The 144,179-nt window shown below is 40.5% G+C and overlaps 1 protein-coding gene across 1 annotated transcript; it reads left to right on the forward strand.

The window, feature by feature from the left end:
- The first annotated feature begins 3,936 nt into the window (after window positions 1-3,936).
- Window positions 3,937-115,958, forward strand: TNFRSF21 (TNF receptor superfamily member 21). Its single transcript, XM_036766676.1, has 6 exons — window positions 3,937-4,524; window positions 31,365-32,031; window positions 34,571-35,074; window positions 77,792-78,057; window positions 109,792-110,020; window positions 112,332-115,958. Exons 1-6 carry the CDS (start codon window positions 4,408-4,410, stop codon window positions 112,559-112,561), a joined length of 2,013 nt encoding a protein of 670 aa, XP_036622571.1. The 5' UTR covers window positions 3,937-4,407; the 3' UTR covers window positions 112,562-115,958.
- Window positions 115,959-144,179: the final 28,221 nt, after the last annotated feature.

Here is a 144,179-nt window from a genome sequence, read left to right on the forward strand (position 1 = left end):
AATAAAAAGAATAATTGATTTCATTGGTTATGTATCAAATCTTACCCATATTCATTGACAAGTTTCTTATATTAAATGGAAGTATATGTACCCCAGGTTGGGAGCTCCTGATCTTGGCAAGTAGTTGTTTTTTATCGGTTGGATTTTCCCCTGTGGATTGTTGAAGAAAATAAGTAAACAAAGCAGTCTAACTATATAATTTTGGGAGGACAGAAATTAGACTTAGAAATGATTGCCTTGCTCCCACTTTATACACAAAGCCAGATTTCTGAGAAGCCTAGATGTGAAGCCTGACTCCACAGTCTTCCTTCAACTCTGTGTCTTTCCAGGGAAGCTTCTGAGTCAAGAATCATCAAATAGCAATTGCTGGAGCTCTCTTGCTTGACTGGAAGTGACTTTATCACCTTTTTGGTGTCAGATTTTGGCTCTTTGGAGGGCTTTTGATTCTACCTACTTGATTTAAAGATCCATTTGCTATTTCTCCTTTTCACTTAGATCAGGGTCTGGAACTTTGTGAAGGATTCCCTCCTCCACTGTAGTCTTGTTTGGGGGCATAAAATTGCTTGGATCCTCATCTGCTCAATTTTCTGCATACCCTTTTGGAGCTGAAGTTGGAGGGCAGCCCAACCTTAGCTCACCTTACTTCTCAAACAGCGAGTGGCTAATCCTTCCATGATTACTGACTGGATGGGATTTAATAGTTCTCCCTTTCTTCCAAGGGCTTAGGCAGCCCACAGTCCCCATCACTGCCCAAACACTCCCAACTGCAATTTTTCAGTGACCTGGCTTTAGCTTACCTAACTTTTTCTGGACCTTGCATTTTAGATGACACTGGCCTAGCCCCCTCTCTACAAAACCTCACACTGAATATGGAGGTGCAGTAAAGTCCTATCTCATTACCTACAAGTTACCCTCCAGATTTCAGTACCTTTGGGAGTTGTTGGTATAGGCAGTCATGTATATTGGTAGTATTGGGGATATATAGTCTCCTTAGATTTGTTCAAATTCTGCCTCTTGTATTGGTCTAGTTAGCCTAGTGTTGGTCTAGAGTTGTATGTCCAGATTCTGAAAACTGAAGAGAGAACCATAGAGTGAAATTATCTGAGTTTATCTAGAGAAAAGGTGTCATAGTTTAAATTTATGGTTCAAATGTCATGGTTCAAGCTCTGCCTCTTACACTACCTGTGTGACCCTGGACAATTCATTTTCCCCTCTTGGGGATTCAGTTTCCTCTGTGGAATAGATAACGGCTAGCTCTAAAGCTGATGAAACAAGGGAGTTATAGACCTCAGTTTGAGAAAAGATGTTTCTGACATGAAGTTGTGTATTTTGATTAAACTGCCTAATCGATTCAATCAGCCAGTCTATTCATTCTAAAAGATTGGGGTGGGGTGGGAGAACTGACTAATTTCTTTTCACATTAACTGGATTTTTTTTGGATAGACTTGATCAGCCATTTCAATTTCAGTCAAAATTGTCAAATCAGCAGTGCATGTAGACATTCTCTGAATCCTTTATTCATTATGATTTCTAGCCCATACTTAATGAGGCAAATTAAACTCTAAATCCCTTAACCTACTGCCTCCTTTTTCACTAAAAAGACAATAAATACTATGGATTTTGACAATATTTTTAGAAGTCTTTGTGAAATTTGCCAGAGATTATGTTTGGGGGCCTTATATTATTTGGGGGGTTGAAATATGGCTCACTTATAAAACCAGTGACTTCCCCCCTCCCCATTTCAATAAAGCCTTGATTTTTTAATCTTTGCAGATATTCCTGTCATTAATTGGTTGAGTCTTTTGAGAAAAAGGGTTGGAGTCAGTCTCTGAATTGAGTTTCAGAGTTTTCCAAAGGGAGCAACAGAGCATAAGTCAGAACAATATTTTAATTAACAAGTAAATTGAGCAGTTGGCTCCATGTGCCTTTATAGACAATCTCCAGGAATAGAATCCAATCTAGTCTTCTGCCTTGAAGCTGACAAACTGACAATGAAGAATAGATTTAAGTTAGTGTAGGAGACAACAGAAAGCCAGGCCATCTGGAACCCCTCGGTATCAGAAGCTTTACCATAGCCTTCAGAAGTAACCCCTCACATGGTGAAATACTAAGATGGATCCCAGGGTTATTTCTGACCAAGACAGGGAAGAATCAAGGGACAAAGCACTGGATTTAAGGTCTCAGAGGACCCTGTTCTGCCCCTTACTTCCTCTAATCTTGGAGAAGTCCCTGCATCTCTCTTGGCCCCAATTTCCTCATTTATACAATGTACGATTGGAATAAATGGCCTCTAAGGTACCTTTCACTTCTAAATCTATGACACTATGAACCAAGATTGTAGTATCAGAAACAACCCTACAGTACCAGAAAAGGCAGGGCATATTACTCTATTTTGGAGGTCACTCCCCTCCCCAAAGTTGCCCTTATGTTTCTATGCTCCATGCTGACTGCTGGGATGCCATTATTATAACATGTTTTGCATAGACGTGGTCTCTAACAATCATAAGAATCTATGGAGGTGTAAACAATATCGTTAGTCACAGAATATCTGAATGGTTGAGTTGGAAAGAATCTTGAGAGATCATTCAGTGCCATCTCATTGTTGAAGAAACATAGAAACTCCAGCAAAGAGAAGTGATTTGCCGAATGTCACAAGGCTAGTCAGTTACTTCCTCTTGCCGTATTCCATATCCACTTAGTTTTACTGAGACCAGCTCCAAGTTGAGCTCCACACACAGTTATATTCTTTCCCCCAAAGCAGAGCTTCTCTTTAAAGTATATGCATGTGGGCTATTACTACTGTGCTGCAAGAAATGATGAGCTAGTTGACTTTAGAAAAACATGGAAGAACTCACATGAAATAATGAAGAGCGAAATAAGCAGAACCAGGAGAACATTGTATGCAGATAATAGCAATATTTTCCTAAGAACAAATGTGAATGGCTAAGTTATTCCAAGTATTATAAATACTCAAATGAACTATTGTTGTTTGACTTTTTTTTTAAAGAGGATCATGACATCAGGGAGGTGATACCAGGACTTGCAAGGGAATTGGATTTAAATGAGTGACAGCTGTGCAAAGTCACCAGCCTCATTTTCTCCTCCAGAGCCAACTGGGTCCAGTGGCAAGATATAGATCAGGACAACTGGAGATAGCCCTGGATGCAGTGGGAGACCCAAATGAACTACAAAGAAAGTATGAAGGAAAAAGTCATCTATCTCCAGAGAAAAATGTGATAAATATAAACATGCACAGTATACATATACATATATTCATAAGTGTGTGTGTGAATTGGCAGCCTTCTCAGGTTTCTGGGGTGGGGAGGGAAGGAGACAGTTCAGAACTTAAAATGTAACAATTTAATTTAATCTAAAAATAAAGTATATGCATAGTTCCTCCATGAAATACTTTGTATTAATAATAATAGCTAGCATTTATATAACGTTTTAAGGATTGCAAAGCATTTTCGATGTGTTTCTTATTTAATTTTCACAACTACGTAAGTTAGGTGACATTATTATCCTCATATTACAGACCAAGCTGGGGCTCAGAAGGTGACTCACTCAGGTTCACACAGCTGGGACTTGTCTCAGGTAGGATTTGAACTGAGATTTTCATGACTACAAGGTGGCCATTTTGCCACCTTGCTCCTAAATGTCGTTGCATCCAGAATGCCAGTAACCTGCACAAGACATGTATTCTGTGGAATATTTACCGCCCAGTCACTCTAAGAGAAAACTACGAGGAAAATATGGGGCAGGAGTGTGTAGACACCATGAAATTAGCAAATCTATTCCCCTAGTTAAGAAAACTCGGCTGTAATTCCCGAAGAGAACGCCAAGGGGCAACATTTCCCTCCCCCCTTTACACCTGGAACCCTCCTTCTTTCTAACTACACAAAGGGATTTATCTCCGCCTCTTTGTGACATCACAAAGGGCAGTACACCCGCCCCCTTCTCTTCCACCACGTGTGTATCTTTGCCCGGGCTGCCGCCCTAGCTCATTCCCTAGCCGGCTGGTTTCAGAGGCGGAGGAGGGGGTTGTTAGCCTTGGACTGAGGGTTCGCTATGGGAAGTTGCTCGTTCGTTCTCCTGCACCCAGCCCTTCTCCCTGGTTATTCGCAGCCGGTTTCGGAGGCGAGGAAAGGCAGGCTACGGCTGCTGCAGCGGCTGCCTCTCCTCCCCTTGGCTGCTGCACCGCTGGGCAGGTGCTGAAAGCCACCCAAACCCACTTCTGCCGCTCTCTTCCACCTCTTCTCCTGCCGCAGTCTCTATGGAGCATCTGAGTTAGATGGGCTCCTGGCCCCGGAGACAGCGGTGGATGTGGCGCTGGGCAGAGGCAGCTAGGGAGTGTAGCTGCCGCGGGGCAGCGGGCCACAGGCTCCTCTGCGAGCCCCCGGACCATCCATGGGGGCTTCTGCGAGCAGCACTGCCGCCGGCCGGCGCTGCTCCAGCTTCGCCTCTTCTTCCAGCTGGATCGCCAGCAGACCCAGAGCCGCAATGATCACCCGCTCCTTCTTCCTGGTAAGTGAAGCTCTTGGCGGGATTGGGGAGGCGGAGGCGGTAAAGGCATAGAACGCCCGGAGAGTGTGGGTGACCCGTTGAGGGGTGGCTTCCTCCTTCCTACGCGCCCTCCCAATCTCTCAGATCCCAAGCCCTGGCGCCTCTGGGCCAGCGGGGCATGAGGCCCTAGGACACCTGCCCTGGAAGAGAGGATGCATTCATGAGGGTGGATGGAAGCCTGGAGTGGCGGGGGCCTGCAAAGGCGGGGGAATAGGTCGGAGGGCCGCCCTTTGGGGAACTCTGCCAGGCCGGACTTTGGGGGACTAAGGCAAAAAAAAATCACGCAGTTTTACTGGGTGGTGGGGGGGAGCTAAGCGGTGTAGGTTTAGGCAGCCATCTCCGACTGCCCATCCCTAGGTTGACCACCATTCCCTGCGGAGAAGCTTCAAGTCTGCCTCGCTCCCTTCCGGGTCCCCAGGTGTGCCCCGGGCCCCTGGGCCAGATTCTGCGGTGCGGGGAGCCGGGGTGGGAGCTAGCTCTTCTGCGGGCAGCGCGGCCGCCGCAGCTTTTGTTCCAGCTGCAGTGTCATGTCGGGATGCTACCGCAGTAGGGGAAGGAGAAGGAACGAGAGAGAGCGCCCATGTGCATAGGAACCCTGCATTCCGGAGCAGGGCGCCACTGTCAGCCCGTCTTCTCTCGGGTCCTGCCCTAGCCTTCTTCTCCCTCCTCCCCCCATACCTCAGGCTGGTTCTCTGCTCCTGAAAACCTTAGACCCATCCCAAGGAACCGATAAAGTTCCAGCCACCGCATTAGAGCTCGGAATAGGGGGAGGGGGAACGAGACACAAAAAGGAAGATGAGCTCTTCCTTCTCTCTCCGGTTGGCTTTCCGCCCCTCCCCTCCTATTTACGGGCAGCGGGCTGGGATTCTTTCAAGCTGGTGCAGTCCCTCGGTCTGCTGCACCTGCTTCTGGCGCGTGTCTGGATTTAGGACCTTAATTACCTTGGCCCTTTGCCTTCAGCCCCCCCAAAACAACCCTGTACGAAAACGAATGCTTTTACCCTGCATATTCCCCTCTCTCGGAGACCCTGGGGAAGGGGTGCTATGGGTTAGGTTAGGGTTGAGGGGGCTAGAATTGGAGGTCAAATCCATGAATTTCTTCTCTTTCCTAGTCATTAATCTCCACATTTCTTAGTATTTCTTTACCTTTTGTCCCTTGCTGTAGGGAAAGTGGGGAGCTCCGGGCAAGGGGCCAGGGTTTCAGAGAACTGTCGCTTCCCCCCCACCTCCCCTCACTCCCCTTCCTCTACTGGCCTGGATTAGAAAACAAGAGTCAGGCTTCAAGGCAGTCTTTCCCTTGCTATAGCAGAGGCAGTCTTGCTGTCTCCTTTTCCTGAAAGGCTCAGAGCTGGGCCACCATGGGCTGCTTTGATCCTAGATCCTTGCAGTTGCTATGGTAGAGTGCATTCGGTGGTGTGTGTGTAATTGGGGGTGGGGGAGAAGGAGAGAACTTTTTTTCTGTTAGTAGCCCTAATGAACCTTTTCTATCCTCTTCCGTATTGGGGTAGATAAACTCTAGGTTCTCATTTTTGAAACCTGTGTTGGTGCACGGGGTTAAATGCATCAGAATTGTTTCAGTCAGTGAAGCTGGGTTTAAAAAAAGTGCTGGTCAATGGAAAACAACTGAAGGATGGAATTTAGTACTCTCAGACTTCTGCTTGACTTTTCACAAGATCTCTCATTCCATGTAATTATTCAGCTGGCCCCACTTTACTCACCTCCTTGAATCTTAGTTTGCTAATGAAAGATCCAAGGAGACAGTTCTGTGTTTCTGAACTAGGGAGGTGTTGAATGAGGCTCTAGGTAAATCAAGTGAAAGTCACTTGAAATACTTAAACTAGGAAAGAAAAGATAATGTAATTCTCCCCTCCCCCACCCCTGCCCCACCATATTTCTCCTTTTCTTAAATGCCTATTGAATTTTTACTTAACTTTGAGAGTGAAAGATCAGCTGTATTTAAAATTCAAGGGAAGATAATGTCTTAGAGTGAAAAGAGCCACTGGATTGGGAGTCAAGTGACATGGATCTTAGAATCTGTTGCTCAAAAACTTCATGACCTTGGATGAGTCATTGGGGGCCTCAGTTTCCTTCTCTGCAAATGAAAAGGTTTGGAATACAAGGTCCCCTAAGGTCTCTTCCAACTTTAACATTCTAACTTATAAAATAGTGTGGTGGGGGGAGCAGGGGGAAGCAATCCCACGATTTGGGGATATTTGATTCTCAGATTGAGTACGATGGAAGAGGTTTCACATGTCACTAAAATGGTAGTGGTGTGTCCTCTCAGACTTGAAATGTCAGGAAGACTGAGCATGGCAGTTTTCAAGGAACTACATTTAAATTCTGAGTGAAGTCTTTTCTGTTCCCCTCCTGGTTTTCTTAGTTGTGGGCAAGACATTTCTGTCCTCCTAGTTACCAGGACTTTGCTGATCTTTAAAGCAAAAAACTGCATCCTCAAAATTTTTTGATGGATAACCTACCACTTGAGGATACTTTGAAAAGTTCAAAACATATTGTGCATGAGACTTCTGAAACAAAAGCATTTTGAACTTTAGTTTTCCAGTCTGTAAGATGAGGATCATCATGCATGTACTGCCTGCCTCCTATAGATCATAGATTTAGGAGTTGGAAGAGACAGTATTCCATCCCCTCAAGGTCATACAGGTGGCAAGTGGCAGAGCTGATGTTTGAACCCTTATCAGTTGATTCTTCAATATCTTCTAAATAATAGGTACTATATTAATTTGAAGTGGTGAATATTCTTTATTTCATTGCTATTTTTATGATGATTTGACAGATCTATGAGTAAAATTATTGCGCAGAGTAGCAGAGTTAGAACATTGTAACTTAGCACCAATTCATTGCAGTTTTAAGAGATTTTAAACATTTGCCCACACAGTTTATATTTCCTCAGTGGAGTAATAAAGGAAAAAAACAACAACAGCAAAGGACCAGGGGTAAGAAAACTTGAATTTTAATTCTGATTCTGCCACTCACTAGTTAAACTACCATGGACAGATCATTTCATCTGTGTGGGCCTCAGTTTTCTAATTATAAAATGAAAATATTGAACTAGATAATCTTTAAGGTCACTTTATTTTGAACATTCTAAAATTCATGTTGACCAGACTTTAATGAGATACAGAATTGGGAAGAACCTTGATAATCTAGTTCAACCCCCTCATTTTACAGTTGAGGAAACTGAGGCCAGATTAGGGATGTGACTAGCCCAAGATCATTTGGTAGTAAGAACTGGGTTAATTGGTTCAGATTCAACTCTCTTAAGTCCAAATCCCATACTCTATCCACTATATCCTATTTTCAGCTGCCTTCATTTATTCATTCATTCATCTATCCATCCATCCATCCATCCATCTATTCATTTATTTATTTATTTGTTACTCAGTGCTGTTTGGTCATTTCGGTTGTGTCTGACTCTTCATCGCCCCATTTGGGGTTTTCTTGGTAAAGATGCTGGAGTGTTTTGCCATTTCCTTGTCCAGCTCATTTTACAGATGAAGAAACTGAAGGAAACAGTGTTAAGTGACTTGCCCAGGGTCACACAGCTAGTAAGGGTCCGAGACTGGATTTGAACTTGGGAAGATGAGTCTGGCTCTAGACCTAGCACTCTATCCAGTGTGCTAACTAGCTGCCACAAGGATGATATTTTCATGTTTCTAACAAAGTGCCTTAACTTTTAAAAATGACAACATAATAGCTAAAGGAGGAGGAGAATGCTTTAGACTATTTTTAAAGAGCAATTTTATATTTACCAGGTCTTGATGGGGGAGAAGGGAAGAGACCCTGGAGCACAGGTTGGCTTTTTGGGTAACAAAAATATGAATTTCACCAAGTGTCTCATTGGGAAGATCTGTCTGTCTTGCCACCTGTGTTTATATTAAATCGACGTATCTGTACACTACTGGAAAAAAATTAAACACCAAACAGAGTCTATGTGTTAAGTTTTGAGTAGGAGTAGTGACTGAAACGTTGCTATGATAATTTCAATGCATAGAGTAATAACAGAAATGTAAATGGTTAATATGCAAGTTTATTTTTATAGTGATGTTCAGTGCTAAGTTTCTGAGCTTATATTGCATTAAAAATTTTTTTGAAGCTGTAAGACACATCCTACTTAGAGTCCTCTGTCTCTTCCTCCTCCTGCCCCTACTCAAAGTGATGGTTCCATCCTCTACTTTCTCATTTGTATGTATCTTTCTGCATTTATATGCTAAGATATTATGATAAGCCAGAATTTGGCAAATACAGAGAGGACTCTAGACTTTCATTATCTAGATGAGAAACTGAGACAGCTCAAGTGCCTTGCTCAATATCACAAAAGTATTGGAACTCACATCCCTTTGAGACCAAAGTCACATTTACTTCCAACTATCTGCCTTTCCCATGAGCTTCGCTTAGATTGTAAGCTCCTGTAAGCTCAGGGGACCTAGCACTGTGCCTTGCACACAGCAGTTGACTAATAACAGCTGTTGAAATGAGTGACTCTTTAGTCTAATGCCTTTTCCACCATCATGATTGTTTCTCCTGTAACTCGGGAGAAAGGACAAACAAGACTTGTGAGTTTCTGCTGGCATTTAGGTGTTCAATGTGACCTTAGTGCCAAGTATGACACAACAGGAGCAGGACCTGTTCATTGATCTCCAGGAGCTTATCTTGAAATGAGTCAGATAAGGTAGGCTTGAGAAGGACCCATGACATCACAGATCTAAAGCTAGAAGGGACCTCAGTGGCCATCTAGTCCCAGCTCCTTCACCTTACAGATGAAGAAACTGAGACCAAAGGAGGTTAGTTGTTTTGTTCAAGATTACTCAGGTAGTAAGCTTCAGAGGTGGAATTCGAACACAAATCCTTTGACTCCAATACCTGTGTTCTTTCCCCTGTACCACACTGCTTCCAATAATGAAAAGGGTCAGGAAGTCTTAGAAACTTTAGTCAATTTAAATCATTTTGATTTTAATTTAATTTAAATTTGAATTTAAATCCATTTGATCAATTTAAAATGAAAATACTTTACTTTGCTATCAGTGGCTACCAAACTTTGAACTTGGTAGAAAATAGCAAGTGTAATTATAAGACCTTAAAACCTGAACCCCACCCCAACCCCCAATGAGTTTGCTCTCTTTTAATGGGGTTGATTACCTAGCATCTCTGTACCTCAGGATGCCCATTTGTCAAGAGGGAGTACCTTCTCATACAAGGCTCCTTGTCAGATTCATTGATAAGCTTGGAAGAGGCCATCATTAACGTCATATCCAGGATCTGAATTGTTAAAAGGCTGAGGGTAGGCTGCCTCTTTTCTGTGTGTTCTAACCAGATGATCTTAAAGTATCAGAGCTGGGAAGAGCCTTAAAAGTTATCTAGACCAGTTTGCTAAAGAAGTGATGGGATTACAAAAACTTTTTTTCTTTTATTATGAATTTAGCAAACTTAACAAATTAACAAACACTCTGAAATATGAAAAGCAAAAAAAAGTGTATGAAAAGGTGAAAACTTCTATCAAATATCTTTTTTAAAAAAATATTAAACTTGACAGGATAGTAACAGAATTGCTCTATTTGTGTCTCTGAACTTTTAAAAAATGTTTTATTGAAGGTTTTTCTTTTTTCTTTGTTTCTTGGCATTTCTCTTTCTCACTTTCCTTTTCTTTGTCTTTCCTCTCTCTTTCTCTTCCTCTTCTTTTTCCTTTTTGTCTCCTGTTTCTTCCCCCTCAATGGAAAGAACACTGGGGCTCTAAAGCAAGGAATGACCATTGCTTAGTCTTTTCAGTCTTATCTGACTCTTTGTGATCCCATTTGTGCTTTTCTTGGCCAGAATGCTGAAGCAGAGTGCCATTTCTTTCTCCAAATCATTTTACAGATGAAGAAACTGAGGCAAAGCGGGTTAAGTGCCTTGCCCAGGGTCACACAGCCAGTAAGTATCTGAGGCTGAATTTTAACTCAGGTCCTCTTGACTCCAATCCTGGTGTTCTATCCACTATGCCCAAAGTAAGAAAACCTGGGTTCAAATCTCACCTGTGTTACTCTTTGTGACCTTAGGCAAGTCATTGAACCTTCCTGGGCCTCAGTTTCCTTATCTGTAATGTGAAGAGGTTGACCTAGAGGTTCTGTGAGGTGCTTTCCATTTTTGAATAGATGACCTATGACCTCAGTAGAAGTCATTCTGTGAATCAAGTAAGTATAGTCTATCAAAGCACACTAACAGAATGTGTCTAAAAATGCATGCCTCATTCTGCATCTGTAGTCACCTGTCTTCTAGGAGGTGGGAGGCATGCTTCATCATCAGTCCTCTGAAGTCATAAATGACCACAATCTTTGGACTAGAATTCCAGAATCTTTCAAAATTGTCTCTCTTTACATCATTGTGGTCATTGTATAAATTGTTCTCTGAGTTCTTATTTCATACTGCATCAGTTCATAGTGAACTTGTGAAATGACTTATTCAAGGTCACATAACTAGTGCCAGAGTGAAGACTCCAAACCAAGGTTCATTCCCCCAGACTAACCAAAATATGTGATAGCCTTGTGGCTTCTCCAAGAAGAAAAAAATGTAACAAAAATAATAAAATAATACCACCCAAATTTTAGGTGTGTGTGATATTTATTTTGTTTATGTGACAAGCATTTATCAAGTACCTACTGTGTGTCAAACATTATTAGGCACTTAAGCTGGTAAGAAAAAAAAATGAAATAGACTTTGTCCTCAAGGAACTTAACATTCTATTGGCGTCTGAAGGGGAAACAGCTGGTGTTCAGCAAATCAATATGAAATGTTTTATATTTTTCAAAGTACTGTAACTTCTCCGTCTTGTGTCATCCAGAAACAACACGGTATTCATTCTGGAAATAGTGCTGAACTTGGAAAACATGACTATCAGTCACTGGTGATCTTGGATAAGTCCCTGAACCTCTAAGCCTCAGTTTCCTCATATGCAAAAATGGATATAATACTCATCCCACCGCCTTGTAGTATTAGGAGAGTCATATGAAAGAGAATATGTGAAAGCTGTTTGTCTATTATAAATTTATCATACAAAATAATTAGACAACATGGTGCCTGGAAATGAGTGCTCAACTTGGACTCACAAGACCCAAGATCGAATCCCTTCTCTGTTACTTGTTACCTGCGTGACCTTGGGCAGCTTAAGTCATTTCACCTCTGTGAGCCTTTGATTTATAATGTAAGATGATTGGTTATCTGTAAAACTTGGATAAGAAATGAGGTGACTTGGGGCCAGAGAAATGCATTGAGATACCCAGGGTCAAACTGTTAAGCAGCAGTGCCCTGTCCTACATCATACACTATGCAACAGATCTCATTATGACCAAGCAATTAACAGATATCGCGCTTTAAAGTTTGCCAAGCATTTTATGTATAGTATTTCATTTGAGCCTCACAAAACTTTTGTGAGGTAGGTAACATGAGCATTACTATCCCCATTTTACTGATGAGGAAATTCAAGTAAAGAGGTTAAATGTCTGACATATAAGAGGTGGGATTTGAACTCAGGTCCCCAACTCCTAAATCTTTCACTCTTTCCAATATGTATCATGTTATCTTTTCAGCTGGGGCAGCTAAGTGGCACATTGGATAGAGCACTGGGCCTGGAGACAGGACTTCTTGAGTTCAAATCTGGCCTCAGACACTTACTAGCTGTGTGACTGGTCAAGTCACTTAACCCTGTGTGCCTTGGTTTCCTCATCTGTAAAGATCTGAGTTCAAATCCAACCTCAGATACTTACTAGCTGTGTGACCCTGGACAAGTCACTTAACCTTGTTTGCCTCAGTTTCCTCATCTGTCAAATGTGCTGCAGAAGGACATAGCGAACCACTCCAATATCTTTGCCAAGAAAACCCCAAATAAGGTCATGAAGAGTTGGACATAAATGAAAATGACTGAACAATCTTCTCAGCTGCATAAATAATTTATATTTATGTAGTGCTTTGCCATTTTTCAAAGCCCTCTCTTCCTTATAGATAGACTTGTGTTGTCATTAATAACAATAGTGACAACTCACATATATGTATATATAAACGTATGTGTGTGTGTGTGTGTGTGTGTGTGTGTGTGTGGAGCAATGGGCCCGGAGTCAGGAAGAGCCAGACCCAAGCATAAATCTGGCCTCAGACACTTGCCAGTTGTGTGATGCTGGGCAAGTCACTCAACCTCAGTTTCCTTACCTGGAAAATGCATATAATAACAGCATCTACCTCATCAGGTGGTTTTGAGGATGGAATGAGGTAATATTTGTAAAGCACTTAGCATGGTGCTTCGCTCCTAGGAAGCAAGATATACATGTTTATTTCTTCCCCAAGTAGGATGCTATTTCTTCTGCACCATTCTGGCTTCCCAGAAAGCACAGAAGGCATTAAGCTTAATAGCTTGGTAGCCAGTTCTTGTAAATCACTGTGCTAGAGGGCAGAAGTGGTAAATCCCTTTGACTTCATAAGAAGTTTGGTGGTTTTGCATTCAAGTGGAACTTTGTAGGAACCCATGCTATAATTGGCATAATCAAATTGGTTTTTTTAAGCCCATTAAACTAGACGACCAGATTCATCATCAGACTTTTCAACTGCCAATATGAAACGAGTGAATTTTCTGAGTGATCACTGTAATGCTGATTCCTTTCCATTAGGCACTAAGAAAGCTTTGGACTTTTACACAGGGAGACTGGGCCCGTTCCCAAGATGTTTATTCCCCATGCAGCTTTGCTGGCAAATAATGAAGCCCCCTCCCCCTTTTCTCTCTTCTCGACCCTTGGAAAGGGTCTCTTCTCTTGCCCTGAGGAAATGCCTAAATTTTCCAAGGCAGGCCTAACCTAAACTAATGGATGCAACATTTTACCCTGAGGGGAATGCGGGAACTAGAAGGCTAGAAAGTCCTATGTCCAAAGTGGGCTTACATGGGAGCAGGGTTCTGTTGCTGCAGCTGCAGACCTTTTGATTCATTCTGGATAGAGGAATGAATCCCCCATTCATTTTTCATCCATGTGTAAGTACTGGCCTTGCCCTCAATGTTTGTGTTTGGCAAACACGATAAAATAAACAGGAGTCTTAAGCTGGCTTCAAATGCTGCCACATTTGTTCCCTTTACCTGCTTCCTTCCCTTTCCCATCATGAGTCCATGATGACTGAGCTTGGGTAGAGTCTATGAAGGAAAGGAGCCTCTGGCAATAGGCTTTTGTGTTGGCAGGCATTAAATGTTCCATCTTCTAGACATGGCGGTACATGCCTATAGTCCATGATGCTGGGGAGGCTAAGTCTGGTGGATCACTTGGAGCTGGGAATTCTGAGCTGCAGTTTGGATAAAGCTAATCCCATAGTTTGGTCTAGTAAGCCACTGCTATGGTGAGCCCCCAGGAAAGGGGAGGCCACCAGGCTGCCTAAAACTACAGTCAACAAATACTAAGTGCTTATGACGTGCCAGGCATTGTGCCAAGTGCTGAGAATACAAATATAAGCAGAAAGACAGTCTCTGCCCTCAAAGAACTTATATTCTAATGAGAGAAGACTGATCATAAAAAGCAGCTGTAAAGGGGTAGAGTAGGGAATGAAGGTACCTGGTGTGGGGCCATGATAGGGAAAGTCTGGGCTGGAGAGGAGTGAGACATGCCCAATCTGCAATTGGGCTTCTTTAGGGGGTATGAATAGTCCCAGGGCAGAAGAATGAAGTAGTTTGAAGCTTCCATGCCAACCTGCTGTGGGATTGGGTCCATGATGCACTTCTAATATGGGTGAGATAGGGAACCGTAGTCTCACAAACAAATAAAGTCACTTCCAGCTCTACGGTCTTGAGCAGTGCTGCTGAAATGACTTGGTTGACTGTCTCTGCCTTACAATATGTGACCTAATCTAAAGTGTGAAGTGGGGGTTAGGCATATATGAGGGATGGACACAGGTACCCTAGTGAAGGTAGATATGGAAACATCCTTCTTCAAAACAGGCCCCCAGAGATGTATCTGAAAAGTTAATGTGTTTTCCCTGGTGGTAGGTTTTTCCCCCCACTTTGGAGAATCAAAGAGCTTTTGTAGAAGTAGAAAGATTATTTTCATAAGCCCTATCCACTTAAAATCATGAACTTAGAGCCAGAAGGTACCTACCTGAGAGGCCATCTACTTCAGTCCCATCAGTTACAGATCAGGAAACAGCTGCACTGCTTTGTGACATTACTGGCAGGTTTTAGCCAAAGTTCTTCTGTTCCAAACTAAAAAATAACTGCTGTATGTCCCTTTTGGGAGGGGAGAAAGCAGGAGGGATTTTGCCTGCCAGCCTTTTCCAGTGGCATGTTTTCTGATGAGAGATGGTGCCACTGTAAGAAATGGAAAGATACTCCTACAAACTGAAATGTTCTAAATGGGGACTAGATGGGGATGCTCTCTCCTGCACCTTGGGTCATTTTGAAAAATATTTGCTTAGTGAGTAATGGTGTGAATTGACTTCTGCTGAGCAATCTAGTTACAAAACATTTGTCTTTTGTCACTTAGCAGAGGAATTGGGGCCTTGGGAGGGATATGACATTGGGACATCTCTATCTATCTATCTGTCTGTCTGTCTGTCTGTCTATCGATCTGTCTGTCTGTCTATCAATCTGTCTGTCTATCGATCTCTCTGTCTGTCTGTCTATATGTCTATCTGTCTGTCTGTTTGTCTATCTATCTATCTGTCTGTCTGTCTATCTATCTCCTAACTTTTTTATTCCAGGCTCTGTTAAAGTGCTTAGAAACTGGTGTGACTCTGGTACTCACATGTGAGGTGTCTGTATGTAGTTTTAAGATGAGGCTAGGTTTCAACATCCACTTAACCAGAGTTTTAAAATATAGCTTTTCCACCTGCCAACTGGAAGATTACACGATCAAGAGGTCTTTGACAAGACAAGAGGTCCTTGAGGGGCTGGGGTGTAAGATGGAGGTTGGTGATAGGGATAGAAGAGAGTGAATATAGCAAGCATTACTGAAGCCACTGGTATTGGGGTACAGTAGTAAGAGACTTCGCTTTGTAGTAGATGATCTGGGTTGGAATCCTGGTTCTGCCACTGATTTCCTGTGTGACTTTGTACAAGTTGGGTTACCTCTCTTAGCCTCAGTTTCCGGAGCTGTAAATGGAGGGGCTTGGACTAGATGTACTCTTAAGATCTTTTTCAGCTCTAATCCTATGCTCCTATTAATTATTTTCCCTGGGATATTGATAGACTTGACTTCGTACCCTAACAATGCAATATCCTCATATTTGGGGTATTGTTTGACATCTGTCCTGCAGGGCTTAGCCATCGAGTAGAAGGATGTGGGAGAGTTAGTGAAGTGAGACAGGATTTGAGGATAAGCCAGGGATTTTGTGATGATGCAGGGGACAGACATAACAGGTGAGTGAATCTCACTGCTCTCCGAATGGTACTCTCTAGCCTCTGCACGTAAAATCCTCCTATGTAAAAGGATGGGGTTGGATTTGATCACCTTTTAAGGACCCTTCCACCTCTCAATGTATGTTCCTAGGTTGAAATCTAGCAGTCAGAAATAAGAACAAGAATTTAGAATCTCAGGTCCATAGTGAATGAATTTGTGCAAACTTTTATAGTTTTTGATGATATTTGCACTTTTAAAGTTGCCTGTGAAGTGATGTATGGAAAGATAACTTAAACTAACTGGGAAGAGATGGAAATGGGGCTTTAGTTAGAGACAGAATATCTTGCTAGTTATCCAGGGCATGGCAAAACTTGGGAGTCAGGATACTGGCGTTCTGGTCCTGGTCTTCCCACTTGGTCCTTTATTTTTTTTTTCCTTTAATATTTTTTTATTACGAACTAGAAAATCAGCAAATACACACATTTCCATACACAAAGGCCAGAAAATGGAGATTGTACTTAAAACTAGCGAATCTCCTACATATAGCTTGTCCCTTTAAATATACATTAAATGAAACATGGTGGTACCAATGTTAGCCGGCTTGTCTGTATTCCCCTTTAAATTCCACTCTGGCCTCCTATGTAAAATGTTTTGGTGATCTTTCCCTCCTCCCCTCCTTTCCTTTTCTTATATAACTTATTATATTCTCACACTCTCTCCCCCACCCCTTTGTCATAAAGACCCTCTCAGGTAGGCACCTATGTATGATCATGTATGAGGGACCCACCACTTGGTCCTTTATGACTTACAGGCAAATCATTTCTCTCTTGGTCTCAGTTTCTACATTTGTAAAATGAAGGAGTTGGGCTAGTAGGTGGTTTCTAAGATTGTTTCTTATTTTAAAATCTTAAAATTCCTTTCAATTTCCTTAGTTAAGGCAGGGCCAGCCTTACCATGGTTATATCAATATATATCTTAAGTAAACATATCCTAAAGCAGGGGTGGGGAACTTGCAACTTCAAGGCCACATGTGGCCCTTTAGGTCCTCAAGTATGGGCCCTTTGACTGAATCTAAACTTTATAGAACAAATTCCCTTAATAAAAGGATTTGTTCTGTAAAACTTGGACTCAGTCAAAAGGCTGCACCCAAGGACCTAGAAGGCCACAGATTCCCCACCCCTGTCCTATAAACTAGGGAATGGGGGAAGTACCTATAAAATTTATGCTTGGCTTATTCTAAGCCATCATTGAATTAGGTTTGTGTTACCATGAGCAAATCACTTTTTCTCTCTGGGTCTTGGTTTCTACATCTGTAAAATAGAAGAGATCTCTAAGATCAGACCCTCAGCCCTTTATGATCCTCTGATTTCAGGGCTTGTGCTTAGCCCTGTTGGGGCTCACTCAGCTACCGGCTTCTTCTCTCAGAATTCTACAACTTCTTGTACTTTGCACCACTTATGCTTGGACTCAGGAAAAATTTTTTGAGGTAGGCAAAGTATATCCTAGGCTTCTATGCCTTTCCTTCCCCTGTTTTTACTCTTCTCTCTTTTGACCTGCCCCTTCCCCTCCATGCTGTCCTTCCTGAAGATGGGATCTTTCTGTTCACTCTCATCCAATTAAGGTGATGACTACTAGAAAACTCTGGGTGCCCCACCTACCCCTAACCCAATTTATTTACATTTTGAGGGAGAACTCTTGGCCCTTAGAGAATAAAAAGGAATGAGATTACACATAATGGAAGAATGAGCCAGTCAGTGAGTCAATAAACATTTATTAAGCACCTACAATGTGCTTAGTTCCTAGGGGATACAAAAAGAGGCAATAGGAGCTCACAACCTTATGAGAAAATTGCATCCACCCTGGCAGTAGTAGGATTCAAACCCAGGACACTGGAGCCTAAATCCAGTGCCTTAGGGACTTCCCATTTGGGGATCAGGATATGTTTATTTCTGGGGCAGGACTCTCGATCCTCAGATTACATCAGTAATTGCTTCCTGCCTAGTCCAAAGTCACCACTACCCTATCATAACCCCATCCCAGCTCTTGGGTGAGTCACTTAAGCTTCATGGGCCTCAGTTTCTTTATCTGTAAAATGAGAGGGTTGCAACAGCTTGATCTTGAGGTCTATCTAGTTTTAAATCTATGTTTCTAATTTCACTGATACAACGAAGTCCTGATTAGTTCACTTGCCCCGCATTTTTCTATTGGGCTAGAACCAGTTACCTTATTATGTATAATTATAACTTCCAAATAGTGTGCATTCAAATACATGAGACCAATTCTTGGCATTCATTCTTCGGATCCTGTGAGATTGCATCTTCAACTGCCCATGCTGAAGAAACTTCCTCTATTCATTCAGATGAGCCATTTTTTCATTTACTTTATAGTCTTACAGAGTTGCTTGGAGTTGCATTAAGAGTTATGTGATTTGCCCAGGGTCACACACAGAGGTACAACTTGAACCCAGGTATTTTTTACTCTGAGACACGCTCTCTATCCAATATGCTGTGGACTCTGAACAGATGAGTAGAGTTAAAAAAAACACACACACAGATTTATGCTGAGGCACCTAGGTGGTGCAGTGAGTAGAATGTTGACTCTGGAGTCTGGAAAATCTGGGTTCAAATCCAGATTCAGACACTTAACTAGTAACCCTGGGCAGGTCACTTAACCTTTGTTTACCTCAGTTTCCTCAACTGTAAAATGGGGATAATAACATTGCCTACCTTGCAGGGTTCTTGGGAGGATGAAATGAGATAATATTTGTAAAGTGCTTAGCACAGTGCATACAGTAGGTGCTACATAAATGCTTGTTCTCTTGGTGCTCCATTTCAGTCATGTAGAGCTCTTCGTGATCCCATCTGAGGTCTTCTTGGCAAAGGCACTGGAGTAGTTTGCCATTTCCTTCTCTACCTGATTTTCTTTTTACAGATGAGGAAACTAAGGCAAACAGGGTTAAGTAACTTGCCCAGGGTCACACAGCTAGTAAGTGTCTGAGGCTGGATTTGAACTCAGATCTTCCTGACTCCAGGCCTGGAACTCCCTATCCACTGTACCATCTACTTGACCTTCCTCTTGTCTCCTTTCTTTTTATGTAGAGATTGAAGGTTTACAAAGAGTGACTTCCCCAAAACTACCCTATGAAGTAGTGTGATTATGTGAATAGAATGTAAGGTACTGTTTTCATTTAAGTGAGCACTATATTCTACGGATTGAGGGGATAGAAAAGATGGCTGAGGGCCCTTGGCTTCTAAGAGCTTATTATCTAGGGAGAATCATGATGGATAAAAAGAAGAAAAAGTGGCATGTCATAGACTGCCCCAGATGGTAGGGAACTTGAACATCATGGAATCCTAGGCTCTCATTTTATAGACAAATAGAGGGTCAGAGAGAGGAAATTACTTATCCCAGTTCACCAGGATGGTAGTCGAGTTGGGGTTCAAACCCCCAGGTATTTTGATTCCCAGTACAGTGTACTATGCTACCCCTTGCCTCCTCTCCCCCCAAAGGCCTGGCACAATACTTTGCTCATGGTAGGCACTTCACAGATATTTGGGGAATAAATAATCTATTTCTGAAATCAAGCAGGATTGGAAGATTTATTCTGAAACAACATCTTTTGCATGTCACAGGTGCCCAGGTTTATGCTGAATTGACTCTCAATTCTCTGCATTGCAGATTTAAGTGAGAGAAACAACAGCGTATGCTTAAATTCCTTTGCTTTGCTCTCCCTCATGTTCTTCCCTCCCCCCATTCCTTCAGGATCCTACAGTCAGCACGATCAAGCCTTGGCATCCTCTGTCTCAGCCTTCACCAGACTAGACACTGTTTTTTACCTAGCAACAGAAGGCATCTCCCTCTCCCTCTTTCCCTGTCTCCCCGCCACCAACCTCCTGTCTCCTCCTGTCTCTCCCTCTTCACCCCCTGTCTCCCTTCTTTCCCCACTCCCTTTCCCATTTCCCTTCCCTCCCTTCTTTTTTTCTCTCTCCTTATCCTCTGTTTCATTCCCCCTTTCCCACTTCCCCCTCCTCTGTCTCCCCACTCTCTCCTCTCCCCTCTCCCATCTCTTCTCCTCCCTCTCTCTCTCTTTTCCCCTCTCTCTTCCCCCTCTTCTCCCCATCTCCTTCCTTATCTCTTCTTCCCTCTTCTTCCTCCATTCACTCCCAGTCTCTCCCTTTCTCTATCGCTCCTCCTCTCCTTCTCTGTGCTTTTCCTTTCTCCTTCTCTTTTTTCTTAGATCATTCCTCCTCTATCTCTTTTTTCATTTGTCAATTCCCCTCCCTTTTCCTCCACCCAGGGTATGGCAGGAAATGGAAGAGGTAGAGTTGTCTGGGTTTATATAACATAGCTGTTAATCAGCATATGATCTGGAGCAACTTTCATCATTGAACCTTTCCTCTTCATCTCTCCCAATTTTCCTAATTGAAGAAAAGAAGCAAACAAAATGAAATATAACAAAAAATAAAACTCCAGACAGGCTACCCGCATTTTTATCTTGGTTAAATTTGTCTTGGTAGAAAAGACAACTTGTGGAAGCTCCAGAGGTGCATAATTATGACACTGGCATTTTCCTTTAATGAAGAATGGTAGTAGGAGGGTCATATAACAATTAAATGAACATTTTATTAAGCTGTTTATTTTTATTTATGTTAACCTGAGCTATAATAATAGCTGATACTTCTAAAGCACTTTAAAGTTTGAGAAGCACTTTGCATAGTTAAATACTGTCATTATCCCTACTAAATTTATGTAGAAACTGTGACTCATAGAACTTAAATGACATTTCAGAGAGTCACACAGCTAGTAAGTATCTAGCCGAGGTTGGAGCTCAGATCTTTCTGACAAGTCCTGTACACTATGCTCATTATGCACCATGCTACTGCATGCAAAGTATTCACTGAGAATACAAAGATGACCTCATTCTAATAGCTCACAGTTTAGCATAGGAGGTGACTGGGATATCTATATCTATATGTCTCTATATATGTCCCTCTGTATAGTCTAAAATAGAATGTGATAAGTACATAGGAGTGATTTAGCCAATGTGCAATTTGAGATTCAAAGAGAGAGGTCACTTTTGACTGGAGATGGAGGATCTGGGAAGTCTTCCTGGAGGAGTTGGCACTAGTCCTAGACCTGCAATGATTTCAATATCTAGAGAAGGGGTGGTGAGGGTATGTTATTCTAGGCCTTAGAGACAATGTAAGCAAAAGTACTTGGGTGTATGTGTGTGTGTGTGTGTGTGTGTGTGTGTGTGTATGTGTGTGTGTACATGTGTAAAGGGGTGATGAATTTGGAGAATGATGAATAAGGAATTTGGCCAAAGCATAATAGTATGTGAATGTGAAAAAGTCTATAAAGGGAAGTTGGCACCTGATTGTAGAGGGATTTAAATACCAGACTGAGAAATTGACTAAATAATGTGACTGGGGAGCCACTGAAGGTTGCTGAGCAAGAGAATAATATGACATTTGTATTTTGGGAAGACATTCTGGCAGTGGTCTGATTGACATAAGGAGAAGACGGAGTTAGACTGACAATAGTCTTGGCAGGTGGAAACTTGGGCCTGTTCTACTTTGGGAGTGCTAAGGGATAGTTGCTAGATAGTAATGTGGATGTAGACTAGGCCAGAGGATGATTTCTATTTGACCTCTGCATAAACTTATTTTTGTTGCAATCTCAATAGTAAACATCTTCTATGAGGAAGAATAAGTTAATATATCCTCTCTATTTTCTTTTCTTTTTTTCCCAAGTGGGGAAGGCAGGCCAATTGGGGTTAAGTGACTTGCCTAAGGTCACACAGCTAGTAAGCGTGTCAAGTGTCTGAGGTCATATTTGAACTCAGGTCCTCCTGATTCCAGGGCCAGTGCTCTACTCACTGCACCACCTAGCTGCCCCTATCCTTTCTACTTTTAAGTCTCAATAGTCAACTCCCAGCTGACTTTTAAAAAAATACTTGTTGCAAATAGGTAAAATCACATCTCTCTTTTTTTTTAAACTTCTGTTCTTCCTTTTAAAAATTAATTATTCGACAGATGTTTATTAATCACTTGCTCTGTGCTCAGCACTCTTAGGGGATATGGGAGGAACCCTTATATCATAGCTCCATAAATGTCTAAAATTGTTAGAAAAAGAGATCTTCTAGAGAAGTGAATTTTCCAGTTAACTGGAGCTGATTCCTTTAGACTCCTAACCCTTTTTAAAGGAAGCTTTGATGGGAATCTCTAAAGGAGAAATTATGGCTTCTTACTCAGAGTATTCCAATTAGGCTTTGCCCTTATCTTGAGGGATCAGTTGTCATTAGGACCATCTATTGCCACGATGCCCTCACAGTCCATTCAGGCTGGTGTGTGTCTATGGGCTTAAAAGCCACACTCCATGGTTTCAGCCTGCTTGGCTTTTTTGAGTTCTTGCTTTTTATAGCTTTTTCTGTTTCCCCTGCATCAGGCTCTCTACTGTCGCTCCTACTGTCGGTGTCTGTCTCTAGAAGCTCCCACCTACTCACTTCCCTCCTGATTTGCTGCTTCCACTTTTTTGTGTGCTGGGAAATCAGAGACCAAGACTAGAATTGTGGGTAAAATATATGAACACACAGTGATCTCATCAGTTATCATGGATTCAATTATCCCATTGCCGTGATTCCCAAATTGTTACGTCTAGCCCTAAACACCCTTCTGAGCTCCATTCCTGTATTGCTAACCAACTGCCTGATGGATATCTCAACCTGAATGCTCCAATAGCATTTAAAATTCTTTTTTTATTTAAAAATTATTTAGTATTTTATTTTCTCCCAGTTACATGTAAAAATATTTTTTTGCATTCATTTTTAAGACTTTGAGTTCCAAATTCTCTCCCTTCTTCCCTCCCCACTCATCTTCCCCACTGAGAAGGTGAGCAATTCAATATAGGTTATACATGTGTAGTCATGCAAAACACTTCTGTAATAGTCATGTTGTGAAAGAAAACCTTAAAATTCTATAGAACTTAGTATCTTCACTGCTAAACCTACCTATATTTCAAACTTCTCTACTTCTTACTAGGTACCACTATCCTTTTCGTCATTCAGGTTCACAAGAATCACTCTTGACTCTGTCCTGCCCTTCATCCTCCACCTTACTCACCCTGTTCTACCGTTCAGTTGTAAAGACTTAGTTTCTATTGCCTCAATTACAGTAGCTTCCAAATCTATCTCATATTTGTAAGGCACTCACCACAGTGCCTGACACGCAGTAGGTGCGCTATATAATTGCTTATTGCCTCCTCTATCTCTCTGCTTCCTATTTCTCTCCTTTCCAAGTTATCCTCCATATACCCAGCAAACTAACAATCCTAAAATGTAGGTCTGACCGTCCTTGCTCAAAAATTTTCAATGACTCCTTGTTGCCACCAGGATAAAATATACACTTATCAGCTTTTTGCTTAAATCCCTACACAATTTGGTTTCCCGAAATCCTTTCTAGACTTCTTTCATAATATTCTCCTTCATAGGGTCATAGACTTAGAGCTAGAAGAAACTTTAAGAGCATATCAGAGGTTATTAGTATTTTTTGTATCATAGACCCCTTTAGCAATCTGGTGAAATTTGTGGACCCCTTCTCAGAATAATGTTTTTAAATGCACAAAATAAAATACATAGGTTAATCAAGGTAACTGCTTGCATTGAGTTATAGTTATCAAAAAATTTCGTGGAACCAAGTTCAGAACCCAACCCCTGCTTCTGGTTTATTCCTCTCCTTTTATAGAAGAGGAAATTTGAGGCCCACAGAGGTAGGTCATGACTTGCCTAAGGCCATACAAATAGTGACAAAAGTGAAATATGAACCCAGGGTCTCTGGCTCTAAATTAGGTTTTCTTTCTGTTCTACCCTAGCTACCTGACAGACCTACTATACCTGGAAAGCATCCCCTCCTCCTTGCTTTTCAGAATCCTTACATTCCTTAGCTTGTCTGCCAACTTTGACACAAAGCTTTTTCCAGACCCATCCCCCTCCAGGCTATATAGTTGATTTCTCCATCTTCAAATTACCTTTTATTCATTTTTAAAAATGTCCTATTATTAAATTAACAAGCATTTATTTTCTCTCCCCCTTGCTTCCCCATCATGGAAAAAAAAGAAAATCAAATCCTTTGTAACAAGTATGCATAGCTATAGAGAGTAAATTCCTATATTGACCAAGTCTAAAAAGAAAATGTGTCATATTCTACATCGAGTCCATCATTTCTCTCATGAAAAAAGGTAACATGGTTCACCATTGGTCCTCTGGAATCATGGTTGGTCATTGAGTTGATCTGAGTTGTTAAGTCTTTCAAAGTTGCTTGCCTTGACAATGTTGTCATTTTTAGATAAATTTTTCTCCTGGTTCTGCCAACTCTGCTTTTGCATCATTTTGTGCAAATCTTCCAGGTTTTTCTCTCTTATTCATATATATTTCATGCCCTCCTTGAGAGAGTTTGTTATATTTTTGTATCTTCTTTGTTTAGGTTAGTGCCTTGTAGATGCTGCATAAATATTTGTAGTTTAATTTAAGTAAGAATAACTTAGCTCAAAAACTCAGGGTCACATCTACACTATGATGAGAAATCAGAGGATTTAGGTGATTTTTTTAACCAGTGGACTTTACTAATGAATTTCTCCATTTCATAAATGATCCCTCCATTCCTCTCAACATTTTTTTTTTCACCACTCCTCTCCTTGTCCACAGGAAGCCATAAAGGAGGGAGAACATCAGGAGATAGAGATCTTTTGTTATCCCATAGTGGGGATAGTTTATTTTTAGGGTCCCAGGAAGATTCCAGTCCTCCAATATCTTCTCTCCAGGACCTGAATTTGCTGCCTTGAATTCCACTGTTTTAGCTTGATTCAGTGTGGTAACCTATTAAATATTTTATAGGAGGGATAAGGTTTAATGTGTATCAACCATTGACCCATTGTGAAAATGAGTTTGTGGCTTTCCAGGCTTACCATTAGCTGAGAACAAAGCCCTCCATAAAGAGAGGTTCAGGAGGCAAGCTTTGATAGAGAGGAGGAGGATGGAGAGAGGCAGTCCTGAGCTTGGGGGAGGGATTGGATTTGAGGTTTTTCGATAGCTGAGCAGTAACACAAAAATACTGGGCACTGGTACAAGAGGTTGGCAAGAAAGGGGCACCAGGAATCACAAAATCTAAAAGTTGGCAGAGACTTTTAGAGATTATTTAGTTCAATGCCCTCGTATGGAAGAGGAAATTGAGGCCCAGAGAAGGGAAGGGGCTTGCTTAAGATCCCAAGGCTAATGAATGGCAGAGGTGAAGCTTGGATCCAAGACTGGAGAGCCCTGAAAGAAAGGAGATTAGAAAATCATTTCTCTTATTTCATGATTGTCACCATTTTAATTTCTTGTTTTGTTTTTAAAGAATGTGGCTTATGGTATTTTGGGCTTATGAACTTAACACAACTATACTTCCTCCTCTCTCTATCTCTGTACTGCCACTCTCCACCCCATCTTAATCCACCAAAAGTCTTGTTTAGAGCTTGGTAGCTATTGGGAAAAGTGATCTCTAGAGGCATGTCTTTGCCTACTTCTTTCAAGACAAATGAAGTAGTGGTGTGTGGTGTGATGGAGAGACTATCTCTCTGGGTCTGGGATTCAGATTCTATTCTGGGCTCTACCATAACTGTCTGTCTGTATGACTTTGGATAAGTTGATTAGTCACTCTGTGTCATTGTTTTCCTTTCCTCCTATCCCCTGGCCCCAGCCCTCCATGATATGGGAGTCCATAATTCCAATGATTTTTACTTTTAGAATATTAAGTGTAAAATGCGTATGTATCAAAATTGTTTATTAGACAGAACAATATTTAGTATGAAAATAGTCTAAAATGTAAATAAATCTAGGGGTTCATCATTCTGGGTATTCCCTCCAACAGTGCATTGCACAGGCTATCCATACCTGCCTGTCCTCTAGGACAACGCTTCTTAAACTGTGGGTTTAAGACCCCCATATGGGGTTGCGACCCACAGTTTAAGAAGCGCTGAAGGGTTCATGAGTGTGAAAGTTTAAGAAGCCCTGCTCTAGGATATCCATTCCTGTCCTCCGATAGCATGCTGCAGTTTGAAAATAGGCGGCTGCACAATTTCCCCAACTTCTTTTTATTCCACAGATATTGCAGATTCATTGGATCAACATTTATAGGTTCTAGCCACAGAATCAGAAATGCTGGATGAATCCCAGCTCTTAACAGTCTATGATCCTAGGTTCTCTCTCTGTATCTACAGAACTGCCAAGTAACCAAAAACAGCCCCTCATCTTTTTCCCATGAAGGATCTTCTGAGAATGTATGTATGTGCATGTATGTGTATGTCTACATGTGTGTATGTACATTTCCACACACATGTAAACACACAACATGTACATGCCCACACACACAAATCTTCATATATGTAGTCTTAGGGAATAGTGAAATAGCATGTTTCCTGAATTTGATGTCAAAGGACCTTGGCTCAAATCCAGGCTTTAAAGCTTATTCCTTGTATGACCTTGGGCAACCTTCCCAAGCCTTGTTTTCTCATCGGTAAAGTGAGAGGTTTGGCCTACATGACATTCAAGGTCCCTTTCAGCCCTAAATTTATGATCCTGCTTTAGTTTAGTTTTTTGTATTGTTGTTTGAGTAAATGGGTTCTGCAAGATCAAGACATGTAAAAAAAGTCCCCTATAGATGCTCATTGTCTAACAGGGTTCTCTGCTGTGTGCTTGGGCTTCCCTGTATGAGGCAACTTGAACAGCATTAGACTTATTTTAATTAGAAATGTGATCAGTTATCCCAAGTGACTGAGAAGGGAGGAATTCACTTGATAGGTGAGGAGGTGGAGTGGGGGTTGGAGGGTGGTTCGTTTACTGCCAGGACAGCCTTCCCAGATACAATAATCAATGAGCCTCTGAAGCTTCTGTCATTTCTGATGATTTCAATAATTGCTTCCTTACTCAGTCTCTGGAAATGCTGGGCAGCTTCTTCTCACAAATAGATTACTTAGGGAAAATGCAAATCAGTTGGAGAAAGCCTTTTCCAGGGAACCAAAAGCACAGCTCCCCCAAACCTAGCACAGAACAATTTGTCAGTCTATGCTTCTTCTGCAGAGTCATGTCTGGTGTGTGCGTGCATGTGTGTGTGTGTGTGTGTGTGTGTGTGTGTAAAATGTATTCAGTCCCGTATGGTCTGGCTGTTCTCCCAGATCAGGTAAGGTGCCAGAGTTGTAACATACCGACCATCAGAATGATATATGTGTGCCCAACCGCCAGGGTAAAGTGCCCAGGGCTAGCTCCCAATATTCTCTTCTCTTCTTAATATAGTCTTAGCTGATTTAATGCCCTGTTGGAGGTAGGTTTTTTTTCTTTGGGGGCAGGGAGGAGAGTTTGTTATTTTGAGTATTCATGCCTCCTTTCAAACATTAATGCTGTAGCTTTTCTAACCAGGCCTTTTCATTTAGAAATGAGGTACTAAATTACACCTAGTGGAACAGGATGCCCTCTTTGCCCAGGTCCTTCCATCTTAGGCCCTTTGGGTCTAATCTTCCCACTGGGGCACTTGGTAAAGGGAGCTGCCATCCTGTGCAGTGGAGGTTTGGGGGCTTGCTTTCCTCCTCAGTGTACCTGGTAACGGTCAAAGCAGAGAGACTGGGCATGAGCTTGTAGGGAAAACAAATGAGCAAGGAAAGGAAATTTAGCCAGAAGTAGAAACTGGAAGATTTATAGGACAATGTAATGAAAAGTAAGACTTTTTTCTTCTTTCTTAACATAAGATGATCTTAAGCTTGTTAATTAGAAAATCAATAAGCACTCCTCCCGCCTCCCCTCACCCCATAAACCTTTAAAGAAAAGAAGAATGAATGAATTACACAATTCAGAAAATGTTAGTTTGCCCTTCAACCCTACTCTAGTCAGGCTGAAGTACCTTTCCCTCCAGAGGGGAGAGGATTTGAAAGATGCAATTTTTTTTTAGGAAGTTGGAGCCTCTGTTTTTCCTTTTGGAATCATACCTCAGGCAAACCCTTGGGTATACGGTGGGGTTTTAGGACCTGCAGATAAAAATGACCGGACATGGCAAAATTTTTTAAAAGATGATGAGGATGGTGATTACAGTTACTTGTAAACATGTATTAAGTGCCTATGGTGTGTCAGGGGCTATGATTTGTTCAGTCCTTTCAGTCATGTCCAACTCTTTATGACCCCATTTGGGCTTTTTCTTGGCAAAGATACTGGAGTGGTTTGCCATTTCCTTCTCCAGCTCATTTTATAGAAGAGAAAACCAAGGCAGACAGGGCTAAATGCCTTGCCTAGGGTCACACAGCTAGTAAGTGTCTGACGCCAGAACTGAACCCAAGTCTTCCTGACTTCAGGCCCAGCACTGTGCCACCTAGATGCCCAGGGACTGTGCTAAGCCAAGACAAAAATCAGAGACCCTGCTTTCAAGGAACTTTCATTCTGCGGTGGTGACAGTGTGTGTATATATAAGCCTGTATAAAAATGTAAAAAAAAAATGCTAAATAATCTTGGGAGGGAGTCAGGAAAAGTTTCATGTAAAAGGTGATATTTGAACTGAGCTCTTAAATAACTCGGTACTCTCAGTAAAGATAGAGGTAAGGAAGGAATACATGCTAGACTTGGGAAATAGCTACCCCAAAGGGACAGAGACCAGGTAAAGATCATTTACCAGAGAGGCCCATAGATGTTTTTCTTGATATAGGGATATCCATGTATTAGCTGGCTACCATCTATCCAACCCAACCTCTTTATTAGACAGAAGAGGAAACTGAGCCTAACAGAAGGGAAGGGCCTTACCTAAGCTCACATAGCTAATTAGTAGCAGAATAAAACTTCAATCAAGTGAGGAAATAGGGCCACTGGTTTCTTGTAGTCATTTTTTGTTTTCTGGATCCCAAATAATATTCCATTTTAGGGAGAACAGCAGTGCTTTGTTCTTTTGACTTCCACACTACCCTATTCAGAAAGTCATCTCTTTAGTTGACAGTTTAGATGTTTAACTCTTTCTAGCCTTTTCCACGTCTGGGGGTTTCTGTTCCGTAAGGTGGCATAAAGTCTTACGTGGCTGTGAGAGATGATATCTTTCCTCTCTTAACTTCTCAGTAGCTGAGATCTTGGCAACTGGCTTCCAAGACTCTTAAGTCATGGCTGGTATAGGCAGCATGAATGTTCTGTGGACCTAGTATTGTCACTTCAGTTGGGTTACTGAGTAAGTTGATGGGCCAGATTCTGTGGCATGAACAGAGCACCTCATTTACCCAAAGGGCACTGCAGAGAAGTTCCATTCCATGACCAGGTGTAGTAAGGCCCAGCCTGAGAAAGCAGCTCTTCTAAGGTCTCTGTAGAACTGGACAAGAGAGTAAGTAAGGAAACAGGCTTCGAGAATAACTTTGCCCTAGGCCACGATGACCCATCTCGTAAATAATAAAATTGGAACTTAGACCCAGGTTGCCTGATTCAGGTGTCCCTGGAATTTTGAGAAGACCATGGCGGGGGGCGGGGAGGGTGTCTGTGTAAAGTTATATCCATTTAAAACTGCACAGTAATAAGTGGGTTGCCTTCTGCAAGAATCATTGTTACGCCATAAGTAAACTTGGGATTGGCAAAAAATAGTGATAGTGTATATGTGGTTTTCGAAATCAAGGAACTTTGTAATAGTAATAACGGTAAAAGTATTTCTATAACTCTTTAATGTTTGCAAGGCACTTTAACATATATGCCATTGGAGCCTCACAACATGAGGTGTATGATATTATCATCGTCCCCATTTTACAAATTAGGAAACTGAGGCTCAGAGAGATTAAGTGACTTGCCTGGAGTCACACAGAAGGATTTGAACTTAAGTCTTCTTGACTCCCAAGCCCAGCACTGTTTCCTCCTAGCTGCCACAATCTTGATGGTAACACCATGAACTGGAAGAAAAGTGAATTGAGAGTAAAACAGATAGTCATAGGGACCCAAAGACAGTAGTGATGATCTATTAAAGTCATCCATAGTAGGACTTAGAAAGGTTGAGCAATTCCCAGGAGACTCCGGCTGTCTGAGGCGGGAGGGAGGTTGGAGTATAGAAGAGAATCCATGCCCCACGATCCCTGTCTTTCTGGGCAGTGCTCTCCAAAGCCTCATATGTATCCCTAGTATCTCAGAGAGTTTCTGGTACATGGTTATTGTTTAGTCATTTCAGTCGAGTCCAGCTCTACATGACCCCATTTGGGGTTTTCTTGGCAAAGATACTGGAGTGGTTTGCCATTTCCTTCTCCAGCTCATTTTACAGGTGAGAAAACCAAGGTAATAGACGAGGCTGAGTGACTTGCCCAGGATCAAATAGCTAGTAAGTTTCTGAGGCCAGATTAATAAATACTGGTTCACTGATTGAGTTCTGTCCCAGAGGTGGTAGGTAGCCTAAGAATCTGGTCATCTTCTTGTTGTGGATAACTGCAAATCCCCCACTACTGCAAATCCTTCCCGGTCTCTGGGACTCCATTACTCCATTTCTTAAAGCAGGACTGGATTACATGCTATCTAAGGTCCCTCCTTAACTCCAAAGTACTGAAGTATTTTGTTGACTGATAGACTGACCCTATATTGACTCAATATAGACAATGATAATAGACATAGATAGTAGATAATATTAATATGATTAGTGATAGCAAGTGATAAGTGATAGCCACTGTACACAAATAAGGAAGGACACAAATTTTGGGTGTGTTAGACTTGGAGATTTGGGAAAGTGGGAAAGTTTATTCAGTAAAATGTTCTCTTTGATATGTATTCTAAAAGGTTCTCTCCTCTTCCCTTCCCCCTCCCATTGGTTTCTTGTGTCCTCAGTTCAGCATTTAAGGCCCTCCATGATCCGACCCCATCCTCCCTCTTTCCAGCTGTATGTTCCACTGTTCCACTCCATGTGCTCATCCCTGAGCATGCCCCTCACTTTTCTGCACTGTCTCCCCCTGCCTTTGTTCATGCTGCTCCTTCCACCTTAAATGCCCTTTTCCTCTGTTAATGTCTTGAAATCCTCTCCAATTCAACCACTACCTTGTTCCTGAAGCCTTCCCTGGTTTTCTCTCTCCCTCCAACTCATCTTTCCTTTCTTTGTGATCACAAAGTACTTTGTTCATCTCCCGTAGTGAAATATGTCCTTTCACATATTGTAGTCATTTGCCATATGTTTGGCCTCCTTTCCTAGATGATAAGCTTCTTGAGGACATAGACTATATCTTACTCATCTCTGTGTCTTCCCCACAGTGCCTTGTATGTAGTGAGTGCTTGGTAAATGTTTGACTGCCTCTTTACTGATTCATTTCAACTGTTGTAGATCTTTGGTCCTTTAAAAACTCAGTGGTGGTGGGAATCAGTCCTCTATTCTGGTCTTTCCTGTTGCTATCTAACACCTTCTTGGGTTTTTGTTCCTTCTTTCCCCACCTTTTCTTTCAGCTTATATTCCTTACCACCACTCCTGCTCAGCCCAAGCAGCTGACTTCTGAACAGGATGCCATGAATCTCTTTGGCACGTATCTCCATTTTGACTCTGCCACTGGCCACTGGCTTACCTGTGACAAGTGTCCAGCTGGAACCTTTGTGTCTGAGCACTGTACCAACACTACCCTGCGGGTATGCAGCCGCTGCCCCCCTGGGACTTTTACCAGGCACGAGAATGGCATCCAGAAATGCCATAACTGTAGTCAACCTTGCCAACAGCCAATGGTTGAGAAATTACCCTGTACTGCCTTGACTGACCGGGAATGTGCTTGCCCAACTGGCACATTTCAGTCTAATGGTACCTGTGTCCCCCACACGGTTTGTCCCGTGGGTTGGGGTGTACGGAAGAAAGGGACGGAGACTGAAGACGTGCGGTGCAAGCAGTGCCCTTCGGGTACCTTTTCTGATGTGCCTTCTAGTGTGAGGAAATGCAAAACTTACACCAACTGCCTGAGCCAGAACCTGATGGTGGTAAAGCTGGGGACAAAGGAGACAGACAACGTCTGTGGCCCGCTCCCGACTTACCCAGGCACGCTTCCGTCTTTCCCTGACACAGCCATCTTTGCCAGCCCTGAGCAGGTGGAATACCATGAAGTTCCTTCTCCCACTTACATTCCCAAAGGTAACTGCGCCATGACCTTGCTAAATGTGGGTTAGCAGGATGGGTCTGAGCAACAGGGATTCTGGGTAAAGTTGGACTGGCCCCCAAAGTGGTTTCTGTCTAATTCACTAGCCCTCCTGGTGAGGGTACTTGGTATGTACTCAAAACTCTTACTTCCTTGTGAGGTAGAGAACTATTCTTCACAACTATAAAACCTGGCTTCTCTTGAGCTAGCCATATGAAAGGGTGAGCCAGATTTTAAAAAGTCCATAGATCCCATTTCAGTCAAAACATTCAGGGTTACCTGCTAATAAACCTTCCACTTTAGCTGTTTATGGGAGCAAATTGAACTTAGGATCATAGACTCATGAATTTAGAACTGAAAGGGACCTTGAAGGCCATTCTATTTCATTCCCGTCATTTTACAGATGAGGAAACCGAGGCACATACAAGTAAAGTGACTTTCCCAGGACTACACAGCTAGTATGTGTCAGAGGCAGGATTTGAACCCAGGTCTTCCTGGCTCCAAGTCCAGCATTCTATCTAATTGTTGACTTTCCATCTCTTTTTCCCTCTACCCTAGTCACCCTCAACTATACACTTAATCATGGGAACCTTATCCCTTTCTGTTAAGTGCTAATAGACTTCAAAATTTCTCCCCTAAGGGTGTTGTCTTAAAGTAGTTTCCACTGTAGTTTTATAAATCCTGACAATGTAGCAAAGATTAAGGGGCTAAAAAAAATATCAGGACTAGGAAAGAGGCCAATGAGTCATGCAAGTGGTGGGAAAGTCGGAAATCTTGACATGTGTCCTATTTAATTAACATTTAGTAACTTAACATGTATGTGAGACGTATTATGTCTTTTTTCTGCTTAGGATTTTTACTTTTTCAAAAAAAAAGTTACTCCTCAAGTAACCATCCTATAACAAGTAATTTTACATTGGAGTTGTGCCTTGATGTCTTTCAAAATTCTAGTAGGTAAAATAGATATCATGGAGCCTTTCAGAAATATCTAAAACTGAGCAAGCTTTTTCAAATATGCTCTACAGATAAGTTTTTTTTTAATTCAATCAATTCAACTCAACAAATATTTATTAAACCTACTAGAAGAGGTTCTGCCCCAAATCTTGCCCTACTCTCAGGTGCTGCCAAGTAGTGATGATGGTAGAGTCAGAAGGAAGAGTAGCAACACCCAACAGCATAGATAAGCCCTGACTTTGGACAATTCCCTAAATAGCCAAGAGTTGATTGTGGAAGAAATCTTAGGCAATGGGTAGAAGAATGGAGAGAGTCAGATGAGAAATCTTCTGTGTTTAATATCACCTATGGTATAACTACCCTTAGTTTCTTGGTTAGGAAGCAAGTTTGGCTCTGCTTTTCATTCCAGAGTTGAGATGTTGTGGTAGTTGTCCCCCTCCAGCTCACTTTACAGATGACGAAACTGAGGCAAACAAGTTTAAGTGATTTGCCCAGGGTTAAACAGCTGGTAAATGTCTGAGGTGAGATTTGAACTCAGGAAGACTGAGTTTTCCTAATTCCAGATGCAGTCAGTGATGCACTATACAACTTAGCTGACCATCAAATTGTTTATGAAACTACAAACATATCTATATGGAACTGGTGCTGGGAGGGAGCTCAGGTCCTGTGTGTTAATCCTGATTTGAAGCCTGAATCCTTTCTTTAACTCCCTTGACAAGTGGTCATCTAGTTTCTATTTGAAGATCTTTGGTGATGGGCACCTCACTACTTTTCAGCAGTGAGTGCCTTATTCCAGTGCCTCATTGCTGGAGATAGGGCTGTTATTCATTTAGCCTTTTCAAAATGTTTCATCTAATTGATCTGGGAGGCAATGTAGAGTAGAAAGAGCACAAGGATTTGGAGTCAGAGAACTCAGGTTTGAATCCCAGTTCTTCCACTTAATGACCTGTGTGACCTTGGGAAAGTCATTTCATTTCTCTGGGCCACCTTATCTTTAAAATGAGGTGGTTGGACTAAACGGCCTCTGAGCTCCTTTTGTACTCTAACGCTATGATCTCCTGCTGCCACGTAAGTCATGGCCAGACCTTCCTGCTTCTCTTTTTCAATTAGTTTAAATCCGACATTTGACTGCATGGAGGTACAATCAAACTGTGTTTCCTTATTTATTCCTACTAACTCCTTTCCCCAATCCCCCCAGTCTCTGTGACAGTGATAGTTTAATTGTAAAGTCTTTTCTTGCCTCTCCCCAAAGCCCAGCTAATGAGGCATTTGGTTCAGATTCAATCATCTTTCCTTCTATCTGGGCCAAGCTGGGTGGGGGCAGGAGAGAGGAGAGCAGAAAAGTCTTTCTTTCTATCTTTCCTCTCTCTTTCCCACTCCTCACCCCTACTTTATCTCCTTTTCTTCCTGTCTCTCTCCCTCTCTGTCTCTCTATTCTTGGCTGTCTGCCTGTCTATTTCTCAGTCTCTCTTTGTCTCCCTTCCCCTCTCTTCCATCCCTCTCTCTTTTGACATCTATGTAAACACATTCATATGTGTTTATATAAATATGTGTATGCCAAATTGCTCTCCTTTATTGCAGGTATGAACTCAACGGGATCCAACTCTTCTGCTTCTGCCAGACCAAAGGTACACAGTGGCAGCCAGGAATTGGCAGCCCCCAAAAATGCCACCTCGGTCAAGGAGAGGGGAGGTGTGAATAAGACCTTCCCAAACCTCCAGGTTGTGAACCACCAGCAAAGTCACCACCACCGGCATATCCAATCGGTCCCAAAACCGCTGCCCCCCATGGAGGCCACGGGAGGGGAGCGGTCCAGTACTCCCATCAAGGCCCCCAAAAGGGGGTCCCCTAGGCAGAACCTGCACAAACATTTTGATATCAATGAGCACTTACCTTGGATGATCGTCCTCTTCCTCCTGCTGGTGCTCGTGGTGATTGTGGTGTGCAGCATTCGGAAGAGCTCAAGGACTCTAAAGAAAGGCCCCCGGCAGGATCCCAGTGCCATTGTGGAGAAGGCTGGCCTGAAGAAATCCTTAACCCCCACGCAGAACAGGGAGAAGTGGGTTTACTACTGCAACGGGCATGGTGAGTCTTCTCTATCTTTTTTTGGATCCCTTTCTCTCCCAAGGTTCTAGAGGGCTTTGAAGAAAGGGTGATGGAGGTGCTGATGGCTGTCTTCTTTAGTTATGTTTTTGGACATGCTCTCAGGGCTAATTGTGCTTTGTGGAAAATGAAATCAGTGTTGGTTCCAATAAGTTGACACAGGGTAAACACCTCCTTAGCTATATTAAAACAAAGGCTGCACTAGGAATGTAGATCTGGAAAGGACCTTAGAGATCATCTCACCCAAACTTTACTTCTTATAAGTGGTGACACTGAGTCCAAAGAAGTTACTTTAGAATAAAGACAAAATCAGAGTAGGAAGAATTCTCAGAGAGCATCTAGTCCATCTCATACCTGAGAAGGAATCCTCCCCAAATGCATGATCATCCATGCACTGCAGTTGATGGGGAACTCACCACGTTATAAGGCAGTCCATTCCACTTTTGGTGATAAATTCAATTTTAGAGAGTTATGTGACCCTTGGACCAGACCCTTGGACAGAGCTGGCCTAATTCTCACTTCAGTGCCCTTTCTGACCTAAGTGGGGGGATCCCCACTTCCATAACTTTTTTTGGTTATATCAGAAATTAGGACATTAGTAGTTGGCCTAGTAGCTATTCCTGGCATATGTGGAACAGGTTGTGCTTGGGCCTTTTGGATCTGAATCTCTAAAGCTAAGATTTGGATTATTTGCCACATGTACTCATTGCCTGCTTCTCCATTTTCTAAAAATACATAAACAAAAGTGAAAGTTCTCTTGTCTAGTTGGACCTTTAAATATGCAAAGCCTATCCACTTTGTGTTTATCTGATTGAAGATCCTACATCTGGATCTTTGAAAGTCCAGAGACCTGGGTTCAAATCTTTGGTGTGCTATATACTATTTTTATGACCTTGGGTAAGTCACTTATGGGATAGGATTATGTGAGCTCTTAAGGTCCGTTCCAGTTCTGCCAGTAAGTTCTGTAGGATGTTCACCTACAACAGAATCCTAGAATGTTAGAACTTGAAGGTCTTTAAAAGTCATAGGATCACAGAGTTAGAGCTGAAGGGGCCTTCAAGGCCATTTGGCCCAACCCATTTATTTTATCAATGAGGAACCTGAAGCCCAAAGAGAGAGGTTAAGAGGCATGGGGGGGGGAGGTGCACAGTGGACAGAGTGTTGGTCTTGAAATCAGGTAAAACTTCAGTTTAATTCCTGGCTTAGACACTTTATTGTATAACCCTAGACAGGTTATACTGGACAGGTCACCCTGTCTCTCAGCTTCAATTTCCTTATCTATAATTTAGGGATAATGGGGGTACCTACCTTGGGATTATTGGGAGGTGAAAATCCGATAGCATGTGAAAAGTGCTTTGCAAACTTTAAAGTGTATATAAATGGTATAAGATGTCTATGCCCAGTTTCTGTCATATTGTATTCTAGTTTTCCCAACAATTTTTACCAAATGATGGATTCTTATTCCAAAATCTTGTCTTTATACTTGTCAAATACAAGATTATTATATTTATTTGCTGCTGTGAATTGTATGACTCCTCTATTTCATTGATCTACCTGGCTATTTCTTACCCAGCACCAGATAGTTTTGGTAATTAATGCCTTATATTTTAAGATTTGTATACAGTGATTTAAGATGTAAGTGATTTTAAGTGATTTAAGTGTTTTAAGAATAACTTTGAGCAAATAAGTCATTTTGACTATTATAAATGCCCACATTAACAATATAGGACATATGAAGAAAGACACTATCTGCATCCAGAGAAAGAACTAACAAATAAATATACATAATAAATTATGTTTAAAATAATTTTACCTATATACACATGCATACATATACATATCACACGCACACACACACACACACACACCCATACACACACACCCCTATTTGTATCTAATGGTAGCCATCGCTAGAGTGGTAGGGGGAGAGAACAAAAAAGGGGGGGAAGTAATTTGCATGATAACTTTATTATATATTTAAAAGGAATAGAAAGTTGTACAAAATAAATTTGAAGTTTCATGTGCAAAAAATTAATAAAGTATATATAAATGTAAGCTAACATTAAGGGACTTGTTTGAGGTTGCATACTGCCTTAGTGACAAAGTCAGGACAAAGCTTTGGATCTCTTGACGAGCTCCAACCCAGTGCTAGCAGCAGGTAACTTAGAAACCTTTGGTCTCATTTGAGTGGAATTATACTCAAGAATCTGGAATAAGATGTCACAACCAGTGAGTAATCAGCTTTCTAGGACTTTGCTCATTTCTTTAGCTTCCTGGAATCTAGAACTAGTTTTTAGAGGTCACCTGGTTCAGATCTCTCTTTTTACAGGTGAAGAAACTGAGGTCCAGAGAAGTTTAGTGATTTGCCTAAGGTCACACAGGTATAAGTAGCCTAGCAAGGAATCAGACTCAGTTGCTGAGGCTCAAAGATCAACCCTCTTTCCACCGGACCACATGAAGATTTCAGTTTTCTTGTCAGGGAAACAACTACCTTTCTGGATGCCAGGACTTCCACAGGCTCCTGCCCCCTTTAAGATGAAAAATTAACTTGTCCAGAGGTAGGGTGGGTCTGCATATTGTTTTCTTTTGCTTGTTTCTTTTCTAACCTGAGCTGAGAGACAGATGGAGGCCTGGCCCAGGCACATTGGCTCCTGGCCCACTGCAGAGCAGATGACTACGTATACCTGAGTCAGGGAATCTCTCTCCTGGAAATCTGGTCTGGTTGGGCGGTTTTAATTGTCCTCCAATAGCCCCAATTGCACACATTATATCCTGCCCTTGACTCATCAGACTAAAGTCCTTGCCCACCCCCTCAGTGTTTCCATGGGGAAGTAAATTTTGAAGACCCTTTTAGAAGCTGTCAGTATTATCATCTTGTTACTTAATTTACCCTAGAACCACTATTGCCTTTTAGAAGTTTTGTTTAACAGATCTGATGCTGTTAGTTTCTCTTAGACTCTTGCCCTTTCAAAGTTCTTTCAAACAGTTGTTAGATCCCTGAGTGAGGTTTATAGCTGAAACTTTCTTCAGCACCAAGAAGATAGTTTGGTCTAATAATGATCCCACACATTTTTATCGTACTTTGTGCAGTAAGTGTACAAAACCTTTTGATGTTTACTGCCTTATTTGATCCTTTGTTGAGATAATCAGTTAATAAAGCAGTAAACATTGTTAGGGACTTACTATGTGCCAGTCACTGTGCTAAGCCCTGGGGATACAAAAAGAAGTAAATCCTGCCCTCAAGGAGCTTATAATCTAATGGTATGTTAGTAGTTGGCTTAGTGGAGTACATTAGTTACAATGTACTAATGTAACTGTACTATGTAACAATACATATTTCTGGAGAAGGAAATGGCAAAGCATTCCACTATCTTTGCCAAGAAAATCCTATAGACAATATTGGCATCCTATGCTCCCCAGAGTCACAGTCAGGCATGATTTAATGAACAACTATGTAACTGTGAAGTAGGTAGGGCAAATGGTAGTATTCCTGTTTTACAGACTTGGAAACTGAGGCTCAGAAGTTAAGGGACTTGCTTATAATTACACAGCTAATAGGAAACAGAACCCAAGTCCTTTGATTTGAAATCCACTTTTAGAAACTCACATAACTCAAGCAACTGGAAGCAACTGCCTCTGTGCTTTTAAAACAATATGCATTGCTGGGCAGGTGGGAATCTTAGTTGCTGGAAAGGCTGAGGCTGGCTGGCACATCTCTGAGTTTCAGGAGTTCTGAACTGAAGTGAGCTATGCTAATGAGGTGTCTGCACTAAGTATAACATCCCTGGGTTTGGGATTGAGTCCCTGGGATTGGGGGGGTGGGGTGGGACAGGGCTGCCTTGCCTAGGAAGTGACAAACTGGCCAGGTCAGAAATGGAGCAAGGCAAGGCTCCCTTGCTGTTCTGTGGTGGGATCAGGCCTATGAGCAGCCCCTCTATTTGTAGCCTGGAAGAGATGGGGAGACTGAGTCTTTAAAAAAAAAAAAAACCAACCAACCACAAAAACCCAACCCCTGCCCTAAAAAACAAAACAAAACACTAGGATTCCCAACAATAATATGCATTGTTTGGAATTTGAAGGGGAAGGACCAAATTAGTCAAAGCATGATTCAGGACTTGTGTGAATCTAGCTTTTCAGCAATCCTCTCTGTGTGCTAATGATTAAGTCACATTGGCTTTATTTGATGCTACCATTTCTTCAAATAGTTTATTAACATCTTGCTTCTGGTATCTAATATTAGTTCTTTTGGACTTGTAAATTCTTCTAAAGGCATTGGTTTTGCTTTCCAACTTCTCAGTTTCCAAGGAGAAACAGGGGAAGTCCTGTTGCTGAGAACTCTTCTATGTGATGGCACTTCCATGTCAGAGACTGGCTGTAGTGACAAGGGTTAATAGATCTGATCATAACACAACAATCCTGTTTAATAAGAGCATTCCTTAAACTTTTTCTTTCTAGCCCTCTGACAAAGGAGCCCAGTTGTGAGTACAATGGAAAAAACCCTCAACAAAATGTTGAGACTTGACTATTCTAGTTCAGGCTTTATCATGAAGTAGGTATGAGACCTTGGGTAAATTACTGTTTCTTGCTGGACTTCATTTTCCTCCTTTGTTAAAAAAAAATGGCAGTTCAGCTGTACCTTGAAGTTCCCTTTTAGCTCCCAAATATCTCTATTGGAAGTGGGGGCAGGGCTTTTCTTCCTGAATTGGTCTTTTGGTATTTCAAAGATCAGTTAACCTTGAATCCATCTCACCCCCTTCCTTCCCATCTTAAAAGTTCCAATGACTTAAACCTATGTTAATACCCAAGTCATTCATCATCAATAAAGATCCTGGAGAAAGGAAGGAGTCAGGGGCATTTAGTGTGACACTGACTTCATTCCCCTAGAGAGGTCAAGGTATTCTCTGTACTGCTTCATATTTAAGAAGCAAGGCTCGTCCTGAACACTAGAGAAGTAGCAAACATGTCCAGTGTAATGAAATTCCATTTCAAGAAAACAGCTTGAAAATTCTCTTCGGATTTGTTGAAATTAAACAAATGGATTCTGGGGACTACAGGATAAATGTTCCTGCCCCCAGGGAGCTTGTAGTCTATAGTGGGAATAAGTACCTTGAAGAAGTCAATATATAAGATATAAAGGCATATAAAAGGTACAAACATGGCATTTTGAACACAGTTGTCTGTAGTAGTAGTAATAACAGTAACTTGCTAACATTTCTATGTGCCAGGCATGATGCTAAATGTTTTACAACTGTTATCTCATTTGATCCTCAAAATAAGCCTGGGAGGTATTATTATAAACCCCATTTTACCGAGGAAAAAAAACTGAGGCAGACAGTGGTTAAGTGACTTAACCAAGGTCACACAGCTAGTAGGTATCTTAGTCTGGATTTGAATTCAAGTCTTCTTGACTTCAGACCCACTGATATTATAGATGTATACATATAGAATACATGCATTACATATATACATGCATTTACATATACGTACATGCATATATACATGTGTATGTTGTTTTTGGATATGGAACAGAGCCTCTGACTCCTGCTGGCTATGTGGCCTTGGAAAAGTCTCTCTACCTTTGTTCTGAGAGGAAGAAGCAAGGGAAAAAGGACTCATGGCATCCCAGCCATTTAATAGGAAGATGCAAGCGGACGGTATAGATAATAACTTGTATTTTATAGCAGGTTTCACTTTATAAGAAGCAGCCTTTAACAAAAGTCTGCTTAGTCAGTAGCTCAAATGGTGTTACCTGATTTCATAGACAAGAAAGCTGGGCCTCCTCAGAAAAGTCTGATAACTTCCCCAAAGCTGTGCAGCTGTTAGGTGCCAGACAGTGGGATTTGAACCCAGATCTTGTGATTACAAATAAATCCAAGCCTCTCACCATTGCCTTCATGTGTAAAGGGAGAAACAGCTTAGCAGTTCTTAGGGAAACCATATACTCTCAATTTGGAAAGAGGCACAAAATCAGCCAAGCGGTGAGGAAGTTATTTTACGACCTATCTTGGCACTACTCCCTCTTTCTCATTTATTGGCTTCTGTCTTGCTCTGTTGGTCATTCAGAAATCATTCCCTTATAACTGGGGTGAGGAAATGAAGGTAAGGAGCGGGAAGTCCTTGGGCTTAACACCCTAATCGCCCACTCTACTTCATCTTCAAAAAGGGTCTGAATTTAGCTACATATTTTGTGGAGGGAGCGGTTGGTTAGCTCTGCTAAGGTGCATGGTAAGCATGTAATAAAGACTTTTGCAGTCATTCATTTAATTCATTCATTCATTTAATTCATATATTCATTCATGGAGCTAAGAAGGCTTCTTCTGGAATGCAAGGCTTCTAACTCTCCTGGACATTTCCCAATCAATTTACATGTGGTGTTTGAAAAAGGGTTGTTGAATTTCTTGTCTTGGAAGCCACCTTGGGAGAGAAATGAAGAAAAAGAGAGAACGAGAAATGAGTAAAGGACAGAGATTATTTTGCTAAATCTGTACTGAGCAGCAGACTATCATTTTATTTAGTCTCTGGAGTTTCTGATCAAGAATCAGGGTCAGATAGCTCTCTTGAGGGGATGATGAAAGATATCTTTTCCTATTTTTTTTCCTGAATGTACAGGTTTTTAAGGGCAGTAAATTGTGCTCTTTGTGGTACCGAGGTTTTTATCTTGTGATAAATCAAATTATACATAGTAGTATAGTATAGAGAGCCCAGAGAGTCTGTTGGGCAATAATATACCCGGGGTGCCTGGAAGTTCCAAACCTTTCCCATGTTGCACCTTTCCATTGTCCCAGTTCTGGATTTAGAAGCCCCAAGACTCAGGGACCACTGGATGATAAATATAGAGCTAGAAGAGAACCCAGAGATCATTAAATGCAACTCTCATTTTACAGGTGAGGAAGCTGAGGCCCAAGGTCACTTAGTGGTAGAAATGGCCTTTGAACATAGGTCTTCAGATTCCAGAGCTAGAATGATCCTATGATCATGCAATGTCATCTTACTCATTCTCAGTGTGAATTTGCCATGAAATAAATTCATTTCAATAAGACCCTGACTTTAGAAAATTAAGGTGAATAGGAATCTCCTTCCCAAGTATGTCTCAAATGGAAATCTCAGCCCCCTTTTTTCTTTTATACTATGTGACTCCCCAGGTTACAACATTGCCTGGGTACACTGATGCAGTTGCTATGCAGGCTGTGTAGAGGACTGTATTCAATTGGCCCGTATTTGTGAAGACATCTGTTGGAGAATTGGTACCTCCCTGTGCAAGCTGGAAATAGGGCAGGAAAAGAGTTACCTTTTATAGAATCATGTGTTGTAACGACATTCGCTCGAATGGCAAACCCAGAATGCCTGATAGCCACTTTGATTGTCTAGTTCACTTTGTTTGGGGGCATTTGATTATATATTGCTGCACGGTGACTTTCATTATACAATGAACTGCAGTAAATTCCATTGCAGGCACTGGACTGCAGTGGTAGAGTTTTCTCAACCAATAAAATCATAGATCTAGTCTCCCAAAAAAAGTGTTTGTTAGATTAGATTGGTTTAGATCAGTGGTGTCAAACTCAAAGGATAATGAGTACATAAAGGATCCCTGCAGCCACATACTGACTTAGTTTTAAAATGTCATGTTAACTATTTTAATTGTATTTTATTTATTTGCCAAATATTTCCCAATTACATTTTAAACTAGCTTGGGTGGTACTCAGTCATTTGAAACCTCATCTAAATCCTGGCTTAAAAGAAAGAGCCAGTGTTTTCTACCATAGCCCTAGCACAGTACTACAAATCAGGTATTTAGTCAGTACCTAGAATTAGAGGATTTAAAGCTCCTAGGGACCTTAACAATCATCTAATCAAGACCCTTTATTTTGCAAGTGAACAAAACTGGCTCCAACAGTTTAATGACTTATCCAAGGTCAAACTAGTACTAAGTAGAATGAATTAATTTATTTAGATGATCGCCAAGACAGATTTCCTTCCTCCCTTCCACCCCCCCATGCAAATTCGCTTTATTCATCTAAAACAGCAGAGGAGGAATGGACTAGAAAGATTTTTATGTCAGCTTCCTAAGGCAAACTCCTGATAACATTGCTGTTAATCATGATCCAAAGTAGGCTAGTTTATAAACTACTGATCTCTCTTTTGGGGCTCTCCAAACTATAAAAGATGGTCAAGGGTAAATCTCTGTTGGTAAAAGATGCTAATGAAGTTAACAGAGATTACAAGAAGGTGAATAGACTGGCCTATGATCTCCAGAGGTATCTGTTGTTTATGTTGAGTTGTCTTTCAGTAACGCTGGGCTCTCTCATGACCCCATTTGGGTTTTGTTGGCGAAGATACTGGAGTGGTTTGCCATTTCCTTTTCCAGCTCATTTTACAGATGAGGAAACTGAGCCAAACGGATTTAAGTGATTTACCCAAGGTCACACAGCTAGTAAGTGTCTGAGGCCAGATTTGAACTCAGGAAGAGGAGTTTTCCTGACTTCAGGCCTGGCACTCTATTCACTATACCACCTAGCTATCTTCTCTCTATCTGATCCAGTTGCAATTTTTTCCTTTGCCTGCTTTTTCTAAAGTAAGCAGGGATTTTGCAATTCATCAACCAAAACTGCTATAGAAAATATGATTCTCCAGAGGATTCTGGGAAGGTGGTAGAGTAGGTCAGAAAACTTTTGCCTCTCCAAATCTCCTCCTCAAAAACAGACAGAACGTTGCCTCAGAGAAAACTTAGAGCAGTGGCAATAAACAAAAGTCAGGGCAAAGCAGTTGTTCTCCTAAGACGATTTGAGAAGAAGACCCACAGGAAAGACCCAACTTCCAGAGGCAGAGGTTCAGCCTGAGTGCAGTGCAAACACCTCCAGGCCAACTCTGTGGAATCAACAAACAAGCTCTGGGGGCAGCTGGGGTTGGGAGGCAAACAGTGTGGGGATTCTGAAGCCCGAGTAGAAGACTGAAGCACCTTCCACTGTGGAGGGACACCAAGCACAGCTGTGCTGACCAGATGCCTCTGGTCTGGCCTGCTTCTGGGGGAGGGGTAGAAGGAGCTAGCACACACCTGGTGAATACAGTAGCAGAGAGGGTGGGGACTTGAAGGACAGCAGAGTCCCTTGTTTCAGTTCCAGGGCAGAGAGAACAGCTGTTTTTTGCAGCCGCTGAGGGGACCTCAGGGAGCAAGATCATTTGCAAGAGAGCCCAAGTCTGAGTCCCAGAACAGATTTCAGAAAATACTAGTAAGAAGGACCTGAGGCTTGGGACATCATTCCCCATACCTCAGGACTAGAACTTGATTGCACTAATCACTGCTAAAAATAAAATAAAATGAAAAATGAGTAAGCAAAAGAGAAAGAACCCAACCACTAATAGCTACTGTTGGGATAGAAAAGATCTGGGTTCATATTCAGAAGAAGATAATGGAGCTAAAAAAAGAAAACAACTCCTTTTTTCAAAAAGAAATGTCAAATGGTCCCAGGCACAGAAAGAGTTCTTGGAAGAATTTGAAAAGATTTTAAAAATCAAAAAGTGAGACGGAAGAAAAATTAGAGTAAAAATAAGAAAATTATGGAAATAAAGTAACCAACTTGAAATAGAGAATCAAAAACTTAAGGAAGAAAACAATTCCTTGAAAACTAGAATTGGGCAAAGGGATGCTACTGATGTTCTAAGACATCAAGAAATGATAAAACAAAATCAGAAGAATGAAAAAATAGAGAATATGAAACATGTCATCAGAAAAACAACTTGATCTAGAGAATAGATCAAGGAGTAATAATGTAAGAATAGTTGGACTGCCTGAAAATTTATGATTAAAAAAAAAGAATCTTGATACAATCTTACAAGAAATTATCAAGGAAAATTGCCCTGAAGTTCTAACATGGATTACCAAAGTGGGTGATACTGCCTTCTTGGGGGCACTGCAATGATCCAGGGCAGGTCTTGAATAAAAAAAGGAGGGGAAGCATAAGGAAAGAAGAAAAGGAAATTTTGAAAAAAAATTTATACATGTTTCATCTGTTGTGTAACAGTTTAAAGTAGTAATGATTACATTATTTTCCAAATAAACACACAAAATGCAAGTTATAACTGATCAGTGGTGAAGTCCACTGACAGGCCTTAATAAGCAAGTGTTGGCATGCAAGAGTGTCGAGCATTGTCAGGAAGTCCAGCATGCTTTGGCAGGAATGTGTATGTGTAATAACTTATTTACAGTATGATACTATATAGTTACATGATGCAACATTGCATCATCAAAATGCAATGCAGGAAAAAACCCCACAAATTTATAATAAATTATTAAATTTAAGATGCATCATTTAAAAATATTTTATCTACTTTTGAAATGATGCAAATTAAAAAAAAACACTAAATGGTTAAAGAAAGTAGATTTCTGGGGGACATTGAGTAATTTTTTTTTTTTAAAAGAGGTGGTAGACCAAATAAGTTTGGGAATCTCCGCTCTAGAACAAGAAGGCAAAGCAGAAATAGAAAAATTCCACCAATCACCACTTGAAAGAGATCCCAGAAGGAAAACTTACAGGAATATCATAGCCAAGTTTCAGAACTTCCAAGTTAAGGAGAAAGTATTGGAAGGAATAAGAAAAAAACAATTTAAATAACATAGAGCTACAATAAGGATTACACAAGACCTAGCAGCTACTATATTGAAGGACCATAGGTCTAGGAATACTATATTTCATAGAGCAAAAGAGCTGGGGCTACGACCAAGGGTAACTTACCCAGCAAAGGTAAGTAAAGTATAAAATGGATAATTTTGATTACTTTAAATTAAAATTTTCTTCTATAAATAAAACCCATGCAGCCAAGAATAAAAGCAATGCAGAAAATTGGGCAAAACTTTCATAGACAATCTCTCAGGTAGGATGTGATTGGGTTGGAATATTGCTGTGGTGTGGGAAATAGGAGCTGGTTGATTTAGAAAAAAACATGAAAAGACCTGGACTTTCAGATGACAAGTGGAAATAAGCATAATATGGTCTTACATATATGTGTATAAGTGTATATGTGTATCCATGTGTATGTTTATAGATATCTATGTATATGTCTATATATGTATCCAAGCTTAATTGTAGCCTTCTTTAGAATGGGGTGGGGGGAGGAGGGAGAGGAAAAATAAAGTAAAAAGTACACAGCAGAGAACAAAAGAAAACCTACAAGGAAGTAAAGAAAAACTGGGCAGTTTTGAAAGCAGGGTGTAGTATTGTAGGAGGCTTTCTTGAAATGGAAGTTTATTGTTTTATATTGAATCTTCTCTTATTTCTGTTTTGTTTGAGGCAATTTTTTTCTCTTCTCATTTTCTATTTAAGTTAAAATTTAAAAAATTACAAAAAAAAAGAAAAAGAAAACATGGCTCTTTCAGGTAGCAGGTATAAGGAATAGTAGTCCAATTTGAATTTCTTGAGGGCAGTAATAATCCTATTTTTGTATTTGTGTCCCCAGCATATAGCACAGTGTTGATGCATGGTAGGCACTTAATAAATGCTTGTTGGTCGGTTGGTTGCTTGAGTAATCAAATCAGATATTCACCAAATGAAGCGACTTACCTCCTATAAGGACTATTATTCTGTGTTGGGGATTAAAAACAAAAAAATAAACAAAAACCTACCTACTACATATGGGCTAATATGGATTATGTTTATTTTTAATGGTGCATAGCTGTTTCAAGGCACTGAACCATGAACATCCTCCTTCTCAGTCCCAGTATTCACTTGACCCCATGACAGTTAGTGGTGGCAAACTATACATAATGTACTTAATATAATTTTCATATACCTGAATTGGCTTAGAGTCTCAGACTAAAGCCAGTTGGCTCTGGCTAAGGGAAACTCCTATATGACAGACAGTAAGATCTTAAGTGCTTTCCAGAAAGGAAAAGAAAAGAAAAGTTGAAGGAAAAAAGCTTACAAATGTCCTCGGGAATGGGATTCCTATTTGCCACACAATGTCCCCCAAATCAGAATCTTGCTGAAATGAATTTATTTCAAAGGAGATCCACACTGAGAATTAGCGAGATAAGACTGAATGGCAACTAGTTCATAGGATCATAGATCTAGATAGGGTCTCAACCTCAGGGGCCGTCCAGTCCAACTCCCTCATTTAATTAATGAGGAAACTGAGGCAGAGAGAGGCTGAGACTTTTCCTGGGTTGCAAAGGGTGATTCTTTTTAGAGACACACGGAATCACTGGGATTCTGTGTTCTTGGAAAAGAAATGAGGGAAGAATGTTCCTTAGTTCACTCCTGGCCAACTCTGACTATAAGCTGCAATGGTGGTAGGTGACCTATGTTGCATTTAATTTTTTTTTAAGAAAATTTAGCCAAGGAGAGGGTTTTATATACAACAGACACTTAATAAATGTTTGTTAAATAGATTGTTGTTAAATGACAGGACAATGCATTACAAGTAAAAATATAATCAGAACTTCTCCCATTATTTTGAAAGAATTTTCCCCCATTGTTTTGGGAAAGTTTTCCCCCATTGTCCCCCACTTTTTTTTAAAAAGCAAATTGTAGCTATTTTTATGTTACTGATGACAAAAATCTACCAGAAATGATAAGTTTTCCCTTCCTCTGAGTCTGAATGTTTCTGCTGATGGTTGTTCCTTGGCTTGTATAAATGATCTATGCCAGGAAATGTCTCCATGACCAGGCTTAGGCCTTCCTTGTTGCTCCCATGGCTCTTGTATAGTAATAGAGTTAAGAGTTCTTAACCCTTTTTCTGCCATGGGTACCTTGGACAGTCTGGTGAAGCTTATGGCCACCTTCTCAGCATATTTTTAAGAGTGTAAAACAAAATACATAGGATTGCAAAGGAAACCAATTGTACAGAAATGCATTTATCAAAATTTTAAAACAAGTTCATGGGTTAAGAACCTTTGCAATAGAGCCATTCTCAGCAAAGTTGACTGTTTCCCTAAATTCAATCAATATAATGATGATTTCAGAATGGAGTTAATTGAGTGAAATGCTCAGTGCCCAATAGAAGGGTCTCATGCTTTGCTTCCTGGTGTTAAGGGATTGCATCAGCTGAGTTGTGTCCACGACTCTGTTAGGAAAAAAAAAAGTGAAAGTTAAATGGAATAGCTTGTTGGTGATTCCAGCTACCCTATTTCTTGACTTTGCTTAGTTTTCCCAATGCTCTTTCTAACTGCCACCACCCCGCCCCCACATGCTAAAGGGAAAGGCAGGATGGATTGAAAGAGAGCAATATGGAGAAGAAATGGAATAGTGGAGGAAGGAAGGGGCAATACCTTATTATTCTTGGGCTTGCATTTGTAAGGAACAGAAGTGTCAGCTTTCCTCTCGTAAAGCAACTCACATTTACATAACTAAAGTCTGTGAAACACTTTCTACACCACTGCCCAGTGGGGATAGTTTCAACCTTATTATCCCCATTTTGCAGAAGAGGAAACTAAGACTGAGAGAAGTGAATAGACTTCCCAGCAGCCACAAAACCATTCTGCGTCTTAGCCAGGACTCAATGCAATTCAACCAGCCTTTATTAAAAATCTACTAGATGTCAGATTGTCCAGAGAGCCGGGGTACAAAGGTGAACATGTAAGTCTATGACGTCATGGAGTTAGCGTGCTACTTATAAACAGATGAGTAAATGCAAAGTAATTAGAGCAGATAAGTCCGCAACAATGGGGGGGGGGCACAAAAGACTTCCTGTTGGAGATGGAATATGAACTGATCTTAGAAGGGACCCTAGTTATTCTAAGAGGTCAGAGATGAGGAGAGAATGTATTTCAGACATAGGTATGCTTGTATAAAGCAAGAAAGATAGAATGCCAAGGTGGCATTCAACTCAGGTCTCCTGACTCCTGGGCCGATGCTCTTTCTACTACATGCTCATTCTATTCTACTACATTCCCATAACCTCCCATTTTGCCCTTAAATGGCATTTTGTATTTCTTATTGTTATTGTTATTCAGTTGTTTCAGTTGTGTCTGACTCTTTGTGACTCTATTTGGGGTTTTCTTGGCAGAGATACTGTAGGAGTTTGCCATTTCCTTCTCCAGCTCATTTTACAGATGAGGAAACTGAGGCAAATAGGGTTGAGTGACTTGCCCAAGGTCATATAGTTAGTAAGTGTCTGAGGCTGGATTTGAACTCAGGTCTTCCTGACTCCAGGTCCGGTGCTCTATTCACTGTACCACCTAGCTGCCCTCTACCTATATTCAACAGTCTACATTTCTTATACCTCTCCTAGCATTTCTCACACCTATAACACTTTCCACCCAAATTATCTGCTTCACATTACTGAAAGGCCTCTAACCAGCCGACCTGATAAATCCAAAAACTTTCCTTGATAGATCCTGAAGTCAGCTGCCTTTACTACATCTCCTCTCTGTTCCTTCCATGGCAGAAGTGCACATCTCCATTGGGGAGCATGAGTGTAATCACAGGGATGCTTTCCTGCTATCTGGATGCATTCAGATACCTCTGACTCCTTAGAGGTTGAAAAGAAATGAGATAAGAGACATTTCTCCTTTTTCTTAAAGTCAAGCTGTTTTCTCTTCAGCACCACTCTCTGCCATTCTCATAGATATATCATGAAGATAGAGCTAAATTGTTCTTAGCTCAGCTCAAAAACTCAAATAATTATTGTCGAATGGAAGTAATGGTGGAGATGGAAGAGGGAGGTCTGTTGGTTTCAAGTGAAAATCTTGATCTAGAATTTGAGATCCATGTTTGGGACTCAAAAGATAAGTCATATCTTTATTCCACCAAGGTCTGATATTGTATACTCAAAGAGGACAGAACATGTCATTGGCCACAGGCTAAATAGCTAACATGGGTCAGCCATTTTGCAAAATCTAGGCCTTGGAACCCTCTATATGGGAGTAAACCCCTCACTGCCATTAGGATAAATCATTGAGTGCTTGTTCTGCTGAATGGGAATGGGAAATACTAACCTTGTACCTCTATATGGATTTCACACTGAACTAGCTGCCTATTCCTCCTAATCTAGTTAAGTCAATACACTTAGCCTTTACTTTTGCTGAAATACTCTTTAACCTTAATGCATTCTGACTATTGCTTGTTAGAGTGAACATTACCACCCTCTCTGATAAATGGCAAACGGCCTTTTCAGTTTTGTGCTTATTACTGGTCACTGCCTCCTCAATAAGGCCTGATAAACGTGTGTGTTTTGATAACAGCATTAAATGCTCCCCCAGGATAGTTTCATTCAAAAGAAATCTGCATATAAGGTTGACGAGGTTAGTCCAACCTACTTTTCTTTAGGTGTATTAACTTAATGGGCACTTCTGATTTAGCCTACAGACACATGCATGGCTAAGCAGCTTCTAAATTTAAAGGGCTAAGGTAACGTTGCCAGCTATATAAGGGTTCTCATTAACATCAAAAGCAGAAATTTTTCTTCTGGTAGGAAAAAAAAAGTCACCTCTGATTTCTAAAGTCTTATTATGGAAGCTCTTATGACAGATTGGGGAGCACAGTGGCTTGAGAGTCAGGAAGAAGAAAAGAAGTAAACAAGCATTTATTAAGGGCTTTCTTGATATCATGTCATCCCCTTGGCTAAGTGCTGGGGTTACAAATAAAAGCAAAAAGAAAAACTTTCCCTGCCCTCTATGAGGTTACATTCTAATGGGGGAAGACAATACCCAAAAGAGAAGTAAAAAGCAGGGAGAGGGGGACAGATGAAGGTATCCAGTGCAGTGGGAATGGTTTTGAAGTCAGGAAGGGCTGGGATAGCTGGGATGGGCTGACTAGCTTGATCCTCTTCACAAAATAGAGGCCCTCAAATGAGAGAAGGTGGGGGTGGGGGTGGAGGTGGCTTGGTTGGGAGCTACTCTAGGGGATATTCTAGATTGGGCAGAGTTTAATGGATATTCCTAGTTGAAGAAGTGCCAAGCACTAAGGGAGGTTCCAGGGTAAGACTGTAACTGAAGCATGATCTTGAAGTTCAGAAATTAAGGACATTTCTTCTAGTTGTTCAATTCTTCTAGTCTTGTCCCTGTTGAATTTTGGGGTACTGGGAACTTTAAAATGTAGGGGCACAGGGGAAGAGCCTGCCCAGCACTCCAAACCACAACAGTCCCTACTGAACATAGTGGAGAAATTGCCAAGTTTCTTTGGGCCAGGGGTGGGAAACGAGCAGCCTGGAGACCACATGTGACCCTCTAGGTCCTCAGGTACAGCCTTTTGACTGAGTCCCAAGTTTTACAGAACAAATCCTTTTATTAAGGGAATTTGTTCTGTGAAGTTTGGATCCACTCAAAGGGCCATACTTGAGGACCTAGAGGCCCACATGTGATCTCGAGACCACAGGTTCTTTGCCCCTGTTCTGGGCCTTGGTTTCCCTACCTATGTAAAAGGATGGTGTTTGACTGGTAGCTATTCCTTGAATAGGATACTTCATCTGCCATCTCCATTTGAACTCAGGTTTTCCTGACTCCAGATCCGGTGCTCTATTCACTGTACTACCTAGCAGCCCTTGAATGTAAGCCCTACCTTTTAGAGCAGTTCCATGCTACCTCCTGCATAAGCTCTTCTTTGCCAACTCTCTCCCTCCCCTTTGAAAGCATTTTGCACATACTCTGTGTTTATTTATTGTTTGCATGTTGTGTTCTCACAGTAGAATTTAAGCTCCTTGAAGGCAGGAGCTGTTTTGTTTTTGTCTTTGCATTCCCAGCACCTAGGACAGTGCTAAGTAATTTTTTTTATAAAAATGAACTGAATCTTTAAAGTTCTTTCTAGCCCTGCCATTTAATGGTTCCATGGTTTCTATGAACATGACAATGATGATGACGATATGCAGCATTTATTATAATCCTTTAAGGTTTGCAAAATGCTTTGCATATGTCATAGCATCTGATCCTACCTAACATGTAAGGTAGGTGCTGTTATTATCCCCATTTTCCTGATGTGGAAACTGAGGCTGAGAGCAATTTGCTGATTTGCCCAGGCTCACACAGCTAGTAAGTATCTGAGGCAGGATTGGAACTCACCCTGCCATACCACTTAGCTGGCACCTCAGTCTTGGTTTCTGTCTTGCTTAATTATTGCCGGGCTTAGTTCTATAGTATATGTATATACATATGAAATATACATGTGTACTATGAAATGTGAAGATGTGTCATCCCTCTCTTTAAAGCTCTTGATGGCCAAATATTGATCCTCTTCTAAAATGAAACCACCCCATTAGGGCCCTGACCTCCTGGATTCCTGAGAACCTGGACATCTTATCTATATTAGACCAGATGCTGTAATCTAATCTGCGAAGCAAACATTTCCCTTGCGCATGATAACACTCTAACCTGAAGCCCTGGAGGAAGTTTTGGGTTTGAAGTTAATAGCCAAACATCCTCCTCCCACTTTCCTCCCCTCTTCCCCTTAAGGAATGAGCCATCTCAGCCTGGAGCCTTTCTAAAAGGGGGTGACAACTTCTGTCTGTGCTTAGAATCTGGTTATTGTTTGTGTTGCTTCCTTGTTTTGAGATGACTTGCTGGAATAATAGGGATAAGATTCAATTTAAAGCTGCAAGTAACACAGAGGCATTCCAGGCTAAGGCCTTCCTTTATCCAAAGGAGGCTGGGGTGTCAGTATCAGTCAGGATTTGAACCTGGGTTTTCAGAATTTAAATCCAATCCCCTTTTTACTGTACTGCGCTGTATGTACATTTGGTAATAGCTTATTGCATTTAGAGATCATTTTACATTTATGACTCCCTATAACCCTGTGGAGAAGGTCATCTAAGTATCATGACCTCTGTCTTACAGATGAGCAAACAAACTCAGAAGGGCTTGGCATTGGAAGGCTTTGATTCTTTGACACTTTTCTAGATGGGTGACAGTGGGCATGTTAACTCCCTTTTTGGAGAACTAACTGATTGACTTAGTTTCCTTATCTGTAAATTTAGGGAGGAGGAAAGGTTGGGTTAAGTGATCTACGGTCTTTTCTAGACCCCTGATTGTCCTAACAAAATGCATTGTCCTGTCTGAAGGGAAAAATGGACTTCAGTGTTGCCTTTGCTGTAGGGATGGTGAGAACAGTGAGTAACTGAGGGGTTTCTGTAGGCTTTGTCAGCTCTTGTTCATCACCCTAATTCCCACCCCATATCCCACTTCCCAAACTAATGTCCTGCCATTGCTCTTAAAAAATTTGATAGCACAAAATAGGAGACTGGGATGTTTTAGAGGATAGCTTAACCCCTAGGTTCAGTTTCAGGTCAGGGGCCAAGCTTTACCCACATTTCTTGAGAATAAAAATGGAACGGATGTTTGCTTATTAACCTGTGCATGGTTTTATCTCTTAGTTATTTATCTTCTTGAGGAGGGAGGAGAGTTGAAGGGGTTGGGAAGGTTTTCTGATCTTTTCTACAAGACCTTTTTTTATTCAGCCAGCCTACTACTGATCATAGCTGTCCATGGGAGCTACAGAGGTGGAAGACTACAGGGCCCCTAATTGGCAGGATTCCTTCACAGGGCGGCAAGAAAGGAGCTGCTTTGGGGAATTTGGGGGCAGTGGTGCTAAAGAGATCTGAAGCACATGGATATACATTCATTCCTACATTCCTTCATTTGTTAGTTCATTTATTCAGTAAACATTTACTAAGTGCCTAGTATATTCCAGTTACTGTAGCACTGGAGATACAAAGAAATAGGCTTTGCTCTCAAGCTCCAAGTCTAATGGGGAGGGGTGGGGTGAGACAACATGCAAATAGCTATATAAAAACAAGATATATACAGCATAAATTGAAAATAATCAAAGGGAAGGCACTAGAATTAAGGGGGATGGAGAAAAGTTTCTTGTAGATGGTGAGATTTTAGCTGAGACTGAAGGAAGTCAGAGAATCCAGGAGGCAGAGATGAGGAAGAGAGCATTTCAGGTTATGGGGGGCAGCCAGAGAAAAAATCACCAGCAACACTGAGGTAGAAGGGTGGGATTGCTACTCCTGATGAGGGCCCAGTCTCTGGGAACCCCCTTGAATCTGGAATACAGTCTCTGGGAGCCCCCTTGAACCGTCCTTGAATCTTCCAATTAGATCTGGCCTTCCCCTAAGGCCACAAGCCTCACATTATCATTAGGCCCAAATCTCTACCTAGCCTCACCCTTTGTTGTCCAGCTACTTCCCCACCCTTGATATATCGGTATCCATGCCTTCTTAATCCCATTACCTCACCTTGCCCTCCTTGGATTTCCCCTCAAGACCCTCCCTAAACCCCTCCTCTAGTCACCCCAGACCACCCCTCAATCCCTCCTACAGTCTTTGTGTATATAATCTCCATCTCACCTCCATGACGGTGCTCAGATTCAATCTAATTCAGTAGGTTGAATCTGGCCCGCTTGTGGAAACAGGCGTCACAAGGGGGGAAGGGGGGATTTCTTAAGACAGCCCATTGTGGTGAATCCCTAATAAACTTTCTCTTTTCCCTTGGCTGAGAAGGCTTGAGTCGAATTCTTTTGGCAGGACCCAGTGCGTCAATATTTCGGGGTGTCGATCACCCCTCAACCTTTTACCTCTTCACTCCCTCCCTTCTACTCCTCTACCTGCCCTTCCCTGCCTCCATCCTGCTTGCTTTCTCACTGACTTCTTTTCTTCTAGGCTGCTCTTGCTTATGATTTCTCCTGCATAACAATGCTGGGAAGATTTCTATGTATGATTTGCCCTGTCTACATGCAGTGGTAGCACAATGGATAAAGCATCGAGCCCGGAGTCAGGAAGACCTGAGTTCAAATCCAGCCTCAGATACTTACTAGCTGTGTGTGACCCTGGACAAGTCACTTAACCCTGTTTGCCTCAGTTTCCTCATCTGTAAAATGACCTAGAGAAGGAAATGGTAAATAACTCCATTATCTTTGCCAAGGAAAACCCCAAATGGGGTCATGAAGAGTGGGACCCTCTTTGCCAATATCTTTGCGAAGAAAACCCCAAATGAGGTCATGGGACATGCCTGAAAAAAAAAACCAACTAAACAACAGCAGATGGAAAATGATGACCCAGACCTAGGATCATAACTTTAGATCTGGAAGAGACCTTGGAGGTCATCTTATCTAAGCCCCTCATTTTATAGAAGGGGATACTGAGGTCCACAGAGTTTGTATTAACTACAAAGATAGTTTAGAAGCATAGCTGGAATTTGAACTCAGAAATCCTTTGATTCCAGATCCAATATTATTTCTAATATGCCCATTCTATTGCTGAATCAGTCGATATCTGTACATTGAGATGACAAACGTAATAAGGATAAAGGTGATGATGATGATGATGATAGCTAGCACTCTTAATAGCTCTTGAAAGTTTGCAAAGCGCTTCACACATCTTATTTCCATTCTCTGCTCACAATAACCCTGGGAGGTAGGTGCTATTATCGTCTCTATTTTATAGACAAGACAACCGAGGCAAATGGGGATTAAGTGACTTACCCAGGGTCACACAGCTAGTGACTGAGGGAGGATTTGTATTCAAGTCTTAGTGACTCAGTAAGGTAAGGGGAATTAGCTGGGGGTGGGAACAACTAGGGAATGAATTAGTAAAATGCAAAATTTATTAATGCCTTGTTGGTGGAAAAGGAGACAAATATAGAGGGTTCAGTTTAAGACATAATCACATTCAAATCCTTGTCAGGAAATGAATTTAAGATGTCCTGGAAGAGAACTTGCCTCATGGTACATGTTCAAGTGATATCAGTGGCATCTGGTTCAGAGACAAAATGCATCCTTAGGGAAGAATGTAGGGGAAAACAGCCCTTCGATTTTCTAAATGGAAACATTTGGTGCAAGATAGAATGGCATTGTCTGCAGTGTGCCAACTGTGAGTGGAACACTGGGGACTGTGGCAAACTGAATGCTGTGTAGAAGGGATTGACAGAAGAAACCAGGGTGCTCTAGTTCCATCTACATTGTCAACTAGCTACATGACTGGGGCCATAATGTGATGATGATAATAATTAGCATTTAAATAGGGATTTAGAGGCAGTTAGGGTGGAATCAGGAAGACTCATCTGCCTGAGTTCAAATCTGGCTTCAGACTAGATGTGTGATCCTGGGCAAGTCACTCAGCTCTGTTTGCCTCAATTTCCTCATCTGTAAAATGAACTGGAGAAGGAAATGGCAAACTACTCCAGTATCTTTGCCAAGAAAACCCCAAATGGGGTCATGAAAAGTCAGGCATGAATGAAATGGCCAAACGTCAACATATAGGGATTTAAGGCTTGCAAAACAAGGAATACAAGTATTCCTCACTCAGTCTTCACAATGACCCTATGAGGTAGATGCGTATTATCTCTAAAGCTGAGCAAACTCAATTTTAGAGATGCTGAGAATTTAAGTGACTTGTCCAGAATTGCACAGCTAATGTTTGAGGTGGGATTAGAATTCAGTTCCTCCTGACTTCCAAGTCCAACATTCTAATCCCCTGAAACTTCTAATTGAAACATATCACCCCACCACCACCCCATCCCCACCCCCAGGCCTCATTTTCCTGCTTTGTATAATGAGAGGATTGTTTGAGAAGATCTCTGAAGCTCTTTTTTTCTGGTTCTAAGATCCTAAGGACCCTGTGCTATCATGTTAACTTTAGAATGGTCTGCCAGCTGTTACATTAAACTCTCATGTGATGGGCTTGGAAGACAGCTGTCTAGGACTGCCTCATGGATGACATGACTCACTAGATCAGCATGCTGAAAGTCTTGAGGGTGACAAATTAGGAAAATAGATTTGGGACCTGTAGGAATCACTGTTAACTTTTCTAACCCCAAAAGCAGAGCTTTTCCCACTGTACCACACTAAAAATCAAGTCACTGAGTCAGAGCCTTGGTTTCCCTATCTATTTTATTAAGTTGTTTTTTTTTTTTCCAGTCATGTCTGACTCTCTATAGCCTATTTGGGATTTTCTTAGCAAAGATACTAGAGTAGTTTGTTATTTTCTTTTGTAGCTCATTTTATAGATAAGGAAATTGAAGCAAAAAGAGTTAAGTGACTTGCCCAGGGTCACATAGCTAGTAAGTGTCTGAGGCTGGATTTAAACTCATGGAGATAGTCTTCTTGACTCCAGGCCTGACACTCTATCCACTACACCAACATCTATAAAATGGAGCTAATGGCTTTAGTACCTTTCTGACATAGTGAAATGGTAATCAGGGTAGGATTTTTTGCTTTCTTCTCTTTTGGGATGCTAAAGCTATCAAGTGCCTTTAATGAGTCTGACCTTTGTTTGAATGGGGCCCATAAAGTGGGCTCTTTTTGTTTTGGAGTGTTTCTCAGCACTAAGGACATTGATTGTTATTGATTGGAAACAATGAATATGGTGTGGTGCTAGTGATTGAAGAGCTTTGCCACACCCTGGTGTTAGTGATTTTTTATACCCTAAGTGGTAGGCCCCCAGCCCCCAGGGCCCTGAACAGTGTATATGTACTGGAAGGATAGTGTTTGACTTTGGCGGGTACACTCATTGAAAGAGTGTCGATGACAAGACTCTGGGCCCCCACCCCGCTTTGATAACCCAGATGTTGTTGCTTCTCTGGTAACTATGTATTGCTATGGATAGGCTGGTTTGTGTTATTTGCTTTGTTTTTAACAAATGCTTGTAATTTCTATTTGTATTTGCCTTGAAGTTGAGGGGGGCTGATCTTTTCCCCCTGAACTGAGTGAATTTTATATATATATATATATATATATATATATACATATATATATATATATATCTTATATATGTTTAATTAAACTGAGATTGTTAACCCCTCAAAGTTGCTTTCCTTAGAAAAGCAAATGAAAGAACTTGTGTTGGCAGCCCTTCTGTGTGCTGGTGTTATTAGCCTTACACAGCCACAGTAACTACTAGCAACATTGTTGTTACACACAGGTATTTTGAGGGAAGCACTTTGTACTATAAATGCTATAGAAATGAGTGGTTGTTGCTGATAAGGCTTAAGTCATGTTATTATAAGAGCAGTACTGCTGCTACTGTTACTAGGCTCAGAACAAACTCAAACTTTTGATCGGCTTGCCTCAGGACCTCAAATTTTGTAGGGTTGGCGTGGAGTTTTAGTTTGCCAGTGCCCTGTTTTGTGGAGTTGCAGCGTTCACAGGGTGTAGTTTCTGAGGGTAAGGGCCTATTGCCCTGCCTGTGAAGATAGAATATTGCTATGGGAGTCTGGAGACCTGGGTTGGAGTCTTCTTGACCATTCATTTACCTTATCTTGATGTTGGACAAGCTACCTTTATCCTTCTGGGCCTCTGTTTTTCTCATCTGTCAAAAGGAAGGGGTTGGATTCGATTATTCCTCCAATCTTTTTTGAGCACCATCATTCTATGATTTTATCAGTTAAATGGCAAGGCTTGTGAATAGCTCTGAGAGTACTCCTGCAGCTTTAGTACCTAAATATTAAGTTAAAGATGAAAACATCAGCTGGTATGAATAAAGATTTTCCATCAGCTCTTATTTGGCATAATAATTATGTCTTTTCATTTGAATGGTTGCAGTTCCCAAGGCTGCATGTAAATGACTGTCCTTGGCATGAAAATGTTGTTTAAGGAACAGGGGTTAGTTTGCATAATACACTTTTTAAAAAGTCCAGACATTGTTCTGGCTTGATGTGACCACTAATTTTAAATTTTAATTTAATATTTTTCAATTAAAAATTATTTTCTCTCCCTCCCACCTCCCAAACCCTTGAGGGGAAAAAAACTACAATTCTTTCAGCATATGCATGGTTAAGCAAAATAATTTCTCACATTGGTCATGTCCAAAGAAATCTTATTATGTACTGAATCCATCACCTGTCTGTTAGGAGGTAGGACGTATGCTTTGTTTTCAGTCCATTGGAATAATGGTTGGTCATTGCATCAATTAGAGTTCTTAAGTTTTTGAAGTTGTTTGTCTTTGCAATACTATTGACACTGTTAGTCATAAAGATTTATTAAGGGTCTACTATGTGCTAGGCACTATGCTGATCACTGGGGATACCAATACAAAAAATACAATCCCTGCCCTCTAGGAGTTTACAATCGAATGAGGGAATATAATACACAAAAAGAAGCTGAAAAGAGGAGGGGAGGGAAAGGACTCTGTAATTGGGGTGGGGGTGGGAGGGGATGACAGAAGTCCAAAGAGTGCAGTTGATTGGAAAATGAAGTCTTTATATTATTTACTGTCATTATCATAGAAATTATTCTTCCTGTGTCAAATTATATAAGTCTTCTCAGGTTTGTCTGAAACTATCCTTTTGATCATTTTTCTCATACAATAGAATTTCATTATATTCATAGACAACAGTTTGTTCAACCATTCTCCAAGTGACCCTACCATTACCACCCCTCTCCCCACCCCCAAACAAAAAAAAAAAAGAAAGAAAACCCCGCATTTTTTCTGAGTTGGTAATTTGGCTTAAGGGTCTCCTTTCAGAGAACAGAAGCCTTTTTATCATTTCTTGGTCCCTACTAACCTTCGTATGACAGGCTTCACAAAAATGTTTCCTGTGCCTGTGTACTGTGGTTTCTGCTCAGGGTTGGTAAGCCAGCCTGAATTAGTCTTTAGTCTCCTCTGAGGGCTGTGGAATGCTCAGGCATTTCCCAAATTCACTAAAGGGTCAGTCTGATTCCTCTTTCCAGGTTAATAAGTGAGACACCCTGGATTTATGGGAGTAGATTTGGAACTGAAAGTATCACTTGTTTAAATATTTCCTTTGGTTGGTTTGCAGTTATTAGCAGCTGACAGATGTTAAACACAACCAGAGCCTGTGTGCATACTATATTTTTATATGCCCTCCCCCATCCCACTTTTTCAATAAGTTTCTCCCTCTAGTAGTTGGTACAGGGTCATTCTCAGACAATAGGCTCCACAAATGTTACTTGATGAAATTGAATACCTTTTCTTAATTAAAAAAAAAATCTCTTCCATGAATTTTACATAGTGTTAAGAAATAGGACAACATGGTTCTTTTAAGTGTTTGTTAGGAAGGAATTTATTTAAAAGTCTGCATTTTTCTCCACCTTTATTTAGAAGCATGGCAGGAGAGTCATTATAAAAGGGATGACTTAGGATATGATGCAAAGAAATCAAAAGTTTTGAGCATCTTATAAGTCTTCATCTTTTCTAGACATTCCCATTAAAATTAGAATGGCACAGAGAAGAGTGGAGTGGATTTGGAGTCAGAGGACCTAGCTTCAATTCCAGCAATTGGCGCAGTGCCTGGCACATAGTAGGCACTTAATAAATGCTAGTTGACAAACTGGCTGATTTTTTTTCCTGCCATTTACTATGTGATTTCTATGTGATTTCGGGCAAGTCATTTAACCCCTCTGGGCCTCCGTGTCCTTATCTGTAAAATGAGGGGATTGGACCATCTGACCTGTTAGGTTCCTTTAGTTATAGATCTGTAATAGTATGTGATTATGTGATGTGAAGAGAGATGCTCGTCTTGGTTTCTCTAGCCTGAATTTCCCAACTGTTTCCTTAGGTGGTGATACCTTTGCTTCTGTGGTTTCTTTATCATGACCAACTGGGAAAAATGCTTCAGTTTAGGGAAAAACATCCAGCTTGTTATTATATTAATGGTCACAAGATTATCACCATTATGGGAATTTGCCTATATATTAATTAATAACTGGCATTGCTACTGGGCTTTAAAGATGGCAAAATACTTTGCGAACTCTGTGGCTACTCCATGCATTGTATTATGCCCAACTTACAGAAAGCTGAATCACTTGGCCATGTTCGAACAATGAAATATGGTTTTGTTTGGCATTTAAGGCTTTTCACCACCCGGCTCCAAACTATCTTTCCAGGCCCAATATACATTGTTCTACTCTGTGCATTCTAGTACTTTACCTTCCAGTCAGACTGTACCGGTTGATGTTTCCTGAACATGACCTTTGCCTTTGCATGGCCTGTCTCTCTTGGTTGGATTAATCTCTGTCCTCAATCTCACCTCCGAGAACTGCTAACTTCAGGACTTAACTCTAGGCTACCTTCTGTAGGAAGCATTTCCTGATTCCATCAGATGTTAGTCCTACCCTAGCCCCCCACTCCCCATCCTCACACACCTTTACTGCTTTTTTGTCTGTGTAGATATTGCTTCTCCCCAATAGAATGTAAAATCTTTGAGGGCAAGTACTTTTAAAGAATGTTGGTATCCCTAATTTCTAGCACAGTGCCTAGTGCGTAGTAGCTATTTAATTACTGGGCAGCTGGCCTGGACTCTACAATATCTGAGTTCAAATCTAGCCTCAGATGTTTACTAGCTGTGTGACCCTGGGCAAATCACTTCACCCTGTTTGCCTCAGTTTCCTCATCTGTAAAGTGCAATGAAGAAAAAAATGCCAAACCATTCCAGTATCTTTGCCAAGAAAACTCCAAATGGAGTCACAAAAGGTTGGATGTGACTGAACAATAAAAATAAAATTTAATTATTGCTTGTAAAAACAATGCTGCTTGCAACTGCTGTGAAGGTATAAGGTCAATAACACCAGCACATAGGAGGGCTGCTAGCACAGGTTCTTTGATTTGCTTTTCTAAGGAAAGCAACCTTAAGGGGTTAACAATCTTACTTTAATTAAACACACGTATGTCATTCACTTAGTTCAGGGGAAAAAGTCAGCACCCTGAACTTCAGAGAAAATACAAGCAGAAATTATATAAACAGAGCAAATAACACAAATCAGCAGACAGGGCTTCTAATTGTCTGTCCATAGCAGTGCATGTATAGTTACCAAAGAGAGAAGCACCAACATCTGGATTTTCAAAGCCGGGGTGGGGGGATGCTTCTTAACAGCTACCCAGAGTCTCATCTGGCCACATCACATGAACACTCTTCCAATGACTGAGCCCCCAAAGCAAAATGCTAACCTCCAAGTATATATACATGCTTCTTCAGGGTCAGAGGGCATCACAACCATGTAATTCAAATCATGTCACTTAGACTCGTTAACAGCTACCCACTGTCTCGTCCGGTGAAATCACAGGAACACTCTTCCAAGGAGTGAGCCTCCAAAGCAAAATGCTAACCTCAGAGTGTACGTACACTTCTTCAGGGTCAGAGGGCATCACAACCATGCACCTCAGACTCATGTGATTTAGGCTTTCTTGTGACTCAAGCAGGCCATCAAAGGCTCTTGATCCAATCAAAGACTTTTGATTGAAACAAAGGCAAGACTCAATCAAAGGCACTCCATTGCCTGAGTGCTGAGAAGTACTCCAAAAGAAAAAACAGCAAAAATCCCACCCTGCTTGCCATTATACTTGTAAAATTGATCGAAACTCAGAGGTAGAATTTGAACCTAGGTTCATCGTTGGCCACCACACTACACTGCCTCTTGGCAGATAGATACACCTATGCTTAAGTTCTGGTTTCTGATTTTAAGCACAATAGTCACTGTGTGCTTACATGCAGACTTACTATTCAGTATAAGACCTGAGGTCTTGGAGGACCTGCCGTGAGGTCAAGGTGGGTGTCAAGTAAAACAGACAGAGAGGAAACTGGGTAGCATTTACTGAAATTTCTGATTTGCCACAGTGGAAAGGGGCTTTCATTTGCTGGGATGTACTTTTTGAACAAAAATCCCATGAAACAGTCCTCCTTTCTGTCAGCTCAGACTTCCTATGGGAAATAGACTCTAAGTGTAAATAGAAGTAAGCGGAGCTGAGGGGAAGCCAGATGATTTGATGGCAGAAGCTACCTCGGCCCAGCCAGCCGGCACCACTGTGCACTCTACATTCCAGGCTCAGAGCCTACCCTCTGCCCTGGAGTCTGGAGTCTGCATTTTTGTCAACGGCATATGGAGAACTGTTTTTTCACCTTCATTTTTTAGCAGAGTGGGAGACCTCCTTTGGATGTCTTGAGGATTTGAAAACATCAGCAGAAAACCAGGGTGTCTAATAAGCATCTAATGTAAAATGTTTTTCTATTACAAAGTGGTAAGGGGAAGTACCTTTGTGAGAACCCCAAATTACTCAGTCTACTATTGACTCAGTTTCTTCAACTGTAAAGTAAGGGGGTTAGAGTGGTACAGTGGATAAAATCAGAAGACCTGGGTTTGAATCTTTTCTCAGCTCCTTCTGCCTAGGTGACCCTGGGTAATCAATTTACTAAAATATGTTTGCTTAGCTCCTACCAGATGGAGAATATTCAATCAAACAACAGGAAGTTTATCATGTGTCTATTATGTGCCAGTGTTAGACCCTAGGGGTGTAATGTAATGAAACAATCTTTTCCTTCAGGAAGCTTAATTTCTGCCAGTGGAGACGACATTTACATATTTATATACAATACAGTATATACAACATGTTTGTTGCTGAGGCATCAGTACCTGGGAGCAGGGTGGGAATGAGTAAATGTTTCATTTGAAGATAGTGCTTAAATGTAGATGTGAAGAGATAGGGATTCTAAGAGGTGGAGGTGAAGAGAGAATATATTCCAGGCACAAGGGAACAGCCAGTGCAAAGGGTGTCATGTTAGAAGCAGCCAGATCAGTTTGGCTGGACTATAAATGGGAGTAATGCATGAGAAGGCTGGAAAGGGAAATCAGAGAGAGGCTACAGATGGTGAAGACAGGAGTGGGGAACCTGCAGCCTCGAGGCCACATGTGGCCCTTTGACTGAATCCAAACTTTACAGAACAAATCCCTTTAATAACAGGATTTGCTCTGTAAAACTTGGACTCAGTCAAAAGGTTAAGAGGTAACAGAGTCCCTGCAGCGGAAAGCAATAAAGACTTGGTCAGGAGCATTGAGTTTGATAAGGGCAGCTGGGTGGCACAGTGGATAGAGCACCGGGCCTGGATTCAGGAAAGCTCATCTTCCTGAGTTCAAATCTGGCTTTATATACTTACTAGCTGTGTGACCCTGGGTAAGTCACTTTTTCTTTACTAGATTTCTGATTTGGGGCAAATTCCCTCACCTTTCTGACCCGTAGATTCCTTGATAGGAATAATAAGGCTTACACTATGTGTCTAGAGTTCCTTTACGAATTATAAAGCAATGTAAATGTGCTGCTTATGTGGACATCTTAGAGAAAATGCTATCACTTCTTTGGACTGCCAGATTTTGATCATTAACTGTATTTTTAAATGTTATTTTATGGAGTGAAAATAGGTATAGAAATTGTCTTCAAAAGTTCCTATTCTTGAATTCTTGTGTTGTCAGATTTTAAGGATCTAGTCTAGCTCGAAGGTAAGTTTACAACATGTTTAAGGAGCTTTATTTTATGAGGCAGGTAATTAGTAGAAGTATTTAAGCTATGGCTCACTGCTACTTTTGATCCTACTTGGAAAAGATTCAAGTATTTGTCCAGGAATGAGACTGTTAAGTTCCTTTGTGGAGGGTGGGGTCTGACATCAGGTCTGTTACATTTGCTTATCCTCTCTGTCTCCTCAGCAGCATGATGTAGTGGGAAGAATCCTGGGCTTTAGAGTCAGAGGACCAGGTTTGAGTCCTAGTTCTGCTATTACTATGGCTTTGCGCCTAGCCTTAGCCTCAATTTTATCTGTAAAATGAGGCAATTGGATTAAATGACCTTTGCTCTACATCTCTAACCCTATGATGATAGTTTCATGAGGAGGTAGAAGATCACATCACTTAGCCTCTCTGGACCTCAGTTTCCTCAACTGTTAAGTAAGGGCTTTAGAGTGGTATGACAGACAGAATCAAAACACCTGGGTATGAATCTTGTCTCAGCCATTTCTCCCTAGGTGGCCTTGAGTAATGAATTTAACCCTGCTGGGCCTTGGTTTCCTTTTTCTGAAAAATGAGGGAAATGAGCTAGGTGACCTTTAAGATTTCTTCTGTCCCTGACATTCTGCAATGTCTGCTGCTTTGCTTTCTTCTTGCAATTTTGCATGGCTCTCGGATAGAATTTGTCACCCAAAAACATTCTGCAAACTTCTGCAAGTTGGCAATGCATTTCTGCCTCAATGAATAGCTCACATTTATGTGGGTCTGTCTATTGATAAAGCACTCTCACCAGTACGGGGTTATTTGATCTTCACAAGAACCTTGTTGGGTAGGTGTTTATCTGATTTTATAGATGAGGAGGCTTAGAATAATATTCCCCAAGATCATCCAGAAAAGTGATAGAGCCAGGTTCAACCCACATCCCATAATCACCGGACCTCAGAGTTTGAAGGGAGATCGTGGATCCCAAACTCATCTTGACAAGAATCCTTTAGTCAGCATACCTGACAAGTAGTTGTCTGTCTTTGGCTTGGAGATGCCCTAAGGAATCCTTCTTTCATAAGTGCTTAATAAATGTTTCCTTGTTTCTTCCCCACCCCCTCCAACAAATTGCCCTGTTTTTACTATGTATATATTTTACAGAAAGGCCATGTGGGATAGTGGTTAGAACTCAGAGTAGGAAGGATCTGACTTTAAAGTTCAAAACAGGCAGCCTACCATATTGAATAGAGCACTGGACTCATACATAGTCAATCAGTCAATAAACATTAATTTAGTTAACTTATTTAATATGCATATTGATAATTAACATTTGACACTGTCAGGGACTGTGCTAAGCACTGGATAAAAAAAAGGCAAAGGACACTTCTAAAATCCAGGTTCACATCCTCTCTCTGGGCTCATACTGTCTATATTGCCTTTGGGCAGATCAATTAACCTTTCAGTGCCCCAACGCAACTTTCTAACACTTATTAAGCTGCAGAGCAGGTGCAGATTTGCATTGTCCTCACCTGGAGCTTGCTGCTTAATGAAATCATAGATCTGCCCTGCCCCCCAACTACACACACACACACACACACACACACACACACACACACACACACACGTATACACGCATATATGTATGCATATATGTGTGTTTCTATGTATATACACGTGTGTGTGTGTATATACATATTGTTCTCTCTCCTAATAAAATGTTAGCTCTTTGAGGATAAGGACTTTTGTTGTATTTGTATCTTACCTTCTAGCACAGCTGTTATTGTTCAGTTGTTTCAGTCATGTCTAACTCTTCATGACCCCATTTGAGATTTTCTTGCCAAAGACACTGGAGTGGTTTGTCATTTCCTTCTCCAACTCATTTTATAGATGAGGAAACTGAGGCAAACAGGGTGAAGTGATTTGCCCAGGGTCACACAGCTAGGAAGTGTCTGAGGCTGGATCTGAACTCAGGTCTTCTTGACTCCAGGCCTGGTTCTTTATTCACTGTGCTATGTAGCTGCCCTGGCAAATAGTAGGCAGTTTTTTTTTTGTTTCATTTTAAAAATTATATATTTATTTTGAACTTAAAGACAAAAAAAGAGGAACATTTCCATGTACATTGCACAATATAAAAAGAGGATTCAATAGAAAGCTATGAATATCTATTTCACACTGTTTATTTAAAAAAAAAACCCATGTAATAAATACTATAAATCATTTTCAAAGCTACTCTGATTTTCTGTGCTTCCTTCACCTCATAGGCATTTAATATGTTCTTCTTGATTGATTGGTCTTAGAGACAGACAGTAGAAAGAGAACTGGCTTCACAATCTAACAACTTGGTTACAAGTCCTCTCTCTTATGCTTACTACCTGTGTGATCTTGAACAAGTTACTCCCTGAGTCTCAGTTTTCCTCATCTGTAAAATGAAGGGGTGGGACTAGATGGCCTTTGAGGTCTCTCCCAGGGTGCTGAATGGATGGCATAGCCCATGGAAAGAAGGATGATGGGACTAGTATCGGTTAGAATTGGAGCATGTCAGAACCAGGAAGGTCCTTAGAACCCTCTCAGCCAACTCCTTCACTTTGCAGAGAAGGTAAACGCTTTGCCGAATTCCACACAGAGATGGTGGAGCTGGAACCAGGACTTGCCTTCTACACCCTTTAGGGCTAGGTACTACAGCTTGGAGAAGAAGTGTTTGGGAAGAAATGGAAAAGAATCAATGAGTGACGTCTGAAGGGGCTTTCATTTGCTGGGGTGTACTTTAATATATGTTAATGACGTACTTTAATATTCTCAAGAGGCAGCATGGCCTTTTAACTAGAAACACGGTCCTAGAGAAATAGTCTCAGAGTCAAGACTTGTGTTCAGATTCAATCTCTGACATAATGGCTGTGTGAACCTGGGCAAGTCACTTAACCCAGGCAACTCTCCAAGACCTTGTTATGTTAGTGGGAATGGAAAGATCTTTCCCATCCATTAATAAGCCTATGTGACCTGCTTTGAGCCCCTGAGTCACATGAGCCTGTGGTGGGAGGAGCTTGCCAACGGATGGAGTAGGAAGGGGTAGAGCTGGAAGTGAGTGGGTGAGACAGAGCAGGCAGAGCACCTAGTGTGAGTGAGAGGGAGTGATTTTGCTTAAGGGAGCTTGTTTGTAGTGAGACCTGACAGAGGGAAGGCTTGGGGATAGCGGTGCTCTGTGCGTTGGTAATGTGTATAGACAGACTTCTTTATTACTATGATGGATTTGGCTTTCTGGTGTTTGAATAAATGTCTTGGTTTTGTCTTTGAGCAAGAGACTCTGTTATATCTCGTGATCCAAGTCTGGGAATACGCCTGCGTATTCGTAGCAGCCGCTGAGGGTATCACATTGGTGATATAGACCTTAAATTACAAAAGAGTTGTAGATCTAAACCAGTAAAGGGAGTTTCTTCACAGAGAGCTCCTTATATGTGCAAAACATAAGGTCTGACGAAATATAAGGTGGGAAATAGAGACAGATCTGGACCAAATTTAATATTTTAAAAGTATATTCTTCATAACCCTCTGCTATAATGCTATTATAACGATAATATAACAAGCATTTATACAACACCTTCTATGTACTTGGCACTGTGCTAAGCACTTTTACCAAATATTACCTCATTTGATCCTTACAGTAACCCTGCCAGGTGTAGTTGCTGTTTTTATCCCCCTTTTACAGTTGAGGAAAATGAGGCAGGCAGAGATTAAGTGACTTGCCCAGAGTCACGTAATTAGTAAATGCTCCAGGGCTGGCCCTTTATACACAGTGCCACCTAACTGCTCCTAATATAAGTATTGTTACATCCATTTTATAGACGAGGAATATTAAAAAAGAGGCTCCAGTGGCTTGCTCCATTTCACACAGCTTTATGAAAGTGAAATAGGATTGTAACCCAGGTATAGGTGACTTGGCACTAGTTCAAGCGTTCTTTGCTCCATGGCACACCACCTCTCCACAGACAGGCAGACTAAGGACTGTGTTTCTCCCATCCAGGCTTAATCACTGGGTCATCAGTCCAGGCTAGTCAAGTCATTAAAAGATGTATGTCTTCCATGTCTCTCTCAGCCTTCAATTCTCAGGAACCATTCTATTACAAGGAAGTCCCTATTATCTAGCTTCAGGGCAGGGCTCTGATTAAAAGTTTGCCTTTTTTTGTAAGGGGAGAAATGTCATCTTGGAAAAATGAAGTATTTTCAACTCAATATATTGCTTCGAGGCCCTTAATACGTTACAAGAAATTAATGCGTATAGAAAGAGGCAAAGAGGGGAGGAGATTTCCCTCTTTGTGGATTTTCCCTAGGGAGAAGTCTTTGCATTAATTGACTCCATGGGACTTTTTAGCAGCAGCCATTAGTCCCTCCATCTCTCCTTTTCCAGAGAAGAAAAACATAATCTTGCATCATACTCTACAAGTGTGGTAGACAATGAAAGGAATGTCTATTTAAGTTAGATATTACTGAAGAAATCATCTAGAAAAATCAGTGGAATGTAAATTCCTTGAGGACAGGGTCTGTTGCCTTTTCTCTTTTTTATCTCCCAGTCTAGCACAGTATATTAATTTGGCACTTAACCATTCCAGGATTTTGACTGTGTTCCAATAATTAGTGCAAGAGTTTTTTGCTGGACACTCAGGGTAACATAAAGGAAATCTAAAGCATGTGAGGCTTACCTCAGTTCTCTCCTTCTTCCCTCTAGCACCAACCATTTCCCAAACATATCCTGGTCTTTTGCACTTTGGTTTCCACTGTGCGCTCCTCCTTGTCATGTTGAAATCTTGTTCATACCTCAAGGCTCTACTCCAAGAATTCTAACCCTATTCTTACCAGTCCCCACAAGCCCAGATCAGAGCTGAGCTCTCTCTCCTCTAAACTACTATAACCTTCTTTGCACCTCCTGTATACCTCCCAACACATTTTACCTTGTATGAGAATCATTTATACCTTGTCTTATCCATACCTACTAGAGAGTAAGCTCATTAAAGATGGTGACCATGTTTTGCTCATCTAGATATCTTTTACAGAATTAATATAGTGTCCTATGCATAGTAGGAACTCAATAAAGGGGGTGAAGGCATAAAGGAGGAGAAGGAAGAAAGGGACTGTGTTTGTATGTGCACGTCGAGTCCAGGGCTTAACATTTTGTGTTTCATATATCCCTTTATCAGTCTGGTGAAGCCTAAGGACCCCTTCTCTGAATATTTTTAATGCGTAATTAAAATGCATATAATTTCAAAGGAAATAAATTGTATTGAAAGAGTCCTTAAACAGGTATTAGAAAAATCAAGTTCATGGCCTCCAGGTAAAGTACTCCTAATTTCTCCCAACCCTATCAATGTTACAGTTGAGGAAACAGGCCCAGGGAGGTAGAGTGAATTACCCAAGGTTACTACACAGGTAGTGATATATGTTGTGAGTTTAATTTAACAAAAAGTAAACTGGGACATGTTTATCTGAGCAAGATAACATTTTATTCATAGGATGTGAACCTGAGAACAAGATGGGTCAATGGCTGCCTCAGTTTCTAGCCATTATGAGCAAAAGGATAGTTCCCCTTTTGTAGGTTTTGGGGAGCACAGAACAAAGAACAGAACAGGGTGGGTGATATCATGAGGTTGAGGACAAATGATTGGTTATGTAACTGAAGTATGGGGTCTCCTGGAGAGGATAGTTGTGTCCTTGCTATAACTTGCTGAATCTTATGTAGACCTTTTACAATTTCTATTGACTAGTAAGACTAAGAAGATTGATTAATTGTAGCACAAGCCATACTAAATATATCTAAAATTACAGACTAATTTTAGAGGGGAGATTTACATGTCTCAAAGTAACTAAGAAAACTCAGCAAACATAGATACCATGAAGCAAAAAGCCAAAACATATAATAACGATTAACAACATTACCTAATATCGAGTATCCTTATGTCCTAGTAACCCTCTCCCAATGTCTGTTTAATTAATGCATTTGATCTTGAATATCATATGTCCTCTGTAGCTATCTGGTCCTCTTGGAGCATCTTCTCTTGGACATTCTGGACTATATCTCATTCTCAGGGCAGCTCTGAAGTGGGCTCCTCTTCAATAGATTTGCTTCTCTGGTTCCATATCTGTTGTAGATTCTTAGATGTTTCTGCTAAAATCTTTTGCAAAACAGATTTCAATACAATTTAGTACAGCTCCTTAAATTGTAATTCTCCGATAATCAGTTAAACCATCTCAAACCTTGTGGTTCTAATCTTATTAAAAATAGAGCTTTCGAAAGAATATCAAATTAGGAACAAATAGCTTACTTGAAACTTCAGACAATTCTATTTCTTAAATACCCCTTGCTGTTTCTATCTTTATTTAAACCATGTACTTGACATAGACACTGCCAACAACAGGCTGAAGAATAAAAAAAAAAAATCTGTGAGGATCTGACATGTAAAATGAACCTTTCTGGCAATTGCCTTTTAACTGGTCTCCCTGCCTCAGATCTCCCCTCATGCCAAGTTAGCCTCTGCACAGCTGACAAAATGATTCTCCAAAAGTATAAGTTTGACAATGTCACTCCCCAGCTCAATAAGCTCCAGGGTCTCCCTATTAATTTCATCTTTGTCTCATCCTTTTAAAATATCTTTTTTTTTGTTAAATCTTATAAAGTACACCATTATTAATATAGCAATACATGTGTGATATTTGAAAATATTAAAATAAGTCATTTACTTCCAGTTGGAGTCAGAATTTGAACCCAGATCCTCTGACTCCAAATCTACTGTGTGTGTGTGTGTGTGTGTTTATATAAAGTTTATGCTCAGCTCTTTATTTTTTAACTGATGGGGATGTGCCATTGAAAACATTTGGAATTCCATTGGTATAGGTAAGAGGTAATACTGGCCTGAGTGAAGGTGATGATGGTGGGAATGAAAAGGAAGGGGGGATGATGGTAGAAAGAGTGACATTGAGGTAGAGTCAACAAGATTTGGTAATTGGAGATGGAATAAGATGGAGTCAAAATGATTGGCAGATTCTGAGCATGGACACGTGGGAAGAAAGATTGTAAATTGGGTTAATCAATCAACAAGCATTTATTCTTATTGTTTTCAGTCTTGTCTGACTTTTTGTGACTGCATTTGGGTTTTGTTTTTTTTTTTTTGCAGGGGGGAAGGCAGGCAATTGGGGTTAATCGACTTGCCCAAAGTCACACAGCTAGTGTGTCAAGTGTCTGAGGTTGGATTTGAACTCAGGTCCTCCTGACTCCAGGGCTGGTGCTCTACTCACTGTGCCACCTACCTGCCCTGGGAGGTTTTCTTGGCAAAGATACTGAAGTCGTTTGCTATTTCCTTCTCCAGCTCATTTTACAGGTGAAGAAACTGAGGCAAACAGGGTTAAGTGACTTGTCCAGGGTCACACAGCTAGTATATGTCAGAGGCTGGATTTGAACTCAGGAAAATGAGTCTTCCTGACTCCAGGTCCAGCGCTCTATCCACTGTACCACCTAGCTCTCCTGGACTAGCATTTATCAATGGCTTATTTTGAATCAGGCTCTAGGCTAAATAGTCAGTATGCTGAGTTTGGGTTACTGATAGGCTATCTAGGTGGCTGTATGTTGTAAGCCGTTGGAAATGCGGGTCCACAGATAGATTTAGAAGTCTTCTGCATTGAGGTGATAACTGCAGCTGTGAGAATGAGTGAGATCATGGACAAGATTGTTAAGGTAATTACTGGGCCATATGAGGGAGAGGAAAGAGAAGAGAGCTGGAGGCAGAAGATAGAACTGTGAAGAATACATAACTTCAGTGGATGAGAAGAGGAAGAGAGAATGGCAAAGAAGTATAATTCATTTTGGAAAGATTTTATGAAATATTAATTTTTTTAAAAAAAAGCAAATTTAGGTGCTTAAAGAATTTAGGTAGAAAAAAATTTATGTGCAGAATTTTCATTGTATTTCTTTATGCATGCATTTTTTATATTTTGTTTCTTAAATAAGTACTTCTCAGCTGCATGGTTTTATCCAGTTTTTTTAAAATTAATTCTCCGTGCTTTTCTCTTTTCACCTCTTTCTGTGATATCATCAGTACAGGAACGTCCAATGAGAAAACACCTCTTACTGAGGGGCACCTATGGCAGATCAGGTGCCCATCAGTAGGGGGAGTTTCCCAGGCCTTAACCCAGGTTCAGAGAGTTATCTGAGGCACTGTGAAGTTAGTGGCTTGTCCAGGGTCATAGTTAGTACATATCTGAGGCAGAAATTGAACCCAGGTCCTCCTGAATCCAAGTCTATCTGCCACATCACAACATCTCTGCAACTCCTCCTTATAGCTTTTACATATGGCAGCAATCTCATCTTTTACTGAGTGCCTTAATAGCCTACATCTTAGCTATAGATGAGAAAATAATTTTGTTAAATACGTGAGAGGACAGTACGTACTTATTTAACTGACCGGGAAGTTGGGGGTGGGGTAGATATTGTATGGTAGATATTCTATCTATTCTATCAGACCTATCTAAAAGAATTATAAGACTAATCTATCATTGACTTTCAAGCTAGAAAGGCCTTAGAGATCAGTTCCCTTATGAGAATCCCTAGGTCAAGCTCCTTATTTTGCACATGAAGAAATTGAGGGCTAGAGAGGTGAATTAATTTGCCACGGTCATACAGGTCATAGATTCTGAATGGGAAGGGACTTTTGACATCATTTTTATCCTTTTTCATTTTAGAGGTTTGAGGACACAGAACCCCAAAGAGATTAGGTCACTTGGCTAAGGTCCAACAGTTAATCAGTTGCAGAGTCAGCATTTGAACTCAGATCTTCTTACTCCAAATCACAAATGCTTTTCTTTGTACTATGCTAGTAAGACTAGGATTGAGTTACACTGCTACAGAAATATCTAACTTCCCTATTCCCTATAAGGGCAAAGCAACCCTTATTGCCACTGTGGGTAGGAGCTTTGGGTTTAATGTAATGATTGTGGGACCTGGAGTTGGCAAACCTCTGCTACTTATTATCTTTGTGACCCTGAGTGAATCACTTGACTTCTCTGGTCCTCAGTTTCTTCATTTTGAATATGAGAATGGGTTAAGGGATTTATCTCTGAAAGTCCTTCCAGTTCTAAGTCTGAGATCCTGATTCATTTATGTCAGAAGTGATCACAAATGAAATGACATATAAACCGTATCTTAAATCTTCGTTGGTGCTGGAGTGCCAAAGCCTTGGTCAGAAATAACGTCCTGTCCTTGGTTGGTCTTGTGCCATCGATGAGCCCCCCCAGGTGCTACTGGAGACTACCTGGAACTACTGCTTTTTTCTTATTGTACGGAGGACAGAGGAAATTGGATTTTTCCAGTGGAAGTCAAGTCCCTTTACAGGAAATACCTTTACTGTATAGTCCTCAGGTTATAGTCAACAGCTTTTGAATGAGCTCTTGATTCCGGCTGCTCTGGTTGGAGAAAAACAACCCCTTAGAGTTTGTTGGTAATAGGATTTGTTCTGTAATATTTTTTTTAACCAAATAACTAAACCATACTCAACGTATGTCAGAGATCATAGAGACCTTAGAGATTATATAAGGGAGGCCTTGTGGTACAGTGGAAAGAACACACTGCATTTGGAGTCAAGGGACCCGACTTCAAATCCCAGGTCTGCTGATTTTCTACCTGAGTGCCCTAATTAAGCAAATCATTGAAGTTCTGGAACTGTCTTCTTATTAGTAAAAATGAGGGGACTGTTTGACTTCTAAGGTATCTTCCAGTTGGGGGCTCTGGCACAATGGATACAGTGGGCCTGGTGCCAGGAAGACCTGTGTTCAAATCTAGCCTAAGATACTAACCAGTTGTGTGACCCTGGGAAAGTCATTTAACCCATTATATGTTTAACTTTCTCTTCTATGGAATGGGCACAATAATAGCTCTTACCACCCAGGGTTGTGTGTGAATCAAATGAGGTCTTTGTAAAGCACTTTGAAATCCTTAAACACTTTAAATACTAACTAATTATACTGTTGGTATTTTACAGTCTGGGAAACTGAGGTTTAAATTATTTAAGTGACTTGTCCAAGGTCACACATTTGAATTTCCTAGCTCCCAAGCTCCTAGGGCACTTAGTTTGTTGATAAATCTGTGTTATTATAGAATGATTGCTCCCTGTCCCCATTTTGTCAAAGAAACTATAAAACGAGAATAGCTTATAGCATTTGTGTGTGTGTGTGTGTGTGTGTGTGTGTGTGTGTGTGTGTGTGTGTGTGTGTATAACTTGAAACTCAACCAGATATTTTCAGTCATGGTCATTTTAATTTTTCATGTGGTAATCCCACTCTATCTTAAATTCATTCCACATCTATTCAATAAATACTAAGTGCCTAGGAGGTGCCTGGTCTAGGCAGTAAGTAATAAGGGCCTGAGTTAAGGTGTAACAGAAACAAGAGAGATTAATATGGAAGTAGAATCAACATAATTTAGCAACTGTATATGGAGGAATCTGCCTTTTGTCTTTTTTTGCATCCCCAGGGCTTAGCACAGTGCCTGGCACATAGTAGGTGCTTAAGAAATGTTTATTGATTAACCTAATACTGTGGTTTCATGAACAGAGGGGAGAGCTGGGTTTGGAAGGAAAGTCAATCGAGAAGTGTCACGTTGAGTTTGAGGTATAAGATGTAGGTGGTAGGGACACATAACAAAAGGGAAATAGTCCTTGCCCTCCTAGAACTTAAATTCTACTGGATAGAAATAAGCAAATGCAAATTGTATGCGAAGTAATATGGTGGCACTATCCAAGATGAAGTGGAGGGGAAGTGGGGGGATCAGGAAAGATTCCATTTTAAGAGGTCACACTTAAAAAAACCGTTAAATAGGGGCAGCTAGGGGTAGTGAATAGAGCACTGGCCTGGAAGTAAGGAGGACCTGAGTTGAAATGTGACCTGAGACACTTGACACTTACTAGCTGTGTGACCTTGGGTAAGTCACTTAACCCCAATTGCCGTGCCTTCCCACCTCCAAAAACAGAAACAAACAAACAAAACCATTAAATGCTTACCAAGCTAGTTTTTAGTTAGCTTTGTGTAGTAAACTACACTAAGGTGCCGGAGCTTCACTCCTGGTTTGTGCTAGTTCTGGTATTGTTGCCTCCTTTTTTTCTGTTCAAGGGATACTGTACACTCGGTTGAGAGCCTAGCATCTAGAAAGCTGACCGCCTTTGGCTGGGTGTCTCTGGAACTTTTGGATTCAGCATCTCAGTGATGTGAGTCGGCACCCCGTGAATAACGTTGTTGTACCCAAACCAGCCAGTTCAGAGGAATTGAACGTGAATGCTTCATAGTGGGACATAACAAGGAGTGAATTTTCCTGATGAAGCATGACTTCTAGATCTTTAAATCAATATGGGGGGGGTGCGGAATTCTGACTCAGGGAAGTCTCATGGTGTTTTATGCATATGTTTTGCTGTGGGTTTTTTTGGGGGGGGGTGCTTATAAAAATAAATTCTGGGTTTTGAAAGAAGGGAATGTTGCTGAACTCTTCAGCCTTTTAAACTCTGTAATTATCCTGTAAGGGCTGTGTCTTGGCATCGCGAACATCCTACTACTTTGAGCTTCTGTGTATGTTCTTTGTAAGGATATCCACAATGAGCTGGCTTTCTTCTAAGAAGAAAGCCAGGATGCAAAGAATGTGAATTAATCAGCTCATCCGGCCCCTGGGGAAAACCCTGTAGTATCTTCATAGTACACATGTCGAAATGGGCACCGGATGGTTGATTAGTGGTTTGTCCAAAGCCACACTGTCACTGGCAGAATGAAGATCTGAGTTAAATTCCTGTGCTTTTGAAGGAGAAAACTCACTCATGCTTTCACATCAGATGTTTGGGGCCTCAGTCAAATGGAGCTAAATTAAGATTTAATCTTACTTAAAGAGATGCTCTTGGGATTTACAGAGAGTTTTGAAATGCCAGCCCTTAATACCAGCCTAAGTTCCTATAGTTACCTGCAAGCTTTAGGTAGGACACTGAGGTAATTCAGTAAGTTGATTTTCTTGAAACTAGAGGAATTTTTGCTTGGCTCAAAATTTGTGAAAGTGTTGAAATCAAAAGGAACAAACCAGTCTGTATTTTAGAGACCTCAGTGAATATGAGGAAACTGGCCCAGAGGTTAAGTTATAATATAATAATAATAAAAGCTAGCATCTAGTACTTTGAGGTTCTGCAAAACACTTTACAAATATTATCTTATTTGATCTTCACAACAATCCTCCGAGGTAGGGTCTGTTACCCCCATTTGGCAGATGAGAAAGTGGAGGCAGGTAGAGATGAAGTGACGTGTCCAGAATAACACAGCTAGTGTCTGAAGCTGGATTTGAACTCAGGTCTTCCCGACTCCAGGTCCAGGGCTCTATCTGCTATACCACCTTCCTGCCCACAGTCACACAGGTAGTAAGTAGCAGAGCTAAGATTTGGATCCAGGATTTTTGCCTCCAAACCTAATATTATAAGTATACTCATAATTGAATTGGACAGTGAGGTATTTTAAAACCTTAATTAATTGGATTATTTTTTGGCTTTTACTTTATCAGAAAAACAAATAACATAATTAGCTCTTAAAGAGTAAATATGTCCAAACGGCTCACTTTTGGGGGATGCTCTGTGGTCAGTTTACATTCTGCTCAGTCTCTTACCCTATTTATATCTGTATTATTGTACAGTAGAAATTGATATTCAGAATGAGAGACACAGGCACTATGAGGTACTCTTTCACCAAATACTCAGTTATGTTTTATATGTTACATTTACTTATCCCTACTTTAGACTATGAAATATAGACAGTTGGATATCTCAGGCTGGAGGTAGGTCCAAAGGAATTTTTGGATTTATATCCAACACTCAATTTCAAGTGGTAATTTTTTTCACTGTTTACTCAGTAGCTCTAAAGTCTCAGCTGTGCATCTCATACAAACTTGATATTTAGGAAGGAAAATAATTTAATTTTTTAAGTATATCTTCACTTTTTGGGGCTCATCATCTTCCATTGGTTCATCTTCAGTCATTATTCAGACAACTCCCAGATCTATAAATCCAGCACCAGTGTCTCCTGAGTTCCAATCCTGAGTCACCAACTGTCCATAGAACATCTCCACTTGGCTTGCCCTCTCAACATCTCAAACCCAGCATGTTTAACCTACAGCTTCTTATATTTCCCCGTAAACCATCCCCCTTTCCTAACTTCTTTTCTGTTGAGGACTCTGCCCTTTTGTATATATTTATATAGTTATCTGTTATTTCTCAACAGAAAAAAAAATTCTTTGAGGAAGGGGTTATTTCCTTTTTTGCTTTTGTAATTTCCAAGCACGTAGCACAGTGCTTGGAACATAGTGGGTACTTATTAAGTACAAGTTGAATTGAATGAAGACAGTTCATAGGATGATAAATTTAGAACTGGAAGGGAAAGACTTTGAGGTCTAACTCTCTCATTTCACAGATACGGAAAACATTTTGTCAATAGATGCTGTGTACTTTTGTGATTCAGTTTTTTATTTGTCCAGAGAACTTCCATTAAGTTCCCATTTTTATCCCCCTCCCTGGTCCAGGTATTGACATTTTGAAGCTGGTGGCAGCCCAGGTGGGAAGCCAGTGGAAGGACATCTATCAGTTTCTGTGCAATGCCAGTGAGCGGGAGGTGGCTGCATTTTCCAATGGATACACGGCAGATCATGAAAGGGCCTATGCAGCCCTGCAGCATTGGACCATACGGGGCCCTGAAGCCAGCCTTGCCCAGTTAATCAGTGCTCTGCGTCAGCATCGGCGGAATGACGTTGTGGAGAAAATTCGAGGTCTCATGGAAGACACAACTCAGGTAACTTGACTTGATCTGCCTTCTGTGATGATGTTACCAGTCTCTGCTTTCCTAATGTTTTGTCCCTCAGTCTGGTTCCTGGAAAAGTTGTTTACAGAAGGAGGTCCTCACCATCCTAAAGCAGAAATTTTTCATACACTAGATTTATAAAAATGAATAAAACTATGGAATGTAAGAGTCCTAATGCTTTTTCCATAAAAATTTTGAAATAGCCAGTTTTTGCCTAGTAATATTAATGTTACTACTAATAATAAATTTGCTCTTAATTAGCCAGAATTTTTTCCCCTATAGTTTGCTATTATTGAACAATTGAGAAAAAGAAATTATTATCAGGGATTATGTAAAAATGGTGTGTCCTAGGATCAGTATCTATGTAGTTCGATCTCCATCCCTGAAGCTCCTTGGAATGTTGGCTGTGAGAAACTTTATGATCCTTAAATATTGAAAGAATGATTGTGATTTTTACTCATAATACCAAACATTTATATTGTACTCTATGGTGTGCAGAGGGTTTTAGCTATATTATCTCAGTTGGTCTTCACAATAATCTTAGCCAGTAGGAACTATTAATATATGTGAGAAAACTGAAGTGGAGCATAAGCGATTCGCTCATGATTACACAGCTAGTAGGTTTTGAAGGCAGGATTTGAACTCAGGTTTTTATGAGGCTTTCTTGGAACATTTTTTTAGTATGTGTTACTTTAGTATGTATGCTATTTACTTCTTTAGTATACATACTATTTCTTACCTTATTTCTTTAATATGTGCTACTAACTGAAACAAAAAGTGGGTATTTAAAAGTAAATGCTTTATCAATAGTGATACTGACTGATGCCACTAAGTAAATTTAGTAGCTGCTTACATTTAAATGAACTAATTTAAATGTACTTAAACTAATTTTTACTAAATTTTGGTAATTTAGTAAATTTACTAAATTTTAAATAATTTAAATGGTACATAAAGTACCATAGTAACTTTTCAACTATTCTCTCTAAGTCCCCATTGAGATTCTTTGTCCATTCTCAGTTTCTTTTCCTAGCATGTGGTCAGGATTAATGCGTCTCCATGTTTCTGGTTCTTCATTTTTTGCTTTGTATTATTTCACCAAGATCTTTCCAGATTTCTTCATATTCTTCATGCTTGTCAGTTGTAATAATCACCAAATTCCTGTCAGTCAAAATCTCATTACATTGGGGGCAGCTAGTAAGTAGAGCACCAGCCCTGAAGTCAGGAGGACCTGAGTTCAAATTTGGCCTTAGACACTTGACACACTTGCTATCTGTTTGACCTTGGGCAAGTCACTTAACTCCAATTGCCCTGCCTTTTCCCCCTCCAAAAAAAAAAATCTCATTACATTGATGGATCACAATTTGTTTGACCATTCCCCTACTGTTGGACATTTAGTTTTTTGATTTTTTAAAATAATTAAGTGTAATGCATCTACAAAAATCCTTAAACAGGATTTTTTTTTTTTAGTTTTTGTTGACACTTTCTGGATATACTCTGAACAATGAAATTATTGAATCAAAGGATATGATTTTTTAAATAATTTTTACTGGATACTGCCAGGTGGCCCTCCAAAAAGATTTTTACAAGTTTGCAACCTCACCATATATGGATGAGTTTACCTGGTTACCCACAATCCTAACAGCACTACATTTTGCCCTTTTTCATTATCTTTGCCAGTTTGATGAGTTAGAGGTGGCACCCCAAAGCTACCTTAATTTCCATCTCTATGTTATGGACTAATAATTTTCAGAAGTTGGAGAGAGAGAAACCAAAAGGATTTCTAATTAAAACTCAGTTGCCTAGAAAATCCATCCAATCAGAAAAACCCATCATATTCTAGGTCTGCTCCTCAATTTCTTGAGGAAAACCTTGAACATTCTGCTCTTTTGTATGTACACATTATTAAACAGGCTTTGCCACAACTGTTGAGATAAGTTGGTCACCAATCACTCCTCAGCTCTTTACACACTAACTAAAAATATGCTTTTCCAAATGCATAACACAGTTTATGTTTAGGCTTCATTAGGAGCCCCAGTTAATTCCATGGCATTAAAATGTGTTAAGAGCCCTACTTGGCTAGGCCCTTATTCCAGGTATATCCAGTATATCTCATTAATAGCTGGAAGAACCAGATACATTTTCTCCCTCTAGTGACAGTTGTGTTCTTTGTGCAAGATATGCCTTTCTGAATATGGTGTATTTTTTTCCTCTTTGTGAATCTTTACCTTCATCAGCCCTTAGAATTTTAGTGAGCATTATGTTAAATCAGGGCTGTCCAAAATGTGGCCTGCCAATTGCAGTGCAATTTATGCCACCTGCTTGCAAGCATAGAAATTTACATAAATGCTTTAGTAAAGGAAGCCGAGCTACCACGGAGCTCTCACTAAAGTGGCAAATTAAAATATATTGTCTATTGTTTCAATAAAAACCTAAGGTTGGATGGCCCTGATGGTAAGTCACCATTAAACTAAGGACCTTGGTTTGATCAGGGTCTTTTGGATTTGAAATCAGAGGACTTAGGTTTGAATCCAGGCTTCTACTGTGTGACCTTTGAACAAACTTCCTATTCTCTTTCTATGCCTCAGCTTCTTTGCCTCTAAAAGAAATAGGCTGAACCGGGTCTGTGGTCCTGGGAAACTCCCTCCTTTAAGTATCTGCTTACTTTCATAGGTGTTTTGAAGTTGTTTAGGCTTTTGGAATGAAAAGGCTTTCTTCAAAACATATTGAGTGATAAAAAGAGGAAATGTTGAAAGGACCCAATGTTACTAGCACCTCTTAGCCTTAATTAAATATGAGCTTAAGATGAAAACTTACTTGGCTTTGGGTAAGAGCAAGAAGGATTTTACTCTGCAATTAAACTGTCATATGGCCATCTCAATTCATTCTGATCTATATCTTGCTACTAGACCCAGGTGGCTCCAGAGGAGAAAATGAGGCTGGCAACTTTTCACAACTCTGTCTCACTTAAATCCAATTCACTTACAAGTCATGGCATCACCTTTCTGATGTTGTGGTCCTCTTTGAGAATGGAAGGGTAAACATCAAACATCTCATACAAAAATTAAACTGTCACAGCTTGAGAGTGTAAAGGTGATAGGAGGGAGAGACAAAAACTATTTTGCTTCTATGGAAAGGAATATTGGATTTTAGGAAAGAATTGGAGGGAGCAATGCTAGAGTTTAAATTGGATTTTGATCATGGGGATCTTAGGTCACCATAATGAAGCTGCTATGTAATAATATATATAATGTCACACATAATATATAAAGGACAATAAGTGGCAACTCTAGCAGTAAGAGAGTAGAATGGGCTGCTTCAGGAAATAATGAGCATTAAATTCCTGGAGGTCTTCTGGCAGAGGTTTATTAAAGGCATTGTAACCAGAATTCATGGATCAGGTAACAGCTGGACTAGAAGAGCTGGCTTCTTGCAGGTAGGAGAGCTTAAGATGAAAGATCGGGCTTTGTTTTATCAAAGTTGAATCTGACTGTCAGACAGCTGAATCTTCATCTTTTAGAGGGCTAATAATTGGTGTGGGGAGGAGGGCAGTTAGTGACATCCCTCCTTACTGCTTATGTTCCACATGGTAACCAGGTTAAAGTTCATTCAAGATAATGAAAGATTTGTTACTTCACTAATAGTAGCTATGCTCTCACATTTCCCCAATTATTTCCTTTCCTTTTTCTCTCTGTGAACACATCTCAGAAATTAGCCTTGGACCCTATTAACCATCTAAATAATAATTTAGGGTTACAAAACATTTTAATACATTATTTAATTTGTTCTTCTTAATAACCATGGGAAGTTGGCAGAGGGAAGAGTAGATATCCCCATTTTACAGATGAGGATACTGAACCTAAGAGGTAAAGGGACTGCTTGGATTCAGTACGAGATTTTATGAAACTAGTGCCAGTGTTCTTGCCACGGGATCACACCATTGCCCCGGTTCTGAGAGGCACCATGATGAATATGGTGGAGTCAGGAAGACCTGGGTTCAAATCCTACCTTAATCCAGTTCCCATCTGACACTTAACTAGCTTTGGAAGTCATTTAGTTTCCAGAGCTTCAGTTTCCTTATATATATGCAAAATGAGAATGATATTACCTAATGCTACCTGCACCTTGGGGGCTGTGGTGAGATTCAAATGAGGTTAACACACATAAAGCACTTTGCATATCTTTTATTTTACCACCACACTTGTGATTTATTGGTAGATTGTGAGGTCTGGGGGGAGGAACTTCCTTGGCCAGAGCTTGTCTATCATTTAGGGACTTAGAGAGTTTCCTGAGGGCCCTGAGAGGTTAAGTGACTGGCTCAGTCACATAGCCAGCATGTGCTGGAGCTGGGTCCTAAAGTCCAGATTTAGGGACTTTCTTTTGCTTTCCTTAGTTCATGGTGCCTGATACATAGTAGGCAGTTAAGCTAGTATTATTCACTATGGCAGGCTCCCTCTATTTCGAACCTCTGTTTTTTGTGAATGAAATTTTTATTTATATGTTGTATCTAGAAGCAGATACATAAGTTCTCATATAATTATTTTCCAAAAATGTGCAAGAAATTACTATTTCCAACTTTTAAGTCTCTGTAATTGATTTTGTTTAGGCATTTGTTATCTTATTTCTCTGGAGGCACCCGCTGCAAAGAATCCCTTGACCATGCTTGGGTTATATCCATCTTATGGAAAGGGGGAAAAAAAGGATAAACCCAGAAGGTCAAAGAAATGGATTGTGTCAAGGGGAACAATACATAGAGTACACTAGAAGATAAAAAACACATTCTGGACATGTTGAATACCCTTTCCCCCCATTCTTTCACTGCTCCCTCTTCATATTAAAAAAAGGAAATTAATAAAAGGAAAAAAGAAAATGGTAGGGAAAGGGTATGCCATGGAGCTTACCCTCTTGTTCCTGCTTCAAACTACATCCATTATGGTGTAAATGGTGTTAATCTTTCTGTTCCCTGTTTAAATAATGGACAATATTCTCTGGCAGCATAATCTGGAAAATAGTTCTGCCTCTCATTTAAATAGACAAGTTGCATGAACTTGTTTTTCAGCTGCCAGTTCTCATTAATGACACAGTATGTAACTGTCTGTCTGCAAACTAATCTCTGAGGTTTGGAGTCAAAGAAGAGAATACAGGAGCGTGAGGCCTAATTGCGACTCATTCTCCTAACTGGTACTTTCTCTGAATAGTGGGTGATAGTGAAGGTTTGTGCCTTTCCACTTCCCACCCCCTGTGGGTGAATAGCCCCCTTTTTGTGTTGAAACAATGACTTGAGACAAAGAAACCTCTCAGGATTTTTAGAAAATGACCATTTTTTTTTCTTTTTTTCTCTTTGAGATTTAGATGGCAAATCATGGGCCTGAAAGTTCCCATCTGATGTTCCCTCTCAAGGGATTAGTCATGGCAGGGCTTTAGTTACCTGTGTCAGAGAACAAAGCTGAGCCATTTTTTAGAACATTAAGTTGGAACACTGGTCATTAAGAAAAAAAAAATAAGCCTATAGAGGAGCTACTTAGAGTGGCAGGAAGAGCCCTGGCCTAGCAATGGGGGCACCTGGGTCCTGGCTTGACCACTGCCTGGCTATGTGAGGACTTTGAGCTAATCCTTTAACTTCTGGACTTCCAAAATGAGGATGGAAGGAGAGGCAGCTTGGAATCATGGATAGAGATCTGGACTTGGTATCAGGAAGAGCTGGGTTCATTTTCTGCCCCAGGTACCAATTGTGTGACTCTGGGCAAAGTCACTTGAGCTCTTCATGCTGGAGGCAATTTTCTAAGGCTACCGGATGCAGATCAGGTGATTGTGTGCTTTAGCGGAGGGTAGGAGTCCCCTTTTGCCAAAGAAATCACAAGCCTCGTTCTAAAAAAGAGTTAAGGATAAGGAGTGGGATGAGACCTGTGATTGTGTTGGTAGAGGGAACTCCCAATGCAGGTTGGCACCTTCTTTGTCTTAGAGAGTTGCTTAGAGCACTAAGGGGTTAAATGACTTGTCCAAAGTCGTGTAGCCAGTATGTGGAAGAGGCAGGACTTATCAGGGGATCCAGGTGGCGTGGCAGATAGAGCACTGGGCTTGAAATCAGGAAGACTCATGGTCATGAGTTCAAATCTAGTCTCAGACATTTACTAGCAGTGTGACCCTGGGCAAGTCACTTAACCCAGTTTGCCTCAGTTTTCTTGTCTGTAAAAGGAGCCGGAGAAGGAGTTGGCAAATCACTTTGCCCAGAAAACCCCAAAGGGGATCAAGAAGAATCAGACACAACTAAACAACAATAACTTCTTGACTTTGAGGCCAGCTCTTTATCTACCCTGCTAAGCTGCCTTAATTTTTATTAAAGGGGGGAGGGTGTGATAATAATAAGAACAATTATTAACAATTAACAATAAAAATGATACGATAATAATGACAACAGTAGTAACTAGCATTTGTATATGTTTGTGTTATGGTTATGTGCTATCTCATTCGATCCTCCCAACAACTCTGTGAGTGGATGCTAGTATTTTTCCCATTTTATAAATGGGGAAAGTGAGGTAAAAGGAAGGGAACCGTCTCTTACTCAAGGTAACAGAGATCCTAAGAAGCCGAGCCAGGAATCTGCTTTAGTTCCTTGGATCATGAAATTTAGAGCTTGAAGAAAGGACCTTAGAGGTCCTCTCATCAATCTGGTCATCTTACTGATGAGGAAACTGAGTCCCAGAGGCATTCAGTGACCTGCTTGAGGCCATGTGGGTAAGCGTCAGAGCTGGGATTCGAACCCCTGGTGCTTTGACTCTAAATCCAGCAGGATTTCTTCTGCGTCATGCTGACTGACCTCAGGAAGTCTTGACTCTAATCCAGTATTAGTTCTGCTACAACATATAGACCCTAAGAGTCAAGGCAAATCTTCTGTAACTAGAAAGCCCTGCATCAATGAAAGGGATAATTATGAAGGGGATAGTGACTTCAGCCTCAGCTGCCGGTGTTCTTTTCATTCACGTTTAGCATCTAAAATGCCCTGAGTTATCTATACCCATGCTCCCCTTCTACGTGGGCTGCATATCCTGATAGAAGCAGTAATGTCATGTTATTTAGGAGGTCCAAGTCATGGCACCAGGCTCCGGTTCCCCGGTTGTGTGCTTTGGGCAACTTACCAGCACTGCTCCTTATTTTCGTCATAGGAATAAAACTTTTCCTGTTGGTTTTTATTGAATGAGACTTATTGTTCTGGAGTCAATTTAGAATAATTGACAATTTCCCTATGCAAAAAGTAAGCCTGTGCTTTATTTTCTTAATAAGAAGGCTGTTTTTGGCAGAGAGAAAAGAGCGTTGGAGTTTTTTAAAGTCATAAGATCAGAAATTGAATCCCAGTTCTGGTATTTATTACTTATGTGACCTTGGCCAAGTCACTTCCTCTCTTGGGGCTTGGTTTCCTCATCTGTAAAATGAAGGGATTGGACTAGATGGTCTCCAAGGTCCCTTTTAGGTCTAAATCTATGATTTTTAGGTCTAGATCTATGATTTTATGAAAGAGCTCTTGACATGGGATTAGGATAGGAGTGGGGAACCTGTGATCTCAAGGCCACATATGGCCCTCTAGATCCTTAAGTGTGGACCCATACAGTGAAAGGGCCACACTAGAGGACCTAGAGGGCCACGTATGGCCTTGAGGCCGCAGGTTCCCCACCCTTGGATTAGGAGATCTGGGTTTGTATTCTTCTCGGTCATGAGATCCTGGGCAAGCTAAATAGCTTCTCTGGGTCTACATTTCCTCCTTTGTGAAATGGAGATAATACTGGAGATAAAATAATAATACAGCTTTGATTCTATTACCTGCTTCAGAAAAGTTCCTAGGGTGCAGTTAGGTGGCTCAGTGGATAGAACACCTGCCCTGGAGTCAGGAGGACTTGAGTTCAAATTCGACCTCAGAGACTTCCTAGCTGTGTGACCCTGGACAAGTCACTTAACACCAATTGCCTCCCCCACAAAAAAACCCCAAAATGTTCCTACAAGGATCTAGAAACTTTTCCCACTGATATGGATAGAAAATTAGTCTATAACTTAAGAGTCTTAAAAGGTTACTTGGAGGTGCTGAAAAGTTAAGTGACTTGCCCAAAGTTTAACAACCAGTATGTGTCGAAGGTGAGACTTAAGCCTGGCCTTGTACACACTGCCTCTGATGTACCCCTCTCATTGTTTATAATAATATTTGTAATTCCCACAACTTGTAGTATCTTGAGGTCATATATTTAGTACTGGAAGGACCTTAGAGTTCATCTAATCTAACCCCCTCATTTGATGAGGACAGCGAGAGCTTTGCCCAAGGTTATACAAGTGGTAAGGGACAGGGCTCGTCTTGAACCTAGGTTCTCTTACTCCAGATCTAGTGCCTCTCTCACTGGACCATTAGATGATATTCTGGACAAGTCCTGACTTAGGTCAGTCCGGAGGTTCAGACTTGGGACTCTAATGATGTTCCTCCTCCTCCTCCTCTTCTTCCCCTCCCTCACTCCCTCTCTTCCTCCCTGCCATTTCCTTCTCCAGCTCATTCTACAGATGAAGAATTGAGGCAAACAGGGTTAAGTGACTTACCCAGGATAACACAGCTAGTTAGTGTCTGAGGCTGGATTTGAACTCAGTTCCTCCTGCCTCCAGGTCTCCTGCTCTATCCCCTACATCATCTAGTTGGTCCTTGTCTTTCATTTTCGAAGAGGACCAGGGACGTCATGGGTAATGTCTTGACTTGTGCATGGATTGTATTTAAGTGAGGCAGAGATCCCCAAAGTTGACATTTTTAGACTATCTAATATTTTAAAGTCTTCTTAACAATAGCATGGTAAAAGTACTCAACAGGGATACTGGTTCAGGTAGACAGCCCCTCTCATTTCAGTCTGGACATATATATATGATCAAAAGCCTATGTTGACAGCTACCATAGTGGGATATCTATTAATTCTGAACAGCACTGACTCCTCCTGGCTTGATCTTTTTAAACTCTAGCCTAGGCGACAGAAAAACTGCCTTAATGGCTGGCATCCTTGTCTCCTGGACTAATTAAGTCTCGAGGATCAGATTCCTTGTCTTTTAGGGGGGAAAATCCCCCCAAACTAGCTCAATTTATGTGGCAAAGGTCCTAATATTGCTCCTACCACAAATGAGCATGTTCTTCCAAAACTTCATCGACTAGATTGGCGTTGGGGCAAATAACTGACTTTTAAATTAATTTTGAAAAGTCATTATCCAGGCAAAGAATTCGCATATGTTATGAATATATAGGTAATATACCTTTTTATGGTCCTGTGAACTGGTTAGTTCAGTTCCTTGGAACATGCGTCAGCAAAATGCAGCCTAAGGGCAAAATCCGGCTGCTTGGTTTTGTACTGCTAGCTAGCTAAGAATAAATAGTTTTATTGTATTTATAATGCAAAAGCCATTCTTATCTTACCTGCCTTATAAAAACTGGCTGGGGGCTGGATTTGGTTGACAGGCAATGAATGGTTTGGAGACTTCTGCCTTAGAACATGGGGATAACAGAGCTGCCACCTTGAGTTTGATCTCTGCATGAACCAATCGATTGATCCACATGTGTTTACTGAGTACATACTATGTGTCAGGTACTGTGCACTGGGGGATGGAACAAAGAATAATCCCTGCCCTCCCTGAGTTTGTATTCTCTCAGAAGAGATGGATGACTTACTGACCAGGTAATTTGAGGGGAGGAGGCACAAGCAGCTGGAGAGTCAGGAAAGGCCTCACCCAAATTATCTTTACTATTCCGTAGTCACGGATTAAAAAATGACAGACCCGAGCATAGTCGTTGGTCCTTAACCCCAACCAGCCTTTTTAGACTGCATGGTCTCAGTTATGAGAATGATTTGGTGACAGTCTGGCTGGGTCGATCCAAAACCATTTTCACTACTGGAAACAATGCTGGTGGCTCTGAGGTCCTTTTCAGCTCCAATTCTATGAATAGAACCCATATATTTTGTGAAAGTGTAAGGTTAAAACTTGGGTACCCTGAATTGAACCAAAAAGACATTCTGCGCAGACTGTTCATTCTCCATATTCTTTTGTCATCATTGTCATCATATACCTCCTCCTCCTAGTCCAAGAAATAATCTGTTCTAGGAATCTGACAAAAGAGAAGGCCTATAACTTTGTGTCGTAGTTGGTAGCCTTGGGTTAGCAATGGCTGCAACAAACAAGCCATTTTATTTTTGTTCTTGTACTTTCAGTAATTTTTCAGTTGTATTTGACTCTTCATGACCCCATTTGGGTTTTCTTGGCAAAAATATTGGAGTGGTTTGCCATATCCTTCTCCAGCTTATTTTATAGATGGTTATTAAGTACTGACTGAACTGAATCAAACTGAACTGAAGAAGCCCTTGCTGGGGTGTCTTATATACTGTATGGTCAGTATACATACTGTAACTGGTATTTGTGAGTAGCTGTTCCTTGCTACTCACTATCAGAGTGTACTTGGGGAAGCCCCCTCTTTTTTCTGGGCCTCAGTTTCCTTATCTGTAAAATGAGGGGATTAGCTTCTAGTGGGTCTCGGAGAAACCTTCGCACTGTGATATTCTGTGACTTAAGGGTTCTATAAAGTCACTAACAGCATGCTTCACCCACTTTGTGTGGGGGGAGGGGGCAGACCTGGCCCTAGGACTATGGGGCATAGGAAGATTTCCGTCTGGGCTAAATAGCCAAGAACTGGAAATACCGGCTGGTTAGAAGAAATTTCTTATGCCGTGGGGCATATAAGCATGTGTGTTTCTGGGCTAGCAAGTTTCTTCAGCTGTGATTCTAAAGTGGCATTATGCTAATAACTTATTAAAAGGCCTGTATTGAAATGTTATCTTTGAGGAGGAACAATCGCTTGAATTGACCTAACACTTTCTAGCTTACAAAGGACCTTCTTACACTCGACATCAAGGTAGGTAGGGCAGGTGTTACAAATCTCATTTTATAGGTGAGGCTGAAGTGGCATTTAGGAAGCTTGCCATTTGCCCCAGTTCACATGGCTAGTCAGTGGGGAGGATGGAACTCAAGCCCTTATCTTCAGACATTGAAAAGGTGCCCTTTTCACAATGCCCACAGTGTGTGTTCAGAGTAGAAAGGCACTGTTTCTATAAGTCATGCAATAACTGTTTCATCTTCTTATAGGATCGCAGCATAGGTCTTATGCTGCAAAGAACCTCAGAGGCCATCTAGTACAAACCCATTAGTTGACAGATAGATGAGGAAACTGTGCCATAGAGAAGGTACGTGTCCAAGGTCCCCCGCCCCCCCCCGTAACAAGTCTGAGGTGAGATTTGAACTCAGGTCCTCTGATTTTAGGGGTAGCTAGGTGGCACAGTGGATAGAGTCAGGAAACTTGAGTTCAAATGTGGCCCCAAAAACTTACTAGCTGTGTGACTCTGGGCAGGTCACTTCACCCGGTTGGTCTCAGTTTTCTCATCTATAAAATGAGCTGGAGGAGGACATGGCAAATCACTCCTGTGTCTTTGCCAAGAAACCCTCAAATGGGGTCATAAAGAGTCAGACAAGACTAAGCAGCAACCACCTCTGACTCCAGAGTCATTCTCTTTCTTTCGACTGTACCATACTGCTTCCCTGCCTTCCTTCTGGAGGGTTAAATTTAGAAATTCCTTTAATCTGGGCTTCCCACTGACTTTCCTTTTAGATAGCACAGTGGAGAGAGCTCTGGATCAGGAGGCAGGAAGACCTGAGTTCAAATTTGGCTTCAGATGCTTACTGGACAAAGTCACTGAACCTCTATTCAGCTCAGGTTCCTCATCTGTTAAGTGGGGCTAGTAACCGCTCAGGGCTGTTGAGAGGATCATATGGAGTAATAATTGAAAAGTGCTTAGCAGTGCCTGGCACATAGGAAACACTATATTTAGTTAGCTATTCTTTTTATTATGATTCCCATCTCCGCATTGATAAGATAGGTAGCTAGATGTGCCTCAGATTGTACGGAATTTACACTTACAATCACTTGTTTCTTAACTCAGTTGCAGTAGCCAGGATTCTGTATAGCAAAGAATAATGCTGTACTGGGGCAAAAAGAGTTTGAGAACTACAGAACTCTGTGACCTGTGTCTGGCCATCATACAGGCATAATATAGAGAACTTGAAAGAGGTTGTCCATTGCATTCATTTTCATTAAGGTTAGTTAAAAGAAATTAACTTTCAAAGGGGAGAGAGGAGAAGGGAGGAATAGTAGACAAATAATTGCCACTTTGGACCCAAAGTTTTACACCTTTTGATTGCTTGCCAGCCCCAACCCATCTCATCCTTCACAGGGCTAAGCGTGCTAGCCCTATACAATTCCACCTAAGTCAGTGGATGTAGTTGAAGAGTGTTCTAGGTCATGGAATGTTTCCTGGTAGTAAGTAGCAAGAAATAATGGCAGAAGCAGTGATAGCGTCATGAAAAGAGCTCTTCGTACGTGGAGTCAGGAGATCTTGCTTTTCTATGCCAGTTCAGATACCTCTGGATCCTTGATTATAGGTTAGCCACCTAATCTGTCTTGTTGTTTTTAGTTTTTCAGTTGTATCTGACTCTTTCATGACCCCATTTGGGTTTTTCTTGGCAAAGATACTGGAGTGGTTTGCCATTTCCTTCTCCAGCTCATTTTACAGATGAGGAAACTGAGGCAAACAGGGTGAAGTGACTTACCCAGGGTCACACAACTAGTAAGTGCCTGAGGCCAGATTTGAACTCAGAAGGATGAGTTTTCCTGACTCCAGGCCTAACACTTCATCCTCCATACCACCTAGCTGCCCCCATCTATTATCTAACATCTATCCATCTCTTTGATACCACCTAATGGAAGGAATTTCCTGAGGAAACTCCTTCTACCAATGCATAAAAACATTTACTCAGCAATATAGAGTCTTTGAGAGTTACCTGGGGCAATAAGAGAGGTCTAGTGTCCTGCCAAGGTTACCTAGTCAATGGTGACCCTTGAACCCAAGCCCTCTTGACTGTAAGGCTAGTTCCAATTCTCTATCCTTATTCACAGGACATCTTGATCCTTTCCAGAAATCAAATTGGAAGCTCTGTGACCAAGGTGCAAGAGTCTATTTTTTTGTGATGACAGTAGTTTCCCAGTCTTAGTCCCAACTGACTCAGTGTCCCAAAGTGAATACTCCTAAGCAGGGTGAGTTCTCATGTCTGCTATTTTGGTGAGCTAGGGCTCCCAGGGCCATTGCCTAACAGACTACAGTTCCTTATTTTCGCTTTACCAGCTGCATGATGCAGCTGTCTGTATCCACCAGTCTTACTGAGACCAGCTATTTTCAGAAATTTAATATGGTAAGGGTGAGTTGAAGCAAATTCCAGCTGCACTTTTAACTATTTGTAGCTTTTTATAGATTGAAATTAATCTTGGTCTTTGAGTTACCTGCTTAACTCTTTGCTAGGTCCTTAAGTCTGAAGTAGAGCATACAACTAGGGGACACTCTAATTTGGATTATTGCATAGTTTGGGGTCATTTAAGTTTAAAGTTATTTAATTTTCCAGGGTGTCACTGTCTTTTTGAGGAAACTTAAAGAGTTGAAGAAAGGAAGAAATTATTGAGGAAGTTACAATAGTTTCCCTTTAAATCCTAGCTCTGTCAACTTAGACTTGTTTTAATTGGGCTACCATATGACATCCATGGGGCAGCTAGGTGGCGCTGCAGTGGATAGAGTTCTGTGCCAGAGTGAGGAAGACTTATCTTCCTGAGTTCAAATCTGGCCTCAGGCACTTAATTAGATGTCAGACCCTGGCCAGTTGCTTAACCCCTATTTGCCTCAGTTTCCTCATCTGTAAAATGATCTGCAGAAGGAAATGGCAAACTACTCCAATATCTTTGCCAAGAAAACCCCAAATGGGGTCACAAAGAGACAAATGAACAACAACAAAAATGACATTTATCAAGTGAGAGGTATGCCAGTTAAATCTAACTAACACTTAAGCAATTACTCTGTATAGGACAATGGAGAGGGGAAGGTAGGGGGAGAAAATTTAAAAATTGAAATCTTATGGAAATGAATGTTGAAAACTAAAAATAAATTAATTAGAATTTTGACCAATGGAATGAATCATGAGAAAGAAGATTCATTCCATTGGTCAAAATTCTTCTCCACGACTTGACTAGAGCATAAATTAATTCAATGCGAAGTTATACATGACAGTTATATGAGACTTCATGCCGTCTTGGGGAGGGAGGGGAGAAAAACTGGAACTCAAAACTATGTAGAACTGTGTGTGGTAAACTAAAAATAAATAAAGAAAAAAAATATATTAATAAAAAAAAAAGATAAGCAAGATAAAAAAAAATAAATTAATTAAAAGAAATTATCCCTTCCAGCAAGGGGATTATGGTGGGGTGATATAAGGGGCACATAGATACATATAGTGGGAGAGGGAGAGGGAGGGGGGATAGGAAAGGCTTTAACAGTAGAAGTGTCACCAGAATTATTCTGGAGGCAGATGAGGATTCTGAAAGACAGCCTGTTCAAATGCGAGTAGGTGGGAGATAAAAAGTCAGGGAGATGGAAAGTTGAGTCAATTGAGAATAATCTAATTTGGCTGGAATGTAGGGGATATAAATGGGAATGCCATCATACAAGACTAGAAATTTAAACCAGAGCTAGACTCTGGAGGGCCTACTGTGAACCAGGGACCAGTTAGGGTAGAATGGCTGTAGAGAAATTGGCCCGTGAACAGCAGTAGGATTCATTGTATTATCATTGCATGGAGGTGCCCTGGGGTCTTGAAAACCATTTCAGATGGAAGTGCAAACTCTAGTGGATCCTACAAAGCTGGAAAGACTTTGAGTATGGATGCATTGTTGAACTTGTATGCCTACCCCCCAATGACTAGCCTGGCCAAGGGTAGAGAGGCTCATTACCAGAGTCCTCACAAATTTCAGAGTTAGAAGGTATCTCAAGCTACCTGTTCCAGCCCATGCTTCTCTCTCCAAAATACTGAACAAATAATAAGTTTTTGCAAAAAGAAGATTAGCCATCAATTAGCAAGGATTTATTATTGTTAAACACCCACCGTGTTTAACTATGTTCTGGGCACTGAGCTAGACATTGGGGATGCAAATACAAAACTGAGGCTCTCCCTGACCTCAAACCACTTATATTCTTTAGGAGCAATACTTTTTCAAATCTAAGTAAACATAGATATATATACAAAATAAAATGTATAGTGATGAGTGAAGTGGGACATGGCATTAACTAGGGAAATCAGGAGCAGCCCTTGAAAAGAGGTGTGTAAGTCTCATTCCATCAGAGAATTTGAGTTGAAAGAGACTTTTGCAACCAGCCAGTCCAACCCATGTGTGAGAAGTATCCATACTACCATATATCTGAAAAGTGATTCTCACAGTGATTTCACCTCTGAGGAAAACCCCCACCTCCTATTGGGAAAGCCCATTTTTCTTTGGGATTGTTCCAGGTTTTAGGAAGTTTTCCCTGACATCAAGCCCAAATATAGCACTTGGCAACTTCAGCATTTAGCACAATGTCTGATACAAAGTTAATGCTTAATAAATGCTTCTCAACTTGACATTCACTCACTGCTCTTGGTTCTGACCTTTTGGGCCAAACAGAACACATCTAATCCCTCCTTCACATGAAAGTCATCAGGTTTTTTGTTTTTTGTTTGGTTTGGTTTGGTTTGGTTGGTTTTGGTCATGAGGACCACCTACTAAGACAGAGAGTAGGTTACAATCTGTGCTGGTAGAGGAAATACCCACGGTGGTGGTGGTGTTGCTGTTAGAACTATTAAGGGATAAGAAAACTTGGAAGCTTTATGGGCCTTCAATGACTCTGAGGGAGATACGTTGCTATCGCCTCTGTTTTTCCTTTTGGCAGAATTATGGTCCAGAAAATTGATTTGATTTATTTGTATTTGCACAGTGAGTCAGGAGACAGACTGAAATTATTAGAGACTTAATTACTTCCCAAGGAATGATGGTACCAGACCTCCCTAGGCCAGCTTCCCTGCTCCACCTGATTTAAAACCTAATAATTTGGATCTTTACTGTAATGTCTTCCCTTGGATCAAGTGAATCTTGATTCTTATTTGGGAGATAAAATCTTTACAAGTTTTGAATGTGAAGGGTGAAAGAGTTCTTTTGTTTAAAAAAAAAGATAAACTGAAGTCCAGTGGTCTTGAAAGTCATGGAAATTGAGAACTGGAAGGACTATTAGAGATTCTGGAGGTCAATCTTATATTTAGAACAATGAGAAGACTGGCTGAAGGGAAATGCCTTGACCAAGTCCATGCAGTAGCTAACTGACTGAAAGCCCCATTTCCTAACTCCAAATCAGGTACTCGTTCTACTATGAATAACAATACTGTTGTTTCTATTTGAAGATGTGTTGTTGTAAAGAGGAAAGATGCCTCGTTCTTCCACTGATGCTAAATTTCAATGTGAGCAAGGGATTGGGGATGGCAGTGATAATGATACCAAAAAAAGAGAAAATAATGTCATTGAAATATTTTTTTTTCAAAGGAAGGAAGGAAAGGACAGACTTCTGTATCACATAAACACAGTCAAGCAAAACATAAATTTAAAGTTTTGATGTTATAGTATAAAACATTCCTCTGGTTCTGCTCAATTCACTCTGCATCAGTTCATACAGGTCTTTCTATGGCTCTTTGAAGTTGCATTTTCCCTCATTATTTCTTCTTTTTCTTCTTTGAGACAATATTGATTAAATGACTTGCCCAGGGCCACAAAGCTAGTAGGTGTCTTGAGGTCAGATTTGAACTCATGTCCTTCTGACTCCAAGGTCATTGCACTATCCGCTGTGCCACCTAGCTGCTCCTAATTTTTTATAGTAAAATAGTATTTCTTTACATTCATGTTCAGTTTGGTCAGCCATTTGTTATCTCATGTGGAAAATGAGGGGGCTGGACTATATACAGCATGAGGATCAGGGGCCCTTTAAGCCCTAACAGTCTGTGAGCCTATGAGATGGAACTTAGATCATAGATTTGGTACTTAGAGGTCATCTTTTAAGCCCCGCTCTTTTTTTTTTTTTTTTTGGCCAGGAGAGGGAAGGCAATCAGGGTTAAGTGACTGGCCCAGTATCACACAGATAGTAATTGTCTGAGGTCAAATTTGAAGTCAGGTTTTCTTGACTTCTGGGCCAGTGCTCTGTCTACTGCACAACGTAGCTACCTAGCTGCCCCCAACCCCTCTCCTTTTACACGAGGAACTTGGGGTCCCTACAAATTGGGACTTGTCCCTGAATTTGTAAAAGCCTGGGGAGATAAGATATGAGCCCAGGAATGCTTGACTCCACATCCCTTTGGAGCTTCAGCCATCATTCCATAGTGCCTCAAGAATATGCCATCCAGTTTATAGAACTCCCAAGTAATTTGTGATCGAGCAAATCCCCACACTGCAGACAGATGCCTGTGTTCAGGGGCATCCTTCGATGATCAGACTTAATCCTTGAAACAAGAGAGCAGACTTCCTCTCTCCAGTGGAGACTTCCCCATTTCAGCCAGCTCTTCCGTGTGAGTCAAGCTTGGCTGTAATAGCTTTACTGTTGATGTAAGCTGCCTGAACAGCTTGCTGACACACCAGCAGCTGGGGAGGTGTGCTCTGCTCTCGCCTGCCTCAGCTGGTTTGTACCAGATTCAGTGGCTTTGTCCAGGGATACTTGGGGTTGGTTCCCAGGGTGGTTCCCTAGTGAATCCTCTGCCTGGAACTCCCCTCCTCAAGGCTGGAAAATTGGTCTACACCTTTTATTCATACTGATAGATTTGTAGCTGGAGGGTTGGGAAGGTATTATTTTGGAAATACAGTTTGGCATTTTCTCTTCTTTCTAGTAAGAGGATTACTAACCTTCCCCGGAATTGGAGAAACTGAGCACGGCTACTCATTTTTACTGTCTCCTGATAAAGCTGTAGGTTGTTTTGTCTTGGGTATAATTAGTGTGGCTGGGAAATCCTTTTGAATAACCAGCTAACCAAAATGTGGGTTTAGGGTTGGAGGGGGAGGAGGGCCTGTCTTTTCTCCAATCATTTCTCAGATTCTGTCTCCCCTCTGGTGGTCTTCTTGAACACAGGAGAAGCAATGAATGCTATGTTGGTTTGTACTTGGGAAAAAGCCTGGTATTCAATTCAATAAGCATCACAAAGATTTCCATATACTGGGAAGAACAGAGATGATTGTGTGAAAATCATCTATTACAGATGGTTTGTATTTTTAAAAATACATAGCACATTCAATATCATAGGCAACGCTATGGCTAAATTGGACTAGTATTGGACTTGCAGTCTGGAAGAACTGAGTTCAAGTCCTGCCTTAGATACTAGCTGTGTGATCTTGGGCAAATCACTTAACCTCAGCCTTAGTTTCTTCATAATAAAAGCACCTACCTCAGTGGGTTGTTGTATGAATTAAGTGAAACAATGTAAGTAAAATGTTTGCCAGACTTAAAGTTATATAAATGGTCTTATTTGCTATTACTGTGTTACTTTCAAAGCTGTTCTGTTGTTCTGTGCCTCCCTTTGAACTGTTTTGTTTCTTTCTATGTATTTAAACCTTTAAAATTTTTTATTATTTTGAGTTTGACACATTACCAACAAATAATGAACTTTTCTATATTCAAGGAAGAACAGAAAATTGTATAAGAAACCATGAACCTATTGCATATAACTGTTATCTTTTTTAAAGTACATAATGCATTCAGAATGTTGTTTCAACACTGTTCTGCTTGTCTGTGCTTCTCTTTAAAGCTTCCTTTTCTCTTCCTTGTATTTAAAAAATATATTTCAATGACACTATTTTCTTTTTTGGTATCACTACCACTGCCATACCCAAATTGTTCCCCAAATAAAAATTAAAAAAAAAAAAACTCCTGTTTTAACAAACAAGTACCAGTCTATCCAAACAAATCTACACATTTGCCATTATTAAAAATGTGTGTAGTATTCAGCGCCTCTAGCTTATCATTCATTAGGAAATGGATATGCTTCATCTTCAGTCTTCTGGAGTTGAGGTTGATTGATCAGAGTTACATATTAATTAGGGTTCTTAAGTTTTTTAAAGCTGTTTTTCTTTACAATGCTTTAGTAATTGCGAGAATTGTTTTCTGGGTTCTGCTTGCTTCATTCTTCACCAGTTCATTATAAGTCTTTCTATGTTTCTCCGAAGCCACGCTTTTGGTCATTTCTTTTGGCACAATAATCACTACATTTAAATGCCATGATTTGTTCAATTCCTCACCAGTTGATGGGCACCCACTTTGTTTCCAATTCTGTTCTACAACAAAAAGTGTTGCAACAAATATTTTTATAAATGTAGGTCTTTTTGAGTTTCCTTTAATCTTTTTGGGAGCATACTGGTACCCATCAAGCTCAGTCAGTAGAACGTCAGACTCTTACTTTCAGGGCTGTAGGTTTGAACCTCGTTTGGGTGCTGTTGTCTTTTAGAAGCAGTGTGAGATAGCTGATAGATTGTTGAACTTGAAGGTCTTAGTTCAAATCCTGCCTCAGATACTAGATGTGTGATCATGGGAAATCTCTCTGGATCTCAGTTGCCTCATCTGTAAAATAAGGGAGTTTGACCTCTGTGGTTCTTCCTGTAAATACTATGGTATCATTTTAAGCCTATCTGTGTGTGCTATATAGAAGAAGCATTTGTTTTTGCTTTAAAAAAAAAAAACCCAGTAACTTTTACTCTAGAATTCTACATGTTTCAGGATTTGGTGCTCCAATAAGGTCAATGACATCATACTAGCCATTTCATTCTAGGAAGCAGGTGGTAGAATGAGCACTGGCCTTAGACTTAGGAGGCTGGGCTCAAACAAAGTTTCTGTTACTTCCCAGCTGAGTGGAACTGGACGAGTCAGGGCTATGTCTCCCCATCTCAAAAATTTGGAGACTACTCTAGATGATCCACCGTGGTCCCTTCTAGTTTTGTAATCTCCTGTTCTCAGGACCACACTGGGAAAAGGACAGGAGGCAGGCTCTTTGTTAAATAAATACAACACTAGGGAAAGTTTGGGAAGTTGCTGTCTTGGGAGAACTGCTTTTGAAAGTTTGAGGAACTAACCTTTCTTCCACCATCTACTCTCCCCTCTCTGTTGTGTCTCTTTGTTTTATTTACTAAGTGAAGTAAGTTTGTTCCAGCCAAGATACTTACCCTTGGGTTGGGTTGGGAAAATAGGTGCCTATGCCAAATATCAGAAAAAGACCCCTACTTTCCTGCAAATATTTTACATGCAGTTATGGGCATAGAAAACTTCAAAAAAAAATTGAATAGATTTTTTTTTTAAACTGCTGGTGCATCAATGGATCATTTTTTTTTAAATCAAAGACAAAAAGAAAAATACGTATCATATCCTAGAACCCACACTGGCTGAAAGCATAACCTTGTCCTTAAAAAAAAACAAGGTCGACTGGCTTTTTTTTTTTTTAATGATTCTTCTCTGTTGGCCTTTGAAGTTAGAAAAATGAATCTCTAGGTCATAAGTAGCTTTCAAGCATTGTATCTTCTGCTCAAGGGCTGTCTTCTACCCACTCTATGATTTGCCCATTGGGGAGAAGTGGCCAATGAGGCAGCTTCAATTACGGCTGTGTACCCTTTCTCTCTTTCTGTTTACAAAATGTTCTAATTGTCAAACTGCTGAAGTTGCAAAAAGTCAGGTTGGCTAAGTCAACAAGTATTTATTAAGAGCCTGTTATGTGCCCAGAATGTCAGAAGTTGTGGAGTTTACCAAAGGTTATGTCTTCTCTACACTGCTCTTGGATGAATGAGAGGCCAAGGCATGTGCCTGATGCCATCAAGGTTACTGAGCAATGGACTTAAAGTGATTGTATAATGATTTCATGCTTTGTTTATTTATTTGACTCAACCTATGATTTCATAAGTATAAGGGAGATCCTGGTGATCTGGGGAGAACTGAAATAACATAGCTAAGAAACTTGGTCCTTATGCCAAGGAAGTCCTTAACACTAGGCAGGTAGCCTGGGCTCATGAGATGATAGATTTAAAACTGGAATGGATGTTAGAGGCCATCTGCCCCTCATTTTACAGATGGGAAAACAGACCCAAACAGGTGAAGTGGATATCTTACTCGAGGTTACCTCGGTATTATGTGGCAGAACTGGGGTTCCAACCTGGTTCCTCTAGCATCAAATCCAGTGATTGCTCTTTCCCTTTGATACCACACTGTACACATCCAAGCCCCTCACCTCACAGATTAGGAGACTGTGATCCAGTAAAGTTGTGATTTGCCCAAGGCCACACAGATAAGTGACAGAGCCTAATTCAAACCCAGATATCTCCAATTCCAAACTCTTCTCTTTGTCCTCTGCGCCTCAGGTACCTCAAGGGAAAGACTTAGTGAGTTTTAGTTGGACGATGCCAGGGGCCATGGAGTTAAGTTGAAACGTTAAGGCAAACTGACAAAGAACAGAGTACAGATGATCCATGCCTCACTTCAAGGGTCACCCAATGATGCATCAAAACCATTAAATGGTTTGTGGGGAAACAGATTGTGTATCCACAGGGAGATGGTAATTGGGTAGTAATTAAAAACTAACTGTAGTAAACTTTAGTTGAATAGACCAGTTGGGGGTAGCTGGGGGAAAAGAAAAAAAGGAGATAAAGTGAGGTAGGGGCAAACTGATGAAATTTTTTATTTCTTGGAGTTGTACTGAGCATGTAATGAAATGGATGGCTGGGCTCTCTGACCTAGTCTCATTTGCATAATATAAAGGGGGTGGGGCTAGGGTGGGGAGACCTTGTTGATGGTTAGAGAAAGAAAAGCTGAAATATCATCCAGACCTTCCTTATCTGCCAGAGCTGTAAGGAAAAGGCCAATGTTCGCAGGACAGAATTGCTCTAGGATGGTTTGAGAAATGCTTAAATGGGCATTAAAACCAAAAGTACCATCGTGGTGGTCTGTGAAATCACTTTCTAACCAGGATATATTATGTAACTATAAGTTGCTGCTAATATTATCCTCAATAAGAAATTGGAAAGTAATAATAGTTAGCAATTATATATATAGCCCTATAGGGTTTGCAAAGTGCCTTACATATGGTATCACATTTTATACTCACAACAACCCTGGGAGGTAGGTGCTATGGTTATTTTCATATGACAGATGAAGAAACCAAGGCAGACAGAGGCTCAGTGACTTGCTCAGGGTTAAAGTCAGTAAATGTCTGAGACTATCTCCAGGCCCAGTCCAACTTTTTGTGACCCCTTTTTGCGGTTTTCTTGGAAGGCTACTGGAGTGGTCTGCCATTTTCCTTCTCCAGCTCATTTAACAGATGAGGCAAAGAGGGTTAAGTGACTTGCCCAAGATCACACAGCCATTAAATATCTGAGGTCATATTTGAACTCAGGTCTTCCTGACTCTAGGCCCAATGCTTTATTTATCCGTTGTACCATCTGGCTGTCACACAATGTACTACCTAGTTGCTATCATCCTGCAACGTACAAAATAATCCTGCAAATCAACTCTGTAACTCATACCACCTCAGATCATTTCCCACCCCAGTTACAGAATTTCTTCATGCTCCCAGCTGGGTAATCTCCCCTCCCCCTGCCTTTTCAGCTTCTATTTGTATATTGTCTCATCCATTAGACTGTCAGCTACTTGAGGGCAGGGACTGTTTCTTTCTTTGTTTCCCCAGTGCTTTGCACAGTGCCTGGTACATGTTAGGCTCTCGATTCATTGATTCTGACTGTGACTTTCTGAACTAAAGAATTATATTTCCTTTCCCATTTCAATCAAATGGATTTTCAAGGAATTGCGGCATAGTGGGGAGAGCTCTGAACTTTGCAGTTTTGAGAAAAGAAAACAGTTCCATTCCTACGTTAGACATTTACTAGCTCTATTTTTGAGCTTACCAGCCTCAGTTCCCCACCCTCTAGTAGTGGGGATGACAGGTGGGTGACATCATTCTAAGCCGAATCCTCACTTGTAACAAAGAAAACAAGCAAAACTGACCAAGAAATTTTTGTGTTTTAACAGTGTATCTGGCTTTCCATACCCATAAGTACCCACTACTTCACCACAGAGAGTCAGGAAATATTTTTCATCTATCATCTCTTCTCTAGGATCAAGTTTCAGTGCCCATGGAATGGATAGAGTTGGGAAACACTACTGAATATTATTTAATATATCACCCACAAGGTGGGTGGTAGTGCCTCAGAGTTTGTAGAGGACATTGACCTGTAGAAATCTAGAGGGAAAAGAAACTGTGGTCAACAACTGTTCCTCTTGTGCGTGACTTACTTCCCTGTCCACTGAAGGGAAGAATTTATCTTTCTTCCTGTATCAGTCTGGACTAGTATAATATTGCGAGGAACTAAACGTAATTGCATTGAATCTAATCATGGAGGAAATCTCTGGCTGGATGGGTAAGAAGTAAATGCAGGGCCTCACTCCTTGATAGAACAAGATATGATGGAGAGAGCACTGGTCTTGGCTTCTGAGTTCCTGGCTTTTGGCTACCCCCTCTCACCCCCTCCCCCCGCCCTTCGGCCTTTACTTTTCTCATTTGTAAAATGAGAAGATAAGACTATAATTTTTTTTTCATCATCTGCATTCCTAGTGTATTCCTCTCCCCTCCCTGGGAACCACCACTTTAAAAAATAGAATTAACAATAGGATTAATAGAATTAACAAAGTTAATTCAAAAAATAGAATTAACAAAAAGAAGAAAACACAACAATTCAGCAAAACTAATAGATTGGGGTGGGGGTGGGGGGGGAGAGCATTATATATGCAGCATTTCATTCCCATGGTCCCCCACCTCTGATAAGAAGAAGTGATGGTGCCTTCTTAATTCTCTTCTTTGGGGCCATTCGGTTGTTCTAATTTCATGGCATTCAGTTTTGCCTTTTTTTTTGGTAGCTCTTTCCATTTGCATTGTCATCCTCATTGTGTATATTGTCTTCCTGGTTCTGCTTACTATATTCTGCCTCAGTTCATATAAGTCTTTTCATACTTCTCTGTTACTCATCACATAAATTATTTCTTAAAGCACAGAAATATTCTATTCATATACCACCCAGCTTGTATAGCCATTCTTCAACTGATGTAGCCCTAACATTTTATAATTCTTTCTACTTCATGGATGTGGTACAAGCTTATTCTTCTCAAGTAAAGGTGTAACACCTTAATTATCTTCTCCCTTTCTTTAATTCTTCTTTCCTTATTTATAACATCATTTCCCAAATGAATCTTATAGATTAACACAATTCCCACCAGGCACTTAAACATCAAAGACTGAATTTTTACTGTTGTCTCCAAAGTCCCTTCAAATATCTGATGAGCATGTTGAAATAAGCAGCCAAACTTGATGTCAGTCTCTGCAGTTTGGTCTGTTTCTTGCCTCTTGGCAGCAGCCTTTTGGAATCAGAGAGAAGGCAAGATAAATTCTGATAAAAACTGGCACTACTCTGAGACCTGACTTGCCAAAGCCATGGGCACATCTTTGAGCCTCCTTGTTTCTTGGATACCAGTTTAAACAAACTCTGCAGCAGCTGCAAAATTTTAAAGGAACAGTAGTACATATGCCATTATGGCCTAGCTCTTGGGAAGGGGGGAGCCTATTGAGAATTAATCTGCTTGCTTTCTTAGTGCAACTGTGTATTATCGTATGGTACCTAAATAATTCTATAGCTATGTCTCATTTAAAACAAACTCAATATGCTGAATTTTAATTTATAGCATTAGTGGAATAGAGAGCTATGGGGTGTGTGTGTGTGCACATGCGTGTGTGCATGCATGTGTGTGCGTGTGCATGCATGTGCATGTCCAGACAGTGATTTCATAGGTATAGGAAAATCCCAGTAACCTCCCTCCACTCTTATAGATCAGGCAAATTGCTGCAACTGACAGTCTTTAGCGAGTGGCCTGAGACTTTGAGAGGTCAAGTGACTTGGCTGTGATCACACAACTAGTATATGTCAAAGGCAGGATTTGATGCCAGGTTTTTCTCTCTTTAAGACTAGCCTTATATTTACTAAACCATAATAATAAATAGCATTTATACTGGACTTTAAAATTTCCAAATTGCTGTACATGTTATCTCATTTAATCTTAACAACACCTACTTGTCAGGATTGTTATAATTACCCTCATTTTGCAGATGAGGAAACTGAGTCAGGGAGAAGTTAAGTAACTTTCCCAGGGTCACATGGTTAGTAGGTATCTAAGGTAGAATTTGAACTCATCTTCCTGACTCCAAATCCAGTGCTCTCACTCACTTTAGATGAGCCCAAGTGGCATCCTCCATTCTTCTTAGAAAGCTTGGACATTTTATAGAAGGTGATGATCCCTCAAACCTAATTATCCACTTTCAGTTTGTCTTAGTAGTTATGTTCACCACTGAGTGATTTCCTTCTCTGAGTGCATGAGGAATTGGGCAGCAATGCCTCCTGGGAAAGTATGGCATTGCAGCCCCGATTTTATTACATGTGAGAAGTACTCAGGAACATAAACTGGTGTTTTGTTACTGCCATATTTCATTTTATCATGCACTTAAAAATGAGCATAAGTTCATGATTTCATATTCAGTCTTCCTTTCTATGTATTGAAATGTTCATGTTGTCAATGATTAAGTTCTTTAACTTTTTTTAAAAGGGGGTGTGGGGAATTCCCTTGGTATAAATACAAGCAAACACAGGCCAAAGGAATAAAAAAAGATTTCTGGGAGCTGAGAAAGCTGCTGTGAGAGTCCCAGTGATGGGAAATTTTTCTTACAAAGCTTAATCTAGTGACTTTCTTCCCACCATGTGGGAAAAATAGTAGAAATATAACAGCAAATGTAATTTTCAGAAATCTGGTTTGCTACTAACTACTAGAGCTCAGGGCAGAAGGGGGTCTCTGCCACCTAAGTCAGATTCTTGGAGGGCAGTCATGGTCAGGCCTTCCCTCACCAAAAAAAAAAAAAAAAAAACAAAGACCTTAGCTTAATATGTTGAGTATGTTGAAAGAATTCTTAGGGGGCCTTTGATAACTGCTTAGAGTTCTTTCAGTGGCAGGGAGAAAGGGTAGCTGTGTATCCCACTATGCATTCACCATCCAGGAGCATGTGGAAATTCAGCCAGTCCTCTGCTGCTGAAAGGGACCCATTGGCAAAAATGAAATAGAATGAAAAATGTAAGCTTGTGAATTAGCATGAGGCATGGAGGGGGAGAATGAGGTGGGTGGATTCCACTCCCCCCCCCCACACACACACGCATATGCACATGCACAATCTCTTAGCCTATAGGCATGTGATTTGTGGGTGGCAAATTCTTTGGTTTTGTGTTTTAAAAACTCAAGAACAGTGCCCAGTGTTGACTGTCTGAACCATATCTTCCAATGAGGTAGATGTTCCTGAGAAACCAGTATGTGGACAAATATGGCTTTGTCCTACTGGATGAATAAGAAATGTGTGTTATGAATGACCATGTACTTTTTCATGATAGGAGGGGGATGTGCCAGGGTCTATTACAAAACAGCAACACAAGAGGACGTGCACAAAAGCAAGCAAAAAGCCCAACTCTTTGGTGGATCAGGAGGGTGGCAGCTGAGAAGGATTCTGATCCAAGCCTTTCAAAGCAAACTGGAAACACAAGCAAGGTGTGGGTGGTAGAGAAAAGGCCCTGCTGCAGCAGAACACATGGGCAGCCGAGGCCGTTTCAGAATCTGCAATCTGCAGCAGGGAATTTTCTTTTCCTCAGGCCTTAAATGATGTTAAAGTGGCAGCTGTGTTTGCTTTGTTCCTTCTACAACTGGCAGGCAATCAAGTGTAAATCACCCTGGTGCCCAATGCCTCCTGCCCTAACTGGGGAGGAGAAAGCAGGTGCTGTTTCACACAGGGTTGGGTTTTCCAACATAATTAGGGGTGGAAGAGACTTTGAGGAAGCCAGCCTTCACATTTCTGAGGGATTGTTAGTCCAAAAAGAAAGAGAAAAGAGTGGCTATCATTTGCATCTTGTAAGCCTTTCCCTTTCTCCTGTTCCCCTGCCCTAGATCTCTCATTGTAGTTACCCATGGAACCTGGGTTAAAGACATGTGTTAACTTTAGGTGTCCAGGGTAATTACCCTGATTGTTCACACGAATGCCCAGGTGTCTGTGTCTATGCAACAGCATTTCTGAGCTTGGAAAAAGGAAATTACTATTTGACGCTTCATTACTGCAGCTTTTCTGAATGGCTATGCATTTGTCACTTAAAATGGAGAAACTTGAATGGATGTCAGCCATGGGGTTGGTGGATCAGTCATTCAATCAACGGGCATTTATTAAATGCCTACTATGTTCCAGGCACCATCTTAGACAAAAGTGAAGCAGTGCCTATCCTCGAGGAGTTTGCGTTCTTCTGAATAAACAAAGGACAAAGTTGGTTTAGGATTCAGAGAGCCATGACTTGGGATGTTAAGAAAAAAGAACCAGAATCATATATGATGCAAAGTCAGAGAGCATATGAGGCAGTGACCCAAGTGGTATGTGTTGGGGGGTTGCATGGAACCGTGGAGAGAGTGCTCAATTTGGGGTTACAAGACCCGAGTTTAAATTTGATTGTGTTACCTTACCTGTATGACTTGAGCTAATGACTTCATCTCTCACCCTCTGCTTCTATATCTATAAAATGGTGAGGGGTGAGGTTATACTAGGTTACCGCTAAATACTAGGTTATACTAAATACTGAGGTTATTCTAGGTTACCTTCCAGTTCTAAGTCTATTATCCTGTGACTAGGTGATTAAGAAGAAAAGGAGGATTCTTTCTTTTTCTTTTGTATAATAGGAGAGATCCAAGTTCCCAAATAGCAAGAAATTGAAATAAACCAATTCAACTATGTGACTTTAAACCATTTAGGAGTTAAGATTCCATATCTTAAAAGTAACAACTCACCCTGGATATAGAAAAATTTGTCGTTAAAATAATGGGGGCTATAAAGGGAATTTGAGAATCAGTTCTTGGGAGAATTTCAGGTCATAGCCATACTCTGCTCTGTGGAATCTGGACTCGCCAGACCCCCAACTTTTAACAAATTCATGGGACTCTAAGAGAGCAAATAAATGGACCAAAGGATTCAACAAGTGCCATGCTGAGCTCTCTTTACATTACATCCTCCCACAGATGGGTCAGTTTCCTCAGAATTATGTTACCACAGGGTGTCCATGATCACTCCCAAGGGTGGGCAAACTAGTAATGTTAGTCCTGTTAGTCAGCTTCTGACAGCAGCATGCCTTAGGTACTTTTCAGAGCTCTGACCGGAGTCATGAATGTTCTGCAATATCATTTTCATCTTAAAAACAAACAAGCAATTCATATCCCTATTTCCTTTTTTTCTGAGACTGGTAGCAAAGGTTTGTAACCTTTGGAGGTTGATACCAACAAGCAGCACTCTCTATTTATTTCCTTACCTGTAACAATGAGAGGATTGGACATTGGTAAGGTCCGTTCTAGCTCTTACCATTCTATGATTCCTTCTACCACATACCTCCCATTCCTTGCTGTCTCCTGTCATGATATAACTCTCCAATATGTCTCCTCTGCTCCACTCACACTGTTGCTCTCCCAATTCAGGTCTTTACCACTAGCAGACTGGATTATTGCAAAAGCCTCCTGATTGCTTTCCTTGCCTGGTCTCTCCTCAATCCGGTCTATCTGCCCAGGTCTGACTATATCACTTCTCAGTCAATTTCAGTTGTGCCCTATTACTTCTATAATTAAAAATGAAGTCCTCTGTTTAGAATTCAAAGCCCTTCTCAACTTGGTTGCAATTTACCTTTTCAGCCTTATTACACATTAGTCCTCTTGAAGAACTTTGTGGTCTAACCAAACTGGCCTCATTACTATATATCTCCAATTTACCCTGCCTATGCCTTGTATGTACGTAATTCTTTGCATGTTGTCTTTTCCATTAGAACATGAACTCCTTGAGGGTAGGGAGAGTGTTTTTATATTCCCAGGGCTTAGCACAGTGTTTGGTGCATATTAAGTACTTAAGGAATGCTTGTTCCATTCTCAGTCTCCATGCCTGGAATAACCTCCCTCCTCCTTTGTATCTCCTAGAATACCTAGTTTAAGGATTCTTTACAATTTAGCCCAAGGGTCACCTTTCCTGACCTCTGCAACTTCCAGTACTTCCTCCCCTGAATTACCTGAGATTTGTCTTGTTGTGTATTTTGTAAATATCTGTCTCTATCTATAAAATGTACATATTGTCTCCACCCATGGGAGGTAAGCCTTCCAAAGAGTGGGAAGCAGAGTTAGAAAGAATGTTGAATTCCAAATTCAAAATCCAGCTCTTCCACTTACCACCTGAATGACTTTGGGCAAGTTATGTAATCTCTCTGGGCATCAGTTTACCATCTGTAGAATGAAAGGTGTTGGACTAGATGGCCTTTAACATTTTTTCCACCTTTCCAATCTGTAATCTTACGATCCTTAAGGGCAAGGCCTGTTTCCACTTTTGCTTTTTGTATCTTGAGCACTGAAGACAGTGCCTGATGCAGGGCAGGTGATAAATGAATACATTTTGATTGATTAATTACGTTTCTACTCACTTCTTCTATCCCTGCGACTTGACTTCTAACCTGAGCACTTGTCTTAAACACCTATATCTTCAAGGTTACCAATGATCTCCTAATTGCCCAGTCTTGATGGCCTTTTCTATTTAGCTTTTGACACTGGACCATGCCCACCTTCTGAATACTCCTTCCATTGTCTTTCGTGACACTGCCCTCTACTGGTCCTCCTGTCTTTCTGCCCTCTTCTTCACCAGTTTCTTTGCAGGTTATATCATGATCCAAGTCCCACCTCCTAACCATGGGTAGCACTCAAGGCATCAGCTTTGGCCACTTCTCTCCACTCTGGGTTATCTCATCAGTTTCCATAGGTGCTATTCTATGTGTAAGGTTCTCAAAACTGTTATGTCTAGAACTGAATTCATTTCTAGTACTTAGCATGGTTCCTGGCACATACTAGGCACTTAATAAATGTTGATTGATTGATTCTTGAGCATTATCTGCTTTATCATTGCTTGCTAGCCATTTCTGTCTGGATGTCTAGTCATCACTTCAAGTTCAGCATGTACAAAGTGGACCTCATTACTTTCTTACCAAAACCCGTTCTTCCTACCAATTTCCCAATTTCTCTTCACAGCCCCAACATCCTTCCAATTGCCCAGGTTTGTGGGCTCAGAAGTCTTTTTTTTTTTTTTAAGGAAGCTAGGTGGTGCATTAGATGGAGTGCCAGGCATGGAATCAGGAAGTCCTGAGTTCAAATGTGGCTTCAAACACTCCCTCCTTGTGTGACCTTTGTTTGTTTTGCTCACATTCTGCCTCTTATGGGAACCTTTTCCTGGTACCTCTCCCAGCTGTTATCTTGTTCTTCCGATCATTCTGCATTTACTTTTCTGTTTGCATATTATACACCTCCAAGTAGTAGACTTGATACTGATTGAAACCAAGGGACTGTTTGCTAATTTTTCTTTTTTTCCCCCAGCACAGATCCATAGAAAGTGCTTTAAAAAACACTTGTTGAATTGGATAGTTCATGGGGATGGCACAGTGTGATGATATGGTCTTGGTTCTTCTCTCATTTCTAGCTTTGCTTTTGTAGTATATTTTCTCTCTGTCTTTCCCTGTGTCTCTCTCTGTCTCTCTTTCTCTTTCTCTGTCTGTCTCTTTTCTCTCCCTTTCTCTCTTACTCCCTCCCTCTCTCTCTCCCTCTTAACCATTATTATTATTATTATTTCTGTTTTGTTTTAAATACAATTTTGGTGTGGTTTTAAGAGAACACATCTAGAATCATAGGATAATATATTTATAGCTGGAAGTGACTTTGGAGGTGCCTGGGTGGCATAGTGGATAGAATGCTTAACCTGGAGTCAGGAAGACCTGAGTTCAAATCTGGCTTCAGATATTTACTTGCCTAGGTAAACCTAGGCAAGTCACTTAACCTGTCTGCCTTAGTTTCCTCAACTGTGAAATGCGGTAAATGATAGCCCCTGCTTCATGGGCTTGTTGTGAGAATTAAATGAGTTAATATTTGTAAAACCACTTAGCCCAGTTCCTGGCACATAGTAGGCACTTAATAAATGATTATTCCCTCCCCCCACTCCCATTTTAGAGATTAATCCAATTTCTTCATTTTAAGCATAGGTCTTCTGACTCCAAGTCCAGAACCCTTTCTGAAGTGCCTTTCCTAGGTTCAAGTCTTGACTCTACTACTCACTATCTTTTGTGAACTTCAAAGTGACTTTCCCTTTGTGGGTTTTCATTAGCTTATTTTTTAAAATGAGAAATAATGTAACACTTGTTTGCATAGCTTCTCCTGAAGAGGTGATAATTACTGTTACTGAAACTTTAAAAGGCTAGGTGACCCCATATAACTTTACCACAGGAGCAGTAGACTGATGTTTTCAAGGTATGCTGCTGCTTTAAATCCAATGTGAACTACTGAATTGTGTGGTACAATGGAAAAAAAGTAACTCAGGGCACCTGAGTGCTTGGTCCTGGCATTACCACTAGCTAGCAAGTCTTTTTCTCACCTCTATGGGCCTCAATTTCATTATCTCTAAAATGGAGGGATTGGTTTGCTCAAGTTTAACTGTTTATGATCTAATTTTTCTGTTATTCAGAGCAAGACATTTAAAGGGGATGGGGGCAGGGCAGAGTTGAACAGTATGAAAAGTACAAGAAAAGGAAAACGAAGATTATTTGCTGAAGAAAATGCTTTATTTGTTTCCTGTTTACAGCTGGAAGCTGACAAGCTGGCCCTTCCATCAAGTCCCACCCCACTCAGTCCCAGCCCTATCCCTAGCCCCAACCCGAAGTCTGAGAATGCCACTGTCCTGACTGTGGAACCATCCCCCATGGATAAGAACAAGGGCTTCTTCGTGGATGAGTCAGAACCCCTTCTCCGTTGTGATTCCACATCCAGTGGCTCCTCTGCTCTGAGCAGGAATGGCTCCTTTATTACCAAAGGTATGGAGGTCAGCAAGCCCAAGGCCAAGCACACATTCCCATTTCCACCTAAAACTAATTTGAAGGAATGTAGGAAAAAAGAATGGGCAGCTAGGTGGTGCAGTAGATAGAGTGCTGGGCCTGGATTCAAGAAGACCCATCTTCCTAAACGGCCCTAGACACTTTCTAACTTAACCTTATTTGCCTCAGTTTCCTCATCTATAAAATGGCAAATCACTCCAGTATCTTTGTCAAAACAACAACAAACAAACAAACCCAAATGGGCTCACGAAGAGTCATATCTGACTGAAATGACTTAACAACAAAAGATGATCATACCCAGCATTCCCCTGGATCTGAAGTAGTCATTAAATAAAGGGAACAAAGTACATCTTGAAAATATTTAGAAACACACACACACGCGCGCGCGCGCGTGTGCGCACGTACATGCACACATACATTGTACACATGCAGTGATAGTGCCAAACTTCATACTGTAGAAATGAATACTGAATCCTAAGATTGCCTCTTCAATGATGTGTACCTTGTTGGTGATGCCCATAGGAAAAATGATCACTTGTTTGACTCTCCCTTATAGAAATTTCCTATGCTACCTTGAAGTATCCTATTATATTGTAGGAGATTTTAAACATGTCATAGTAGAATGAGTGCTGGATTTGGAGTCAGAAGTTCTGAGTTCAAATTCTAGGACTTTTACTTACTACTTGTGTGACCTTGGATAAGTCCCTTAAACCTCATCTATAAAATGAGGGTTGGACTAGATGGCCTCAGTTTCCTCTTCTGCAACATGAGGGGAGAGGCAGAATGGAGTAGTGGATAAAGAGTTGCCTTTCCAGTTAGGAAGCTCTAGGTCCCATATAACTCTGGACAAATTGCTTAATTCCTCAGTACCCCAAGCAGACTATCTGAGACTAAAGTAATCATCTGGATTGATAGGGATTTCTTACCAGGAGCACTTTCATATCATTGAAATCACAGATCTGGTCCATAAACAAACAAACAAAGCCAGTGGGTTGGACTAGGTGAGCTTAGCTACCTCATCTAAATGAGGTGCTCAGAGAAGATAACCCCTGAGATCCCTTTCTGCCCTAAACCTATGATCCTAAGTTTGTTTTGTATTCGTAATAAAGAATGTAATCTATAAATCCAACTCCAAAGACCATTAAACATTGAATCCTTGGGATTGCTTCCTCATATGTAAAGTGTGGTTGTGAAGCTAAAGAAATTATCCATAGGTTTCCACTCACTTCACCTAGCCGGAAATCTTGAAATTGGAGAAGAGGGTGAATGATCGGACTACATGAGTTTGGGATTTTTGATCATTTGGACAGAAGCTGTTACTACTCCCTCAAGTTAGCCAAAAAATTGTCCAAGCATTTTAATCATCTTCTGTTAAATCACTTTAGAGTGTTTGACAAGAACTTATTTGTAGCAAACCAGTTTCTATGTGTTAAATACAAACCATTTTTTTATCTGCTTATTAAAAGAGGCTCTTGAATAGCTTCTGCTAATGTAGCTTTCTTTGGGCTAGTTTAAGTTGCCTTCTGTACGACTGAAAGTGATCATTGGTTCTCTTTGAAGACATTATTTTCCTAATCAAGACAGACCTTGTTACAAGTCTTTATTAATGATGTTTTACTGAGACTTTTAAAAACCAGAAGGCGAGGAGACACAGAAAAAGGAAAAGGTGAAAGAAAGATAGCCTCAGCCATCTCTATCTGCTGCCTTGGCCATTTCTCTCTGCTTTTCTAGCCACATTGCCCTATGTGCTGACTGTCTCCCATGCCTTGGAAGGCTCTCCCTCCTCACCTCTGCCATGTAGTCTCAAATTCCAGCATTTTCCAGAGGACTTTCATGGTCCCTCCAGCTTTCCCCTTGTTGATATCACCAATAACACCACCACCACCACCAAACATTTATATGGAACTTTAAGTTTGCAAAGCACTTTATAAATAACACCTCATTTTACCATCTCACAACTCTGCGAGGCAGGTGCTATTATTATCCTCATTTTACACATAAGGAAACTGAGGCAGACAGCCAAAATGTCTGAGGTGGGATTTGAACTCAGGTCTTCCTTATTTCAGGTCCAGCTCTGTGCCACCTATCTTATATGTACTTAGTTATTTTTCTGTTTGTCTTATTCATTAAAATATACATTCCTTGAGATCGGGATCTATTTTCCCCCCATTATTTTCATCTTTGTACGCGAAAGATACAGTGTCTGGCATATAATAAGTGCTTTATTAAATGTTTGTTGACTGAATCATTGATTACAGATGTATTTTTCTCTCTCTTGCCTCTGCCACAGAAAAGAAAGACACAGTGTTGCGGCAGGTACGCTTGGACCCTTGTGACTTACAGCCAATCTTTGATGACATGCTCCATATCCTGAATCCAGAGGAACTGCATGTGATTGAGGAAATCCCTCAGGCTGAAGACAAGCTGGACAGGCTGTTTGAGATTATTGGAGTCAAGAGCCAGGAAGCCAGTCAGACACTCCTGGACTCTGTTTATAGCCATCTTCCCGATCTACTGTAGGACACTGGGGACACTGCACTCTGGATCATTGCGTAGGGCGCTTGGGAAAGATGATGGACAGCTAGGAGACGTGATCTTTTTTTTTAACTGCAATACAGGGCCAGTGTTTTGAGTTCTTTTCTTTTCATTCCCCTTCTTGAGAAAGGACAAGTTCATACATCCTTTCTAGTTGTAACTGCCAGTGTGTTTTTTTTTTAAAGTTTTGTCTTTTCTCTATTCAGCATTTTTATATTCCTTCCAATCACCCTGTGCACTTTAAATTCACTTAACCCACCATAAATATGGTGTGACCTTTCTCCTCCGCCCCTGCACACTGAATTTGGGATCTTGCTAAAGCCTCTTGTTCGTTTTAAATTTAATGTCTAGTCTCTCTCTTGTTCTCAATTCAAAGTCTCATTCCTTCACCCCCTCCTCCCACTCCCCTTCCCTTAAAGTTTTTGTTTTATATCAATGATTATTTTTCCTCTGGGGTAAAGGAAATTAGAGGCTCAATACCGAGTCACGCTCATGTGACCTGTTTTTACTTGAGTTAACTTTTTAATGTGTCCTGTTATATCATTTGTATACACGGCTGATGTTTGACTAGCACTCTCATTGATTTATGGTATTCGCCTGGACGATACATAGAATGTTTGGTTTACTCCTACTCCTTTTAAGCGGAAGCTCTCATGGGGAAAGGGTTCTTCTTTTTGGCCTTTAGGACTTGCAAATACGGTTGTGTGGCATCCCAGCCAAAAAAAGGAGAATTTTAACCTCTCCTATTGTGGACTGAGCAGTCACGCAATGTTGATGCTGCACTCTGGGAAGCAGGAACCGGAGCCCCATCAGGACCCGCCCCTTTTCCACAGTCCGGATTTGCCCAGTTATGCTTTACAAGATGTCTTGGTTTTTGATACATGCATAGCCAATAGTTCCAGTTGGGCCTCACAACCTTGCTTGGTCCTGGTGGTATCTACCATCATGCAATCACTTTTGTTAAAATGGCTGCAACTGTAAGAACTCTTGTCTGATATATTTGCAACTCTTAGGCTCCCATTATGAACACACACACACACATGCACATGTGCATACACACGCACACAGAGTCTGTTAATGCTCAATGGCAAGAATTGAATGTGAAGGTGGCCTAGGCTACTTTGGTATGGAAGGAGTGGTGGGGTGGTGGTGATGGTGGTGGTGGTGGTGGTGGTGAGGGTCTGATGTGGAAAATAAAATGCCTTCAAGTGTACTAATTTATTAATAAATATTAGGTGTTTGTTACTTGACTTGTTTGGGTGTGTTAATCCTTAATCCTAACAATTAAGAGCTTTTTAGCCTTGGGAGGTAGTAGTGATCTCCCCATTCTGGCAGCTAGGTGACACAGTAGAGAGCCCTCAGCCTCGAGTCGGAAGGACTTGAGTTCACATGCAGCCTCAGATACTGAATAGCTGTATAACTATGGGAAAGTCACTTAACCTCTGTCTGCCTCAGTTTCCTTAATTGTAAAATGGAGATCATAATAACACCTACTTCGCAGGGCTACTATGAGGGTCCAATGATATAATATTTGTAAAGTGCTTAGCACAGTGCCCGACACATGGTAGGCTCTTAATAAATATTCATTCCCTTTTTTCTAGTCACTAGAGATCTAAAAGCAAAGGCTGAATAGCCATTGTGTTTGTATGATGTCACATAAGAATAGTTTCTGAGTATTTTCAGAACTCCCACTGCCCCTGAAGTTGCTTCAGAGGATTATGCCTACGAACAAAAGGAAATAGGATCTTGAAAAATGTTGGCAAAATGAAGTAATTGTGCTTGTGTTATCATATCTGCTAATTTTTCCTCTTGGAGAAAAATCAGCCTTTTATGTACCACTGGACAAAGTGTGGTGCATTGAAATTGGTACAAGATTTGAAGTCAAAGGACTCTTTCATGGCACGTAGTAGGCACTTTATAAATGCTTGTTAAGCGATAGACTTGGGTTCAACCCTGGCTTTGCCACTTGTTTGTCTAACTTTGGGCAAATTACTTAAACCCACTGAGCCTCTGTTTCCTCACCTGTAAATTGAGGGGGTTGGACTAAATGATCCCTAAGGTCCCTACCAGCAGTAGACTGATGATTAATGCACTTAATGCACATTTTTGGAGACTTATACGCATATAACTGGAAGCATCTGACAGTGTGTAATGCAGACACATTCACAGTGTGTATCGTAGAAGCATTCACAAGCTCCCTAGGACTAACCCAGCTAGTCCCTTAAGTACCTGGTTTGAAGATCTTCAGGGCAACCAGATGTTCCTCCTTTAGCCCTTCATAGAAGCTAAAGAAAGGCCTGGGAAAGATTGAAGGGAGGGAAAGGAGTATTTCAGTTTGTCTGGTCTATTTTTTAACACACTTTCACTTGGTGACCTCATCACTTCCTAGAGGTTTAGTAATTTTTATGTTGATGACTGTCAGATCTACATATCCAGCCAAAGACTCAATCCTACACTCCAGTCCAACATTACCTATTGGATGTTGTGAATTATGTACTGTAGACATCTCCAACTTGGCATCTAAAACCGAACTCATCGTCCTTTGTGCCCAAACACATCCCTTTTCTAAACTACTCTATAACTGTCAAAGATACCACCAGGCATCTCCCAGATACTAATCTCCTAACTACTTCTCAACTATATCCAATAAGTCGCCAAATCTTGATTTTCCTTCACAACACATCTTGTGTCTATCACCTTATTTCCACTTATATTCCTAGTTCAGGTCATTACCTCTTGCCTGGCCTGTTGAAAAGACCTAATTGAGCTCCTTGCCTAAAGTCTTTCCCTTTTCCAATCTAAATTCCACATAACTGGCAAGGTGGTTTTCCAAAAGCACAGGTCTGACCATGTTACTTCCTCACCCCTCACTCAATTCCAGTGGCTCCGTCTAACCTCTAGGATTAAGTATGAACTTTGGCTCTTAAAGCTCATCACAACCTGCTCCCAAACTACCTTTCCAGCCTTACTATATATTACTCACCTCCACATACTTTACAGCCTAGCCAAACTGGACTCCTTGACCCATGACCTCTGTGCCTTTGCATTGGTTGTTCCCCATGCCTGAAATGTATTTGCTCTCCACCTTTACCTTCTGGAATTCCTGATTTCCTTAAAAACCCAGATCAAACCCCACTTTCTGCATGAAGCCTTCCCTGATTCTCCCAGCTGTGAGTGCCTTCCCCATCAAGGTTACCCTGTATTTGTTTTGTATGTACTTCATATATATATTTATATATATATACATATGCATGCTGTTTCCTCCATTAGAATGTAAGCTTCTTTGAAGGCAGGGACTTCTATTTTTGTCATTGTATCTTCAGTGCCTAGCACAGTAGCTGGCGTACAGTAGGCACTTAATAAATGCTTGTTGATTGATTCATTGATTGAAATTAGTGGGGTGCTTCTCCCACTCTTGGGAGATTCTGTGATTGGAGGCCTCCAGGCAGAAATGGTTTAAAAGCTTTTACAGGGGATATTCCTGGAGTTGATGTAGCAGGGCTTTTCTCAGGAATGAAGATGAGCATGGTGCAGCAAGTGAAATGATCTGTCATGTGCTCCATCACACCAAAAGAACTGACCTCAGAGTTCTGCTAGCCAATGTCTCAGCACTTCTGAATTCCTCTTTCACAGAGGAAAAAAAAGGGAAATGGAATGCCCCTCTCTGAACACTTCAGCGGTTCAACATGTGATTGAAAGGCAGGCTCAAGCCTCTTGATATTCTCCTTTCTATATTTGTATTCTTGGTCCCTAAAATTGAATTACTTTTTGTTTTAGCGATTATTGTGTGAGGCTCAGGTCAGTTAAGTGAAAGAACTTTTCCACAGAAGAAAGGCGAGACTTAAACATGGAGAAAAATTTCTCAGAGGGCCTTAACTTTGGCACATGATTTATGTGGGAATAGGAAGATGAGGTGGTGGTACACTTAAGTAGCATGGGAAGCAAAAGGAAGGAGGCATAAGTTTATTTATGCCTTAATGTTTGTGTTTTATGACTTTAAAAAAAATCAATGATTTAGATCAGGGCTATCCAACCATAGGTTGTTATTGAAACAATAGACAATATATTTTGATTTGCCATTTTAGTGAGAGCTCGTTTACTAAAGCATTTATGTAAATTTCTATGCTTGTAGGTGGGCCTGCATAAATCCCCAAGTGATATTTTGGACAGCCCTGATTTAGATTAAGTCAAAGGTAGTATGCTTATCAAATTTGCAGGTGAAATAAAGCTGGGAGGGAGAGCAGACACAGTGGGGGAAAAAGCATCCTGATAGGCTAGAAGATTGGCTCCAAATATAGTAAGATTACATTTAATAGAGATAAGTGTAAAATCTTACTCTTGGGCTAAAATAATTATCTTCATAAATACAAAATGGAGAAGGGAACATGGTAGCAGTTCATCAGAAAAAGACCTGGGGCATTTGGCGGATTAAAAACTCAGTATGAGTCAGTGATGTGATATGACTGCAAAAAAACCCTGATGCAAACTTAAATCACATTAAGAGAGGAATAGCGTCCAGAGATGATAGTCCCCCATTGTAGTCTACCCTGGTCAGACTACATCTGGAGCAGAGTTCAGATGTATACTCTACATTCAAAGAAGGATGTTGATAAATTGGAACACGGCCAGGGTGATGAAGTGCCTTGAGATGGTGCCAAATGAGATCACTTGAAGGAACTGGGGTGATTAGACTAGAAAACGTTTTGGGGGGGAGAGTGGGGAGAGACATGTCTATCTTAAAGCATCTGAAAAGCTGTCATGTAGAAGACAGATTTGATTTGATCTGTTTTGGCTCAAGGGGCATGACTAAGATCAGTGTTTGATTGCAGTTAGGCATATTTCAGGCCCAGAAAAAGAAAACAAAACTTATAAATAATTAGACCTATCCAAAAATGAAGTAGGTTGCCTGAAGAAGTAGTGGGTTCCCCCTCACTACAGGTCTAGAAGTAAAGACTAGATATGTTATAGATGGGATTCTTCACATGCAAATTGGATTACATGACCTCAGGAATCTCTTCAAACTCTGATTCATTAAATAGCATGCTTGTCAAATTTGACAAATCTAGGACCTGAAAACACTGGAAGACAGAATCAGGACAAAAAAAAATGATACGGTCTTGAACAATGGACTAGGAAAATAATGCAAATTTAAATACGTGATCAGCATGAAGGTAGAGTAGTTTTCTGCAAACCTCTTCAACCAAAAACCTCAAAAGAAGGAAATGTGAGCCAAATATAGAGAAATTAAAGCTGATTCCTCTTAAATTCAAGAAAAAAAAGGTAGAAAATATTGATTGTGCTGAGCCCTGCAAAGGAAAGAGTACAAGTGTGGGAAGCAGGGTGGAAGGCATGGCAGTGCAGACAGAGTTAGCTGCAGAGGAAGGGGCTTACATGCCTGCAAGAAAGGGGACTAGAAAACTAGTTGGGGCCAACCCTTTCCCTATAAAGTTTACTCCGGACAGGAAACTAGCTGCCCACTCATATCTCTTAGTCTCAATCCTCAGACTCTGTGCCTGTGGGAGGAAGTGGGGGGATGCAAACCACTTCATTAAAAGATAAAGAGGTGACAAAAAGAATGAGAAATGAAATAATGAGAATAAAAGGGCTAAAGTACAAAACATACAAGAGAGTCCAGATATAAGCTTAGCTAACAAGTGGATAAACAGAATGAGACTCATTTCAAAGGCAAAATGAATAGAAAAAATTTAAAAGGCCATGACATGTTGAACTATGAAAGAAAATGAAATAAAAATCTCCAATGACAAAGATAATTCCATGTATTCCCAAATGAACTACAAAGATCATGGAACAATAGCAAGAAAGAACAGGAATTATTCAAAATAGAAATAAAACTTCTACAAGAAGATGTTGTAAGAAATGGGAGGAGGAGTTTTGTTTCCACAGAACTAAAAGTGTGCTTCCCTGCCCTCCCCCACCCCAGCTTTAGCAGAAACCAGGCCTCAAGGTCGGTCAGGTGAGAGGTCAGAGGCTTGTACGCATGTGCATGCTTTTTGAGAAGGCAGTCTGGCGAATTAAAGAGGCCAAACCCACTTGAACCTGTTCAAGCTTATCTAGGGTCTGGTCTTGGTCAAGAATCCAGGCCTACTGATTTGCGTAATTTGCATATGTTAAAGAGGGAAAATAGGGGAAGTAAAAGAATATAGTTTAATCCTAAACTAAGACAAGGAAAATCTAATTAACTTCACTTTTGCTTCTGTATCCTTATTATCCTATTTATATAAACTATATAACCTAGGAAAACTATGTAAGAAACAAAGATTGTAAACTAACCATGACTCTAGCAGGAGTGGAGGGAATGGTTACCCCTGCTCCTGCAGCTGTATCAGTGTGAGTGTTCCCGTGAGCACTACACCCGCCCTCTCGAGGAGCATAATAAAATGCCTTCCTCTGCCCACTCTGGTCCTGAGTTCTTTGGGTGTGAATGGGCAAATCACATGGGTTTTCCTAAGGTCAAGTGAAGTGAAGCAACAGGCAGTGGAAGCTTGCCAGGCTTACTCCTGGATCTTGTCTTGGGGTGTCCTGTGATCCCCACTGCGGTGTTAAGAGGGCTACCACTCTGGATTCCCTTGGGGAACCCTGTGGTCTGCACGGCCTTCTTAAGGGGACATCACATGGGACTTCCGGTCCTGTCTCGGGAGCCTTGTGATCTTACTGCCATCCTAAGGGGCCATCACTTGGGTCTTCCTTAGGGTCTGACCCCTAGGAGGCCCTGTGATCCCTACAGATTTAAGGGATGGCTACCACTTGGTCTTCCTCTGGGAGTCCTGTGGTCTGTACAGCCTTCCCTAGGGATTATCACAGGGTTCTTCTTCAGGACTTTGGCCCTGCCTAGGAAGTCTTGTGATCCCCAAAACCACGTTTCTCACATATTAAGATGGAAATTATTTTGGAAATCAGAGCTCTTAAAGCAGAATTGACAAACTTAGAACATACAATGGAGAATGTCTTCAAAGGACAGGCTCTGAAAAAGTTATTTGGAATTCAAAAATACAAAAGTAGAAGACAATTTAACAGAAAAGAAACAAAATAACTTTGAAAAATATATGAATTCAATAGAAGCTAAAATAACTGATCTTGAAGATAAAATGCACAGTGGTAACTTAAGAATGACAGGTTTCCCAGACAGGTCCCAGAGGAACATAGTAAATGTAAAGCAAAAACAAAACCTGAATACCATATTTTAGGAAAGGATAGAAGAAATCTTATGAAACTTTTTGAATACAGACAATAGTATAAAACTATAAATGACTGAATACCCAGATTACTGCCAGAATAAAATCCTATGCATGAAAGTATTTCAGTTGTATATGAAGTGATCCTCTCTACAGGATTGCAAACTCTATAACTATAAATATAACTATATATATGTATATATATATATAGTTATATATATGTATACACACATATGGATAGATAGATAGATAGATAGATAGATAGATAGATAGAAAGTATTAGTTCCATCTCATAAATATTAAGCAAAATGTTCAGGTCATGAATATTATATCATTATTATTTGCAAAGGTTTTCAACTAGGAATGAACATCAATTTAAATCACCCAGGAGGCAGTATTGTGTAGTAGAAAGAGCACTGGATTTGGAGCTATAGAGCTGTCTTTGAATTACAGCTATAATTATTACTATCTGTGTGACTTTGTTTCCTCATCTTTAAAATGAAGGATTTGGGTTAGCTGGATTCTACAACTCCCTTTAGCTCTAAATCTATCACCCAATGGATTATGTCAAAGACATAAGAAATATGAGAAAAAAATGGAACATAATCTTTCAAAAAGCACAGGAATTCAAATTATAACCCCAAATAACATATCCTGTAAGATCAAGGTTATTCATCAATAAAAAAAAAATAAGTACCTTTAACATCTGAGACATTTCTGTAAAAAACAATAATCACAGAGAGAGAGAGAGAGAGAGAGAGAGAGAGAGAGAGAGAGTTGAGCAAAACCTTCAACTTACTGTCACTCCAAACAAGAAAGGTAAATGAATATCATGATTGAGAAATGACCAAGCAATGAAACTGATTCTCTATGTCATCATAGGTTATTGCTTTAAAAAAATTTTTTTTTGGATTGAAAGGTAAAAGAAAGAACCAAGAAAGATCATCAGTGGACAAAGAAAGATTTAAGAATATCTTGAACAATCAGAAGAAAGGAAGTGGAAAGAGCTAAATTAGTATCTCTCAAACCAAATCTCATCCTTCCCTACAAATGAATTAATACATTTTATAAGGGTAATAACATAAAGGGGATTTGATTAAGTGAGTAGAGGAAAGGCAATGATGCATTCTAGAGGTGCTAGGAACCCCAAAATGCAAGGGTACAGGGTGGGTTTGCCTCAAAAGAATTTAACCACTCAAGCCTTCTTTCAGTCCAAGTAGCAAGTTTATTATGACACTGATTGGGTGGGGCAAGATTCTTAGTGAGTCTGCTATATTTGTGACACCAATACAAACTGGCCAGATTTTAAAAATCTGTGCAATTTAGTGGGGGCTAAGATTGATGTTTTTATACAGAAAGACTGTGGGAAGATCTGGATGAGATCTAGGAGTGGAAAGTAGCCTGAGGTGGTCCAGAGAAAAGTGCCTGGATGGGATTAAGGTGTGTCAAGAAAGCTAATTAAATAATCAAGGTGGATTGAGGTAAACCCGGCCTTGGGCTGAGGCACCAGTAATCTGGGCTACTAAAATGTATGGGAAAATTCAGGACTGGGTTGCTTTCAAAGAATGGTCTTTCCCTTTTAGGAGTTCAGATCCCATCCCCATCAGCAATATAAAGGAGACCAGAAATACACCTCTATGTAATCCAGATATGAGGAAAGAAGAGGGTACTTTTTTAGTTTCTCAGTGAGAGTGGGAGGATGAGGGACTATGGGAAAACAGAGTAAAAAAAAAAAAAGGAGGCCAGGGACTGGGATATGAGGATTAGAAGGTAAGTTTCATCCTAGAAGGGAAATGAAAGGGAACTGTCAATAAAGAGTAATCTTATCAGGGAGGTGTATGTTGTATGTTTGTGGTGACAGATAGAGGCCTTATTTCTTCTCCTACCCCATGGTGGAATGGACAGAATAGAAGACCACTTTAAGCAAGGGCTATGCTTCTCATGGTTTCTGCTTTATCAAGGGGAAATGATGTATGGGTCTCCAGGGACAGCCAGCATGCAAGGCGAGAGGGAACATAGACATAAAGACAGAATACATTTACCTTAGAAGAAATGAGTCATCATGGTAAGGGCAGGGAGTAGGACTGGGCCACATGACTTTGTGGAGACAGGGCTGACCTCAACTAGGTTTCTATTCCCCTTTCCCTCAGGCATAAAAAGCTTCTTTCCCTGCAGCCAGCTCTGTACCACTATTTCTTCCAACCTTTTCCCATATTTACATTCCTTTTTCTACATGTCGCTTAGCAAAATAAATGTTTTCTACCTTTTTTGGATTCAGGGGAGCTCAAATTGAGTCACTGCTATGGGGACTATTAGGAATGGGCTTCCGTATAGAGACCCTGAGATGCAACCTTGCAAGGTTCTTTGTACTGACTATAGCTGGTATTTGGGATGGCCTAGGAATGGGATCACTGAGTGTAAACTCCAAGTATTTCAGTTGTATATGAAGTGATCCTCTCTACAGGATTGCAAACTCTATAACTATATATATACATATATATATATATACATACGTATATATATTCTTTTTCTAAGAGAGGTATAGCAGAAGGTACCACCAAAAGCAAAGCAAACAAACAAAAAAATAAGTATACAGGGAAGAAGAGAGGATGGGATGGAATATACAAATGCAATAATGTAGAAATGGGACAGAGCAGGGAGCTCAAATTTGATAATCTACAAGTTCTATTTCTCATGAGGGACATAGAGAAAATAAAGTAGGAACAAGTAAGGTTATAGCACTTGACTAGGGAGAATAGTATTTGGAAAAAGGCTAGAATATATACAAATAATGAGGAATACAAAGTAAATAAACTTTTTAGAAAAGGATGCCATAAAATACCGAAACTTAAGCTGAGAGGATTTAGTGGGAGGAAGGCAAAAGAAGGGAAGATTTTGAACCACATGCTTCTCTGGGTGAATAAAAGGAAGGATCCAAAGGGGGTAAAACAAACAAATACAAAATTAGCTTATAAATCCAAGGAAACTGGGATGGTCAGGCAAATAGGAAAGGGGGAAAAACTGACTAACATCAAAGAAGAATAAGCAACCAGACTAAACATGTTTGTAATGGGTATTGCGGGAGGTTGGAGGAAAAGAATAGAGAACTGAAAATAAAATTAAATCGAATTAAAAAAAATAAATATAAGGAACACTAATTGCAGGCACAAAGTGCTTGTAAAAGATAGAAAATAAATGGAGAAAAATATGAACTTATTAATTTTAACCTCAAAATGGTGATTGGATTAAGCAATCCAAGTGAAAAGTGAAAGAATGGCAAGCTCGATAGAAAACAAAGACCAACATTTTGGTGCGCATAAGAAATGTCCAAAGAGGAAGAGAGAGGGAAAGAGGGAGAGAGGGAGGGATGGAGGGAGGGGGAGAGAGAGAGAGAGAGAGAGAGAGAGAGACAAACAGAGAGACAGAGAGAGAGAGACAGAGACAAAGACAAAGACAGAGAGACAGAGACAGAGAAACAAAGAGAGACACAGAGAGAGTGAGACAGAGAGAGAGAGACAGAGAGAGATGGACAGAGAGACAGAGAGAGAGTTTATTCAGCACTTATTATGTGCCAAACACTAGAGATATAAATATGAGCATAACAAATGGACATTTGGATGCAGAGCTTGATGCATGCATGGCTCATAGAGACTCTGAGACCAATGACTGAGGCTATTCTTTCTTTTTTTTTTTTTTTTTTTTTGCTTTTTTTTTGGCAGGGCAGTTGGGGTTAAGTGACTTGCCCAAGGTCACACAGCTAGTACATGTGTCAGGTGTCTGAGGCCGGATTTGAACTCAGGTCCTCCTGACTCCAGGGCCGGTGCTCTACTGACTGCGCCACCTAGCTGCCCCAAGGCTATTCTTTCTATTAGAGATGCTTCTTGAAATTCACAATATCTTTCTATACTTTCAGCTAACAAGGGAGACAGCTATTGCTGGATGCACATAACAGGTTATAGGTTTTATTCAACACCAGTTCATCGGGCTCCTTTTGCCTTTTGATACTGTCTTTGGCGTGAAGACAGAGGAAGGAAAGGAAGGAAATCTTGCCTCCTATGGGCAAAACTGCTTGAGAAAAGGTATGAAAGTTCAGATAATGAGGAGTGGAGCTGAGAGTGGAGTCAGCATGAAAGAAGAATGAATGAAAATGAGAGGCTGGAAGAGTATTTAGCATACATCAAATGATTCCACAGTGGGAGGTGTAGTCATTTTATAGACACATACATGATACTTAAAAAGTGAAATAGACAATGCAACAATCTCAGTATTGTATGCATATACAATGTATACGTATTGATATATGTATATACAATGTATATACATTGAATGGTATCTATATTTATAAAAGAAAAGGTCACTGAGTAGCAAAAAGAATTACATAATAGTAACAATAAATACAGAATATTTTATGTTTCCCTTTCAAAACTGAATAAATAAACAGAAAAATAAAAGAGAAATACATGGAATAGGATATATACATATGTGTATATATCTATATTCTTTATATGTATATATATGTATATCTCTACATATATGTGTCTACATGTGTGTGTATCCCCCAGGACCTTTACTGAAATAGGCTAAGTACCAGCGTAAGGGCAAGGGAAGAGAAATTATAAGGCAAGAGAAGTTATAAATAAATGCAAAAATAGAAATATTAAACACATCCTTTATGTACTATAATGCAATAAAACACCAATTAATACTGAGAAGAAAAGCCAAATAAATGGATCTAGGGACTTAATAATGACATCCTGAGCAATGAGTCAAAGAAGAAAATCGTAAAAGCAATGAATAACTACACAAAAAGAACAATAACTATGGGTAAACATGCCAGAATTAAAAATTGGATGCAATTAAAGCAGTTTCTCAAAGGAAAAATTATGCCTCTGAAGATATACATTAACAGAATTCGAAAAAGATCGTAAACAGAATATGTATATAGTTAAAGTGGAGAACAAACAAATTAACAAACCCAAACTAAGCACAAAATAGGAAATGTAGAATGTGAGGTCTATGGATGTCTTCAAACTTAAACATTCCAAGAATCTATGAACTATTTCCAGGGCTATCACTGGCAAGAGAAATTTAACTAGTTTGACTCTTCTCCAAAGAACTAGAGCCAAGGACAATGGGTAGAAGTAGCAGTGAGGCATTTTTTGGCTCCATATAAAGAAAAGTAACAGGTCAAGATACTCTACTAATTCTGAACGAAAGGGTGAGAGGCATGAGTGAAAAAGAAAAAGTCTGCTCTTTAGTCAGGATCATACTGATAATAAATTATGTATGGTATATTTCAATGACCAGGAGAAGCCTAAGCCAGATTCTTGGGCAGTTTTTTTTAATTCACTAAATTATGTCATTCTTTCTTCTTCTACAAAAGTTAATGCTTTAAAAAAAATCATAGCCATTTCTCTATAAACTCCCCTATTCATTGGACCCTCCTTTCTAATAAAGAAAACCACTTAAATATAATAGAATAGAAACATCTTACAATGTACGTTCTTGTAGTTTCTATTTCTCTACAGAGAAGAGGGAGATTGTTTCATCTTCTGTTCTGCAGAATCAATATTTTTCATTGTAGTTGTTCTGAGTTCAGCCCCATTTTGGTGTTGTTTTTAATGATAGTCATTGTGTATATGGTTCTCTTGGTCCTGCCTTTTTTCCACTCTATATCCGTCTGTTTTTCCTGCACACAGTGCTATGACCTTGCCTGAATTCACAGAACCACAAAGAACACGAGGGCGCAATTCTTCCCCTCACGGTTCCAAGAGGGGTAAATGAGACCAACAGCAGCCTTGTTTCATTATCACTTATTCATCTACTCCTTTGTCCCAACAGGGAGAACTGCCTAGGAACTTTAGAAGAGAAGAGACAGAAAAGGGGCCGATTTCTTATCAGTCTGAGAAGGTAAAACATTGCCCTTTGATGAAGACGAGGTCCTGAGTAGTCAACTCCATATCATTTTCTGGTCCCTCGTGTTTAAAGAAGAAAACAAACAGCAACAGAAACCTTAAACTCAAACAGATAGGGTGTCAAGTCAGAAACCCAGGTGGAAAAATCACAGATTCACACAGAGAATCTCAGTTAGGAGGGACCTCAAAGGTCCTCTATTCTATCTGTGCCTGAAAAAGCATGCTCTTCGCCTCATCTTTAGTACTTATTCATACCCCACAGTGATGGTCTTCTTTGAGAACGAAGGACAAACAGCAATCTGTGAGTAGTAGTAGCTGCCCCCCTGGGGACACAACTGGCCAGTTCCGGTTGGGCAATGCAGCTCCCTCCCTCTCCTTTCCTTCCTTCCTTCTTCCTTCCTTCCTTCCTTCCTTCCTTCCTTCCTTCCTTCCTTCCTTCCTTCCTTCCTTCCTTCCTTCCTTCCTTCCTTCCTTCCTCTCTCCCTCCCTTCTTCCTCTCTCTCCTCTCCTCTTCCTCTGTCTACATAGTGAATCATACCTGTGGGTGCTCTGCCTAAAGGAATATAAATTTTGATTGCTGAGACCTTGCAATTTATCTTGGGATATATAGGCCAGATTTATTTTTTTATGGAAAATGGCTTAAACTCAAATCAATCTGCCTCTCATTGATTGGCCAACAATGGGTCCCAGCCTGAGTCTCACTTGGTTATTGTTTGGGCTCTGATGGCTCAGAGTAAGTATAAATAGCAATTGTTTCTATTTTGACCAGAAACTCTGAGGCTCTTCTCTCCCAGATTGATTTTTTTTTGACTAGGTAAAAGAGACCATTCTTTGCTTCATTTCTTACCTATCTTTAATCACTGATTGGGCATTGCCTCAGACAAACTGAGACCTGGGAAAGCCCTTATCTTAAAAAGACCAAGGTCTCCCACTGCATTCTGGGCCATCTCCAGTCATCCTGATCTATATCTTGCCATTGGACCCAGATGGCTCTGGAGGAGAGAGTGAGGCTGGTGACTTTGTAGGGCCCCATCTCAGTTAAATCCAATTCACTTGCAAGTCGTAACATCACCTTCCTGATGCCATGGTCTTCTTCCAGAATGAAGGACAAACAGCAGAGAGCCACTGTCTTCCGAAGCAGCCCATACTATTCTTGGACAATTCCAATCTTTTAGGAAGTTTTTTCCTTTCTTGAGGTTTTCCTTCCCAGGGGTTAATAACCTAAGGTCTGTGATTTGGAGTTTTTTTCATGATTACATTTCAGTATAACTGGCTTCTTATGTAATCTGAAGCATTTTATTTTAGGCATTTAAAAATATAATTCTGAGAAGGGTCAAATTCTGAAATGGCTAAAGGGCTCAGATACTAATAGTAGCAATAACAATTATTATTGACACAGAACGTGAAGCAAAAAAAAAATCAAGAACCCTTTTTTACAACTTTTTTTTCCCTTCAAAATCTGCTTCTCTTAAACCCAGGGGCTCTTAACATTTTTCCAAACCTTAAACTTTTCTTAATCATTTTTTCATGGACCCTTGGGCCATTTGATAAAGTCTATAACCTCTGCTCGGAATAATGGTTTGAAATAATTGAAGAAAATGTTAAATTTCAGTTAGGGCCTAGTGAAAATAAACATGTAGTTATTTTCCTACCTGAAATGTAACTGCAGACTCCAGGTTAAAACTCCCCGGTATAAACTTTCACTCTGCTCATAGTTCTGGCATCCAAAGTCAAGCAGAAGAATCCAATCCCTCTTTTACATGATGACTCTTCAGGTATTTGAAGATGACAGTCATCTGTCTCCTCTCCTTTTCCTTCTCTCTACCTGACTAAGTCTTTTCTCCAGGTGAAATATCTGCAGTAGCTTCTCCCTAACATATTTTCAATCTCCCCAAGAGCCATAATAGCTTTCTCATATAGGTGCTCTATCGTGTCAATTTCCTTTCCAAAAAAGTGGCACCCATAACTAAATATAACAACATTCCACATATGGTCTGACTAGGGCAGATTGTGATGGCTCAGACAATGACTTTCTTTCTGGACACTGTATATATAAAGTGTTCCCAAAGTTTCATTGAAGTTTTCATCCATTAAAACTTAAAATGGGACAGACTTTGAGTACTCCATGTATTTCTACTAATGAAGCCTAATATCACTGTCGATGTTTTCTTTTTTGTTTTTGGCTGTCATCTCATATAGTCTTATAATGTGACATCATTACTGACTTATATCAAACTTGTCATTCTCTAAAATACCTGGTTCTTGTCCTCCATGAACTGTTGTCTAGACATCTCCCTCGTCCTCAGCTTCCACAATTAATTTTTGAACCCAAGTGAAGAATTGTGCCTTTATTCCTATTAAATTAATCTTATCACCATCCCATCATAGCCAGGCAGGAAAAATGATAAAAAACTAATAGATTATATCAGACAATGACAGTGCAGATAGTACATATAAAAATCAGTGGGATTCAGTCAATGCTTGGAAGCAAATTTATAGTGCGAAAGTCCTATCTTAATAATAAAGAGAAACTTCACAAGATAAGTCTGCACTTAGAAATTTTTAAAAAAATCAAAATGATATACCATGAGAAACCAGGGAAATAATCCAAATGATAACTGAGATTAATATGATTGAAAATAATAAGCTTAATAAACCCCTTCTTTTCTTTTTCTCTTAGAATGTGCTACCATTAGGAAAAGTCTTCTAGCTGCACACTAAATCAATTAATCAACAAGCATTAGTTAAGTACTTATTGAGTACCAAACACAGGAGACCCAAAGACAACAGTGAAATTGTATCTTTCCTCTAGCAGCTTGCCTTTTTTTAAAATAAGTTTTTTATTGATGTCTTTTGTTATTTACATAACCAAAATTTTCCCAGTATCCTTCCCTTTCCCTTTCCCAGGGTCAATTCTTTAACAGTATTTTTAAAGACAAAAACAGAGGAAAAAGAGGGGGGAAATGAGTACAACCAATCAATATATCTTTAAAAATCCATAAATATGTGCAATGTACAATACCTAGGGACCTCCCACTTCCATGAAGGAGACGATTGAGAATGAAAGGGCTTACATTCAAAAAGCATTCCATGCTTATTTGAACTTTTTAACACGTATAGCCTAAAGGGGGAGAGTAAGGAGGAAGTAACACAAGGCAGCCTGACACATTGGAAACACTAGACTCAGAACTGGTGTTTGCCCTTACACTTATTAGCTGAGTGACCTTGGACAAGTCATTCCCCTCTCTGGGCTCTAGGTTCTTAAGTGAAGCCATGTAAAGGGTCTGATTACATGTCCTTGTTGAAACTGGTCACATTGAAATGGAAAGTTTCCCTGGAAGAGACTGGATAGTATTCTGTGGGCTATTGGCCCTAGAAACTGTCACTTTCCTCTCTCCTGTAGCATCCAGCTTGGAAAAGCTTTTTTCCCCTTCCATTTATAAGGAGAGTCCACACTTAGAAGCCACTATCAGCACTGTCAGCTTCGATATACTTGCCTGACTTGTCATCATAACATATCAAATGTAGATCAAGAGTAAGGGCAAGAGAAGCTCAGAGTAGGTCATCAACAGGAATAGGCCTCATGCCCTCCAGTAAAGAGTCCTAAAGTAATGCTCTGACCACTTAATTGCGTCTCATAAAGTACAGGGTCAGGCAAAATAATGTCACAGGGAGCAGTGAGTTCCATAGGACCAATATTTTCCATGCACATATTAAACAATATGGTGGCAGTAACCAATTGTAGCTAATGCCCAAAGAGCTGGCTTAGATGGTTACTGACCATCTGATTGAGTAATTCAGTCCAAAAACATTAAATTGGGGTTTGGTTATAATATATTTTTAAAAATAGCTAGCATTTATATAGTGTTTTAAAGTGTGCAAAGTGATTTACAAATTTATCTCATTTTGTCCTCATGATATCCCTCTGAGGTGGGTGGTATTATCCCTATTTTACAGATGAAGAAACTGAGGCTTGGGGAGATTGACTGACCCCCCAGCTAGTAAGTGTCTGAAGCAGGATATGAACTCAGGTCTTCCTAACTACAAATCTGATATATTATTCATTTCACCACCTAGCTGCCACCTATCTATCAATGATGTTACGGCAGAATAAAATTTATCACATTCATTATATGACTATATAGTATTCTTTGTACCAACTCTGACTTTGGATAATAAGAACAACTTGAATTTATATAGTGACTTCCTTGCACTATATACCCTATTGCTTAGGTATGGTAAATATTATAATCCTCATTTTACAGATGAAGAAACTGAGGCTCAGAGAGGTTATATGATTCACCCTTCAAGTTCCAGTTAGCTGTGTTTTCTGCAAGAAGCCTTTCCAACCCTCCTTAATCTTAGTGCCGGCAAATTTGGAAAACTAAACAGTGACTAGTGGGTTGGAAAAGATCAGTTTGTGTCCCAGTCCTAAAGAAAGACAATGCCAAAGAATGTTCCAGTTACCCAACAACTGCAATCATTTCACATGCCAGGAATGTTATGGAAGGTTCTTCAAGTTAGTCTTCAGCAATATGTGAACCAAGAATTACCAGAAGAGCGGGCTGGTTTTCAAAGATGCAGAAGACCAAATTGCTAATATTGGCTGAATTATGGAGAAAGCAAGGGAGTGTCAGAAAAAAAAATCTAACAATCTTGTTTCATTGACTTTAACTGTGTGGATCACAACAAAATGTGGCAAGTTCTCAAAGAGATGGGAGTATCAGGTCACCTTACTTGTTGAGGAACCTATATGCTGGCCAAGAAGCAAAAGCTAGAACTGAATGTGGAACAGCTGATCGGTTTAAGGTTGGGAAAGGAGCATGACAAAGCTGTATATTGTCACCTTATCTATATATGAAGAGCATAAATGTTATGTGAAATGCCAGGCTGGCTAAATCAAAAGCTGGAAATAAGGTTACCAAGAGAAATATCAATAATCTCAGATGTTCAGAAAATGAAGAAGAATTAAGAAGCCTCTTGAAGGGGGTACAAGTGGACAGTGTAAAAGGTGGCTTGAAGCTTAACATAAAAACAAACAAACAAACAAGACCTTAGATCTAGTCCCAACTGGTCCCATCACTTCCTGGCAAATAGAGGGAGAAGAAATGGAAGCAGTGTCAGATTTTAAATTCTTGGGCTCAAAGGATCACTGCAGATGGCTACTGCCACCATGAAATTGCAAGACACTTGCTCCTTGGAGGGAAAGCTATGACAAATCTGGACAGCATACTAAGATGAAGAGACATCACCTTGCCAACAAAGGTCCGTACAGTCAAAGATATGGTTTTTCCAGTAGCAATGCATGGCTGTGAGAGTAGGCTGAGCACCACGAAATCAACGCTTTTGAACTGTGGTGCTGGAAAGGACTACGGAAGGTAAAGAGCTTAGATACTTTGACCACATATTGAGAAGCTCATTGGAAAAGCCCCTGATGGTGGGGAAAAATTGAAGGCAAAAAGGAAAGGTGGTGGCAGAGGATGAGATGGATAGGTAGTATCATGGAAGCAATGAACATGTACTTGGACAGACTTTTGGAAGATAGCAAAGATAGAAGGATCTGGCGTCATGAAGAGTCAGACATGACCGAACGATTGAACAACATAGCTTATTTGCATACTGTCTCCTCCGTTACACTGTGATCTCCTTGAGAGCAGGGACTGATTTTTGCCTTTCTTTGTATCAGAACTTAGCACAGTGTGTTGCACATAGTGGGTGTTTCATAAATGATTGTTGATTGACTACAGTCACTCGTTATTAAGGACCATAAAGTCATTAAGTTCCAGAGCCAGGAATTGAACCCAAGTCTTTTGACTCCAGATTCTGTGTTCTTGCTAGTACACCATATTGTCTCTTGTAGATGCTATATAAATCTAAGCACTTGTGGGATTCAGCCAGTTTACACTGGTTCAGGAGAACCAGTACCTAATTTTAGATTGAGTTTGGCCAACCGGTTGTCAGCAGGGGTGGGGCTTGTGCCCAACACGTCAGCAGTGGCAGCGGCGCCTTGGCTCAGTTCCGTGGAGAACCAGATGTTACTGTATTTGAATCCTACCACTGAATCTAAGTGTTTCCCAACATAATGTCTTCTTGCATAGTTTCTAAACTGGGTTTGGAATGGAGGATTTGGTTTATAATCTGCCTCTCAGTCTAGCTGTGTGACTTTAAATAGTTTCTACCTCTCTGGGCCTAAGCCTCCTTATCCAGTGAGGGAATTCAGCTTAATGATCACTAAGGCTCATTCCAGTTCTAGGTACTATGATTTTCACAGAAAACTTGTGAAGAGATAGGTGGTATAGTCAAGCAATTTTTATCCTTCTTGAAGAATGCATATAATAAAACCAGGGCATAAAGATCAATCAATAAATTAATGAGCATTTATTAATGCACTTATCATGGATCAGACACTGTTCTAGGAACAGGCACACAAGCGCAAAAACCAAAACCATCCCTGCCCTCAAGGAGCTTACATTTTATTAAATTATCTTAAGTCAATGATAAAGCCTTGGACACTAGAGCCTGTTCTCTGACTTCTAGTATCACCTTCTATCCCTAACAGTAACAAAAGTGGGGCCAAATGTGTATCTACAAGTATGTTCTTGCTTTAGTCAACTTATTTAAAAAAAAAAAAAGATTTGATTGCTCCTATTACCAAAACTAAGAAAGATTTTTGCTGTAACAAAGCATATTTTTTTTAAAAGCCCTGTTGTGAAAAAAAAAAAATTCGGGTAAAAAATGATTTAAAAAATTAAATGAACATGAGTGTCATTAGTAATACTTTCAATTTGGTTCTTAGGGCAAAAGCTGTTTTGGGGGAAATCCCAGGTCTATTCCTATAAATAGACATAAAGATGTGTGCCAATCTCAGAATGACTGTATTGACACAGGAAATACTCCTCACTCCACTTATTATGGGCTGCCCTGCCTGGCTTAGGGTCTTCCCCTCCCAGTTTGATTTTTATTGTTTTTGTTAAAGGGGACGTCCCTTGACTCACTTCTTAATGAGGCCTATTCACTGAATGGGTGTTGCCTCATTCAAAGTGAGAACTTGAAAAGACCTTAGTTTAAAAAGGCCAAAGCATCCCACTGCATTCTGGGCCATCTCCAGTCATCCTGATCAACAACTGGCCGCCTGATCCAAATGGCTCTGGAGAAGAAAGTGAGGCTGGTGACTCTGCACAGTCCTCCCTCACTCAAATCCAATTCAATTGCAAATCATGTCATCATCTCCCTGAGGTCATATCCTTTTCAAGAACAAGAGACAAACCACAAGTTCCTTGAAGGCAGAGACTGTCTTTCTTTTTGCTAGTATTGTGCCTTGCACATAGTAAGCACTTAATAAATGTTTCCTTCATTCCTTCATTCCTTTCCTTCCTTCCTTCTTCCCTTCCTTCCTTCCTTCCTTCCTTCCTTCCTTCCTTCCTTCCTTCCTTCCTTCCTTCCTTCCTTCCTTCCTTCCTTCCTTCCTTCCTTCCTTCCCTTCCCTCCTCCCTTCCTTTCCTTCCTTCCTTCCTTCCCTCCCCTCCTCCCTCCATTCCTTCCTTCCTTCCCTCCTTCCTCCTTCCTTCTTCTTTCCAAAGGTCTTTCCAAATTTGTGATCATATGGTAAATCAGTGTCCACATTGCAGAGAAGAAAAAGAGATGACCCATGCAACAAGACCTACCTGTCAAAAGGAGATTTATTAAAGGATATTTTTTATAGCTAAGGGGAGATAGGAGGGATGCTGCAGTCCTACATTCTGTTTGCAACTGTTAGAGGGTGACTCCCTGCATAGCTTCTCTCTTGTACAGGCAAAGTCCCATCTTTGACACATGTTAGAGATGCTGTCTTGCTTTTCAGAGAGAGAAAGGTGGCCCAGAGGATAAAGCACTGGCCCCAGAGAGATCTGAGTTCAAATCCAACCTTTGACACTTACTTAGTTATGTGACCCAGGGCAGGTCACTTAACCTCTATCTGCCTCAGTTTTTTTCATGTGTAAAATGGAGTTAATAATAGCACTTACCTCACAGAGTTGTTGTGTGTATCAAATGAAACAAAATTTGTAAAGTCCTTTACAAACGTTAAAGCTTCATATGAATATTAGCCATTATTCAGGGATGAAAGCATAGTGACCGGTAGAGAAATAATGTCCTCCCCAATGTATGCTTTGGAACTTTTGAGCATCTTTATTGCTTGAAGGTACAAAGGAGGGAAAAGGGAAAGTGGAGAGGTAATCTGACTCATCTCATGCCTAGCTTTGGGCCCACTCTCATTGCTCTCATTGAATTATAGGTCTTCTTTCCATGGCCTTGGCTGGTTTCTGAGAAACCCCCACCTGAAAAGCTGGTCATGAGGTCAAAGGTTAAATTTTGTTCAAGGCCTAAGTTTTTGGAAATCATAGGGATCAGGATTTTAAAGGTGGAAGGGTCCTTGGAGCACATCCAGTCCACGATTACCACCACCCCCTCATTTTACAGATGAGGAAACTGAGGTCTACAGAGGTCTAGGGACTCGCCCAAGGTCACACAGGTAATAAGAGGAAGATCTTCTGGAATCAAAATCCAGCACCTCTTCCATCATACAAGTTGATTCAATGCTAGTGTGCCATGTTCCAGCCTCTAAACTGGGCAGAGGCTGCAGTGTACGGGTTAACATTTTCTCAGGACCTTTTGTTCAGAACTTTATTTATTAAGATGTTTCACATGTATGAGATGAGCCAGCAGCCAATTGCCCAGGGCTACAATAGGTCCCCCATATATGACATTCTGTCTCCCATCTCAGTGCTTTTGCAGGACTGGCCTTCATGCATGGAGCACTTTTCCCTCTACTCTTACTTCCTAGATCCTCATCTTCTTTCAAGGCTCAACTCAAGGCACCACCTCCTACAAAAGGCCTCTGTTGACTTCTCCAGTTTTAGCATGCTCCACCAAAGTTACTTTGCATTTGTATGGCACATATTTATATTTACTTGTCTGTTTCTCCCTAATAGAATGCAAGATCTTTGAAAGCAACATCTTTGGAAGATGTTAGACCTCTGTTTAATGAAATGATAAAGCATGAGTCCTGTGGACTGAAGATGAATCATGCCATTCACTTCCCGCCAGAGAGTGATGGACTTAAAATCCGTAATGAGGCATGCATGGCCAGCATATGAATTTGGTTTTTTTGGATGACAGGTGTTTATTGTGAGGTTTAAATTTGAATTTTGTTTTTGTATTTTAAGAGCCTAGTACAGTGCTTGGCATAGGATAAGCTCTTAGGTTATTCTTATCAAATGGAATTATTGATTTAAAAGGGCATTGTTAGCTTTAAAGCACTGGAGGAGTATGAGTTTTCCTTATTATGTATGCTAAAGAGAACAAAAAGGACTTTAAAAATGCTTGGAACAAGAGCAAGTTCAGAGATGGGAGAAGAATTCTGCTTGGGGAAGATGGAATGATGACAATGGATTATAGCCTGAAAGCAGGATCACTTAAACTCTTCATTTCTGTTTTCTCTGCCAAGAAAAGGATAGACAGAGCACATACATACATGTGTGTGAATGTGCATATGTGTGTGTATGTGTGTGGGGAGGAAGAATGTGGATCTGGATGGGGGCAGGGCTTAAACATTCAAACCAATCTAATAAACATTTATTAAGTGCTTATTATGTACCAGGCACTGTGCTAAGCAAGGAAGATGCAATTACCTTCAAGGAGTTTAAAATATAATGGGGAAGACAACCCACATACACACACACACACACACACACACAAGACAGAAAAATGGGAGGGGAGACCCTAGGAGGACACTGAGTGAGGAGGCACCTTGTTCCGTGGAGTTGAAACCAGGAAGAATAGCAGATGCAAAATGAAGTGAGTCCAAAAATCCAGGTCCTGCCCTTTATAAAGGAAGGCATTGGGAGGAGTTTGATGTTCCACTTTTCAGCCCTCCAGAGGGGAGAGGAGGCTGAGGGAGGTGATACCAGTCCAAGCTTGATTTAGCAACATAGAGATGAAATTAGAGGTGTTGAGGCATCTCTGTTCAATTTGATGAGTTCCTCGATCACCTTGGTGTGATTACAAGTTACAGGACTTTGGAGGCATCTGAAGGTCCCCTGCCTTTGGAACTGAGCATGTACACTTGTGCCTTGCTGATGGGTGAACTTGTTGACCTCAAGGCACTTCGTTGAACTGAGTTTCTACCTTACACTCATCAGACTGACAAAGATCTAAAAAGAAGAAAATTATAAATTTGGAGGAACTGTGGGAAAACAGGCACACTAATGCATTGTTGGTAGAGTTGTGAACTGGTCAAGCCATTCTGGAAAGCATTTTGGAATTCTGCCACCAAAATAGAAGTGTGCTGGTAAATGTTTAATAACTGGGTTTCTAGTGGGGGAAATGTACCCATGATATACTTTTAAGTTCAATCTGCACGATTTACATTTTATGTTACTTTCTTCAGTCTAGACAATAAACAAAACAATAAATCAAGCCTTGATTTATAGGGTTTTCCAATTTTCAATGAGTAAGTGCTCACATTGAAAATTTAACAATTAAACTGGCTCTAGCACATGTATATCTTTGACCCAACTATACCACTACTAGGATTATACCCCAAAGAAATCAAAGAGAAGGGAAAAATATTGAAAAGGCAGAAAAAGCTGTGCAAAAATATCTATTCTGGTTCAATGTCAAAGACTGGAAATTAAGGGAATGCTCATCTACAGGAGAGTGGTTAAGCAAATTGTGGTACATTAATGTAATAGGATATTATCGTGTTATGAGAAATGTACAGTTTTAGAGGAACCTGGGAAGACTTCTATGATCTGATACAGAATGCAATAATCAGAACTACTATAAAAAGAAAAGACAACTTTGAAAGACATTAGACCTCTGTTTAATGCAATGATAAAGCATGAGTCTTGAGCGCTGAAGATGAACCATGCCATTCCCCTCCTGCCATAGAGTAATGGACTTAAAATCCAGAATGAGGCATGAATATTCATGGATATGGCCAGCATATGAATTTGTTTTTTCGGACTATAGGTGTTTATCGTAAGGTTTAAAAAAAATTTCTAGGGAGGGAAGGAAGCAGGAGGGAGAAAGAATAAATAATAATAAAAATAAAGAGGCTTTTAAAGAGATTAGATTTTATGAAATGAAGGTTGATTAATTGAGATTAAAAGGGGTCAGGAAGCTAGGTGGCATAGTAGATAGAGCACTAGGCCTGAAGTGAGGGAGCTTGAGTTCAAATCACATCTCAGACACTTACTAGTTTTTTGACACTAAGCAAGTCACTTAACCATATTTGCCTTAGTTTCCTCATTTGTAAAACGAGCTGGAGAAGGAAATGACAAACCACTCTAATATCTTCACCAAAAAGTCCCCAAATAGAGTCATGAAGGGTTGGACACAACTGAACAAAAACTTCCCAATCTCTCTTTTTCTCTTGTATCTTCTTCTGGTATGAATTAAGTATGGAGATTTCTGGAAAAGGATGTGTGCGAGAGTCCATTCAAGCTGGTTTGCTTTTATAAATCATAAAAGGGGTTGTGACTTTTCTGACAACAGTCTACCTCCTATGTTTTAGTCCACCAATCATCTTGCATTCCCTATGTTCTAGCAGTACGGTACCATGGGCACGCTTAGCTCTTTGGGAAGGTGTCCTGCAAATGGCTCCAAACAAAGGTCCACATCTTGTTTGTTTATTTTTTTGAGGGGGGAAGGCAGGGCAACTGGGGTTAAGTGACTTGCCCAAGGTCACACAGCTAATAACTGTGTCAAGGGTCTTGCCCAAAGTCACACTAATAACTGTGTCAAGTGTCTGACCTCGGATTTGAACTCTACTCACTGCACCACCTAGCTGCCCCAAAGGTCCACATCTTAAAATCGCCTCAAAGTGATTAGTAAACTAATTAAAATGATCTGAGATTACCCCATTCACTCTCCCTACCCCTTACAAATGCTTGATAGGGAATTGAGACCAGAGCACCTAACTATGTTTACTACAATTAAGTCACCAGGGCTGGACGAACTAGATGAAGGTCCTAAAAGAACCACATAGATATGATTGAAGTCTTGTTGTAGTTTGGGAACCCCAAAATGTAAGAGAACGGGGGTGGGGGGAGGGTGGTTTGTCTTGAAAGAATTTAACCACTCAAGGCTTCTTTCAGTCAGAATAGTGAGGTTTTAGTACAACACCAGTAAGGAGGGCAAGATTCCTAGGTCACCAATAGGAGCAGTTAGAGTTCCTATCAAGTCTGCAAATTTGATGGACTGATACTTAGATACAAAACAGACAATGAGAAGATCTGGATGAGATTAAGGAGTGGTCTAGCCTGGGGTGGGTCAGGTGTAGACAATGAAAGGAGTTAAATGGTGAAAGTGCAGTTGAAAGGATTATTGAGGATCTAAGTAGACTGGGATGGATTCACCAGATGCCTCAGGCGAAACACCAATGTGGGAAAGTTCAGGGGCTTTTGGGGTCCAGGTCCCATTGCCCCATCAGTCACACTGTCTCAGATTTTTGAAAAAAAAATCATGGAGAATGAAAGAATTGTTACAGAACTGGAGATGGAGAAAAGTTTTTATTTTTGAGGGGAAAAAAAGAGAGTAGAGACATTGTCTGGCAAGCTTTACACTGATTCCTGATGAAATCCTAGAAGTCATTATTGAAAGTATGGTTTAGGGGCCGCTAGGTGGCGCAGTGAGTAGAGCACCGGGCCCTGGAGACAGGACCTGAGTTCAAATATGACCTCAGACACTTGACACATTTACTAGCTGTGTGACTTTGGGCAAGTCACTTAACCCCAATTGCCCTGCCTTCCCCCCTCAAAAACAAACAATAAAAGTATGGTTTATGAATATATAGAAAGGGAAGTGGTCATTACCAAGAGTGAGCATGGCTTCATCCAGAACAGTACTCTCCAGACTGACCTCATTTTCTTTTGTTTTTCCTGATAGAGCAAAATAAATTGGTAGATCAATGGCATGCCATAGGAATAATAAACTTGAGCTTCAGCAAAATATTTGTTACCTAGGCAGCTAAGTGCTCCAGGGGATAGAGCATAGAACCTAGAGTCATGAAGACCTGAGTTCAAATCCTAACTCAAAAACTTACCAGCTGTGTGACCCTAGGTAAGTCATTAATCTCCCATCCGTAAAATGGGGATAATAATAGTACCTATCTTTCAAGGTTCTTACGAAGATAAAATGAGATAATATTTGTAAAGCACTTTGCAAATCTTAAAACATTATGCAGAGGTTAGCTGTTATTATTATTACTTATAGGAGAGGGGAGAGATATAGGCTACATCTCGATGAGGTGTATTCAGATTTGGTTAAATGACCAGATCCAAAATTGATGTCAACCTGCAGAGAGGTATCTAGTGGAATACCTCTGTGATCTCTGATGTTCTAAATGTTTATCAGTATAACAACAATGTTGCTAGCAGCTGCTGTGGAGGTGTAAGACCAGCAACACCAGCACACAGGAGGGCTACTAGCATGGGTTCTTTGATCTGCTTTTCTAAGGAAAGCAACTTTAAGGGATTTACAATCTCACTTTAATTAAACATACACATATCATTCACTTAGTTCAGGGGGAAAAGTCAGCACCCTGAACTTCAGAGAAACCACAAACAGAAATTACAAGCAGAAATTATATAAACAGAGCAAATAACAAAATCATCAGATAGGGCTTCTAACCACCTGTCCATAGCAACGCATACATAATTACCTGAGAGAGAGAGAGAAGCACCAACATCCGAGTTTTCAAAGTGAGGAGCCTCCTTAATGGCTACCCAGAATCTCATCTGGTGAGATTGCATGGAATGCTCTTCCAATCAGTGAGCCCCCAAAGCAAAATGCTAAACTCAGAGTACACATACTCTTCTTCAGGGTCAGAGGGCTTCACAACCATATCACTGAAGCTCATGTGACTTAGACTTTCTTGTGGCACAAGCAGGTCCTCAAAATCTCTTGATTCAATCAAAGACTCTTGATTGAAACAAAGGCAAGACTCAGTCAAAGGCACTTGATTGTTTTAGTGCTGAGAAGCACTCCAAAAGAAAAAAACAGCAAAAAGTCCCACCTTGCTTGCCACCACAATTAGCGATTTAGATGAAGACATAGATAGAATGAGGGCCAAATTTGCAGGGAACACAACTTTGCCATGGAGAACTACTATAGTAGACAACACAATCAGGAACCAAAAATATATAGACAGGGTAGAACAACAGGCCAAATTTTAAAAGATGGGATTCAATAGGAATAAATGCCACATCCTCCAAACTTTATAAACACAGTAGAGGTGTCGCTAGACAAATACTCAAATGAAAACAATCTGAGATTTTAGCGGACTACAAGATGAATGAGCCAACAATCAGCCAAGAAGCATTTATTAAACACCTACTATATGCCAGCCACTCTGCTAAACACTACAGATTAAACAAGAACGACAAATCAGCCCATGCTATCAGTGAGCTCACAGTCTAATGAACTGATTCTACCTGTGATATTTAGCCAAAAAAAACTCACTCTAGAATGAGTCCAGAATAAGAGAAGACAGAGTCCTATTGTGTCTTGCTCTGGTCAGGCCACATCTGGGATATTCTGGTCAGTTCTGAAGGCTATGTTTTAGGGAGGACATAGCCTAAATGTTCCACTTCCAAAGGAGGGAGATGAGGCTAGTAGGGTAATTGGAGGCTTCACTAGCATAAGGATTTGTTGAAAGGACCGAGAATGTTTAGGTGAGAGCAATTTTGATGGGCCATATTTGTCTTCAAGTATATGAAGGGTTGTCATAGAGATGAAGCATTAGTCTTGTTTTTCTTGATCCCAGAAGACAGAACTATGAGAAATTGGTTGAAATTAGAGAAGAAAATTTTGATTCGATGTCAAGAAAAATTTCCTAACAATAACTGTCCAAACGTTGAATGGGCTTCCTCAGGAGAGAGGGAGATGCAGGTGTGCTGGAGCCAGCTCATACAGGGGAGAGAGAGCCAATGGTTAAATTCTCAGCCATGCACATTCACACCTCTGAAATCAGCAAACACTAGAAATCAGGGCTTAATTTATTGTTTGTTGCTTATCCAGAGCCAAGAGTCAGCAAACTATGGCCAACAGGGCAAATGGTTTTCCATCTTTTTTGTATGACCCTTGAGTGAAGAATGTTGGGTTTTTTTCTTTACATTTTAAATATAATGAAGCCTTATTTTAAAATGACAAAAATAACTATTGGCTCATGGACCTTACAAAAACAAGTGGAAGGACAAATTTAGTGTGGAGGCTGCAGTAGTTTTCTGACCCCTGGTAGACTTAAGGAAAAACAAAAAGTTAATAATGCATATTAAACCCCAAAGTGTGTTGTTAATGCATTTTTCCCTCCTAGAGTGCTAGTCGTCAAACATTTACCAGCGCACTCATGTGGGGTGGTCCCTGTTCCTAGAGGTTTTCAAGTAGAAGCTAATTGATTTCACTTTAGCTACAGTTGGCTTAGAAGAATTCTGTGGTTTCCTTTAGGTTTGAGATTCTGTGATTCTGTTAAAACCCAGTTCAGTTCTACAAATATTTAGTACATATTATAGTTACAGCTATGTGGTAGGAGCTGGGGATCAAAGACAACTGTGAAATTGTCATGGCCTGCAAGAAATTTACATTCTGTTGGGGAGAAGAGGATGAGATATTGCATGTCAGCAAACAAGTCAGCAAACTAAGTCAATAGTGTGCATATACACATAAAACACTATGCTATATGTTACATGTACACTATATAAAGTTATATATACTATAGATGCAACATATGTAGCATATTATATATACTATGTATAGTATAGTGATATATAATATATGCAATTATATACATGTATCAAATACAGTATATATAATAAATATATATTCAGGGCATTTAGAGAGGGAGATAGTACTAAAAACTAGATGCATAAGGAAATTCCTCGTGCAGGTGGTAGCATTTAAGCTCTGCCTGGAAGAAATTGTGTATTCTTTAAGGTAGAGGTGGAGAAACAGTGTATTCTAGACACGAGGGACCACAACTGATTTTATCATGAGTGAGAGGGAATTAAAGTGACTCCAAGGTTGTAAATCTGATTGGAAAGATGGTTGCGTCATCAACAAGAATAGGGCAATCTGGAGAAATGATGTCTTTTCTGGAGACAGAAAATGAGGTCCATTTTGGATATCTTGTACCTGAGTTGCCTATAGCACATCCAGGTTGAGATGTTCACTAAACAGTTGATAATGCTGGTCTAGAGTTCAGGAGACAAATGAAGGTTAGCTAGTGAGATATGGAGGTCATCTGCTTAGGGATGGTAATTTGAACTGTGAACACTGATGAGATCACCAAGGAAAGGAGTATAGAGAGCAAAGAGAAGGGCGTCCAGGAGAGCACCAGCAGGAATACCCACACATAGTTGATGATCCAGCAGAAGAGCACCAAAAAAAAAAAAAAATTGGGAACCAAGAGAAAGTAGTGGCATGGAAGCCAGGGGAGAAAGCTCTAGAAGGAAGGGGACGATTAACAGTTCTGAAAGCTGCAGAAATGTTCAATAGGGTGAGGACTGGGAAAAGGCTATGGTATTTAGCATTTAAAACATCATTATAAACATTGAAGAAATGTAGAGTAAAGAATTAGACTATGTTGGGATTATAGGATCAGAGATTGAGAGCTAGAAGGGACCTTACAGATCATCTTACTGATCAGCAAATTAAGGGCCAGAGAGGTTAAATGATTTGCATTGAGCAGTACAGGTCAGATTTGTACCCACATCTTCCTGATTTTAAGGCCAGTGTCTATCCACTACACCATATAAGGTTTTTTAGAGGATGTTTCAAACAACTTTTCTACCCCCTTTTTGGGTGGGTAAGAGTTGATCCCTAGCAGGTTCATTTTTCTTCTTCCAAGAACTCTTCTTCTCTTACCCCCTGTCTGGTGGACGAGAAACATCATTATGCCTCTTTATCTTTCCAATTGAAAGTCATCCACACTAAGAGATAGAGTTGGGTAAAAAATGGGTGGGCAAAAAGTTGTGAGGCTGATGTATGGCAGTGGATGTGATGACACAGCAACCCACCAGAGATGAAATTTATTCATTTTTTAAAAATTGTGATTGTATTTTACAAATCTCAACAGCCTACATTTGAAAAATTGATCCATATGTATCTGTGAGTGACATTATTTGTGTCTACATATGACATATTTGCTTACTTAAGAATTTGTAGACCTATTGCAATAACTCTGTGGTCTCCCAGGGATCTGCTGTTCATGAGTTGGAAACTACTGCCCTATGCCATGTTTCCTTTTGAAAAGTTCACTCTGTTGCTCATGACTCCATGGTCCAGGGCCCAGAGGCAGTAGAAGCATGGGGCATGAAGTTCTGGAGCATGAAGAGGCTAAATTTACACAAAACAACATGTACAGCTGAGACGGGGAGTATGGGGTAGTAGAAAGAGTGCTGGGCTAGGCATAAAACGAAACCTGGATTTTCTTTCTATCTCTGACTCCTAATCTCTCTGTGTTTCAGTTTCCTTATTTATAAAGTACAAGAACAACAATGCCTGTACTACCTACTTCATAGGGTTGTGGGGAAAGTCAAATGAGATAGCTAGCTAGGTGAATAGATATGGCAGATGATAAAGAGATACAGATAGACAGATAGACGACAGATAGGTGACAGAGATAGACGATGAATAGATGATTAGAGATAGATCATAGATGATAGACAGGTAGATAGGTAGATAGATAAATGGATAGGTAGAGATAATTAGTAGAGTCAAAAAGGAAAGAACGAATGAAGGAAAGGAAGGAGAGAAAGAAAGGAAAGAAGGAAAGGAAGAAAAGAAGAAAGGAAGGAAGGAAGGAAAGAAAGAAGGAGGGAAGGAAGGAAGGAAAGAAAGAAGGAGGGAAGGAAGGAAGGAAAGAAAGAAGGAAGGAAAGAAGGAAAAGAAGGAAGGAAAGAATGAAAAGAAGGAAGGAAGGAAGGAATGAAAGAAGGAAGGAAGGAAGGAAGGAAAGAAGGAAGGAAGGAAGGAAGGAAAGAAGGAAAAGAAGGAAGGAAAGAAGGAAAAGAAGGAAGGATGGAAGGAAGAAAAGAAAGAAGGAAGGAAGGAAGGAAAGAAAGAAGGAAGGAAGGAAGGAAAGAAGGAGGGAAGGAAGGAAAGAAAGAAGGAAGGAAGGAAGGAAAGAAAGAAGGAAGGAAAGAAGGAAAAGAAGGAAGGAAAGAAGGAAAAGAAGGAAGGAAGGAAGGAAAGAAAGAAGGAAGGAAGGAAGGAAAGAAGGAAGGGAGGAAGGAAGAAAAGAAAGAAGGAAGGAAGGAAGGAAGGAAGGAAGGAAAGAAGGAAGGGAGGAAGGAAGAAAAGAAAGAAGGAAGGAAGGAAGGAAAGAAGGAAAAGAAGGAAGGAAGGAAAGAAAGAAGGAAGGAAGGAAGGAAAGAAAGAAGGAAGGAAGGAGGGGAGGAAGGAAGGAAAGAAGGAAGGGAGGAAGGAAGAAAAGAAAGAAGGAAGGAAGGAAGGAAG

Source organism: Trichosurus vulpecula, chromosome 7, assembly GCF_011100635.1.
Source record: "Trichosurus vulpecula isolate mTriVul1 chromosome 7, mTriVul1.pri, whole genome shotgun sequence".
Classification (NCBI taxonomy): Eukaryota; Metazoa; Chordata; class Mammalia; order Diprotodontia; family Phalangeridae; genus Trichosurus; species Trichosurus vulpecula.

Bases quoted from the DNA above. Each gene is read 5' to 3' on its own strand.
- TNFRSF21 (XM_036766676.1), top strand. From the start codon at position 4,408: ATGGGGGCTTCTGCGAGCAGCACTGCCGCCGGCCGGCGCTGCTCCAGC. The intron at 35,075-77,791 runs GTGAGTCTTCTC...TCCCTGGTCCAG, and splicing joins TTACTACTGCAACGGGCATG to GTATTGACATTTTGAAGCTG. The intron at 78,058-109,791 runs GTAACTTGACTT...TCCTGTTTACAG, and splicing joins TCATGGAAGACACAACTCAG to CTGGAAGCTGACAAGCTGGC.